At 44.3% G+C, this 143,168-nt stretch overlaps 1 protein-coding gene across 7 annotated transcripts; it reads right to left on the reverse strand.

Annotated features, from left to right (window-relative positions):
- Nucleotides 1-14,636: 14,636 nt before the first annotated feature.
- Nucleotides 14,637-86,432, reverse strand: LOC118701496 (E3 SUMO-protein ligase PIAS2-like). Of its 7 annotated transcripts, XR_004982529.2 has the most exons (15): nucleotides 86,062-86,431; nucleotides 58,525-58,996; nucleotides 55,137-55,221; nucleotides 54,455-54,505; nucleotides 54,244-54,334; nucleotides 32,579-32,713; nucleotides 30,683-30,788; nucleotides 29,469-29,542; nucleotides 28,480-28,640; nucleotides 27,745-27,878; nucleotides 26,010-26,178; nucleotides 23,908-24,047; nucleotides 20,201-20,259; nucleotides 18,889-18,926; nucleotides 17,046-17,085 (listed from the first exon to the last, which is right to left on the reverse strand). XR_004982529.2 is itself a non-coding variant. In XM_036406141.2 (14 exons), exons 1-14 carry the CDS (start codon nucleotides 86,083-86,085, stop codon nucleotides 16,871-16,873), a joined length of 1,863 nt encoding a protein of 620 aa, XP_036262034.1. In that variant the 5' UTR covers nucleotides 86,086-86,430; the 3' UTR covers nucleotides 14,637-16,870. The 7 variants fall into 7 exon arrangements, 4 of the variants coding, with proteins under 4 accessions (XP_036262034.1, XP_036262035.1, XP_036262036.1 ...); XM_036406141.2 differs by lacking the exon at nucleotides 20,201-20,259 and having other exon boundaries at nucleotides 14,637-17,053; nucleotides 86,062-86,430; XM_036406143.2 differs by lacking the exon at nucleotides 20,201-20,259 and having other exon boundaries at nucleotides 16,914-17,085; nucleotides 86,062-86,429.
- Nucleotides 86,433-143,168: the final 56,736 nt, after the last annotated feature.

Below are 143,168 nucleotides of genomic sequence, written 5' to 3' on the forward strand. Positions count from 1 at the left end.
CTGTACGCAGTATTGAGAGCTCTAGGAAGATTAAAAGGAAAGAAAGGGACAATTTTTACAGATTCAAAATATGCATTTGGGGTAGTTCACACTTTTGGAAAAATTTGGGAGGAAAGAGGGCTAATTAATACTCGAGGATGAGGGCTGGTACATGGGGAAATAATAAAACAGATATTAGAAGCTGTCAGGGAGCCAGAAGCAATTTCAGTCATACACGTGAAAGGACATCAAGCAGGTATACAGTTTGGAACTCGAGGAAATAATTTGGCAGATAAGGAAACTAAGAACACAGCTTTACTGAAAGTAAGTACCCTGGAAGTCGAGGAAAGTGAGGCCCAAGAATATCCCCCATATCCTTCCCAGAAAGAAATTGAAGGATATGAGAAAATAGGGGGAAAACTAGAAGAAGGTAAGTGGAGATTACCAGACGGGAGAGAACTGCTGTCTCTAAGGACTATACCAGGAAAATCTTGAGGAGGTTATACATCAACAGACACATTGGGGGGCCCAGGCCCTTGCAGAACAATTTCTGAGATTCTTCAAATGTAAAGGGATCTATGAATTGGCTAAACAGGAGGTGCAAGGATGCATGATCTGACAGAAGGTTAATCTGGCCAGGGCACAACAGCCAATATTGGGAAGTCGCCCAATAGCATACCGTCCCTTTGAAAGAATCCAGGTAGATTTTACTGAATTGCCCAAAGTTGGGAGGTATAAATTTCTACTGGTAATAGTCGATAAATTGACCCATTGGGTAGAGGCCTTTCCAAGCTCTAGGGCTACAGCTCAGACAGTGTCAAAAGTTCTACCAGAAGAAATTGTACCCTGATATGGAATAGCAAATTACATAGATTCAGATCAAGGGACATACTTCACCTCAAAGATCATTAAGCAACTAGCAGAGGCCTTAGGAATCCGGTGGGAATACCATACCTCGTGGCATCCCCAAAGCTCAGGACAGGTTGAAAGAATGAATCAGATGTTAAAGGTCCAATTATTAAAGCTAATGCTAGAAACTAAGATGTCCTGGCTAAAATGCCCCCCCTCCCCCCAGCTTTACTAACCATCAGGACCATGCCTCACTCTGAGACAGGGCTGTCACCTTTTGAGATGCTATATGGAATGCCTTACAAACATGGGGTGCCAGTAGGACACCCTAGGTTAAAGGATGGTCAAATACAACCCTACCTAATAGCAATAAATAAAAATCTACAAGAATTGCGAAAGCAGGGGATAGTGACACAGAGCACCCCTTTGGGGTTCGCTACACATAAAGTACAACTGGGAGATAGAGTACTTATAAAAGCTTGGAGGGAGGTCCCCCTCTCCCCTCACTGGGAAGGCCCTTTTCTTGTCCTTTTGACTACAGACACAGCTATTCAAACAGCAGAGAAAGGCTGGATGCACGCATCTCGAATAAAAAAAGTTGAACACCGGGAAGAGACACCTGAGTGGAAAGTTACCTCTCCCCCTGGAGACTTAAAGATAAAATTGCGCCGACCAAGTAAATGACCGAGAGGGATCAGATAAGTTGTACAATGACTGGTTGTGAATGTTATCCGTTTGTTCATTTTAAATGTGAATATTGTAATGAGGTTTGGGTCACGCATTGTAAGAGGGGATATAGACCTAAGGGTTTGTGCACAAGGTGTCTCGAGGACAAACAAAATCTGACTAGCCATATCTTAGGACTCGCTACTAATTTGGGTATAATAGAATTGGACTCCTCGGAGTGGTATCTCTTGTATAAAAACAGGGTAAGGGAAAAATTGGACTCAAAGACACAAATCATAGCAGTCGAGTGCCTAAGGTTGAATAAGGTACCTTGCAGAGCAGATGCGGTCAAGCTATCGAGGTGGGGCACCTTTAAGAAGCGGTATGTGGCTTGGTCTGGGTATGAAACCCCGGAAGAATACTCTTGCTGCCGAGAAGATGGTTTACCTCGCTGCTGGTGGCAACCCAGTGGGAGTAGGCAAGGGCAGAGGAGTACACCTATGGGGAATCCTGATGGGCCTGAGCCTAGTCGTGTGCAGGACAACTAGTCTGCACCCTGAAAATCTGCTTCGTATGGAAAGGCAGAGTCCTGTTAATGAGTGCGGGCGATGCTTGCAGGTTGACCTGGAGGGACAAGGAGAAACGGGAATTTCAGCATACCCAGACCCTGAAGACTGCCGCGGTGATGGGAAAAGCGGGTACTGTACCTTAAACGGCACTTGATATAGAATATGTGAATTGGATGGAAAAACAGTGTGTTTTAACCAAAAAGTGAGATCTAAGGACCGGCAGTCAGAAACACCCATACGTAGAATGTATAAGAGGGATGAGGGGTGAATACCTGTTCCTACGTGTTCCCAATGTAATCGCACGATGTGGATCGGGGGAAAAATGAAATCAGTCTTTGTAGCATATTTTCAAATGAACCAATTGTGTTATGACAACACTCAGTTGGAAATGTGTGCAACGGACAGAAAAACTTACTGGGTTGGAAGAAATTTGACATATGAAAATAGGCTCACCCTCAGTAATAAGCCCGTTATTCTTGATCTTCTTGAGGAAAACGATGACAGGGCCTGCTTACAATACAATAAAACTTTCTGTTTTTTGAGGAACAAAGAATGGGTATATCCAGAAAGTAAAATGAAATAGGTGGCCCAAGAATTAAAAAGGCAAGAGTCAGAAGTGAGGAAAAGGAGGATGGAATAAGAGAGATTAAAGACCCTGAGTGAGCAATATGATGAACTAGAAAAGCAGTATACCGATTGGGGATTGTCTGCTCCAAACAGAAACCTATTTATAGATTTAATTCAGGAGATTGCTACTGAACTAGGACTGACTAATTGTTGGATTTGCAGGGGGCTTAAATCAGCTGAGAAATGGCCTTGGAAAGGTGAGAGTTTAACTCCAGAGCAGCTTTTAAAATGGGATAATACTCAAGTTTCCAGAATGATACAGAGACCTGAGGGATGGGTGTTAGACCGAAGAGTAATTGGAACAATCTGTGTCAGTAGAGAAGGAAATGAATATACTGAGGTAGTGGGATATCCCTGTGTATATCCACTTTAGCAGTAAATTCAAGTAGCAGCAAAGGCAGGGTCTGGCAACCAGAACCTCCTGCTGGATATTGGAGTCATGAGAAGGGAACAAATTGTGAATGGAATGATAAAACTGGACTTTGTTGGAACAAAGGCGCTGGAGCTAACCCTTACCAATCCCTGAAAGAACTGAGGGGTTACTGGAATGAACCTGAAAATACAAAAATTAAATGGAAAGCCCCTAATGGGATTTATTGGATTTGTGGGGAAAAAGGCATATAGTGAATTACCCCAAAAATGGAAAGGATCCTGTACGTTAGGGATGATTCAACCTGTTTTCTTTGCACTACCCAGATCCAAAAGTAGCTTATTGGGTGCCCCTCTGTATGAAACTTTGAATAGGAAAAAGAGAGACATAAAGAAGAAATTCCCTATTGTAGGCGGCAGCAAGACATGGGGAGGAGTGGCCTGCTGAGAGGATAATAGAATAATATGGCCCTGCTACATGGGCCCAGGACAGGAGCTGGGGATATAGAACCCAAATTTATCTATTAAACAGGTTAATAAGGTTGCAAGTTGTAGTCAAAATAGTATCAAATCATACCTCAGAGGCCCTCAAACTGTTAAGCAGGCAACATTCTCAAATGTGGGCTTTTGTGTACCAAAATCGAATAGCGTTGGACTACTTGTTAGCCGAAAAAGGCGGAGTCTGCAGAAAATTTAGCGAATTGTAATGTTGTATAGAAATTGATGATTATGGGGAGACTATCAGGCATCTTGCGGCAGAAATTAAGAAGGTGGCAGATGTCCCAGTCCAGAAATGGAATTCTATCTTCCAGGCGTCTTGGTGGGTTCAATTATTTGAGGGAGCTTGGTGGAAGAAGATAGTGTTTGTCATATTGTGTTCAGTAGCCGGGGTTATATTTCTACCCTGCTTAATACCATATTTCATTAGACTGATACATTCAGTGGTACAGGGCATGCAGATAGCAGCTATGCCTATAGACCCTAAGCATGCTCCCGAGAAGCTAAATTATAAAGTGTCCCAAATAATGAAACTAGGAGAAGGAGAAGTAGAGAGTAAAGCAGCAGAAGCCTTGGCTAAATTTGAAGAACAAATAAAAGATGATGGAGTTGTTTATAGAATATATCAGGAAGTACCACAGAGAGAATGGGATAGAAATAAAGAATCCAAGGAAGACTAAGAGGGTCCCTTTCTCCTCCTAAGAAACACCAAACAAATAAGTTTTAGAAGTTAGGAGTAGTTAGACAGATTTAGCAAAAAACTTACAAATAGTAGAAAAGCATAAAAATTGTAGGAAGAAGCATGAATTAATGTGCTTATATAGAAGGGGAGGGATTGTAATATATGTTATGAAATAATTTCTGCTTATGTAAAATATACATGAAATAAGTTGTGCCTGTACCAGAAAATCTTTAAAGTTTAAAACCACGGACATTCAGGGAAAGGATTGCCACACAATATTGTGAAACCCCAGATGGCAGCAAGGGAAGACCTAATTAGCAAGTGAAAGGACGTAGCCCGTGCAGAGATGGGCCCTTTCCCCGAATTATCCATGAAACACCCAAAAGCATGAATACTCAATAAGTATCTACAATCAAGATAGCCAGAGTTGTCAGGAACATGCATCCAAATGCCAGGTTCCCATAATGCGACATCAGCATTCATCGCTTCCCAGAAACGGCATTGTCCAGCCCTTCACAGAGAAAGGAGACTGCATGAATATGCAAAGCAATGAAAAGAATAGAGGAACCTCTGCCTCAGGCGGAAAAACTGTATAAAGCCAACCCAACGGAGACTGAGATGGCATTTGTGAATGGTGGGGATCCAATGCAATAGAGGTTGGATCAGGGTTCACACAGCGCTGATCCCAGGCTCGACACTGTCCCTTTGATTATGGCTATCAGAGACCGTATTTCAGTCCCTAAAACAAAAATTTATCATTATTATTATTAATTTGGCTTTTTCATTTATTACCTATAGCAGGCAGAAATCAGAGGAAAAAGATAAAAGGAAGGAATTATTCAAAAAAGGTGGGATCCCTTGGACTATGTAACCCCACCAGCTCTCCCTCCTAACTATCAAGCTACCCCCTCCGCCTTAACTCCCAGCCTTCTGCTTCTCAAAACCTATCTTTATCCTCTCCAGTGATCCCTGCTTCTCCTCTATCTCCTCAGGGAATCTCCATGTAATTTTTACCTCCTCCAACAACCCCACTCCCCCATATATATCCACCCCCTTGATGCTTTTTCCCTCCTACCCCCACTAACTTGCAGCTTGCTTCATCTGTAAGTCAGAATACAACACCTTTCCCCGAGAAAAAAACCCTGGATATATCCTCCAACCTAACAGCTGAACCCACCCAAAGCAATAACAAAGAATTAGTGAGCCAGTCGAATAACCCTTCAGATGCTGGCCCTTACTGTAATACCCGATCAAATAGTGGTGTAAGGCCAGAAGTAAATCCGGACAGGCTGTTTCCTCCGAGGGAAGCTCCACTAGTTGGGGGGGGTGTAGGAGGAATAGGTTTTGTAAATGCACCCCTGACAGCTTCTGAAGTAAGAACATTTAAGAAAGAGCTGGGTAACCTGGTCAAAGACCCAATCGGCACCGCACAGCAAATAGATCAGTTCCTGGGTCCCAATATATATACCTGGGGGGAGCTGCATTCTGTTATGAACATCTATGGTAGAGGTGGCCTTTGAGTCATGGGGAAATATGTGCGTATTGTACTTGAAGTATTGTATGAAAAACCTGGTTCTGTAAGTAAAAGAAAAGGGGGAAATATAGTAGAGGCAATGTATTGTACTTGAATATCTGTATATAGGCTTTGCCCCGGGAGGTCCCGGTTGTCCTTGATGGGCTGCAGCTGCGATGTCCTTAATTGGGCTGCAGCTGTGACCAATGAAGATAACTGGGATAAAAGGGGGCCGGTTAGCCAGCCAGGGAGGGCCTTGAAGGAGCCCTGAACTGAGAGAGAATGACATGCAGAAGAAGGAGTCTGTGCTGTGAAGATCTGCAGCTGTGAGAACACACTGAGGAGGTATGGACTTTAGAAATCTGATAGCAACAGTATGGGACTCTAGAAATAGAAGAACAACAATATAACAGTATGGGGCTCTAGAAATAGAACAACAAACATCCTCTTCTCCCCAGAGGAGATATGCCTCATAAGGTCAGGAGGGATAAAGATCTGGGAGAAGGAAAATTGTATGGGACCCCTGGGTGAGCAAAAACTCCCTGTAGTGGATCCAAATTGGAATCCCAACCAGGAAGAGGGCTGGAGAAATATGCAAGACTATAGGACCCTAATTATAAGAGGCATAAAAGAATCTGTACCAAAAAGCAGCAATACCAAATTAGCATTTGATGGGTGTCAGGAAAAGGATGAGTCCCCGGGGGCATGGCTAAATCAATTAAAATGAAATTTTCAGCTCTATTCCAACATTGATCTTGATGGACCAGAGGGCCAAGTATTATTAAAAGTACAGTTTGTTACCAAAGCTTAGCCTGACATTAGATGGAAATTAGAAAAATTAGAAGACTGGAGGAAAGGGGAATTAATGAGTTGTTAAGGGAAGCTCTGAAAATTTATTTAAGGAGAGGTGAAGAGAAGAACAGAACAAAAGGAAAAATTATGGTGGCAGTAGCAAGAGAAAGTATAGGAATGGGAAGAGGGGAGCCAAAAGGGGATCAGAAAATAAAGGGGATTAAATGGAAAAAACCACCATCAGATGATGTATATTGCTATTACTGCGGTAAAAACAACATGTTAATCGGTTCTGTAAAAAATTACAAATGGATGAAGCAATTGAGAAAGAACAGGACACCCTGGAGGAGATTTTGAGAAGAAATGATGATTAGGAGTGTCAGGGGCTCTATGCTCTGGGGAATGAGATCAGACACCAGATAGAGCCCCTGGTAAACTTAGGAATTGGCCCCCAGAGCGAAGAATATGAGTTTTTAGTGGACACAGGTGCTGATTGATCCTGTGTGACTAAGCCCCAGAGGGGCTCAGCTAGGCAAAAAAATCTGCCAAGTGTGGGGAGCAAAAGGGGAACCTTTGGGAGCCCAAGTTATAGAGGGCATAATTATAAAAGGTAATTCAAAGGAATGCAGGGCTGACTTCCTTTATATCCTGAAACTAGGTTGTAATTTATTGGGGCGGGACCTGCAAGTAAAGATGGGAATTGGAGTAGTGCCAAAGGAGGGGAGGATGGTACCCCAAATGATGTTATTAACTGAACGGGATATGGGAGAAATTAACCCAATAGTCTGGGCAGAAGGGGGAGGGCGAGGGTTGTTAAATATTCCACCAATTAAGATAGAAATACAGTCAGAAATTCCCCTTATTCAGGTAAAACAACATCCCATTTCCCCTGAAGGCCGAAAAGGACTAACACCTGTGATACAGGGACTCGTGGAAGAAGGCATACTAGAACCATGCATGTCACCACGTATTACACCCATTCTAGCTGTTAAAAAGGCTGATGGAACCTATCGATTGGTGCAGGATTTGAGGGAAATTAACAAGCGAACTATTTCCAGATATCCAATAGTATTAAATCCATGGACTCTTCTCAGTCAAATTCCACGGGAACATGCATGGTTCTCAGTAATAGATTTGAAGGATGCTTTCTGGGCCTGTCCATTAGAGGTGGGGAGCAGGAATTGGTTTGCCTTTGAATGGGAAGACCCAGACTGCAAACGTAAACAACAACTTAGGTGGACAGGCCTCCCACAGGGATTCACAGAGTCCCTTAACCTATTTGGACGAGCCTTAGAGGACTTTTTAAAGTCCTTTGTACCCAGGGAAGAAATACAAATTCTACAATATGTGGATGACCTACTAATATCAGGTGAAGATCAAGAATAGGTCCAACAGGCCAGTATAAGTTTACTAAATTTCCTGGGAGAAAAAGGAGTGAAAGTATCAAAGAAAAAACTCCAATTTGTAGAAGAAGAAGTTAAGTACCTGGGGCATCTAATTGGAAAAGGGTACAAGAAGCTCAGTCCTGAAAGAGTTGTGGGGATCCTGTCAATTCCACCACCCAAGATTAAAAGAGATGTAAGAAAGCTATTAGATCTAATAGGCTATTGTAAATTATAGATTGATCATTATACTCAAACTGTAAAATTTTTGTATGAAAAATTAAGCACAGAACCTGTAGCTTGGACCCCAGAGGATACAGAACGGTTCCAAGACTTGAAGGCTTGGTTAACAAAAGCCCCAGTTTTGAGCCTGCCTAATTTAAGAAAACCATTTGGTCTGTTTGTTAATGTTAATGAAGGTATAGCATGTGGAGTAATAACACAAGACTGCGGAGGAAGCAGGAAGCCAGTGGCTTATCTGTCAAAATTACTGGATCCAGTTGCAAGAGGGTGGCCAGCCTGTATTCAAGCTGTGGCAGCCACAGCTACCTTATTAAAAGACACTCTAAATCTTACATTAAATGGGAGGATTCGAGTACACACACCCCATGATTTGAGGACAGTATTAAGCCAAAAAGCTCCCCAGTGGCTAACAGAGAGCCAAATCCTGAGGTATGAAATAACCCTGATGAATATCAAAAATCTAGAGATTGTCACCTCAAAATGTTTAAATCCTGCTCAATTCTTAACCAGGAAACCAATGGAAAATTTAGAGCATAATTGTATAGAGCTAATTGAGTTACAAACCAAAGTAAGAGAAAACCTAGAAGACCCTTTACCATATGGAAGGGTCCTGTATATAGATGGATCCTTTTGAATTGTAATGGGAAAAAAGGCATCAGGATATGCCATTATTGAAGCAGGTGAAATCAAAGAAAAAAGGAAATTACCCTCAAATTGGTCTGCACAAAGTTGAGAGATATATGCCCTAAAGAGAGGTTTAGATTTATTAGTAGACAATATAGGGACAATCTACACGGATTCTCGATACGCCTTTGGGATAGCTCATACCTTTGGAAAAATCTGGCAAGAGAGGGGATACCTTAACTCAAAGGGGAAAAATCTGGTACATGAAAGTCTGATCAGGGAAGTACTCGAATCCCTCAGACAAGCAAAAGAAATTGCCATAAGTCTATATTAAAGGCCACCAAAAAGGGGATACTCCTGAAATCCAAGGAAACAAATTAGCAGACCTGGCAGCCAAAGAAGCAGCCTTGGAAATGGGGGACCCAGTCATAGTAAAAGAAGACCAGGGAAAAATAAGGAAAGAGGGGGTACCAATTTTCAATGACAAGGAACTAAAAGAAATAGAGAAAATAGAAGGGATAAAAACAGAGTATGGAAAGTGGTGGACCCCAGACAGGCGACAAATATTCAACCAAAAAATAACCAGGAAAAGTGATGGAAGAGGTAAACCGATTAACTCACTGGGGAACTCAAGGAATATATGATCATTTTTTGAAATATTACATGGGGATGGGAATATATGAAATAGCCAGATCCATCACAGGACAATGTTTAACCTGTCAAAAAGTCGGCCAAAAGGTGATGTGAAAAACTATGGAATATTAATCCCAATATTTCTGGATGGGACGTACCTGGCCTTGTCTGACCCTTGCTGCTGGACCAATGGCGGCAGCTGTGGTGTTTCACCTCAGAGATACCTTTGGCCGGCTGGATGCTGCAGCTAGGCACTCGGAACAAATCCAGGCAAAGTAGGAACTCAGTTTACCTCTGGTGGAAAAGGTTCAGGTGACAGTGAAGAGAAAGGAGAGGATTCTATCGTGGAGTCTTAATCCAGAGTTTTATTGCAGGATGGTAGACCTCTGAAACAGCTCCCAATAGAATCCCGACCGCATGGTCTTGTCTCCTTTTAAGCCCCGGGGAATGGGGGAGGGGAAGGGACAGGTGAGGCACCAACCAGGTGTGAGGAGGGGAAGGCTCAAGGGATATAGGCGCTTGGACAGGCCAATGAGCCTGGATCTGAGGGGCATCTTTTGAACTTCTGCCAACCACATGATGCCCTTGCTTGAACGTTAAGATTGACGAACAGCTCTTAGCAGGAGGGCAAAAGGGGAAAGAAAAGGTTGGCACATCTGAGGGGTTGGGATAGGTGAAACAGGAAATGGCATCACACTGCAACAAAAAACCACTCTGGGAGGGAGGAAATTAGCCATAAGACCTTTCCAGAGTATTCAGGTTGATTTTACTGAATTAACCCCAGCCCAAGGGTCTAAACACCTATTGGTCATAGTTGACCATCTAACACACTGGGTTGAAGCGTTCTCCATGAGAAGGGAGACAGCCCAAACTGTGATGAAAGTTCTCTTGGAAGAAATTATTCCAAGATACAGGCTAATAAATATTATTGATTAGGATCGTGGCCCCTGCTTTGTATCCAGTGTTCTGTAACAAATCACCAGGGCTCTGGGAATAAAGTAGGAGTTACACACCCCTTGGCACCCTCAGAGTTCTGGGAGAGTCGAGAGGGTGAATCAAACCTTAAAGAATATCTTAACAAAATTGGTCTTAGAAACCAAATGGAATTGGGTCAAATGTTCACAACTAGCCCTATTACAAATAAGAAAGAGACCCAGAACAGATTTAGGGGTCTCTCCTTAGGAAATGTTGTTTGGGCTGCCATTCTTGCTTACCCTGTACAGTACTGGGGAAGATCTAGAGGGAGGGATGACAATGCAAAAATATATAGAAACAGTAACAACAACCCTAGAAGAACTAAGGAAAAAGGGCTACCATCCCCAAACTTCCCCACTGGACTGTAAAATACATGGTATTAACCTGGGAGACTGGGTATTGATTAAATAATGGAAAAACCTTCCACTAACTGCTTGCTTTGAAGGCCCCTTCCAAGTGCTGCTTACTACAAACACTGCAGTAAGAACAAAGGAGCGGGGGTAGACTCATGCAAGTCGAGTGAAGGTCCAATACAACCCCCAGCTGAGGCAAGTGAATGGACTATAGCCAGCAGAGACGATAAAGACTTGAAACTGGTCCTGAGAAAAGCACTGAAAGAAGCGCAACCCTGAACACAACCCCCCCTTGGGAAACATCTGCATTGTTATCTGTATATCCTTAAAGTTTGTTAATGTTTGTTGTGGGAACTCAGCACATCGTTCCCGATGTCCAGAGATGCCAGGAGAACCCTTGGGGGTCTCGGAAATCCTGGAATGTTGCCAAGAGTGTTTGGTGGCTTGATTTTGATCCATCCACAGAAGTGACAAGAGTTTGAGGACATGAGAATCACTTTAGAGTGAAGGGTGTAAAAGGGACACATTTAGAGGGTGAAATATAAACTTTAAGGTTTTTGGTACGGGGGGTTATGGAGACAAGATGGAGGAATCAGGGCGTGTCTCGTCCTTCTTTCTTCTTCTTGTCTTCCATCTCCTGTGGTGATGTTGGCACTTGGGGATTGGTTTATGGTGAAGATGCACTCGCCAACATGGGTGAAAAGTATTGGAAAATAAAGGTAAATATCATGTAGGTAGATTTTAGTATAAAAAGACAAGACCGCCTCGTGGGTGGTCAGAGTGCCTTTGGCTGCCTTGCAGATCAGACCTCTGTTGGGCAGACAGAAAATTTTGTAGATAAGAAACAATAAACAATCTGAAGACCGAGAAGCTGAAGAGTCCAGACTCGTCCTTTGAAACGCGTGCCACCCAAGAACCACCCTACCCGTGTCGGGGCAGAGACAGACAGCCGGACCCGACAGTTTGTTATAATTATAGTTAAAGTTCCAGTTTTGTTTAGCTAAGAATTGACAAACAAAATAACATCTCAGTTTCCAGTACTGTTCCATAGACCACTCTCCTTGCAACCTTAATTGGGACCAAATTGAGGAAAGGGAGTCGGTATGATAAGGGTCATGGCAGAATGTCTCCAGAAGAAGGGGAAACCAGAGGTGGGAGGCAAGACTGGATAGGGAACTACCTCAGGGAAATACTCTCCGGACACCGAGAAAACCCCTGTGGTTCGAGAGGTGAGGAGGCCAGCCTGCACCAGACTCCCACTGGTAGCAATGCTGCTACTCATCCACTTTGGAGGAAGTGGAGGAAACACTTGTGAGAAGTGTTACTATCCCTTGTATAGAGGAGATACAGTAAGTGTATTAATCAGAGTACACACAAACATAAATCCCAAATGTATCGATCACTCCCAGTTAACAACCTGTAAAGAGGATAATAAGATATATTGGTTGGCTAAAAATATTGCAAACCCAAGCCAGAGGGTGTCAGGAGAGTGCCCTATGAAAGAAAGATGGGTATGTTTTAAACAAGAAAGTGAAACCAACTTAGAGGATACATTCAAAGAGAAAGAAGTGCAATTGAAAAGACAAAGGGATAGAGAGGGACAAATATATGGTAAGAATCTTTTTATTGATATGGTGGAAAAGATTTCAAAAGAATTTAATCTGATTGTTGGGTGTGTGGTGGGACACACCTAAGTGAAATTTGGCCATGGGATGGTATCAGTTTAAGTCCCTTAGACATTTTTAAATGGATTACATCAAGAAAAAACATGGTAGTGCCCAAAAGAAGGGGAGTGGAAGCTTAAATCAACAATAATGGGGGAAGAGTGTTTATCAAGAAAAGGGAAAATGTATACTATGGAAGTAGGAGAAACTCCATGTAAAAGATACCTGGCAGCAAATGACACACATACCAGGTGGATTCCAGAAACTCCTCATTCATATTGGTCAATAGAAAAAACTGAAAGTAGATGTGTATACAGTGAAAAATAAAAAAGGTTTGAATGCTTAGAAGATTATACCAACCTGTTCTGGGCAATAGAAAACTTATCCAAATATTGGAAACATATAACAAATCAAGATTCTAATTTCTGGGATGCACCTAAAAATCTATTTTGGATCTGTTGTAACACGGCATATGTGAAGTTACCGGGAGGGTGGACCGGGAGTTGCACAATTGGAGCAATAAAACCATCCTTTTTCTTATTACCTAAGGATGCAAAATCAAACTTGGGAGTCCCAGTGTATGATGATCTGGCCAGAAAGAAAAGGAGTTTATTTGGTGGAACCCACAATTGGAACAATGAAATTTGGACCCCAGATAGGATTATAGATACTTATGGGCTGGCTACCTGGGCCCAAGATGGATCCTGGGGGTACAGAACCCCAGTATTTATGCTAAATCAAATCATTCGTTTACAAGCAGTACTTGAAATCATGTCCAATCAAACAACTCTGGCCATTTATCTATTAAACCAGCAGCAACAACAAATGCGATCAGTAATTTACCAGATCCGATTGGCAGTGGACTACCTCCTTGCAGAGGAAGGAGGGATCTGTGGGAAATTTAATACTTCAGAATGCTGCCTAGAGATCGATGACCATAGTCATGTAATTAAAAACATTACTCAAAATATTAGAAAACTAACTTATGTTGGTACACAAAAATGGACCCCCTTGTTTGAAAACTCCGATTGGTGGGACAACTTGTTCACCTGAAATGGTAAATGGTGGAAGAAATTGGTCTTCTTTGTAGTGTGTGCACTAGCAAGTGTAATATTTCTACCATGTGCAATTCCATGTCTAGTCCAGATAGTAACCAGCATTGTCCAAAGCAGCATCATGTTGCAAGGTAATGTAGAAGGGAAAAATGGCGAAAAAGTAATGTTAATAAAAGAACAGAATGATCAGAATGCCAGAGATATGCTTGAACAGTACAAGAAACTGAGAAAAGTAGAAGTTGAACTTTAAAAGGTTGATGCAGGCTGGAAGCATGATTAAATAGTTAGAGGGGGGAAATTGTTAAAAATAGGTTAGAAACTGTTATAAAATAGTTGATAGATCATTAAGCATGTACTGTTAGTTTGGTTATTATATTGTAAAAGGGGTTAAAAGGGTAGTTATAAGAAATACGGTACTCAACGTACCATAATACACCTAAGTAAAGTCCACCACCCCCCAAGTGAAACAAGCCAGCCTGGACAGAACTGTAATGGGCCAATCAAGCACCTTAAACCTTCATGCAAATGAAGGATCCAAAGAGAAAACAATCCAAAGGGACAAACAAACGGATAAAAAGGGGGCTTCCGACCACTGAAGTTGTGCCGCTCCATCTGGGACATCGGGGACATCACTACATCGCTGCTGAAAAGAAGACCTTGCGCCAGTGCGGCAGCACCCTCGATGGGAACACTCCTGCTTGCTTGTGGGCTCTCTTGCTTTAGGCCTTTCTTTTTCTTATAATAAAAGCTGAAATCACTTTAGTCTAGGAGCTTGCTCTCGTTTTGTTGCCATCAGACAGCCTGGGTTGTCTAGGACAGGTAGAAGGCGTGCACATGTGCCCCTTACATGAGGCAGTTTGGAATGGTAAAGATTGTTGCTAGGGGGGTGTGGCATGGCAACACCTGACCTTCCAATCAAGTTACAAGAAAGCAGTCTCCACCAATACATGGCAAAAAAGAGTTGACTGACAGACTTTGGGAGGGGCCAGGGTTGGCTGATGCAGCCCCCAAGAGTATAAAAGACTGAGCATCCATCTTGAAGAGGAACTGGCCCTGTGGTGGGCAGGCACGAGGGCAGTTCCCAGCACTGCAATTTTTCCTTTAGTCCTTTTGTTGAATTTTTGTTAAGGTTGTTAGGAAAATTAATCCACAAACACCAGAGGTTTATGTTCAAAAAGGAGACAGAGGAGTCCTTTTACTTTATTCGAATAAAGGGAGAGGCCATGGGGCATTCCCCTGGGATCTCTCAAATTTTTGGAGGACGCAGCCTCCCTTTTTATCCTAATTTCCCGGCCGCATTTCCCTTCTCTCTTTCCCCATTGGCTGAGGTACTTGAAAGGTACAGACTTCCCGATACGCCTGATACCAAAGATTTCCCTCTAATGTATAACCCTCCCTTTTAATTTTTAATTCTTATGGAATTTAGGGGTTTTTCTTCCCCATTGTTTCTTTCATCTTTCAATGTCTAATTTCATTTATCAGCAAACCTAAAGTTTATTTGTAAAAGCAAATATCTTTTTCCATTCATCAATCAGTGGAATCTTTTCCATTGTTTCTTTTATCTCCCAGTGCTAGTTTTATCTACCAGCAGACCCACAGCTCATTTGTAAAGATAAATCCGCTATTCCTCTCAAGGTTTAATGAACCTTTAAAAATTTTTAAAGTGAGCCGTTGTCTCTCACAAAAATACAACAGAAGACTGAATAAAGAAAATAATACTGCGCTGGGAGCAAAGGATTCTATCACCACGTGCTCATCCACAAAATGGATGTTCCGCTCTTTATACCTCTAGCCCCTCCCAAAGTCTTGTTAATTGACTCCTTCTTCGCTGTCCAGTGGTGATCACTTTCTTACATCTTGATTGGAGGTCAGGTGCTACCATAGTAACAAGCTGATCCTCCCAAATGCCCCGACTACCCAGGCCATCCCATGATAACAGTGCAAGGGGGAGGGGAAACATAACTATATAGCTACAAAACTTCTCTTAATATTTGCTCTTGAATTGTGAGAGTCAACCATTGCATTACTCATCTATAACACCAAGACAAATATTTTTTCATCTATGTACTTAATTCAAATACTGTAATAGTAATGGAAGGCAAAAAGCAACAGAGATCTGACTAAAGAAATAAGAACATGAAATTAGGAAAAAGTGAAAGCTGGTTATCAGGGAATAATTTTAAATACAGTTACTCAACAGAACCATAACACTTGGAAAAGCTGCTCTGTCAGCATCCATAGACAATGCCATTATTCCAGCTCTCTGAAAATGACTTTATTTTCCTGATCTGTAACCCCTTCTATATAGAGTACTGCTGAGGTTACCCCCAGAAACACTATGGAAATACTGTGCAGTTATTACAGCTTCTATCTTCCAAAAAGTCAAGCCTTCCCCACAGCAAGTCAGAGTGCAGTATTCCCACACAGAATACAGCAGTTACTGAAGTGACAGAAACCACAAGTGTGAAATCCTATTCAGTAATCCTGCACTGGAGAGAGCAATTCCTTTTTTTTTTCTTACAGCTGCCATAGAAAGCACAACCTTCACTTGATCATCTGGCAATTTCAAAGTGTACTTAATCTAAATTTGAGTTTAAAGGCCTTTTTTCTTATCACTTCTTAAATTTCTCCAACCGGAAATTCAACTACATTCAATTGTGCATAGTTTGGAGCTTTTGGTAGTGGGGATGTGTCCTAATTACGACATGATGGCACAGAGACTGTGTAATGCAGGTTTTGCATAGATAGATAGTCTGTCTCTGCCCCAGCCCAAAGAACATTAAGTCATAACAGCTTAGGATTTTGTTGCATTTGTGAAAAACATGAAATTAGGGTAAAAAACCCAAACCAAACAATCCCATTTACATTGGCTTCCCCTATGTCCCCAGTTAAGGGGAAGATGGGGAACAAGAGACATACAACACAAGTTATGGCTATTTCAAAGCTTCATGGTCTTAAATGAAGTTTATTACAGGCCCCAGTGAAAACATTAAAAATTCACCAATGCATACACTTCTGCACTTTTGTCCAGGTTGTTGTTATTCTAGAGTAGTTAAGCACCCTTTTTTATTAAAAGCTTTTTGTTTGTTTTTACAGTATTGCTGTGTTTTACAACAAAATTAAAAACCATTTGTGGTATCCACCCAGCAACAAAGTTTCCCCAGAACAAACCAAAAGCATAAATGCATGTTATGAAGGGGGCCTTTTCTATGCCAGCTGTTTAATGAGTAAGAAAAAAAAATCTATCACTTCTGTTTGGTGTTGATGAATTTACTCCATTTTCCAGAAGGCAAATCCTTTCAATAAATATCAGAATAACTTCCAAGATTATGAATTTCCAGAGATATAAGTAGCAGCTCTGTGCAATTTCTCTGGGAGTCCTGTGCTGCCCCTTGTTTCAGTCCAGTGAGATGATGTCAGGAGCACTGCCTTTGCTTCTGGTTATCACTTCTGTCTTCCTCCTGCTGGAGGAGCTAACATGTGTGCTGCTCTCGTGGTGGCTGGTTGATGTGATGATGCTGCCAGGCACACTGCTTGTTAAGGCTGAGGTGAGACTATCCAAAAACATAGGAGGACAGTACTGCTTGAAACAATGAAGAATGAAGAGATTACCTGCACAAGGGAAATGTATACTCTGAAGAGCGACAAGCACAAAACATTTTACTATCAGAACCTTGTTAACACATGCATAGCAAAAACCAGAGTTCTGCAAACCAGCAAGTAATGAAGCTAAGATGAGCCATGAGTCCTCTCCCTCATCCTCCCCTTTTTGTTTTTCTTATTAACTAGTTCGCTTGAACATTTATTAGTGGATGAAGAAACACTATCATGTCCACAAAAAAAACACACCCACAAAAACCTTTAACATTTGGAGAATGTTCACTGCCCATAGGTACCAGGCCCAATAGCCTATTTCAGGCTCCTTTCATCATGAAAGGCAGCAAAATACTTTCTGCTCCTTCAATGGAGGTTAGAATAATTTCATCCCCTCAAATAGCAGCAGCTGTACTAATCAACATTTTCATAGTATACACCTGTAACAATATATGCAGGTATTGAAACATTTTATTAGTGATAAATGAGCCCTGATCAAGTCTGATAAAGAAAAATTCTCAAGTTGATTTACATTTCCTGAAGTGAAAGACAAGCCATTTCAGAGCTGAACATTCTAAGCATTAAGAAACAGAACAAGGTTGCCAGATGCCAAAGAAGATAAGACACCCCATACACATGTTGTTTGACACACTTTATTTTCTCTTACCCTGTGGATTCAAATCTTGGGTATATGTTTGAAACTGAGCCTGAGCTGTTTGAACTGTCCAAAATGGACAGTTCATAGCAGCATACCTGCTTGCAGTCTTCCGCATGAACAAACTTCTGTTATTCCCACTTTTGGCAGTTCAGATCTCAAGGTCAGGCACAGAGTATTGCAAGATGCAGTAAGTGGAAAGAAAAGGAGGAAGTTCATCCTTCATTTTTAAGACACCAGAAAGTCAACTCTACTCTAAGAGACCTACTACTGTTTTATTCTAGTGACAGAGGTGAAAAAGAGAGTCTGCTTCATATCCTCTTGTCTTAGTTAGGGAGCTGATATTCCCCCACATTTCAAGGATGTAGTCTGTCTGCATAGGAATCTAGTTACAGTAAAAATTGTTCTCCCTAATGGTGTAAAGTTTAAATTTCCAGGGAAGGAAAAATACCACCTGGTTCCTTATGACCTACAAAATTTCCATATAATCCAAAGCAAATGGAGTTGAAGTGTTGCATGGAGAATTTATTATAAAAGTATTCAGTCATGTGCCCTTCAAATTAATGATGATATTTTCTTTAGAACCTAATCTTCTACTAATATGAAAAAGAACAGAAATAACAATCAGTGTTGTCTATTTACAAAGCTTAATCTGGCCTGCAGATAGACAGCATAAACTCAGAGCATGAAGTACATGATCATAGAATCTCACAATGGTTTCGGTTGGGAGGGACCTTCAAGACCACCTAGTTCCAAACCCGTGCCATGGGCAGGGACACTTTCCACTAGACCAAGTTGCTCAAAGCCCCATTCAACCTGGCCTTGAACACTTCCGGGGATGGGGCATCCACAGCTTCTTTAGGCAACCTATCCCAGTGCCTCACCACCCTGAGTGTATTTAAGTTAGTGCTGTGCAAGTATCTGTTTTGCCTAGAAAGGCAAACTACCAATAAAGACTGAGTTTCCACGCCTGGATTTATCATAGTAAGGCTAAACTCAATCCTCCCTTAATGCATTTTCATTACCACCTCTTGTTGGGAAAATGGATTTTCCAGGTCTGTGGGTAGGTCTAAGCAAGTGGACTGCATAAATGTGATAGTTATTTGAGCAGTATGTCACAAAAAAACAGACTTGAAAATTAACCGCACAGCAGTTCAGAAACATACCTGTGAATTAACTGGGATTAGTGAAAGAAAATTCAGTCCTAGAAAGAAGGATAATAAATTGATGAGTCCTTCTTTTATGCATACACAACAAATTTAAGGAACTTTTTTTGTGGTCATAGAACAGATTTTGCAATTGTTACACAGCTTCTAAATGGAATATACTACTGTGACACCACTCTCAATGACTACCTCAGACAGCAGCAAAATGTGTTATCTAGTACATGTGTCTCTTTTCAAGAATGAGGATGACACAATGATGTATTATTCACTGGATATTGCTGGGTGGTTCAATGAGGTTGCTTAGATGGAGGTTGCCATTTGGAGCTGTTGGTTCATAATGCAAGTTTCACAGCATATTGTACCTGACTTGGCCAAACTGGGACATGAAGAGTGTCATCACAATAAAGATGCTGGAATGAAGTAAAGTCACAACATGCACAAGTCCAAAACTAAGCAGCAGATCTCTTCCTCCACCCATGGGCAGTCAATAAGAAAACATTTTTAATATCATCCCCATTTTGTGTCTAGACAAATAAAAGGGACAAAGAAGAGGAAACTACAAGTAGTTCAAGGTATATCCTCTAAGATCAGTGACAACTAGCATCCATCTTTTATACCAGTAGCGTGTAAGCATTTAGGGCAAGATGTTTAAAAATATGAAACCAATGAGAAATTATGGCCTTTTTTTGTTTTGTTGTTAAATATTGGCCTTGTGTTTGCTATGTCAACAGAAAAAAATGGTAAACTTCTTCCCTCCCTCTCCTCTCACCTCCAAATCTGTTCTGGCCAGTGACATCTCCCCTTTTTCCATCAGAGAAAAAAATTAAAGGAGATTTAAGCTTAGCTGCTTTTACAGAATTGACAGCTTGTTTTGGTCTTGCACATTTTAGAACTTCAGTCAATAGAGATAGACAACAGTTCTAGATTTCTGCTCTCTGAGCTTTCTCTCCTATCCAGTTTGGGAAGACAACCAATGTCTTAACAAGGGAGAAGTAGAAGGAGGGAGCAGTAAGGGAAACAAAATGGACAGGGAAACAAAATGGACAGAGAAACAAGGGGAATTATATCCATTTCACTGCCAAACTGGTGCTGAAAGAAGAGGGAAAAAAATGGGCGATGTTTCGGGGCAGAAATGAATGCAGGCAATGAAAGGGGGAGAGGGGAAGTACAGGAGGGCAATGTGACACCTGTCAGCACAAGTCACCATTTCCTGGGCTCTGGGTTTGTTACAGCCAGAAAAGAGAACCCTCAGAGTCTCTATACACAGTGTTTTTTTCAAGGAGCCAGGATAGAAAACAATCAGTATCCCCACCTTTTGTCTGATATTTAGCAGCAGTGTTGAAGAATACATCATAGGCATTTAAGGTATGTCTAGGTAAAGAAAGTCAATAGATGTCAGCTTACAGATTGTAGCTCACCTTAACACCTTTTTCATACAGTCTAGACAGAGCACTACTACAATCAGTTAGCAGAATATCTACATCTAGGGTTTGGATGAGTCAGTGCCATCCTACATCTATTAATTTAAAGAAGTAGCTACTCTCCCTCGCATCTACAACACATAACTATCAGATGTTTACACAAAGTCTAACTGAACATAGCAAGAAGTGTTTCTGGTTGCCATTTCAAAGTGCCAATTTCTACCCCAGAAGCAATGTTTGTCACATCCCTGTTGCAAAATGCAATCTGAAACTGGAAAAAAGTCTGTACTGGTGTGGTGGTTTGACAGGAAATGTGTTTTTTGGGATGCTGTGTTTTTGGCCAATGGATATTCAGACTTTAATATTGGCATTGAACTTGGCTATTGGGACATGGACACGCTTCTGAGAACACGGGGTTAAAAGCAGAGCTCTCCCCTGGGAGGGCTCTCTTGGGTTTCCGGCGGGAAAGAGTTCGGGTCTCTCCCCCGGCCCAGCTGCTGGCTGGGCAGGGGGAGGGGAAAGCCATGTGGCCGGGAGAGGTAGGCCTGAGCCCGGGGGTGGAAGGGTGGAAGAGAGAGAGACACCGGGAGCCATCGGGCAGCCCCCCCTGAGAGACACAGAGAGAGAGAGAGAGAGAGCCGCTGCCTGGGACTGTAACCTTGAAGCTTGATAAACATGGGCCTGCGCCGGCAGCATGGCTGGGACGGAGAAGAGGGGGGGGTTCAGCCGGCCGCTTGTAGGAGCTTTTAACCCCTTTTTGGAGAATGAGAACTTTACAGAACATTGACTTTTCTTAGAAGATAGAGTGGAAGATGAGGAAGGAAATGGGCCAGTGTGAGAGAGGTCTGGGCGAGTGAGAGATAGTAGAAGAATAGAGAAGAATCTTAGTGGGAAGAGATGATGGAGTAGCTTTTGCTGGACTCTTTTTGTATAGCCATGGACAGAACCATGTTCCTTGTGATACAGAGACTGCATTCTAGGGGGAGGCAATGGCCTCAGAACTAAGAAGGTTCAGTGTTGATGCCCCTCGGCCCCAGGGGGTGAAAATATGGGGGGGACAGGTGTCCCAAAGGAGAGATTGTGGGGACAGGTGTCCCAAAGGAGAGATGGACAGACCCATGTTCCTTGTGATACAGAGACTGCTCAGTGTTGATGCCCCTCGGCCCCAGAGGGTGAAAAAATATGGGGGGGACAGGTGTCCCAAAGGAGAGATTGTGGGGACAGGTGTCCCAAAAGAGAGACTGTGCCTTTTTTGGATCGGGATAGAGCATCCTTAAAAGACAACCCTAGAAGCAGTTCTGGTCCGTGTTCAGTGGTGAGAGCACTGGACATGAAAAAGAAGAAGTCACGATAGCAGATGTTCTCCAGGCAGTGCCACGAGTGACACAGAAACACACGAAGCTTCAGCTATGTTTCCAGGGGAAGCCCATGGCACAAGAAGGACTCCTCTCCTCTTGATGAACTGAGGATTGATTGTCTAAAAAGTAGTGCTGGACCGAGAGTTGGTGATTTGAAGAACCAAATGTATTGTGTTAGAAATTTGGTGGGGGGAGGAGGAAATGCACTTGTGAAGTTTTCATTTTCCCTGTGTGTGTGTTCCTTTTTATCTGTAGTTGTAGAGTAGTTAATAAAGTTCTGGTTCTTTTTCCCTAAGTAAGAGCCTGCTTTACTTATTCCTAGTCACATCTCACAGCAGAAACCAGAAAGAAAGTATCTTCATGGGGGCACTGGCATTGTGCCAGTGTCAAACCATGACATTTTTTGGTTCCCTGACCGGGAATCGAATTTTGAGAGAATGATAAGATAAAGTTGTGAGTAAAGCTGTGAGACGAGACCAAAGAAGAATAAGAACAAAGCATGTATTGAGTTAAAGTAGATGCATAGTAAAATCTGGAGATGAAAGTTTTCTTGTTTTGTAGAAGTGTTGAAGTGTTTTGTAATTTTGTTAATAATTTTAGAAAGTGTGTTCTCAGAAGCGAAGAGTAAAATGTGGTGTTTTGACAGGAAATGTGTTTTTTGGGATGCTGTGTTTTTGGCCAATGGATATTCAGACTTCAATATAGGCATTTAACCTGGCCATTGGGACATGGACACGCCTCTGAGAACACGGGGTTAAAAGCAGAGCTCTCCCCTGGGAGGGCTCTCTTGGGTTTCCGGCGGGAAAGAGTTTGGGTCTCTCCCCCGGCCCAGCTGCTGGCTGGGCAGGGGGAGGGGAAAGCCATGTGGCCGGGAGAGGTAGGCCTGAGCCCGGGGGTGGAAGGGTGGAAGAGAGAGAGACACCGGGAGCCATCGGGCAGCCCCCCCTGAGAGACACAGAGAGAGAGAGAGAGAGAGCCGCTGCCTGGGACTGTAACCTTGAAGCTTGATAAACATGGGCCTGCGCCGGCAGCATGGCTGGGACGGAGAAGAGGGGGGGGTTCAGCCGGCCGCTTGTAGGAGCTTTTAACCCCTTTTTGGAGAATGAGAACTTTACAGAACATTGACTTTTCTTAGAAGATAGAGTGGAAGATGAGGAAGGAAATGGGCCAGTGTGAGAGAGGTCTGGGCGAGTGAGAGATAGTAGAAGAATAGAGAAGAATCTTAGTGGGAAGAGATGATGGAGTAGCTTTTGCTGGACTCTTTTTGTATAGCCATGGACAGAACCATGTTCCTTGTGATACAGAGACTGCATTCTAGGGGGAGGCAATGGCCTCAGAACTAAGAAGGTTCAGTGTTGATGCCCCTCGGCCCCAGGGGGTGAAAATATGGGGGGGACAGGTGTCCCAAAGGAGAGATTGTGGGGACAGGTGTCCCAAAGGAGAGATGGACAGACCCATGTTCCTTGTGATACAGAGACTGCTCAGTGTTGATGCCCCTCGGCCCCAGAGGGTGAAAAAATATGGGGGGGACAGGTGTCCCAAAGGAGAGATTGTGGGGACAGGTGTCCCAAAAGAGAGACTGTGCCTTTTTTGGATCGGGATAGAGCATCCTTAAAAGACAACCCTAGAAGCAGTTCTGGTCCGTGTTCAGTGGTGAGAGCACTGGACATGAAAAAGAAGAAGTCACGATAGCAGATGTTCTCCAGGCAGTGCCACGAGTGACACAGAAACACACGAAGCTTCAGCTGTGTTTCCAGGGGAAGCCCATGGCACAAGAAGGACTCCTCTCCTCTTGATGAACTGAGGATTGATTGTCTAAAAAGTAGTGCTGGACCGAGAGTTGGTGATTTGAAGAACCAAATGTATTGTGTTAGAAATTTGGTGGGGGGAGGAGGAAATGCACTTGTGAAGTTTTCATTTTCCCTGTGTGTGTGTTCCTTTTTATCTGTAGTTGTAGAGTAGTTAATAAAGTTCTGGTTCTTTTTCCCTAAGTAAGAGCCTGCTTTACTTATTCCTAGTCACATCTCACAGCAGAAACCAGAAAGAAAGTATCTTCATGGGGGCACTGGCATTGTGCCAGTGTCAAACCATGACAACTGGGCTTGTCTAGACATCACATCAGTGCAATACTGCATATAGTCTTGTTCCATTAAAAACAGTTGATCAATTCTCCAATTTTTTACCCACCCCACAAGTTAATAATGCTGTCAAAATACACGTGAAAAATAAGCACCACCTACCTGGCAAGTCTGATGAAATACTGGATATTGGTGGATGATGGAATGGTACTGGGTAGTCTGTTAATGAAGGTGGAATAGCAGCAGCATCAACCGTTGTCATGCTGGGCACTCTGACAGTAGGTGGCTGATACACAAGAACCCTGTTTCAAACAGCATGGGAAATTACAAACAACCTGGTTGTTAGTTACAGAAAAAAAATTATGCACCACTGTGCACTTTCATTCACAGGGTCACTATGTTATAATACAACTATAGCATGGCTACTCACTGTACAGTATTCCAACTCTAATTTCCTCTTTCATAACAGCCTTCATAATAACATGACCCTATCTTGGCTCTCAACAGCAGCTGTGACATAAGAGCAAGTTAGCATTAAAACAAAGTACAGTGCTGGAGTAATTTATAACAGTCTACCATTCAGAGAAAGTAATGTAGTAAGTAATCTATCTGTGGAGTACCCTGGAAGGGATGTGCAGGTAGCCAGAGCCAGAAGGAGAGTGCTTGTTTCAATTTCTCTATATAACTGTTCCTCAGTGACAACCTGTCATGCCAAGGGTGCAAGTGACCATTATTCAGCCTCTGAAGCACAGATTACACATGGGAGTTAAATATCAAAACCCATCTTTACTCACAGTCTGAGCCCAAGCTAAGTTCAGCTCTCCAAGAGCATGCAACTAGTTAAAACCCTTTTGCATCCTCACCTGCTGCCCAATTACTTCACAGCACTGTTAAAGATAACACCACAAGCATTCAGGCACCAGCCATATGCATAAAATATTTCATAAACTCCAAGTCCCCCCAGAATCCCATTCCCAGCTGCTCTGCATTACTCCCTCCAGCCCACCAGCCATGAGTGTTATACACTCATGTCTTCCTCCCCAGGCTGCTGCCTTCACATAGCCATCTCAAACAAGCACAGGAGCATGGAAGCAAGTCTCGGTGCCTTCTGAAACTTCATTAAGAGATGCATTTGCAGCTATTTTTTCTCATAAAAATTAAAAACCATGTCTCTTGCAGAGGGACTCCTCCACAATCCTCACAAAAAGCAACAGAATTTCAGTATTGCTGCTGAAAGTGGTTGAAGATGACCAACTATTTGCTCACCAAAAATCACACATTCCTGTGAACTAGAGACACAGTACATCTACTCATTACTTCAAGAGTTGGCAAAACAGAAGGGGTTTGTTTGTATTACTATTATTTTAGTACAAGACATTAGCCACTACAGTGAGAAACAGAAACACACCTCATGCAACACTAACAACTCATTACTAAAACCTGATGCTTGGAATCACCCTGTGGAGCAGTGAGCACTGGTGAGCCTAACCAGTGCCCCTCACTCCCTGCAGGTCTCCTGTGCCCTACGGGCCATGAGCAAGAATGTTATGGAAGCCACAAACAGTACCTGCAGCCAAGGTGGGCAGACTGGGACAGACAGGTGACATAACAGTAAAGAACTTGGTTAAGCCTGCCACTGAAGTCAGGCATGACAACAAAGACGGAGCAGTTGACAGAGTACTTGGGAAGTTATTGGTTGTGCTAACCAAATTGCAGGACTGACAGATAACCATAGCCAACAACAGTTTCCAAGACATTCCAGAGTGTAATAGAGGAGGAAAATCTTGTCTTGATTCAAAACAGCAAAGTGCCTCCCTTCCAAGACTGACAGGATGGATGAAAAACACAACATAGCCTCATTTCCTGGGCACCAGACCAGATTAGATAAAGGGTATAACAGTGAAAAAAAAAGCCTTAAGATGACACTAACTTAACAAGAATGCATAAAGCTACTCCACTTGGCATAATCTACTTTCTCAGGAGAATCTTGTCCATTATCTTAATCAACTTCCTTTTCTATGGAGAAATGGCCCTGCAAACACAGCAACAGTGAGCACAAGCTTTTTGTGATATGTAAAACTATTTAATAGTGTTTTGCCTGTACAAAGGTACTGTATCAATACAACCTTCTGCAAGGAGAGGCCTAGAAATTCTCCTCTGGAAGTGTGGAGCTGGATCCTGAAGAGAGATTAAAAATCCATTTCTCTACAGATCAGTTTATCTGAGACATTACAGAATTACAACTAACTTTAAAATTGACAAACCCTTTGGTTGGGCTTCCTTGTGTTTCAGACATAAATATGCACTTCCTTTTGGTAGGAGGATCTTCCTCTTCATCAGAAGAGCTTTCTACTGTCAAGTCAATTACATCAACTTTCTTGTTCACTTCATTGGTCACTGTCACAGAACAGGGTTTCCTAAAAACACTGGAACCTGAAGAAGATAATAGAACATTACTGTCTTCTAAATGCTGTTGACATCAGCAGTTTCTATCTGCAACAGCACCAGATTATCTTCCTGGCCACTACAGAGAATGCTATTGCCAGGAACTGTTTTATAAGTATTCTATGTGTCGAGGGTTGACACTGGTTGAGGCTGGAATTACAACTGCACCACAAACTTTGCTTTGATTTCTTCTTAAATATATTATCACAGAGGTGTTACCACCATTTCTAATTGGCCCAGCCTTGGCCAGCAGCATGTCCATCTTTGGAGTCATCAGGGATTGGCTCTGCTGGACATGGTGGAAGCTTCTAGCAGCTTCTCACAAAAGCCACCTCTGTGGCCCCCCACTACAAAAAAACAGCCCACGCAAAACAAATACATTCCACCCCTCATCTCTGTGAATCACATATTTAAGAATAAATCAAAACAAAGTTTGTGGTGCAGTTGTAATTGCAGTCAGAGAAGGGCAGGAGTGAAAACATGTGAGGGAAAACAACTGTGCAGACACCAAAGTCAGTGAAGATGAGGGGGAGGAGGTGCTCCAGGCACTGGAGCTGAAATTCCTCTGCAGGCTGTGGTGCTGACCATGGTGAAGCAGGCTGCTGCCCTTTAGCCCATGGAGGTTCACAGGGGATGCAGAGATCCACCTGCAGCCCATGGAGAAGCCCCATGACAGTGTGAGTGGATGCCTGGGAGGAGGCTGTGATGCTGTGTGAGACCTGTGGAGAGAGGGGCCCCACTCCCAGGCTGGAGCAGCCTGTCCTTGAAGGACTGCACCCCATGGAACAGTGACCCACGCCACAGCAGTTTGGGGAGGACTGTTGCCCATGGGATGGACTCATGTTGCAGCAGTTCGCAGAGAGCTGTCTCCCATGGGAGGGACCTCACAGTGGAGCAGGGGAACAAATCCTCTCCCTGAACAGCAGGAGAAGCCTTGGGTGATGAACTGACCATAACACCTATTCCCTGCCTCCTTGTGCTACTGAGGTAGGAGGTAGAGCTGAGGAGGGAGGGGTGGGGGAAGGTGTTTTTAAGGGCTTGTTTTACTTCTCATTATTCTGTTCTGATTTTGTTAGCAATAAATTCACCTTATATCTCTAAGTTTAGCCTGTTTTTTCCCCTGATGGTATTTACTGAGCTATCTCTCCTGGTCCTTATTTCAACTCATGAACCATTTGGTAAATTTTCTCTCCTCTGTCCAGCTGCAGCAGGGGAGTGAGTGAACGTCTTTCGTGGGTGCCTGGCATTCGGCCAATGTCAACCCATGACACTGTGTCATGTTGAGAATATTAAAATATAAGTTTTAGTCTTCACTTATCAATTTAAGGACCTAAAACAAGAACAACCTTTCACTTTCTTAACTGCTATTATAAAGAGCAAAGACAAAGCCCAAAACCGCATACTTTTAGAGACACAACCCTTGCTTTTTAGTTTATAAGACAAGGAGGTTAGAAGTATTAAGCCCTCCAGTAAACAAACACCAACATTCAAACATTATCCAAGTTGCATCTAAATATCCAAGTTGGTTTGCAATCAGTACCCATATGTACATACTTTCTATTTTGTTGCACTGTGGACTTGAGACTTTCACAGCTTCTTTCTTTGGCCTCATGGGGCACCAGGACCCATCTTCTTGGAATTTGATCTCATCCACATCTGAACATTCATTAAGGATTTCCATAAAGAGCCTGAAAAAGAGGGCTGAGTGGTTTCATTTTTGATTCCAAGTGAAATTTTTATTCTAACTGAAAAGGAGACAGTGGAAAAGCCAATTATGATCACCTTCCATTCATTGAATGTGCTCTCTCCCTAGTTCCTCTTACCAGAAAGCCTGTAATTATAGACTTTGCAGACATTGACAACTAAAAGAATATCCCAACCTACCCATATTCCACTCCAACATTACTGCAATACATAGATTTCAATACAGAAGCAGAAATAATCATACTTTGAACCAAGTTTGACACTTTGTTATGAGTTAAAAGTTGAATTTTAAAGTTAATAGCCTCAGAGATAAGGTCACATAAAAAGGAGATATCTTTAAATATCAGACTTGGATTTGTTCAGAGGAAATATACTGAGGCTCACGAGTTTGATGATGCAGTTGGGAGATAAACTTATGATGTTTGTTACATGGTAAGAGAAACTAACAGTCAGTTCCTCTCAGTCTAAAGTATTTTGACAAAGAAAATAATATGAAATGGCTAAACCTCAAGTCACAAAAGTTGCTATTGAGTACATCATGAAAAATATTAAGTGATTGTGTAATCTGCAAACCCAGTCTCTTACCCATCTAATATTAGGCTCTCATAAGTTGCCTTTTTGTCACAGACAGGGCAGATCCAGGTAGGCTTCTTTTCATTCATTTGAAGATAAAGAGCAGCATCAAAACATTGCAGGTGTGCACAAGTAACAGCCCGGCATGGGATTGTCAGTCTCATTTTTCCCAGCTGCAGAAGATACATTTAGAGAGAGCCAGAACAAAAGACAGTGAAGTAGGCCTGGATAGCTAACAACTGTCTCTTCTCACCACAGAGGGTGCCCAGGGCTAAGGGCGCTGCAAGCAAATCCACCCTATCAAAGCACTTATAGTACACTTAAAGGAACAATAAAGCCATCCTCAAAATCTCTACTGAGTTGTCAGAAATATTTCTAATGGACCTGCATCAACATTATTTCCAGGATTTTTTAATGAAATACCCACTTTTATAATTTTCTTTTAACCAAATATTTAAAGGGTTTTTCTGAGGTTCAGTTACATGTTAGACTCATTTTAATGTTTAACTGAACAGACCAGTCACAAACACAAGGCCAGCTTCTACCTGGGAAGAGAAACCCCAAGGCAGTGTTGCCTTGTTACACAATGATCAATTTTTTTTTAATAGTAGCTGACAGTATAAGTAATACCACCAAGATGAGCAGATCTGAAGTTTTATTTACCACTGTATCCTTTAATTATTCTGTCACCCTGCCCAATTAGTCTCAACACTTAAATATGAGATTACTCCTTTTAAAGACCTTACTATACACACACGAGTAGCAATTTGATTCTGACTGTGCTACATCTGAGGCATTCACAGTTCCAAACTGTAGTTCGGTGAATGCTGCTACAATCAGATGCTTGTAGATGCACCCTTCTCCCCACTATTTTATATTACTGAATCAGTATATAACAAAAGCTAGTGAAGTTTCTAAAGTGGGTCTTTTTAAAAGCAGCCCAACTCTGCACTAAAGATAAAAATAGAAATCTGTATCTGTTAATTTCCAGATGTACTTACAGGACACATCAGAGAAACCCGCAGACTGGTTGTGGCAATCTCACTATCAGGATCTGCAGTTAGTTTTTCTTTAACTATAAAAATAAGAAGTTATACACAGATGTCATTATTTAAAATGCTAATCTTGATTCACCGGTACATGTCCTTTATTTCCAGCTATCTAAGAAAATTATGCATCTAGGAAACTAGTTCATAGCAGTGTTATAGATGGATAATGAGATGATTGGTTCTCACAATTAAGGGATGACTATTGTGTGAATATTAAGAGAAGCTTTATTGATGTATAGTTATGTTATTGTAGTTTAGATGTCCTCTGTTCTCCCCATGGTCCCCTTTCCCCCCCCCCCCCCCCCCACCCATATTGTTGCCATCAGACAGCCTAGGTTGTCTAAGACAGGTAGAAAGAAGTCATGCACATGTGCCCCTTGCATGAGGCAGTTGGGAATGGAAAAGCTTGTTGCTGGGGGGGTGCAGCATGACAACACCTGACCCTCCAATCAAGTTACAAGAAAGCAGTCTCCACCAATAAGAAGAGATGACTGACAGACTTTGGGAGGGGCCAGGGTTGGCTGATGCAACCCCCCCCCCCCAAGAGTATAAAAGACTGAGCATCCATCTTGAAGATGAGTTGGCCATGTGGTAGGCAGCCACAAGGGTAGGTCTTGGTGCTGCTATTTTTCCTTATTTAGTTCTTTTGTTGTATTTTTGTAAAGGTTTAATAAACCTTTTAAAATTTTTTAAGTGAGTGGTTGTTTCTCACAGCAATACCAAGGAACAATAGCTTCATTATTTATAAGCAACTGACAAACACTGTGCATCACAAAGTTGTTTGATGTACAGCAGATGTGCTAACAGCCACAATGATTAGTAGAGAAAACTCAACATACTAAGAGAGAAAATAATTATCAGTGAGCAAGGTGCAATCAGCATCACATGCAAGTGGAGAGAATTTAGAACATCTACTTCCACCTCACAGCCCACCACAGTAAGTCATGTTCATGGTATTCGTTTCAGATGGTGTGCTCCTTACCAGCACAGGGACCCTCACTGAAAAAGTGTGTGATGCCTCAGCAACAGCAAAGGGAACCTTTGATACTCTGGGCATGGACTTTCTTCTCAAAATTATGCAAATTCTTGAAGTATTACAAATTCTAGGTTTAAAGAGCCACCAACCATCCTCAAAAAGTATAGACAAGCGAATTAATTAGACTTACTTAGTGCTCTGGAATGATCAGGGTTTCTGATACCTTTCATTTTTAACCTCTGTAAAAGCATAGCTGAAGTGAGCTGGCGAACGAGATACACAGACATGGAGTAATTCTACAAAAAGAGCGATTGAAGATTAAATGTTGATTTCATACAGTACTTCCACTATGACAACAGATTACTATTTACACTAGTTGTAGCATCCAGCAAAAAAACCACACGTGACTTTTGCTTAATAGTTATGAAAAGCAGACAGATGACTTCATTACTGTGAAAGACTCCAATACTCTGCCAGAATTCTCCTGCCAATCAAATCCAATTGTCCTACTCGAGTCATGACTTCACTAAGAATGTTGGAGGTCAGGTTTTTTTCTCTTTATTTTCTTTCTCTTAGGGAATTTTCTCCCATTTTGTTGCTAAGAAACAATAACGACTGATACTTAAGAGAGACAAAAGAAGTAACCATGGAGAAGGGGGAGGAGTGCAGCTGGCTTTATTATTTTAGCTGAAATTATGTAGCAATGAGATGAGAAAAAGAACATTAACAGCAACAATACTAATGTACTAAGGTACAAGAAAAGGAACAATTCACACAGAAACTCCCCGACAACAGACGATACCAGATGGCTTCCTCTCATCTCATTGCTGTTTTCAGTGAATTGTTCTTATCTGAACCCATGATCTTTACCTTTTGTGCCTCCAATTCTCCACTCCAGCCTGCAGCAGGGGAGGGGGAGAGGAAAGCAGGGGAGCGAGTGGTGGGTTTGGAGGGTCTCCAGGGGAGCACTAAATTGGGGAGTACCATTGCTAAACCAGGACATTTACACAAATAGTCACATAGGAATAAGTAGTTCTTGACTTAGCAGCAGCTTGAAGGGCTGTTGCAAACATTATTTAAACCTAAGATGAATTCACAAATTTCCAACTGTCCTTTTCTTTAAAAAAATCCATAGGTGGATTTCTAAACAACCACACAGCCATTTTAAAGGCCAATTTCTTTTCAGCTATGATTAGTGATGTGATAGATGAGTAATGCGATGATTGACTCTCACAATTAAAAGGCAAATATCATGTATATATGTTAAGAGTAGTTTTATAGACTTATGTTTTACCCCACCTTGCGTTGTTATCGGGGTGGCCTGGGTTTGGGACGTTTGGGAGGGTCGGCTTGTTACTATGGCAACATCTGACCTCCAATCAAGATTTAAGGACGTAAAGTCCACCACTGGGCAGTGAAGAAAGAGTCGATGGACAGAACTTTGGGAGGGGCTAAAGGATTAAAAGGCAAAACCTCCATTGTGCGGATGAGCACATGGTGGGAAAAAAATCCTTTGCTCCCAGCGCCATAATATTTTCTCTATTCAGTCTTCTGTTGTATTTTTGATAAGGTTTTAATAAACCTTTTAAAATTTTTGAAAGTGAATATAATTTCTCACAGTTATCAGTTTAAAAAGTTTTCTCCAATGGACAATTCCAACAGATACCAAGAAACATGCCTTAGAATATATGCCTACATAATTTCATTTTTCACACCATCAGGCTACAAAGAAGTGAGTAGGTCTTCCTTTTGTTATTTTGTCATGTCTGAACTGTTTTGTACTATTTACACCACAAAAGGAACTTGTTATTTTTGACACGCACTTCAGGCAACCCCTAACAGCAGGCTTTCTGATGCGAATTCTATAAGGAATTCTTTATTATCTGTATGTGAATCATATTTATGTTACTGAAAAGTACAATAGTTCTGGAGCAAATTTTGTTTCCTGGCACTGATAAGTTCAGCCACCTAATACTAAACACTTGCTGGTGTATGCATAGCCAGCAACATCAGGCAGTACGAAAGAAGAAATGCTAGATGAGGTTATTTAGACAACTTCCCACATCCTACACAACATGCAGATTACCTTTCCAATTTCAGAAGCCCAGGAAATGGAAATCTGGTTTGGCACTGCTGATGACAACCTAACTAGAGATGTTATATTTAAGGGGCGACCAGGTCGCTTCTGTTCAATTCCATTTTTTTGTGGTGGAGCATATCCCTATAGGAAGAAAGGACAATTAATGTGTTACCAAGTCTCCCTGCTGCACTCTGAAACCTTCTGACAGAGACTTGTAAGTTTTAAACAGATCTTAGGGAAGCAGGTAAACCTAGAGGATCTCTAGGCTGGAGACCAAATCCAACACAATCTGAAAAATAACAATCTTTGACAGTATAACACTATAAGTCAACCACAATTATAAGGCATTTTTTGTTTTAAGAGGTTTTATAGAAATGCTGAAAAGGTGAAAGAACACAGCTTGGGTCCAGTTAAGTTCACTGAAAAAATAAAAAGTAATATTGATGCTTTGTTTGTTCCCACATACACACACATTGAAAGAGAGTGGAACATCACAAGGATACAGCCTTAGTGACAAACACAGCAAGTCATGAAGAGTTAACTCAGTGTTTCACACCCAGAAAATACTTCAATGATTCTAAGTAAAAAACAAGTCTTGTTCCAAGAGCTCCACATCTCCTTGGTGCCTGCTTTGCCTTGCATCAACTACACCTGGCCCAGTTAGCTACGAGTTGTCATCTGTCCTCTGCCAAGGTCCCTAAAGAAGGGCTGTACATGGAATATCAGTTGTATTTAAGAGATCATAGAATCATAGAATGGTTTGTGTTGGAAGCAACCTTAAAGATCATCTAGTTTCAACCCCCTCACCATGGGCAGGGAATAATAGGCTTTGCTGTTGTCTGCAGAAACAAAATAAACTAGATATTGTTTGCTCAGTTTTGATGAAAAATTTCATAACCTGGACAACTTTTCTCTGTAGTTTTATTTCGTAAATGATGTTTACAAATTGAATCGGGAGTCTGCCAGTTCCCTTTTGCTTCTAGGCAAGCACATAATCTCCAGTGTATCATGAGCAGAAAAGTACTTGTGCTGTCTGAAGGAGCACACGGCCTAACTGCAGCTTATTCATCTCACCCTGCATCTGTCATGATGAAAGCAAGCCAGTCTGCAACAGGAACTGAGAATCTCTGTTCTGAGTTCATACAGACAGCCTGTAGTCCACTCATTTCAAAAACTCATCCTGCACTGGAAAAATGCCAATAAAAGATTACAGCTCTATGTCTTACACAGAACTGACCACCAGATTTTATTTAGTTAAAGACGGTATTGTTCTATACAAGAAACTCCCAGAAAGGATATGCTGTAAAAACATTCACATGTATATATGTTTTTACCCAGAGAAACACACACATTCACAGCCTATTGCTTGGGAAAAGAGTTACTGTGAAAGACCCTAAGTCTGAAAATAAAACCCAGAAATAAAGAGCCTCTTCCACTGTCCTAGGGTGACTTTATGATGCTTGTATCCCCAATCATCTGTTCTGTTTATACTGGATATTGAGTTCTGTGCTTTTAAGACTAGACCTGAGAGTGAAGGGAGGGGGAAGCAGTGGCACGCAGTTTGTCTGTAGAAGCTTCACTTTACTCCCCCGGAATTCCTTTTCTCACTGTGCTGCCGAACTTGGACAGCGAGAGTGATAAGACTCTCAGTGCTCTCTCAGAGTTCCTGGCTTTTGCAGAGAGAGAGGGAGAAACAGGGAGTTTTTCTTTGTTTTTTCACTGGTTTTCCTCATAAGCTACAGCAAGGAAATTTTTCCCAAGACTGTGTCTTTTTTCCTGGAACTGTTGATATGGGAAACACATATGCTTATGAAAAGACAGAACTTTAGAGGAATATAATATACTTAGGCAGGTGGTGGGGAAAAGAGAAAATGTTTAGCAAGCAGATACAGCTTGTGCCCAGGACACATAGGAATGTAACTTGCTAGATAGAGACAACTTGTAACAGAATACATAAGAATTTAGTTACCAGGTAAAGGCCATAAAGATTAAAAAAAACCCCAACACTCAGTAAAGCAAGACTCAGGTATTGTTGAAACCCATAAAGCAGAACCTTTTGTTTAAGGAGCCAGCAAGAACCAGGCTCCTGGTTTTGGCCAGGACAAACTGACCTGAGAGAAAGCCAAACCTCCACTGCACCTGCCCAGAAGAAAGGGTCAAGCCGCGAACATCAAAGAAGATGATGTTGCTTCATCAAAGACTCCCACCCACGACCACCAGGAGGCATGGCACCACCAAAGACTCTGGGCGGGAAATGGGCAGGCAGGGAGGCATGGGCTTGGGGGATCAATGTGTATTTAAACCTGAAATCTGTCTCAACAGGCAGGCATGTCTTTGGTGGAAATATCTCCCATGTGTCCCAGCTGGAATAAAACATACCTGCTTTACAATTTTAATTGTAAAGTCCTTATTTCGCATATCATTGTTTCAATCTGCTCTGGACTGAAAACCCAGAATAACACTGGGAGCTAACACCTGTGGCCCACCAGGGGCCCAGGATGCTGCATTCCAGCACCGGAGGACTCTCTCTGAACTACAGAATGATTTTCTGAATTTGCCATCTCTTCAGAACAGTGAGAGGTTTTACTGTTTAATATTATTCCTTTTTCATGCTTGTGAATACTTTGCTTGTTAATAAAACAGTTTTTCCACTTTTCTCCAAGGATATTATTCTCCTGAACCAGTTGTGGAAGGGGCCACTGAAATCTACTTTTTAGAGGAGACTCCTTAGGAGGTTTCCTCCCAAAATTTTCCCTAAACCAGGACATCCACTAACAAGACAAGTATACCATAGGATAATCACTGCCTTTTATTGTTCTTACCCCAGATGAGTGACCCAGTAGCTACTAGGGACCTAACCATGTGCACTTCATCATAGAACAAAGAGGCAGCAGATTTAAAGAAACTACTGATAATTTCACATTTAAAAGAATAAATGATTTGCCTTTTCTTTAATCAGAGGTAAGAACTGCTGCCATTTATAGGGTATATATCCCCATTGCTTTGGTGTAGTAGGCCTTTCTCTACTATGGTGACATTATCAGCTTATGTGGACAAACACATCATTCCTGCAATATTCAGGAGAGTATTTCCCCCCATACTGTACCAGCCACAGTAACACTGCTGGCCTCCAACCTAAGAATGAAATCACGTTTCCTTCAAGAGAGAAAGAATGCAAGTTCTCTTGTATTTCTCATATTTCTCAACTTTTTTCTTTTTTTTTTTTTTTTTTTTTTTTTTTTTTAGAGAGAGACCCTGCAGTGCACATGCTTCATTTCAGTCAAGCTTTTGATGTTTTCTTCCACAATGACCTTGAGAACAGATTCGATCTTGTACTCCTAGAACAAGTTAAAACCTTCCTTTCCTGGCCTTCCAGGAGTTAAGAACACTCTGCTTGCCTATCTCAACCAGTGTTGCAGTGTGATTTCCTTTTTCACCTATCCCAACCCCCCCAGGTGTGCCAACCTTCCCCCTCCCCCTTTTGCCCTCCTGCCTAAGAGCTGTCCATCAATCTTAACATTCCAGCAAGGGTGTCGTGTGGTTGGCAGAATTTCAAAAGATGCTCCTCAGGTCCGGGTTCATTGGCCTGTCCAAGCGTCTATATCCCTTGAGCCTTCCCCTCCTCACACCTGGTTGGCCCCTACCTATCCCTTCCCCTCCCCCTGTCCCCGGGGCTTAAAAGGAGACAAGACCATGCGGCCGAGAGTTCTATTGCGAGCTGTTACAACGTTCAGAGGTCTACCATGCTGAAATAAAACTCTGGATTAAGACTCTACGATAGAACCCGCTCCTTTTCTCTTCACCGTCGCCTGAACCTTTTCCACCAGAGGTAAACTGAGTTCCTACTTTACCTGGATTTGTTCCGAGTGCCTAGCTGCAGCATCCAGCCGGCCAAAGGTATCTCTGGGGTAAAACGCCACAGCCGTTGCCTTTGGTCCAGCAGCGGGGGCTAGACGAAGCCAGGCACCCCCCACCCGGAAACATCGGGATTAATATTCAATATATTGGTGCCCAGACGTGTGGCTGCACGAACCTGCAGCCCCAGAAGGAACTTCAGAACCTTGGAAAAGCGTTACAGCAGCTTTGCTTCCACTGGAAGAGCTGTGGTTGCACAGCTCTCCAGAGAGACTTTGGGACTGAACCCACAAGAAGCCTCGAGGAACGCATTGCGCCTCTGGAAAGTGCAGCTCCTTTCTGGTGAGCGAATTTTCCAGGGGAGAATATGGGAGCCCCTCCTGCCCAAGGGGTCCTATTCAGTGAAGAGACCAGCCTGCCTGACTGCCAGCAACAGCTATGATTTCGGTGAGTATTTCTGCTCCTTGGGGGGGTAGAAGCTCAAATTCCGTCTCTGCTGTGAGACTTGTTCTTTTTTGCTCTTGTATTTAGGCTGCGCAGCCCTGTGGAGCTAAGGCGGTTCCCTGTGTAAAGCTTTAACTCTGCGGCGTGTTTTCGCCGCTTTTAGAATTCGCGCCGTCGGCTCAGAGGAGCGGGACAGCTCTTCCTGCCCTTCCCCCCGGCTCGGCAGCGCAGCCTGCTCTCTCTTGGTGCGGGGGGGAGCTCTCTCAGCTCTCGGTGTGGAGGGGCTGCTCTCTCTCAGTGCGCGGGGGCGGGGGGTGCTCCCTACACGCAGTGCGGGGCGGCCCCAGTTTCGGCTCGCCACGTGGCGCGGCGGGGCTACATTCTCACGCGGGGGAGGCTTTGTCTGTCTCTCCACGCGGCCGGGGCGGGTCCCGTTTCCCTGCTGCTGCCGCGGCAGTTTTAAAAGCAGTATACACAACTGCATTGTAAAAGCTTTCGTCTGGTCGTTATCGCTTTTCAACCGTGGTCTTTTTAGAAATCGGTAGCTGAGTTTGGCTTTGTATTTGGTCGGCGGGACTTTGTTCTGTGCCATTTACATCTAAGATGGGCTCAAAGTAAAGCACAGCACAAAAAGGAGTGTATTATCGTATTGTTGGAATTTTAGTTAGTGCAAATGTAAAGTTCTCTAAAGGAAAATTGAAACAGTTTATAAGGTGGCTTTTTCTACACTTCCCACAAACTTCTCCTGAGGAAGTCCACAAAATTCAATTTTGGGATAAAGTAGGGCAAGAATTGATAACCTTAGGACAGTCTGGGAATACATCCTCAGCTAAATTTGTGTTCTGGAGCTTACATATTCGAACAGCATTGCTCAAACAAAGTGAATTGGAGAAAAAGTCAAATATCAAGCCACGTACCTCTGCTCTCCCTGTTCCTACCCCTTCCAGCCCTAAACCTCCTACCCCAAAACTTGGTATTTTAAAGAGAGCAAATCCTGCTCATGCGCTGGGAAGTCGACTCCCAGTGCAGGTTAAAATGCCTGAGTTCCCTTGTCCACAAGGACCTGGCCAGGTCGTGTGGAACCCATCCCAAAACCCTGCTTCCCCTGCTCTGAATCCCAGAGCACATGTTAGTTTTTCGGAGAGCAGTGATCCCCAAAATGGCTCCCAGTCCCCAGGGGCTACCCAAGATGGAGGATGCCACGTGGCACCTTCCCAAACCTGGTCATCTTCTTCCCAAATCCCCTTGACTATCCCAAAATTCCTTCCCCATCCCCCTCTCCTCCTGTTCCTCGTGACACCTTCCCTCCCCCTCCCTCACCTGCTGTACCCTCAGCTGCGCCCCTCTACTCCTCCCAGGGGGCGTCTGCCGATGGGCTGTCACCAGGTCTCCCCGCCCCCTGCCTTCTCCCTGTCTCCGCCCCCTGTTCCCATTGCATCCCCGCCCCCTCCCCGGGTTCCCACGGTGGGGCCACACCCACTGCAGGTCCCCAAACCTACTTCTGTTTTCCCAATAATTCCAATGCAAGGGATACAGGGCAGGAAGCTGCAGACCCAATACAGGGTCCCACTTTGTCATTCGCCCCTGTTTCGTATAAGCCTGCAGCACAAGGAGGAGCAGCCCCAACTGCTAATTGGAGCTCTTTCGGATGACAATTGATTAAAGAGGTCTGTAAATCTCACCGGGAGTATGGCCCACACAGTCCATATTTCCGTGGCCTTTTAAATTCTGAATTGAGTAGAACTGTGGTAATCCTGCATGATTTAAAACAGCTTTTCTCATGCCTCATGTCCTCTACAGAATTCAAATTATGGGAATTAGCATGGAAACAACTGTTAAAGGAGGCTCTCCCAGGCTTGCATGCTGATCCAAACACAGCGAAAGATAGCAATGGCATGCCAATTACCATTGAGCATCTCTCTGGTGAAGGGCAGTGGTCTGCACCCTCAATCCAAGCTACTGTAATTCCTGCAGTAGCACTCGAGAAAGTAAAAGAAGCAGCTGAAAAAGCATTATTTTCCCTCCAACCTGAGGGGCCTTTTGAGCCCTACAGTAAGATCAAGCAGCTACCATCCGAGCCTTTTCTGAAATTTGTAGAAAGGTTAACTGGAGCCATTGAAATCCAAGTTAAAAAAGAGAATGCAAGGGAAGAGGTTTTAGAGGAAATGGCATTTACAAATGCAAAGGAACAGTGTCGAGCGGCAATTTTGAGCCTTCCTCTCGAACCTCCCCCTACACTAAAAGATATGCTTCTAATCTGTAACAGGAAAGTGCCTCTGATGAGTGTTGCTGAAGACACCAGACCAAGGCTGCTGTCAAGACCACCACAGCGTGTCGCCGTTGCCAGCCCTGCGCCCATTCCCTCAGCACAGCAGTACCCTGGGCAGCAGCGACGACCACCAATGGTTGACCCCACAAAGCCATGCCTGCTTTGCAATAACCTTGGGCATTGGAGTAACCAGTGCCCCCTGAAAAAGCAATTTGATGAATTTAGAAATGGCACAGGAGGAAAATTACACACACTCTCAGGGGGTCAACAACAACAAAAAAACTAAAAGGGAAGCGCCGGCCTGCAAGGCGTGCAGACATAAAAAGAGCAGGCCAAGAGAATAAGGGAAGCAAAACCAAGCGCGCGGTAATATTGCTATTTCTGTAAGTGAAGCAGATACTTCAAAGACCACGGGTGCTGGTCCACTGTTAAAAGTGAAATAAAATAACCTTTGTTATGATTTAGGTGAACCTATGTTAACCACATCTTCTGTCAATGAGCCTTACAGGTTGCAGCTGACAGAACCACTCCACCTGAAAGACACGGACGGGAATTTTGTCTCTGTCAACCCAGAACAGAAGGGTACTTGGCACCGAATTAGCTGTAAGTACATCGTCATTGGGGACACCAAACACACACCACATGAGATTGAAATTGCTCCAGGAATGACAGCATCACATCCTGAGCAATTCGTTCCCGGGCTGCATTGTTTCCCCCCACCCCTGTTTCTTCCTAAAGGACAAATTGTTGCACAAGCTATCCCTGTGCCGTTTTTGCCTGAAGGCACCGAAAAACAAGGGCCTACAGTTGCCCGGGTCCAAGTTATTGGGAGAGACAAACCCAAATTATGGTGCAATGTCAGTGGGGGTGGGGAGTCAAAACGCATTGAGATGCTTGTAGACACGGGTGCAGACTGCACAGTGATCCCAGTACAAGACTGGCCAGCACATTGGCCTTTGCAAAACGTTGCTGGTCATGTTCAAGGTGTAGGAGGCCTGCAATTGGCGAGACAATCCAAAAGCATCATCCAAATCGAGGGACCAAACAGACAATTGGCAAATATCCGTCCATTTGTGTTAGATTATTTGGCACCTTTGTTAGGGAGAGATTTAATGGCCCAGTGGGGTGTCACAATTGATATTCCAGACTCTCCACAGGATTTTTGTACAGCGGTCATTGAACAACAGCGCCCCACCCAAAAATTGAAGTGGAAAACAGACAAACCAGTTGAGGTGAAACAGTGGCCGCTCATTAAACAAAAAATAAAGGCGCTTGAGGAGCTAGTGGAAGAGCAACTGAAAAAGGGTCACATTGTGGAGACCACGTCCCCGTGGAACTCTCCAGTGCTTGTCATTCAGAAAGCTGACAAAAAGAGATGGCGGCTCCTCCACGACCTCCGACAAATTAATAATGTCATTGAAGATATGGGCTCTCCCCAACCTGGTATGCCATCCCCAACAATGCTTCCCCAGGATTGGAAATTAGCTGTTATTGATATAAAAGATTGTTTTTTCAATATTCCCCTCCACCCTGATGATGCACCACGTTTCGCATTCTCGGTCCCCACCATCAACATGGAAGCCCCAATGAAAAGGTACCATTGGACAGCTCTCCCTCAGGGCCTTAAGGTCTCGCCAGCGATCTGGCAGTGGTATGTCTCTTCCCTGCTTTCCCCAGTGTGTGCAGCTGCAGAAAAGGCCATCATCTATCATTATATGGATGATAACCTTGTGTGTGCCCCCAATGATGATCTGCTCACACATGTGCTTGACCTAACGATCGATGCATTGATTGTTGCAGGGTTCGAGCTCCAGGAAAAGAAAATTCAAAAGATGCCACCTTGGAAATATTTGGGCCTAGAAATTGGAAATATGACCATTGTTCTTCAAAAACTAGAAATCAATCCAAGGATCAAGACCCTTGTGGATGTACACAAGTTGTGTGGGTCTTTAAATTGGGTAAGGCTGTGGCTCGGTCTGACTAACGAAGACCTTGCCACTCTTTTCAATTTATTGAAAGGGGGAGAGGACCCAGATGCTCCTAGGTCTATTACGCCAGAGGCACGGAAAGCTCTAGTAAAGGTTCAGATTGCAATGTCCACAAGACAGGCCCACCGATGCCGGCCTGACCTGCCATTCAAATTTATCATCTTAGGTAAGTTTCCACACCTCCATGGAATCATTTTCCAGTGGGAGGAAAAACAAACACCTAAGGTAAAGGGCATACCTAAAAAAGGCCAGGACCAGAGGGACCCTCTCTTGGTCATAGAATGGGTTTTCCTCAGTCACAAAAGGTCCAAGAGAATGACAAAGCCTCAGGAGCTGGTAGCAGAACTGATCCGGAAAGCAAGGACCCGGATCAGGGAGTTAGCAGGATGTGACTTTGAGTGCATTCACATTCCAATTGAGTTAAAATCAGGTCAAAATACTATGCAAATATTGGAACAATTGCTTCAAGAAAATGAAGTGTTGCAGTTTGCTCTGGATTCCTACTCAGGACAAATTTCTGTCCACCACCTGCCCACAAAATGTTCGAACAAGATGTTCAATTTACTCTGAAATTGAGAAGTGCTCTGAGTAGGAGACCTTTAAAAAACGCTCTGACTGTCTTTACAGATGCGTCTGGGAGGTCCCACAAGTCTGTTATGACTTGGAAGGATCCTCAAACCTAGCAGTGGGAGACGGACATTGCTGAGGTGGAGGGTTCACCTCAGGTTGCTGAATTGGCTGCTGTTGTTAGTGCTTTTGAAAGGTTCTCAGAACCATTCAATCTGATTACGGATTCTGCATATGTGGCAGGAGTAGTATCCAGGGCAGATCAAGCAATACTGCAAGAAGTGTCTAACATCGCACTTTTCGAATTGCTCTCAAAACTTGTAAAGTTAGTCACCCACCGAGAGCAACCATTTTATGTGGTGCACGTCAGGTCACACACCGACTTGCCAGGGTTTATCGCTGAAGGCAACAGAAGGGCAGATGCTCTTGCTGCACCTGCAGTGATGGCCACTCTTCCAAAAGTTTTTGAACAGGCAAAAATCAGCCACCAGCTTTTCCACCAAAATGCACCTGGCCTAGTTCGTCAGTTTCACATCACTCGAGAACAGGCCAAGGCGATTGTGGACACATGCCCAAATTGCCAACAACATGCACTCCCTACAGTGAGTACGGGAGCAAACTCAAGGGGGCTGAACAGTTGTGAACTGTGGCAAACAGATGTTACACACATACAGTCATTTGGACGGCAGAAATACGTTCATGTTAGTGTAGATACCTGTGACTGTGGTCACAAGGGTTTTCAGGATGAAGAAGAGACGAGAATGTTGACTCCATGATCAGAAGGCTTGATTTATTATTTTATGATATATGTTACATTAAGACTATACTAAAAAGCAATAGAAAGGAAAAGTTTCTTCAGCAGCTAGCTAAGCTAAGAATAGAAAAGAATGAATAACAAAGATCTGTGTCTCAGACAGAGCAAGAGCCAGCTCTGCCATGAGTGGTCAAGAAATCCAAACACCCACAGGAGACCAATCACCTTTTGCATTCCACAGCAGCAGATAACCATTGTTTACTTTGGTTGCTGAACTGCAGCTTGTCACAAGGAAAAATCCTAAGAAAGGATTTTTCATGAAAGATGTCTGCGACATGTCACCTTTTTTTATTTAGTTAAATTAAAAGGAAAAAGTGTTTGTAATTTTCTCTGCTGTACTCATGCCGAAGAAAAAGACAAACACTTGACAGGTTATCTGTTGCCAATCAAACTCCACTCAAGTGCTCCTGTGGAATGCACTGGGAATTTCTTCACCTGTAGAACATAAAATTCTATCATATTACTAAAACAATTCTATAATATAAGAAAATGCAAAAACAATGCAAAGAAAATTCAAGTCCAAGCAGCTGAGTTTCAGGAAAAGTCCATGGCTTGAAGATGTTCCTCTTTGCCATATCTGAAAGTTTCTTTTGGTCCTGAAACAGGCTTGCTACAGAAAGGTCCATCAATATTTATCAAAAGTCCATTGACAGTCTTCAAACAATTTTGAGAAAATTAGAAAATTTCTGAAATGTCTTGCCACAGCCCTTCACTGAACAACTTGGGCTGAAGCCAATCCCTGGCTTCTCAATGCCTCTGAGCTGCTGCCAGCTCTTTCACCCTTTTTTATTCAATTTAAATTTTTTTTTTTTTTTTTTTTTTTTTTTTTTTTTTTTTTTTTTTTTTTTTTGTGTTGTCGGAAAGAGCAGCAGCAGCAGCAGAGGAGCCAGAGAGAGGCCCTTGGGGGCCCTGGCCCATGTGGAAGGATCAGGAACCCCAGACCTGGCCCACAGAAAGGTGGCCCAGGACCAGAAGGGGGAAGCAAAGCCCCCAAACTCAACAGGAGGCCGGGAGGTGGCCCTGGCCCAAGCAACCAAGCCAGACAGCCCAGGCCCAGCCCCCGAGGCAGGCTCTGCATTGGCACAGACCCGCACCCTTTTGCCAGTACAATGGCAGAAGGGGTGACCAAACGCTTCCTTTCCCCAAAATCACCGAGGCATGCCGGCAATGGGAAGACAGAAGCTGTCCCGAGAAACTTCGTCTCGGGTCTGGGGATGTCCTTTCCCCACAGCAGACAAGCGATGCTCGCTTCCTGCTGTGCCCTCTGCCTCTGCAATGCAAATGCACCAGGTGTTCCTCCCATCTGCCTCACGGCACCACCGCCACCCGCTCTGGGCTGGGGACCAGGGGCAGAACTTTCGGGACCCACCTTCCCCTCGCCGCTGGGGCGCACGAGGGGCGGCAGAGAGATTCGCATCCCCCAGGGGGAAAACCCGGACCAAACACCCCCCAACCCGCCAAGTATGCTGATCTTGAAAACAGGCAGCCGGGCTGCGCCCACAGCCAGCTGTCGGGCCATGCCTCCTCCACGGAAGGACAGGCTGACGCCCTCTTCCCCTGTCCCAGCTCCCCCCGTAGGGGCAGCCCCGGGACAACCCGAAAAACTCGGGGAGGAAGTCACGCTGGATGCAGGAGGCGCCTCTGCTGCTGCCGCCGGCTCCAAGGCAGCCTCTGACGCGGACATGGAGAACGGAGTCCCCGCAGGGGCGGGCAGCGGGGCCGCCTGGGGAGGCGGCGGGGGCGGCGGGGGCGGCACGGGGTCGGCAGCTTCTTCTGCGCTGGGCTCTGACATCGGTCGCGGAACCGCAGTCGCAGAAGGCGGCGGGACGGCCGGGGGGAGCGGTGGATCGCTGTTGCCCAGCAACATCGGCGCAGCCGCGGGAAGCGGTGTCTCTGAGATAGATGCAGGCAGGGAAGCCGGTGGAACCGCGGCTGGAGCGCCCACATGCTCCCCCGGAGGGGCGGCCGCGGGACGGGCCGCGGGGGGAACCGCCCGCACCCGCGGGGCGGGTTGGGGCGGCGCCCGCGGCGCTGGCCGGGGCGGTGCCCGTGGCGCTGGCCGGGGCGGTGCTCGCGGCGCTGGCCGGGGCGGCGCCGCCCACTCCCATCCCCCCTGAGAGCAACGGGAGGGGGGAACAAACGGCTCCGTCTGAGCATGCTCCGAAGACGCAGTAAAAAAAACTTTGGCTGCGGGCGAAACTTCGCCCCCCCACTGTGGTTCAGGGGGGCTGGAAAGCAGCAGAGCGTCCCCCTCCAAAGGGTCTTCCCCCGGAATTGGGGGGAACGGGGCTTTGCCCTTGCAGTTAGCAATCCAGGGAAAAACAGCTGCTCTCCGTTTCAAGACTAGAAAGAGCTTCAAAAAGGTTGGATAAATCGAGGGGCATCCGAACCCCCGGTATAAAAAGAATTGGAAAATGGAGCCCATACACTCCCAGACAAACATATCGAGGGCATATAGCACATTCGTAAAAAAACCAAAGAGCTTTGCCCATCCAAAAAACTCATAGAGATCTGCCTCCAACAGGAGAATTCTGTCCTCTTCACCCCATTTTTGCCAGAGGGCAATAAGTTTCTCCTCTGAAGGGGAGAATGGAACCTCATCCTCTAGGGGAGGAGTCCTCCAGATGAGCAGCCACAAACTGCGACTGACCTCATCTTCAGGAGGGGAAAAACCAACAGTACCTTGTGACAGTGTCCAGGACTCTCTGGCTATCTGCACGGTGCTGCTGAGCTTTCCGAACATCTTCCTGGAGGCTTTTCAGAAGGTTCCCTTTGTGGTCAGCCTTGCTGTGAACTCTGTCCAAATTCGGATCTTCAGTTCTTCAGCTCCTGGCTAGAATCCACTTCTGTGGTCACTTGTGAAGCAACCATCAATGCCACACATTCAGGGTTTACCCAGTGCATCAATGCTCCTCTGGTGGTCTCACCAAGTGATGATTGTCCTCCTCAGTCGGGGGTCACCAATTGTGACTGTGGTCACAAGGGTTTTCAGGATGAAGAAGAGACGAGAATGTTGACTCCATGATCAGAAGGCTTGATTTATTATTTTATGATATATGTTACATTAAGACTATACTAAAAAGCAATAGAAAGGAAAAGTTTCTTCAGCAGCTAGCTAAGCTAAGAATAGAAAAGAATGAATAACAAAGATCTGTGTCTCAGACAGAGCAAGAGCCAGCTCTGCCATGAGTGGTCAAGAAATCCAAACACCCACAGGAGACCAATCACCTGTTACATTCCACAGCAGCAGATAACCATTGTTTACTTTGGTTGCTGAACTGCAGCTTGTCACAAGGAAAAATCCTAAGAAAGGATTTTTCATGAAAGATGTCTGCGACAGATACCTTTTCTGGAGCGGTCTATGCTTCTGCCCACACAGGAGAGTCATCTAATGATGCCATTAAGCACCTCTTACAGGCTTTTTCTTTCATGGGCATCCCCAAGGAGTTGAAAACTGATAATGGGCCTGCCTATAAATCCAAGGAGTTCGGGAGCTTCCTGCAGCAATGGGGAGTAGAGCATAAAACTGGCATCCCCTACTCCCCTACAGGTCAAGCCATTGTAGAAAGGACTCACTGCAATATTAAAAGAGTTCTGGACCAGCAGCAACAGGTTCTGAAGGTGGAACCCCCCACATCCGGTTGTCCAGGGCGCTGTTCATAATTAATTTTCTGAATTGTTCCTTGACAGCCTGAAGCCGCCCATCCTGCACCACTTTGGGGGGAGCAGTCATATGTTGATGAAAGAAAAGCCTCCAGTTTTAGTAAAGGACCCTGAGACTTGGAAGACGGTGGGACCTTACAAGTTGGTTACTTGGGGACATGGATACGCCTGTGTGTCCACCCCCTCTGGGTTAAAGTGGGTTCCTTCCAAATGGGTAAGGCCCTATGTTCCCAAGGTCTCAGAGAAATTGACAGAAGCGCCCCAGGTTGCCAATGCTGCCTGGAGAAGGAAACGCCGCACGCGTTCTCTGGAGGAAATTCCATTTAAGCCTCCTATCTGGAATAGTTTGTAATATGTTTAAGTTCCTTGTACCAGTTTAGATCCTACGGTTCGTGTGTAGTCTGAAGACACCACGAGACCAAGCCTGCTCCTCGTCCTACTTGTGATCTTCCCACCAGCGATCTCCTGCATAGTCCCTCAACCCAAAGCACGTATGGAGCACCTTGGCAAAAGACCTCAGACATCAAGAGAGAAACTGATGACTGGCTGAGTGGACTGTTCAAAGACTGGGGACTCTCGGGCTGGTTGGGATCTATTCTGAAAACTGTAATTTTAGTATTGTTTATATTAGTTATTGTTGTTGTAGTTGTTAGCATTGTTTTTGGACTAGTCAAACGCATGGTTCTCAAGTTGATTTCAAGCTCATCTCCCCCTCTTGAAGTTTACCATTTAGAAGCCCTTAGTGCTCCAATGGATGACATGGAAACTTCAGTGGAAAGCACTGAACCTCCTGTAGAGGAGGAACCAATTTACGAACCATGGTTTGGCAAGCATTCTGCACCACAAACCCAGTCCTCTTCTTTTTAAACAAAACTAGGGGGAGATGTTGCAGTGTGATTTCCTATTTCACCTATCCCAACCCCCCCAGGTGTGCCAACCTTCCCCCTCCCCCTTTTGCCCTCCTGCCTAAGAGCTGTCCATCAATCTTAACATTCCAGCAAGGGCGTCGTGTGGTTGGCAGAATTTCAAAAGATGCTCCTCAGGTCCAGGTTCATTGGCCTGTCCAAGCGTCTATATCCCTTGAGCCTTCCCCTCCTCACACCTGGTTGGCCCCTACCTGTCCCTTCCCCTCCCCCTGTCCCCGGGGCTTAAAAGGAGACAAGACCATGCGGCCGAGAGTTCTATTGGGAGCTGTTTCAGAGGTCTACCATCCTGCAATAAAACTCTGGATTAAGACTCTACGATAGAATCCTCTCCTTTCTCTTCACTGTCACCTGAACCTTTTCCACCAGAGGTAAACTGAGTTCCTACTTTGCCTGGATTTGTTCTGTGTGCCTAGCTGTAGCATCCAGCCGGCCAAAGGTATCTCTGGGGTAAAATGCCACAGCCGTTGCCTTTGGTCCAGCAGTGGGGGCTAGACGAAGCCAGGCACCCCCCACCCGGAAACATCGGGCTTAATATTCTATAAACCAGCATGGTCTAGCACTGTTTAGTTAGGCTGCCAAATCTAGTGGCTAGCAAGTCCCAACATTATTTGTTTCTTTAAGTCTTCCACACTTGTTTCAAGAACCTTATTAGTCAAAGCAGGTATTACCTGCAATAGCCAGAAAAATCTATCAACAGAAAACATGATTGCTCTTTATATCTGGCTATTTCCAGCCTTCCCTGACTGTCACAGACACCTTTTCACTAAAAATCCTTTCTTTAGGATTTTTCCTTCTGAGAAGCTAAGAGGCCTCAGAGACAGAATGTAAACAATGGTTATCTGCTGCTGTGGAATGCAACAGGTCCACCTGTGATTGGCCCATCTTGGATGTTTATAATTAATGGCCAATCAAGGACCGAGCTATCTCGGACAGAGTCCAAGAGAGCTGCCTTTGTTATCATTCTTTTCTATTCTATTCTTAGCTAGCCTGCTGAGGAAACCTTTTCCTTTCCTATTTCTTTTTAGTATAGTTATAATGTAACATATATATACACCATAAAATAATAAATCAAGCCTTCTGAACATGGAGTCAACATTCTCATCTCTTCCCTCATCCAAGAACCCCTGTGAACACGGTCACAGTTGGTGACCCCGAGTGACTGAAGAGGAAAATCATCACTTGGTGAGACACCAGAGGAGCATTGCTACACTTGGGTAAACCCCGAGTGTGTGCCATTGATGGTCACCTCATAAGTGACCACAGAAGTGGATTCTAGCCAGGAGCTGAAGAACTGAAGATCCTGATTTGGACAGAGTTCACAGCAAGGCTGACCACAGAGAGAACATTTTGAAAAGCCAGGAAGATGTCCGGAAAGCTCAGCAGCACCATGCAGCTGGCCAAAGAGTCCTGGACACTGTCACAAGGTACTGTTAGCTTTTCCCCTCCTGAAAATGCTGCCCTTCGCAGTTTGTGGCTGCAAATGTGGAGGACCCCTCCCACAGAGGCAGAGGTCCCTTTCTCCCCTTCAGAGGAGAGACTTATTGCCCTCTGGCAAAAATGGGGTGAAGAGGACGGAATTCTCCTGTTAGAGAGACATTTCTATGAGTTTTTTCGATGGGCAAAGCTCTTTGGGTTTTTTATGGATGTGCTGTATGCCCTTGATATGTTCGTGTGGGAGTGCATGGAATCCATTTTCCAAGTCGTTTGGAACAGTGGGTTCGGGTACCCCCGGATTTATCCAGTTTTCAGCGGACTTTTTCCGGTTTTGCAATGGAGAGCAGCTATTTTTCCCTGGATTGCTAACTGCACAAGGCAAGCCCCGTTCCCCCCAATTCTCGCGGGAGAAGATCCTTTGTAGGGGGACAATCTGCTGCTTCCCAGCCCCCCTGAATCGCAGTGGGGGGGCGAAGTTTCGCCCACAGCAGAAGAAGTTTTTTTCCTGCGTTTTCAGAGCATGCTCAGACGGAGCTGTCTTTTCCCTCCCCTCGTCTCCGGGGGATGATGAGTGGGCGGCGCCGCCGCTGGCAGCCCTGCAGGCCCCGCCCTGGCCAGGCCCCTGGACCCTGCCCCGCTCAGAGCTGGGGGTGGCATCAGTGCCCGAGGTCCCGCCTCCGGGGCCCGCGGGGCCGCCTCCCCTGCCTGGGGGGCTGCTCCAGCTCTCCCCGTGGCTGCCTCTCCGGGCAGCCCCGCCCATGGCTTCACCAGCTTCTGCACCTGCGCGGCTGACCTCCGAAACACCGCTTCCCCTGGCTGTGCCAGTGTTGCTAGGCAACAGAGATCCGGCATCGCTTCTGCCGCTTCCCGCGGCTGCGCCGGTGTTGCTAGGAGACGACGACGCAGCTGCTGCTTCCGGCCCGGCGGGGGGTGCATTCTCTTTGGCCTCGCCGCCCCCACTAGCCCCCCTGGCGGCTTTGCCGCTTTCTGCCAAACCAGTCCCAGTTCAGGATGCTGCTGAGAACGACGCCGAGCCCGCAGGACCCTCGGAGCTGCCCGCGGTCCTGCCGCCGCCGGCAGCAGCTGCAGCGGCGGCTCCGGCACCCAGCGTGACTTCCCCTCCGAGTATTCCAGGCTGTCCCGGGGCTGCCCCTGCGGGGGGAGCTGGGACAGGGGAAGAGGGCATCAGCCTCTCCTTCCGTGGAGGAGGCATGGCCCGACAGCTGAGTGCAAGTGCAGCCCGGCTGCCTGCTTTCAAACTCAGCGTTCTTGGCAGGTTGGGGGGTGTTTGGTCGGTTGTTCCTCCCTGGGGGTTCCAGAAATCCCTGCCGCCCCTCGCGCGCCCCAGCAGCGAGGGGGTGGTGGGTGCCAAAAGTTCTGCCTTTGGTCCCCAGCCCGGTGGGGGTGATACCGGGAGGCCCATGGGAGGAACACCTTTTGCATTTGCATTGCAGAGGCAGAGGGAACAGCGGAAAACCATCATGGCTTGTTTGCTATGGGGAACAAACATTCCCAGACCCGAGATGAAGATCCTCGGGGCAGCTTCTGTCCCCCCATTGCCGGCATGCCTCGGTGATTTTGGGGGGAGGAAGCGTTTGGTCACCTGTTCTGTCACTGTACTGGCATCAGGGTGCAGGTCTGTGACAATGCAGAGCCTGCCTCATGGGCTGGGCCTGGGCTGTTGGGCTTGGGTCCCTGGACCAGGGCCACCTCCTGGCCTCCTGCTGGGTTTGGGGGCTTCGCTTCCCCCTTCAGGTCCTGGGCCACCGTTTTGTGGGCCAGGTCTGGGGTTCCTGATCCTTCCACATGGGCCAGGGTCCCCCAGGGCCTCTCTCAGGCCCCTCTGCTGCTGCTGCTCTTTCCAAAAAAAAAAAAAAAAAAAAAATTAAATAAAAAGAGTTGAAAGAGCTGGCACCATCTCAGAAGCATCGAAGGGCCAAAAATTAGCTTCAGCCCAAGTTGTTCAATAAAGGGCTGTGGCCAAGACATTCCAGAAATCTTCTCAAAATTGTTTGAAATTGTTTGATGACTGTCAATGGACTTTTGATAACTATTGATGGATTTTTCTGTAGCAAGCCTGTTTCAGGACCAAAAGAAACTTTCAGATATGGCAAAGAGGAACATCTTCAGACCATGGACTTTTCCTGAAGCTCAGCTGCTTGGACTTGAATTTTCTTTGCATTGTTTTTGCATTTTCTTATATTGTAAAATTGTTTTAGTGATATGATAGAATTTTATGTTCTACAGGTGAAGAAATTCCCTGTTCATTCCACAGGAGCACTTGAGTGAAATTTGATTGGCAACAGATAACCTGTCAGGTGTTTGTCCTTTCCTCTGCATGTGCCCAGCAGAGAAAATTAGAAACACTTTTCTTTTTAATTTAACTAAATAAAAAAAGGTGACATGTCACAGACACCTTTTCACTAAAAATCCTTTCTTTAGGATTTTTCCTTCTGAGAAGCTAAGAGGCCTCAGAGACAGAATGTAAACAATGGTTATCTGCTGCTGTGGAATGCAACAGGTCCACCTGTGATTGGCCCATCTTGGATGTTTATAATTAATGGCCAATCAAGGACCGAGCTATCTCGGACAGAGTCCAAGAGAGCTGCCTTTGTTATCATTCTTTTCTATTCTATTCTTAGCTAGCCTGCTGAGGAAACCTTTTCCTTTCCTATTTCTTTTTAGTATAGTTATAATGTAACATATATATACCATAAAATAATAAATCAAGCCTTCTGAACATGGAGTCAACATTCTCATCTCTTCCCTCATCCAAGAACCCCTGTGAACACGGTCACACCTGACATATTTGATTTTGTCCTTTGAAAGAGACCTGCAGTGGTTTATGGATGTTCCCTAAGAAAAGCAAATTACCTTTTGAACTTTTACATTCTGTCTTGCCTACAAAATCATCAACAGGAGAACCACCTGCTGTAGTTCATTGTAGCATCCCATGAACTCTCCTCAGCCAATTCCCAAGTACATTGCCCTGGAAAGACCATAGAATTCATTCCTCCTGTGGGAAAAGACAAGACTCTCCCAAGGACCTCTCTCTCACTGATCTCTATATTTCACAACCTACCCTGGTCTCTCCTTTCTCTGTTTCTGCATTGGTTGGGTACCCCTGGTGGCTGCCCCCTCTCCCCTGGAGACCAATCCCCTTTGCCCTGCCCTTAGCTCCACCCTCTCATCCTTTCCCATTCTTAAACTGTTCAGAGCACATGCTCTTTCTCTTTTGCCTGGGTTTCCTTCAGCCTCCATGTAATAAACCTCTGCTGGAACATACCCTCAAAAGAGCCTTCTGCCTCTCTCGCTGAGCCAGCTGTGGTGAGTGTTGTGTGTGGATCTGACTGTGTTGCTTGAATGTTAACCCAACCTGCTTTTCTACAGGAGAGGTTTGTTGGGAACAGATAATAGGCAGCAGCACCCACCATCCAACTCTTGCATTTTTAGTTCATCATATATAAAAACCTTGTTACTTACCAAGATAGCAGCATGCAAGACTCTACTCCTTTTAAGTCAGAACCAACACTATAAAAGGAGGACACAGATAGTTGTATGAATACAAGGAAATACCATGTTAACATGAGCTGGCACAACCTGAATCAGTACTGGTACACTGGCAGCATTTTTCTGAAGTTTCTGGTGAGGACTGCAGACAAGGAAACAACCAAGTATAATTTACAGACATCTGCAGAGGCGTGAACTTCTATACTAGGGAAAGGCAGAACAGTACTCACTTAAGAACTGTGCAAGTTGGCAATAGAGGCTGGCATCACTGATTAATTAACACCAACACTACTGAGTTGGACAATAGTGGTCTTTGAGACAAAGAAGTTATCTTGCATTTCCTGCAACAGAAAGGAACCACCAGAGGGATGCAGACAGTGACAAAAATCAACAGAAAATGTTGGCAGAAGTACTTGGACTGAGATTGCATTTGTCATTCAGCTCATACTGAAGGAGAGGAAAGGAAGTTGCCAAGGCAATAATTTATTCACTTTCTCACCTAAAGTTCAGATGAACAAATTAAAGAATCCTGATGTGCAGGAAGAACCTACAGGATTTAGATCTAAAGCAAAGCAATAATCCAAGATTATAAACAATTTTTGCTAACACTGTGACATATGTACAAAATGAAGAGCATAAGACAGCATAGCAGGACATAAACTATATTAACAAGGCATCAGCAGACATTGATGTCCATAAGATAATATCAGACCAATTTTTTTTTGTTCCTTGCTTAAAGAAAAGAAGACAATCTGCATAAGAAAGGAGAAAATTGTGGTAGGTAAGGGACAGGCGTTCGGAAGATTTCGGGCTGTGACGGAAAATTACAGGACTCTTTCTGCCCCTCTCCCCATAGATAAAGATCACCCTTGGAATGTAGCCAAACATGTAGTCCCCCTAACCTATACATGCCAGTAACTTTCCACTCCATACTAACCCTAGAAAGTATAGCCAAACCCCTTTCTGACGTAGAGAAACCCCTTAGTCCATAAATACCCTTGAGACCCCTCAATAAACGCCTTTAACCGTCCACCACATTGGTGTCAGCGTCCGTTACTGGCCCCGAGGGATCCCAAGGAGGGGATCGCCGTGCTGGACTCCAATACCAGGTCACCGCGGCCTTCCCAAGAAGGCAACAGAAAATCCTCAAGCTTATCAGAGAACATAACTGGCATTTGCAAAAAATACTGACTAGAAAACATATGAAAGAAACCTTCTTACACACTGAAGACAGACAGAAGAACAGTGATGCAATGGCTAAAGAAGTAGGAGGAAGAGAAGCTAAAGAGTCTCATTTAAGATGAGTAAAGGCAAAAAAACCAGTCATGGGTTGCAAATGCAGGAGGGAGCATACAGGACAATACATCTGACACACCAAGGTGGTGACAGACATTATAAAAAAGAGGGTTCATACCTTCTCTCTCCACACAGCATTTTTCCAAACCCACTGCTGAAGAAAAAACCTCAGTACTACTACTTTTTCCATCTTCAGTAGCTTCCAGAACCATTTCAGAACAGGTTACATAAGAGTTTCTCTATTCTATTGTACAGAGATACCCATTCCAGAGATTTTTATAAGAAAAATGAGGTGCTTTTACCTTATTGTATATATGTATATATATTATGCCTTGAGATGACCATGCCAATGTACTAGTTTTTAAACATCAGATACCAGTGAAGTGTATGACTTCCAACACTGTTCTGTTTTAGTATCAGGAAATGCTAAGAACCCTAAGACGTGTCTGTTCTTCATTCACACAATGAATTCTGCACTAACCAGACAGATGCAGAGCAGCATACAAATTTGTACACAAGAAGGTGATACCATTCTCTTGCAACAAGAAGGAACTCAAGCCAATCACAAATATAAACAGCCCAAACAGTGAGGGCTACTACCAAGCAAGTCAAACTAAATTTGAATACCTAGAAGGAGGATTCTTCATGCAGACACTGGTTTGGTTTTGATATATTTTGTTAACTGCAATAGATTAGGTTTGTTATAGGTGGCTAAAACACAATTACTCCATGCAGTGTCTGTAACATGATTAACAGTAGTAATGGCTATCTCACACAGCCAACATACAAACTATATACCTAACAGTAGCCAGAGAAATTTAAGTGATAATAAACAGCTTGACTGTTTTAGCAAGCTAATGTTACAGATAACACACACACACCACAAGTCATACAAACAAGCTTACCGGCAATGGAAACAGCTTCCCATTTACTTTAATACACAAACTAGTAGGGTAATTATCTTCTTGAGGGCAGCTTGTCTCTGCTAGGCATAACCTATATCCCCAAAAAGAAAAAGCATAATTTTTAAGTGTCACCACATTTATATGTCCCCACAAACATCTTATGTTACATTAGCCAATAAAAAGTTGTAAGAGAACACTATGAAAAAGGTACCTTAGCTGAACTTGGACTATGTAATCTCTTCTGCCCCCAGGCAAGAAGTCCCTGTGACAAAGAGAAATAAAAAGATAAGTATCCATTTAGACAGCAGGTCTCATATTCCAGTCATACGGAGAAAGAACTGGCACACCTGCCCCAACATCACTAAACTTTGCTCTTATTTTTCTTTTATTGAGCTATGAACAAGTCTTATAGGCAACACCTTTGTTTACCTACTGCAAGTTACACAGGACTTTAAGATCAGCATCCTCTGTCAAGAGTTTATAGTAACAATTAAATATGATTTTGCCAGAGAAGAAAAAACCCTCTTGGCTTACACCATAGGTCTTGCAACAACATAACAATATGAATCCTGTGACAAAAAAGCATCCTTCTATTCCTGCAGTCAGGAAACATGCAGGGAAGAAAAGCTCACCACTTCTCTAAATAGTGACAATTATTTGGAACAGAGTAATCGTTAACTCTTTAATGGGGTAGGTTTTACCCTAAATACACATAAATTCTGTGCATAGTAGTCCCTGAAGAAAACAGAACAGTTAAACTCAGAGTAACTTCAGTGAGGATTATCATTCAGCATCTGCAAGCTTTATGTGCTGCATAAAAATGAACCAAAAACCCCACACTTTCTCCTGAAATTTTGCAAAATTTTACCTAGACTATGCCACACTCTTCTTACCTGGAAATACAGATTTCTCTGACCTGCTGAGGTGTTAAAGCAAAGATAAAAAACTTCTCTTGGAACCTCTGAATACTGCTCTGTACTACAAAGAGAGAGACACAAAAGAGTTTTAACCATGGTAATTAAAGAAATTGATTAAAAAAGGATCTGCAGTTGAGGGATTTGTTTTGTTTTTGGTTTTTTTTTTTTGGAATGATGCTTAAGTCACTTATATTCAAACTGTGGTTGAACTGCATGCAACAAAAAACATCAAGAAGTAAGAATGGAACAAATAATTAATTCAACTATATTCAGATGGCTTAATATCACATTACACTTCACTACTAAAGAAGCTTGTCAAACAGCATTATAATCCTTTCTCCTAAAAGAGAAAGGTGCAAACAAACACACACCAAATCATAACACAACTATTTTAATGTACTACAAGAAGAGAATGTACACCAGAAGTTATTAATGGACAGATGGAAAACTACTCAATTCAGAAACAACTAATTGTAACTAAACCTTTGAGAAGAAGGGGAGAGGAGAAGGGGGAGAGGGAACACAACCCCTACGGCCACAGAAGCCAGCTAGACTTGATGTCTGGGAATTACATCAGTAGCATTTAACAATAAATAAATAAATAAATAAATAAATAAATAAAACTTTCATATCAGAAACTGGCTTGTCTGTCAGTGATGGGAAGCTGTAATATTTTAGTATTAAAGGTTCATAGTATGTACATGTTACTTTTTTACTTTCTTTCAACTTGAGAAGTTAGAAATCTTGACCGGAAATTAAAGTACATTGGACTTGTTCAACAATTTAAAGTAAGCAGAAAGAATGAAAACCACAAAAATAGCACAACTAAACCAGGCAAATTTGGAAGAGCTACTAGACTGTCTTGTACACTGTGACATTGAGAGAGTAGTATCTCTATGCCCAGAAAAACACACAAAAAGGACACAAACATGAAATAGTACCCAGGTAGAGGAACCACACACCAAGTTCCTCAAAACAATTCAAACCAGCTACATTGTACACATATGCATGCGTGCACACACACATACCACAGACAACATTTTATATTTTAAAATAATACTTGAGCACATGTAAAAAAGATCATGGAAATGTTTTGTTATTGAATTGAGTGTTGGTTAAAATGAAACTCCAGACCTACACCTGCTCTTGTGTTCTCAGTGCAAAAGAATAACTATACTCATCTCTTTTAAAGAGTTGCACTGAAGTGGACCATACTCCTAGCTCTCTGACCTACCTGTTATTTGAATCCTTAATTCTCAAATACAAAAAACTTGTTTGTTCCATATCTCAATCACCCAGATCTACTAACTGGGACTCTAAGCTATCCATATCAATTAAAAAAAATAAAGGAAGCCTCATGTCCAAATTTGCACATGAATCCATGGTAAGAGTAACTTTCAGCCAATGCTCCTGTCCATCGAAAATCAGTCATAGAATCATCAAGGTTGGAAGAGACTTTTAAGATCATCAAGTCCAACTGTCAACCCAGCACTACCACTGTAACCGCTAAACCCCACAACCACATCACCCAGCACCAGATCCATATATCTCTTGAACACCTCCAGGGATGGTGACTCCACCACCTCCCTGGGCAACCTATTCCAATGCTTGACCACTCAAACAGTGAAAAATAATATCTAATATCTAATCTGAATCTCCCCTGGCTCAGTAAGAGAGAAAGAAAAGCCCATTATTTGCATATCATCCATTCCTCATATCTCATTTCCCCACTCCTCCTCACAAATATCTGAGTTGCGGTGCAGTCTGAAAGACTCCATGATCAGTTAAGAAACTAAAATGTATAAGAGGATACAAACAGCTTGAAAAATGCTGAACTGTTTCTAAACAATACTACTAAATAGTTAGGGAACATTTTTTCTATGTAAGGTAAGCCAGGTTGAATTTCAAGACAGAAAACATATTTCCAAATAATTAAATACATTGAAGAGTAAGGCATTTGAGGAAGTGAAACTGAGATTTCAAGTTATTTGGAAGACAAAGGTCCATCCAACATTTTAACATACAGTATGGCAACAACTCATAGGCTGAGAAACCTTCACTAATCTGAGTACAACACTGAACAGTGCAGCACAAAGTATCTATTTCAGTGCTGGATATCAGAACCTGCAGAATTGTTGCAGCAAGATAAGGGCAAACTAACAAACCAGCACATTTGTTCTCTTTATGTTGTTGCAACTTATTAATAATTACTGACCCTGAAATCCTTTTCCTGTTCACCCTCTGTATTGGGTCTGGCTAAGCTGGAGTTCATTTCCCCATAGCAGCCTTCACAGTACTGTCCTTTGCATTGGTAGCAGGAAAGGTGTTGAAAACACACCAGTGTTTTGGCTACTGCTGAGCAGCGCTGGCACAGCATCAGTGCTGTATCTCAACATTTTCCCCCCATCAAGGGGCTGGGAGTGGGCAAGATCCTGGGAGGGGACACAACCAGGCCAGCTGACCCAAATTGACCAAAGGGATATTCCATACCATACAACATCAACTCAGATATAAAAGCTAAGGGAGGGAGAAGGAATGGTGGGGGGGGGGGGGCATTTGTTATTCTACAATGTTTGCCTTCCAAAGCAACCACTATGCATGCTGAAGCTCTGCTTCCTGGGAAGTGTCTGAACATCGCTTGCTGATGGGAAGTAGAGAATAAACTTTTTTTCTTTTTGCTTGTGCTCACACAAACTTTCGCTTTTGCTTTAGTAAACTGCTTTATCTCAACCTACAAGTCTACAAGTTGTTTTCCATCTTATTTTCTCTCCCCTGTCCCACTGGGGAGGGATAGAGCAGCCTGGTGGACACCTGGCATCCAGCCAAGGTCAACCCACCACACCCTGACAGACGTGTTCCTCACTTGCACCAGGCAGAGACTTCAGGTCCAAATCTTTCAGCCAAAAGCAGAGGTTCAGACTAAATATTAGGAAGCATTTATTTACCAAAGAGGGTGGTCAAGCACTGGAACAGGCTGCTTAGATACGTGGTCAATGCCCCAAGCATGTCAGTGTTTAAGAGACATTTGAACAATGCCCTTGACTAACTTCTGGCCAGCTCTGAAGTGGTCAGGCAGTTGAAGGATCATTGTAGTTACCTTCCAACTGAAGTATTCTACTCTATTATTTAATATTCAAAAGACAAAGATCTTTAATCATAATATTTACAAAAGAGAACACTGTTTTCTGAGGTGTGGCTTGGCACTGGGTAACAAGTGGTGAAGAGAGGACAAGGGTAGAGATGAGAAGGGAAAGGAGTTTCCACTTTTTCGCAGCTGCAAAAAGCCATTTAAGTCAACTTTGTACTGTCATTAGCAACACTTATTTCATTAATTAAGCAACCTACAGAGCTATTGAACACTTACCTAGACTTGTAGGTTTTATGAGCACATCAAGCACATCATAAAATGGTAAGCTTTTCAGTTGAACATCAGGATGAACAGGTGGAATTGGAGGGGATGGCTGCTGCATCTCAAAGTGGGGCTTAGTGTCTTGGAGGAACACAGAACTGACAGGTGTGGAAGGAGACTGAGGTGTGACTGAAGAAGAGAGTGGGTGAATGCCAGCAACAGTGAGGTCAGGCTCAGCAGGAGAGGAACTACTGTCCAAATTGAAAACTGCAGGTTTTATGGCTGATAAATCTGAAAGTCCTTCAATCATCCTTGGGTAACGACACCTATAGAGTTCTTGGATTTTTATCTGAACTGCTGGGCTGCAGCCACTCTTCAGTAAGTGCAGTGCCCTCATCAGGAGGTCATGTTTCCGCCCGCTTTTATTATGTCCAGCAAACCCCAACAACACTTGCAGTTCAGAAACACGAAAACTTGATACCATATTCTAGAAAGAAAAGAGAGGTAAGCACAGGTAAACCAACAGTACCCCAAGTAAGCACTTTTGAGGAGCACAGTAAAACATGTTAACTTAAATCATGCTAGTTTCACACTTATCTTAGGTACTACCTGACACAAAAGTATAGTTAAAAACAAAGTGTCCAGGATGAATTGTAGTAAACCCCATAAGTTTGGGAAAAGCACCATGGAGAATATGAACAATAGGAATGCTGAAACAGCAAAAGAAAATTCCTGTTTCCCTGTCCTCCGCCCTTAACCTATCTCTGTAACCCTATAAGGCAATGTCATGTTAACCCCTTACCATTGGTCAAGCTTGGATCCTTTCCAACCCTATAAAAGAAGCATACTGTACCCCATTAGTTGAGAAAGAAGAAGAGCAGAGACCCTTCACGGACCTCCCCAAATAAAGCCATCTCCATGGAACAGCCTGCGCCTTCTCCTTCTCCTCTCTCTCTGTCTGCTGCAGCCTCAAGCCCGGGGCACCACTACCTAGCAAGCAAAGCTGAAATCCTGAGAGCTTGCTAATCACTATAGAGCTGATAATCACCATGCTTGCTAGATGGTAGCCCCGCGGTGTTGGCATGAGCAAGCTAGCTTTGGGCACCTGGTCCCTACTCAGGGACTGAGCTCCTGAGCCCTATTGCTCTGCTTTATGATAAGGCCGATCAGAGGCTTTATTAATGAAGACTGAGTTTGGTTGTATTATAATTTCAAAGACTTGTTTCCCCACTCAAACAATAGCAACAACATAAACTTTCATGCAACCCATGCATTAAATAGGTTAAATGGGTCTCAAATTCACAGGCAGAAACACAAGTTCTAACACAAAGTATCTGTCTCACTTCATGAAATAAGCAAAAAACCAAACAAAAGTCCTGATGAATATTATCACTTGTCTTCCAACACATTTTAAGCACTCCCTTATTTTATTTCCTAAGTTCTGCACAGTGTATTTTGAAAATTCTTTTATTTTGTGCAGCATGTTAAAGGCATGCATGAACAGAGAAAGGCACATCAGCTTTCACTCCTAAAAGGATGGTACAGCAAGGTGGACAGTTTTTAAAAGGTTACATTATATTATATTATATTATATTATATTATATTATATTATATTATATTATATTATATTAACCAAGTGCTTAACCAACATAACTGATTCTTCAAACTTTGCAGAAAACTTCTTGTCCTTTTCATATAACAGTCTGGTATGGTGGGTCACAAAGATCTCTTCAAAGGAAATAATACTATTCAGTTGGTTATCACAGTTAGTTGTGGGAGACTTTGAGGATTGAACTGTGAAGTTCATAAACAGAAAGACACTTATTTAAAAAAAGTCCACTATGCAAAAGGAAACAATCTTCTCTCCCCATTACTAAAAAAGAGTAACTTAGCATGGGCACATCATTTCACATTTCTGTGAGCAAGCTCTTACAACCATATAGTCAGCCAACAAAAAATGTCTAAACTTCTCCTGGCTGCTTGGTCCCTATTCTCACCTTGAGAAATTTGTTGTGACAGTAAGAGAGACCAGGGAATTGAATCAGAGTAAAACTGAACTTAGAATCATGGAATCATTCAGGTTAGAAAATACCTCTAAGATCATTGAGTCCAACCATTCACCCAGCACTGCCAAGCCCACCTTTAAACTGTGTCCCCAAGTGCCACATCTACATGTCTTTTAAATCCCTCCAGGGATGGTGTCCTGGGTAACCCAAAATGTTATTGTATTCCATATCTGTGCCCAAAATTGTTACTGTCTTTTTAAGACTCAGAAGCTGGAAATAGAACCACAGGGCTGGGGAGTACTGGTCCCTTTTTAAGGTTGGGGTCACTCATCCTGGTTTAGGGAAAATTTGGGAGGAAACTTCCAAAGGGGCGCCTCTAGAAAGCAGATTCAAGTGGCCCCTCCCCCAATTGGTTCAGGAAAAATTTCCTTGGAGAAAAGTGGAAAAAACTGTTTATTTAACAAGCAAAGCATTCACAAGCATAAAAAATTAATAATATTAAACAATAAAACCTCTCACTGTTCTGAAGAGATGGCAAATTCAGAAAGTCCTTGTCGTGGATTGTAGCTCAGCTCACTCAGTCTCTTATCAGTCCCTCTGGAGCTGGAATGCAGGGTCCCAGGCCCTGGTGGGGCACAGGTATGAGCTCCCAGTGTTTTTCTGGGTTTTCAGTCCAGAGCAGGTTTGAACAGTTCCAAGAAAAAGAAAAGCCACAGTCCAGGGAACTTCTCTGCCTCTGCTAGCTAAGAAAAACTAACTAAAAAGCAAAGGAGAGCTCTCTCCTGCTCCTTATCCATGCTGCAGACAACACAGTCTGCAAGAAGGAAAAAAAATGCAGGGGAGCAAGTGCAGTTTCTAAAAACGAACTGCACACTTCTCTCTCCCTTCACTCTCAGAACCAGTCTTAAAGGTGCAGAACTTAATATGCAGCATCATAAAGTCACCCTAGGACACTGGGGCAGAAGGGCTCTTTCTCTTTCCCTTGAGGCAGTGAAAGGCAGAAGCTCCCCTTTGTTTTCTTTTGTTTTTCCCTGAGGGGTTTGCTTCAGGCAGGTCTCAAAGAAGCTGTATTTCACAGTCCTAAAGTGCTTCAAGGCAAATTCCACAAATATCTGTCTACAGCCAAACCATACTGAGAAAAACAGAACAGTCCTGCTCCATAAGGTCATCTCAGCCAGCTGCCTGCTGCTTCTGTCAAGGAGAAGGTGAAATCCCTCTACAAGTTCCAGCCGCTGACTGAGCTCAAGCTGCCTTTGTCAACAGAACTGCCATCACCAGAAAGATAAGAAGGGCATTTGGCTCATTTTGGACTCCAGGTTTCCTTTTTGTTTTGTCCTTGTTCCCTGTTGGTTGTTATTTGGGGGGAGGGTTTGTCCACCATGTTCCATTTGACTCCCAGACCACACTGTTATCTGTGGAGGGTGCCATCTTGAGGGAGAGGTTTCTCCACCCTTTTAGTTTCACTTTGTTGCTAGGGAGTCCCCAAGGTTTAGCAACACTGTATCTAGTCATTACTTACTGTTATTTTTTGCCTGTTGCTGTTTAATTTTTTAGTAAACTGTTATTTTCCCACTTATATCTACTCGCATTCATCTCTCCTTATTGGTGGAAAGGGAGGGGTTAAAATTAAAAGGGGAGGTAACTAATTTTGTAGTGTCCATCTCTTAAATTGTCTTAAGCCAAGACAAATGGTGACTCCACCAATGCCCTGAGGAGTCTGTTCCAGTCCTTGACAACCCTTTCAGTGAAGAAATTTTTCCTAGTATCCAATGTAAACCTCCCCTGGTGCAACTTTGAGGCCATTTCCTCTCATCCCCTTACCCAGGAAACCGATCCCACCTCACTGCAACCTCCTTTCAAATAGATTTAGAAAGCAATAAGGTCTCCCCAGAGCCTCCTTTTCTCTAAATGAAACAACCCCAACTCCCTCAGCGGCTCCTCATCAGACTTGTGCTTGTCGTGGTTTGACACTGGCCAAATGCCAGGCACACACAAAAGCTGCTCATTCACCCTCCCCTGCCACAGCTGGGCAGAGGAGAGAAAATTTAACGAAGGGTCCATGAGTTGAGAAAAGGACCAGGAGAAAACACTCCAAGGGCAAAACAGGCTCAACTTAGAGGTACAAAGTGAATTTATTACAAACAAAATGAGAGGAGGATAATGAGAAGTAAAACAAGCCCTTAAAAACACCTTTTTTCCTCCCAACTCCTCCCTCATTCCCATCGACAGTGCAGGGAGACAGGGTGTGGGGGTTTTGGTCAGTTCGTCACCCGAGGTTTTTTTCTGCTGCTCAGGGAGAGAAGTTGTTCCCTTGTGAGACCATGGCGTCTCTCCCATGGGAGACAGTTCTCTGCGAACTTCTTCAGCATGGCTCCAATCTCATGAGCAGCAGTCTTGCCAAAACTGCTGCAATACGAGTCCCTCCCACAGGCAAATAGTCCTTCCAAAACTGCTGTAGAGTGGGTCACTCTTCCATGGGATACAGTCCTCCAAGGACAGGCTGCTCCAGCCTGGAAGCAGGGATGCCACAGGATCACAGCCTCCTCCCAGGCATCCACTCACTCCAGCATGAGCACCTCCCCCACGGGCTGTGGGTAGATTTCTGCATCCCCCATGGACCCCCATGGGCTGCAGGGGGACAGCCTGTTTCACCATGGTCATCACCATGGCCTGCAGAGGAATCTCAGCTCTGGCACCTGGAGCACCTCCTCCCCCTCCTTCTTCACTGCCCTTGGTGTCTCCATAGTTTTCCCTCACATGTTCTCACCTCCTCCTCTTCTCTAGCTGGAATTAAAACCGTTTGTTTTGTTTTTCTTCCTAAATATGTTATCACAGAGGCATTACTACCATCTCTAATTGGCCCAGTCTTGGCCAGCAGCATGTCCATCTTCATGGCCATCAGGGATTGGCTCTGCCAGATATGGTGGAAGTTTCTAACAGCTTCTCACAGAAACCACCTCTGTGGCCTCCCGCTACCAAAAATCAGGCCATGCAAAAACAACACAGTGCTCCAGACCCTTCACCAGTTCTGTTGCCCTTCTCTGGATAGACTCATGCTCCTTAATGTTTTTCTTGGCGTGAGGAGCCCAAAACACAGAATTTGAGGTGTGGCCTCACCAGTGCCCAGTACAGGGGAATGATCACTGTCTGAAGTACTAAGGCCTGAACAATAGGCCCTGACTGAGGTCTGAACAACTGGCCCTAAGCCATTGTTGAGCTACAGATAAACTTTTCGACCAAATGTTATATATATATATATATATATATATATATATATATATATATATATTCACTCATTAATCAAGTATTGTTATATGTGTTCACTTTTTGGCAAAACATGTATTTACCTTTCTGTATCTGGAAACCAGATGAGGCCACATCTGGCCCAATTAGGGGGGTATAGGATCAAAGACAACTCTGTTGGTTCCTCCTTGAGCCCTGGCCAGGCTTTGGGAGAAAGCCAACAGGAGAATGAAATTAGAAATTACGTCAGCTTGTTTGTTTAACAGTATAAAAGTTGGGCTACTGACACAACAAAGTGGGGGAGCCTCGTGGCCTGCAAGGTGCATGCACCACAGGATTTCCCAGTTACTGGGTTTGGTTCTCCAGTCCTTTGCTGTAACAGCTTCCCGCCCCCCAGCTGATCTTTCTTGGACTTGGATGATGGTAAAGTATTATGGTAACTGGTGATGTATCCTTCTTAATCACTATAGGCATTCTTTTGTAGTAATTATTAGGTGCATTGCTTAGCTTATCCTTTTGTGATTCTTTGCATTTTGTATTATAGTAAATTACACTATTCCTTAAGTTGGTGTCTGTGTCTCTGACCCTACTCACTGGCAAAACACTGCCCTACTCCTGATGGCCACGCTATTGCTGATACAAGCCAAGATGCCATTGGCCTTTGTAGCCACCTGGGCACACTGCTGGCTCCTGTTTGGCTGGCTGTCAACCAGCATCCCCAGGTCCTTTACCACAGGGCCACTTTCTGGCCACTCTTCCTCAAGTATATGGCACTGCATGGGGTTGTTGCGACCCAAGTACATGACCCAGCACTTGACCTTGTTGAACCTCATACAGTTGGTCTCAGCCCATTGATTCAGCTCATCCAGATCTCTCTTGTACCATTACAAGACAGCAGGAGCAAGCAACCAGGAACTGCCTTTTCAAGGGCCACATTATTCATACACATCAAAACAACCATCTAAAATACTATGGTAGCACTCTCATCAGGCACACACTTTCCTCACCATTGAGGGGATGAGGTTATCCTTTTTCAGATACTGAATATCAACATTTCAAGACAGCCAGTTTGGATACAGTGATGCTTCAAGTAGCTATCAGGGAGCTAGCCCAGCAATCTTCAAACTGGTATTCCCCCAACACCCCACCTATAAATGCACCATGGATGCAGTTGCCAGTGAAAGCAGTGTCACAATAAGTGTTGAGTGGCTCACCCTAACTTTTGAAGAAGAGGCCAACTGAAGATTTCACCTTAATTTCATCACAGCAACTTCTCAACAGCAAAACAATAGAAGTAAAGAAAGATGGAGACAGAACTTCTTGGAGTTTGCAAAATGCTAGAGAAAGTCATTGTCCATCTGGCATTTCTGTTCTACCTTTTCTCACTCTCACAGTTAAGATGAAGAAAATAGTATTTCAAGTATTCATAATAAATAGCTTGAAGTACTATAAAAGCTTTATAGTCACGTCACATAAAAGAAATTGTGTTAAAAGATAATACCAATATTCAAGAATTTACAGAGAACTTTGTGTTGCATGCTTTCATAGATAGTTGTATAAACTTGATAGCAACATCAGCTCCTTTGTTTCAGACGCTGAGTAAGCATAGTTCTGGATTCCATATCCAGAATACAAACAAATAAAATAATCCTTGACAATGAGATTAGGGAAACAGCATGTATTGCAAAATATTGTCTATTACCCTGCTCGCTGCCTTCTGTGCATTCCTGCAAGTTAATCAAGGCAAAACATGCAGTCAATTGCCTCAAAACAGCTAACATTTTATACAGAAATTCCACAAATTAACATTTAGCTACATTTCCTTTTATTAGAAGACACAGGCTGGCTTCAATACCATAATCAGTGAGATTTTAAATTAACACACCCTTTAAAAAAATGCTTGAGAGTATAAAAAAGATACATAGTTTTGTCCATCAATGCAAAAATCTTACATAGATTTCTGAAAGAAGTCATGCAACAGTGAGTTTTACTGAAATTAAACAATTGGTTTTTGCAACATTTTCTCCCTAAAGCTGATTCTACGTGCCTTTTAAAGCAGCAACCACCACATGTATGAAAATGCAGCTAGTCTGATCTACAAATTGTGCCTGAAAAATCTGGTGGCCTTCTACAACAGGATTATAGTGTTGATGAATAAGGAAAGAGCAAATGACATCTACCTGGACTTGTGCAAAGCATTTGACACTGTTCCACACAACATCCTTGTCTATAAACTAGAGAGACATGGATTTGATAGATGGACCCCTCAATGGAGAAGGAATTGGCTGGATGGTCACACTCAAAGAGTTGTGGTCAATGGCTCAATGTCTAGGTGGAGACTGGTGACAAGTGATTTTCCTCAGGGGTCAGTATTGGCACTGATTCTGTTTAACATCTTTGTTGACAACATGGACAGTGGGATTGAGGGTACCCTCAGCAAGTTTGCTGACAACATCAAGCTGTGAGGTGCAGCTGACATGCTGGAGGGAAGGGACACAATCCAGAGGGACCTTAACAGGGTGGACCTGTGCAAATCACATGAAGTTCAACAAAGCCAAGTGCAATGTCCTGTACCTGGGTCAGGGCAATCCCAAGCACAAATACAAGCTGGGTGGAAAATGGACTGAGAGCAGCCCTGAGGAAGAAGACATGGGGGTGTTGGAGGAGGAGAAGCAGCTCAACATTACTCAGCAATGTGTGCTTGCAGGCCAGAAAGCCAACCGCGTTCATTTTTTGACCCTTGCAGACCTTTTGCAGACCCATTTTGACCCTTGCAGTTTCATTTTTTAAGTTTCAAAAACTACATTCTCTTCTTCATCTACACCCTTGCTGTCTCTCGCCACAATCATTAATTCTTAATTATTCTAGATACAACAGACTTTTAAGGTACCACAATATGCTTCATTGGTCTGAAAAAGTGACTACACACCTAGGAAGAATATAAGAATTACATGGGACTTACTTCCAGCATTTATAAATCCAATTCTCCAGTAAATTTTGTGTAATCTCTCCTTCCACAGAAGATGTATGAGCACACTTCCATCTCTTCTCACTAAAATGAGTTCTTTTACACAATGGCCATGAAACTGATCACTAGTGTCACACAAATTAGTTTTGGCACAGGCATATCCATTTGCCTATAAAGCGCTTCTTTTTTCCTCCCATAAAGATGAAACTAACACATTACGTCAAAACCTGATTATATACAGACTATGAGACTGAAGCTATTATCTTCTAAACTATGGATCTACATTGTTTCAAAGACCACATGCATTCTGTGTGCATCAAGTCCTTCTCTGCAGGGCTGCTCTCAGTTCATCTCCCAGTCTGCACTCATGTCTGGGGTTGCCCCAACCCAGGTGCAGCACCTTGTACTTGAACTTGTTGAACTTCATGATGTTCTCATGAGTGCATTTACCAAGTTTGTCCAGGTTCCTCTGAATGGCATCCCATCCTTCTGTTGTGTCAACTGCACCATTCAACTTGGTGTCATCTGAAAACTTGCTGAGGGTGCACATAATCTCACTATTGATGTCAGTGATAAAGATATTTAAGAACACCAGTCCCAAGACAGAGCCCTGAGGGACACCACTCATCACCAGCCTCCACCTGGACACAGAGACATTGACTACAGCTCTCTGGCTGTATCCATGTCCTGGTTGCAGAGAGGGGGCAGAGCTTAGTGCTGTGTGGGTGTATTGGGTTTGCATGGCCTGGTTTTGGTAGTGGGGGGGGGAGCTGAAGGGGTGGCTTCTGTGAGAAGCTGCTAGAAGTGTCCTCCATATCTAGCAAAGCCAATACCTGGCAGCTCCAAAAATGGATATGCCGCTGGTGAAGGCTGGGCCAATTAGAAAGAGTGGTAACACCTCTGTGATAACATTTTTAAGAACATAGAAAAAAAAAGTTATTGCACAGCTGTAATTGTGGCCTGAGAAGAGCAGGGTGAGAATATGTGAGAGGAACAACTATGCAGACACCAAGGTCAGTGCAGAAGGAGGGGGAGGAGGTCGTCCAGGTGCTGGAGCTGAGATTCCCCTACAGGCTGTGGTGCTGACCATGGTGAAACAGGCTGTCCTCCTGCAGCCCATGGAGATCCATGGGGATGCAGAGATCAACCTGCAGCCCATGGAGGAAACCCACACTGGAGCAGGTGAATGACTGGGAGGGGGCTGTGACCCTGTGAGAGACTCGTGGAGAGAGAAGCACCTGCTGGAGCAGCCTGTACTTGACGGACTTCATCCTGTGGAAGACTGACCCACTCTACAGCAGCGGCGGCACAGGCGCACACGGTGATTTACTGAAGTTCAGTGGCGCGGCTGTGGCATGGCAGGAGTGCGGGCAGTGGCAGAGATGCCGTGGCTCGTATTTTTGCCGTGAGCAGATGTGTGCAGGCGGCGGTGGACCCCGGCAAGAAGCGGGGTACCAGCGTGCACAGCACCGACTCCGGTGCAGCGGCCACGTGGCTCGGATTGGCGCAGCAGCTGGCGGAGGCATTTTAAAAGCCGCGCAGTTTGCCACACACACGGTTTCGCCTCTTGCCTCAGATTGGGGGGGAGGGGAAACTACAGAAGCTTTCCTAGATTGGCTGTGGACACAGTGCTTTCAGTTTTCAGTTTGTACTTGTTGTAAGGAAGGTAGATACAGTTTTGCAGAAAGCAAATAACATCCGAATGGGTGCAAAGCTTTCTGCAACACAGGCATTTATATCCTAGTTAGAGATTCCCTAAATAGTGGAAACGCTAAGGTTTCCAAAGGAGTTTTGAAACGGTTTGTTTGCTGGACATCTTTTCATTTCCCTCAGTTTACCCAGCAGAATGTTAATTCTGTCTCTGCCTGGGACAAAATTGGAGCATTGCTAACAGCACAGGCGGAACAGGGAGACAGAACAGTGTCTCAATTTCTCCCTGTGTTCCTTGTGATCCAGAAAGAAGTGCTTAAGAGGGATTTGAAGGGACAGCCACAGCAAACCTCCCCTCCTGCGGCTCTCTCTACACCTCCTCCCAAACCCTCTGCCCCTGATCTGAGAGGGACGTGCAAGGCACCCCGAGAATCGCAGGGTACCTGGCACAGCCACTGTTTCCCTGGCCTCCCAGCTCCCGCTCAGTACCCTGGCTCTGGCAGTTGTGCGCAGGCTGACAGAGTACCTTCCCTGCACCCCTTTAACCCAGTTGCTGTTTCCCCGATTTCGCGTGCTGACCCCCCCTATCCCCAAAATGGCAGCAACAGCATGGTTGGCCTCCAAGATGGCGCCGACCATGTGCTCGGGGGCCAAGATGGCAGCGGCCATGTGGCGAGACCTCCTGAATACCCTTCTTCCCACAATCCCTTTCGTTCACCTGTCCCCTCCCCCAAACCCTTCCAGTCCCACAACCCCTTCCTTCTCTTGGACATTCCTCCTCCTCTCTCCATGTTCCCGCCCTCCATGATGTCATCCCCCAACCCCGCCCCTGGTTCCGACAGCTGCTCCACCTCCCCACAAAGCCCCTCCCCCCCTGCCTGTCCCTGTTTCCCATGCCCCCCTACCCGGGTCCCAAGAGGGTGGGGCTGGGGGTGGGGGTGTCCCCCCTCCCAGTTACCAAGGGGGTGGGGTGGAGGGGGCCGGGGGAGAGGGTGTCCCCCTGCCCAGTGCCCGCGGGAGTAGGGTGGGGGTGGATCCCTGCCTGCTCCCCAAAGGGGTGGGGCTGTGGTGGGGGGTACTCCCTTGTTCAGTCCCCAAGGGGGTGGGGCCGGGGTGGAGGGTGGTCCCATGCCCGGTTCCCATGAGGGTGGGACTGGGAGAGGGTGTGGACCCCTTCCCGGCTTCCACAGGGGTGGGGCTGAAGAAGGAGGTGGTGCCCCTGCCAGTTCCCAAGTGGGGAGTGGTCCCCCTGCTGGATTCCACGGGGGTGGGGCCAAAAGGGAAAACCCTGGGGATAAAAGCCAGAGGGAGGAAGCAATTCCCTCAGTAGCCCCTGTCCTATATACTGGTGGTAGAAGTGGCCCTAGAAACTACCAGCCCTTCTCCTACCAAACAAAGAGAGTGTTGTGTAAAAGTCAGAATTCGGTAGAAAAAGTGAAATTTTTAGCAGCATGATAAGAGCCACATTAACATCCCTTGAATTTGTTCTTACTGACCTCCTAGATCTTTTCCGGTGCCTGCTTACACAGAGTTTGATCTATGGGAAAGCTCCTGGAAGAGATCCCTGAGGGGACTCCTGGAGGAACTTAAGCAAAGCACACAGGGTGCCAAAGATATAGACGATAACGACATCACTTATGAACATCTATGCGGAGAGGGGGAGTGGGCTAAGCCCGAAGACCAACCTCGGGTGTTAACAAAATTTATTCTAGATAAGATCACAAAAGCTGCGGACAAGGCTTTTAACCAGTTGCCGACTGTTAAAGCTAGGGGTACTTACCTTAACATTAAACAGTCTCCTTCTGAGAGTTTCTTGCAGTTTGTCGACCAGCTCCATGCACAAGTTGAGAGACAAGTATGAGACTCCAGGACACAGGTGGAGATAGTTAAAGAGATGGCACAGAGAAATGCCAATGAGGTCTGCAGCAAGGTGCTCCTGGGTCTGCCTCTCGACCCTCCACCTACACTGGCAGAGATGATCGAAGCGTGTGCTTGGAAGGCGGAACTGTTTGCTGCACAGGAGGCATGGGCAAGGCCGACAAACTCAGGTACTGTGGCAGCTGTATCTTCAGGAGTGAGGAGGCAACAGATGTCACCAGAGCAGCTTCAACATATCATCTGCTTCCAATGCAATAAGCCAGGACACTTTGCCCAAGACTGCCCCCAAAGCCAGCAACAGAGGAAGAAAACCATCAAACCAAAAAACTAGGACACGAGCGCAAGCCCGCACTGCACCATGACATAAATGCAGCGGGCTTCCCTAAAAGAAAAACCGCCCTCAAAACAGAAAAGGGAGAGGAAGGGAGGCAGGGTGCGGGGACAGCAAAAGAAATGTTTACAGGACAAAATCTGGCAGCCTCACAAGCGTTTCAAGCTTGTGATCACCAAAGCTTTTGTTTTCAGGTCTACCCAGTGGACAGTCATTGCAGTGAACCTGCTGGAGGACTCACGGGACTTGACGGTAGAATCGCACAGGATTGGACAGTGAGTACTTTGTTATTGGGGACACCGCACACACACCCATGGAGATTGAGGTGGCTCCCATGATCATCAAGGGGGACATATATAACCTCATTCTCCAGGTGCGCTGTCCACAGGCACCCTTCTATTTGGCCAAGGGGCAAATCATCGCCCAGGCCATTCCTATTCCAGCAGAAATCTCAGTAGATGACAAAACACCAGGTGTCTACTGGGCAGAAGTGGTTGGCAAGGACAAAGCCATTATGGGATGCAACCTAATGCGTGGAGCAGACCATCTCCACATGGAAAGGTTGCTTGACATGGGGGCAGATGTGACAATCATACCTGAAAGTTGTGGCTGTCACATTAAGATTTGCAACCCATGGCTGACAAAATCCAAGGTGTAGTAGGTATCACATTGGCAAAGATATCAAAAAACCTTGTGCAAATTGAAGGGCCGGACGGAAAATTGGCCAGTGTCCGTCCGTTTGTCACCGATTACATAGCTCTCTTGTGTGGGAGAGACACCATGTCCCAGTGGGGCATCAAATTGGTCATCCCTAACACACCCCAGTGTTGCAGCTTGAATTGCTGCTAGCAAAGTCCAGGGTAAAGAAGCAAAAAAGGCTTTTGCATAATATCCATAGATGTTTAATTCAGCCACGCGGTGAGATGTTCTCCTCTCAGATACCCACTCCCCCCTCAAGGTCCTGCTCTCTCCTCCATGGGCCTCCCAGCTGACCTTGGTCTCCGGGCAGTATCAAGGTGAGGCCCAATCAGGGAAAAGGGAGGGAGAGCCTCAGGAACACCTATGTTCAGGCACAGGAACCGGGGAAGGAGCCAATGGGGTGTAACTTAGGAGAAGCCCCCCCAGGGCCTCCATAACTCCCTGTTTTTTACATTATTAAGAAAGCTTTTCTGAAGGATCAACTGAATTAACACAAAATGACAAAAACAATCAAAAGCGTCTATAAGACAATTTTCAAAATGCAAACAATTCTGAGTCTCCAATGTCCAAAAATATTTTCTGGAGTGTCTTAGAGCTGGCAGGAGGGATGCGGGGTTTTCTTAGCACGGTTTATCAGGAAACTGAGTCAGGAGAAAGTTTCTTTAGCAGGGGCTGTTTCTCTGTCTCTTGTGGTAAAGTGCTTGGCTGTGATAGACTCTGCACAAGGTAGCGTAGGTGGTGGTGTGCCTGTTGGAAACTCCAAATAGAAATCATTACTTTAAGAAAAAGATGGTTACTTTAGGGAAACTTTCCTTTCTTTCCCTCCTAATCGTGCTCCCTCTGGTCTTATGAAGGAACTGTGGGGAAAGGGATTAGTGGAGGGAGACCATGGGAGAGGGGAAAGGGTGGTAGGAATTTGTGGGAACATAAAAAAGGGGTAATAGGACAATGGAAAGGAAAAGGGGAAAGTGGGAGGCGGGCAGGAAGGCCACAGGAATTGGGGAAGGGTATTAGAAGAAGTGGGACTTATTGGACTGGAAGGTTCTTTCATTATCGACATGGGCCTTTGGATGCAGGACAGCTTGCCAGCATTCTGTGCTCTTCTTGCTTTTAGGCTGTTGCTGGTGCTTGATGGTTGTTGGTTTTGGGTTCTATTTCCTTGGTAGGTGTGTGGAGGACTTCTATGATGTGGATAATATTTTGCAGGTTTGTAGTCTGGTGCATGTTTACTGCCTTGCACTGGAACTCCACCAGGTCCTGTCACATTGGCTGCTTGGGGGCCTTTTCTTCCTTGTATTATATTAAATTCCACAATTTCTCCATCTCCTAGACTGTGGAGGTATTTCTTGGGATTATTCTCTTTTATAGCAGTCTGATGAACGAACACATCTTCTTTGTTATCATTCTGGGTTATGAAACCATATTTGTTTTATACATTGAACCATTTTACTGTCCCCAAAACGTTCATAGCAAGGATATTTTTACCTTTGCCAGTGGGTTTGTGTTGGTGTTTCTGGACGCGTTGCTGGTGCTGCTGCTTAGGCGCTGCTGTGCGAAGTTCGTTTCACTCCTGGCGCTGGCAGCCGCGCTCAGGCTCGGCCCGCTCCCAGGGGTCTGTCTCAGCTGGTGCTTGTGGGCACTGCCAGTGTGGGGCTCTCAGAGCAGCGACAGTGGGCAGGGGGCGGCGGTTTTGCTGCCAGGACTGCGGTTCTGAGCCATCTCCTGGCAGGGCTGTCTGCCCACCCCGCGACAGCGGTGCCCCAGGTCCGCCAGTCTCGCCCGCCCGCCCTCGGCCCTCATGCAGCAGGTTGCCGTGGGGCGGGCTGGACAGTGAGTATCGGCCGGCTCACCCTGGCCTTGCTGAGCACCAGTGGGGCAGCTGTGGGTTTTCCGCGGAGGGGAGAGCTGCAGCGGGTCACGGAGCGGGGGCAGCCCTGTGCGAGGGGATACGGCTCTTGCCACCCCACCACGTCTCGTGGTGCTATAACAACCAAGGTAAACAAGACCGTGAGAGGAGGCATGAGGACCTGAGGGTGGAAGGGGAGACCCTGCGGCCCCTGCAATGCATTCTCCACCATCTTGGGCAGCAGGAGTACAGACAGGAGAACTTGGAGGAGTCTTTCCTTGCAACAGGGGAGGGGGTGCAGGGGCACGAAGAGGGGAACACGGAGGAGGGGTTTTCAGCTGGTGTTCATCAACAAGATTCAGAACGCATTTCATCATCATACTAAATAAAGGATGGAATTCTGTGTTAGTTTTTAACCTTTCCCAAAGTACTTCCAAGAATTCATCGGTTAGGACTAAGTTCTGCGAAATATAAGGAAAATGCTTAAATAACCACTGTACAAAATACTTCAACTCCTCCTCTGAAAAGCAAAAATTTTCTTGACAAAAACACTTTTTGAGGTAGAGGTAAACTTTTTGTTGTGCGTGGGTGAGTGTTGTCTCCATCTTAGTCCAGTCTCTTCCCAACACCCAAGAGTACAAGGAGGAAGGAAATAAAATTTCAAACTCACCACACTGGGGTAAGAAAATTCTCGGGGTGGTCTAGTGCAGATGTTTTCCAGAAGAGGTCTCAAACTAATCCGGAGGTGCCACAGTCAGGGCGCCATTTGTTGCAGCTTGAATTGCTGCTAGCAAAGTCCAGGGTAAAGAAGCAAAAAAGGCTTTTGCATAATATCCATAGATGTTTAATTCAGCCACGCGGTGAGATGTTCTCCTCTCAGATACCCACTCCCCCCTCAAGGTCCCACTCCCCCAGGGGCCTCTCGGCTGACCTTGGTCTCCAGGCAGTATCAAGGTGAGGCCCAATCAGGGAAAAGGGAGGGAGAGCCTCAGGAACACCTATGTTCAGGCATAGGAACCGGGGAAGGAGCCAATGGGGTGTAACTTAGGAGAAGCCCCCCCAGGGCCTCCACACCCCAGGATTTTTAGAAGTGGCCACTGTGGAGCACCTTGCCCACAACGTAACATGACTGGATGATAATCCAGTCTGGGTAAATCAGTGGCCACTCAGCAAGGAAAAGCTGAAGGTGCTCGAGGAACTCGTAGAGGAGCAATTGGCTAAAGGATACATTGAAGAGACAACTAACCCTTGGAATTCCCTGGTCTTTGTAATAAAAAGGCCAGGAAAGGATGAGTGGCAGCTCCTCCATGATTTACGGGAAATAAACAAGGTAATTGAGGACATGGGGTCACTCCAACCAGGGATGCCCTCCCAAATGATGCTTCCCCAAAATTGGCAATTGGCTGTCCTGGACATCAAGAACTGTTTTTTCCATATTCCCCTGCACCCAGAAGACGCACCATAGTTTGCCTTCTCAGTTCCAACCATCAATCGAGAAGCCCCAGTGAAGTGCTACCACTGGAGAGTATTGCCTCAAGGAATGAAATGCTCTCCGTCCATCTGCCACTGGTACGTGCCTTCATTGCTGTCCCCAGCGCGCGCCCAGAAAAAGGAGGTAATCATCCTACACTACATGGATGATGTGCTTGTGTGTGCCCCCAATGACATAATACTCCAAGACACACTTGACCTAATGGTTAAAGTTTTAACCTCTGCTGGATTCCAACTGCAGGAAGACATGGTTCAGAGGATGCCATCTTGGAAGTACCTGGACTTGGAGATCACTGTATGGACCATTGTTCCGCAGAAATTGGAAATCAAGAGTGATCCCAAAACCCTAGCAGATCTCCATTCCCTGTGTGGGTCTTTAAATTGGGTCAGGCCTTGGCTAGGCCTCACTAACAAGGACCTAGCTCCCCTCCTCAATTTATTGAAAGGGGAGAGACAGCTAGTTTCTCCCAGGGAACTGACCCCAGAGGCAAAAACTGCCATCCAAAAAGTGCAGAAGGCTTTGGCTGAGAGGCAGGCTCATCGTTATCAGACCAAGCTGCCTTTCAAATTCATTGTTTTGGGAAAATTACTACACTTACATGGTCTGATATTCCAATGGATCGAAGGGCAGAATGATTCACTCTTAATTATAGAGTGGATTTTCCTCTCCCACCATCGATCCAAAACCATCACACAGCCACAAGAGCTGAGAGCTCAGCTGATCCAGAAGGCCAGGGTGAGGTCGCATGAACTGGCCAGTTGTGACTTTTATTAGTGTATTCACCTCCTGGTCAAAGTTTCTAAGGAGGGAAGGAACTCTCCTGAGAGGTTGACCAAAGAGATGTTTGAGCACCTGCTCCAGAGCAATGCCAGTCTCCAGCTATCTCTGGACAGCTACAGTGGGCAGGTATCAGTCCACGCCCTATCACACAAGCTGTTTAATGAGGAATTCCACCTCACTGCTCCTGAGAAAATGAGTTGAAGGCCACTCAAGGCGCTTACAGTGTTCACTGACATGTCCAGGGCATCCCACAAGTTGGTGATGACTTGGAGAAATCCCCAGACTCAGCATTGGGAAGCTGATGTTGAGTTTGTGGAGGGGTCGCCCCAGGTCGCCGAACTGGCTGCAGTTGTGAAAGCCTTTGAGAAGTTCTCAGAGCCAATTAATTTGGTCACCAATTCAGCCTACGTGGCAGGAGTAGTGTCCAGGGTGGAGCAGGCAGTTCTCAAAGACATCGAGAACGAGCATCTCTTCAGGTTGCTCTCAAAACTAATTTATTTAGTTTCGCAGTGGGAGCATCCATTCTATGTGATGCATGTGAGATCACATACCGATTTGCCAGGCAAGATTGCAAAAGGTCATAGTAACGCAGATTCCCTTGCCACCCCAGCAGAAATGGCACACCTTCCAGACGTCTTCCAACAGGCAAAGCTAAGTCATCAGCAATACCATCAAAATGTGCCAGGTCTGATCCGTCAGTTCCAACTAACCTGGAGTCAGGCTTGAGCCATTGTGGCCACCTGTCCCAATTGCCAGCTCCAGGCTGTGCCATCACTGGGTGTTGCGGTTAACCCCTGAGGCCTTGAAAGATGCGAAGTATGGCAGACAGACATCACACACATTCCCAGTTTTGGTAGCCTGAAATATGTGCATGTCAGCATAGACATATTCAGGTGCCGTTTATGCATCTGCCCACGCAGGGGAAAGGGCTGCACATGCCAAACAACACCTGGTGCAAGCTTTTTCAGTGTTGGGGATCCCTAGGGAAATCAAGACCGACAATGTACGCCTCCAAGGAGTTCCTGAGGTTTGTCCAGCAGTGGGGGGTGGAGCATAAGACAGACATTCCCCACTCCCCCACAGGTCAAGCTGTGATTGAGCGTGCCCACCATATACTCAAGCAAGTCCTGGCTAGGCAAGGCAGTTCAGCAGCGTGGATGACACCACAACAAAAGCTCCACAAAGCCCTGTTTACGATTAACTTTTTGAATTGTTCTTTTGAAAATATGAGTCCTCTGGTGGTATGGCATTTCCACAGTAATAATCGGTTTAAGTTGTCACAGCATCCACCAGTTCTCATTAAGGACCCAGAAACTTGAGAAACCAAGGGTCCTTATGAGCTCGTCACCTGGGGGCGTGGCTACGCGTGTGTATCTACTCCCTCAGGCCCTTGATGGATACCCCAAAAGTGGGTAAAACCTTTTGTCCCCAAAAATCCAGCTCCAGCAGACAGGGATAAGAAGCAAGCAGCCGTCGCCTCAAAGAGAAGACTCTGCCAGAAAGAGGAGGAAGAATCTTCCTAAAAGAATTAGCTACATTCTGGCAGGACCCTGAATTTTAATGTGTTTTTAAAATGTTTGTTTTCCTTTGTACCTCCCACCTAACCTCACGATGAGTCCTGTCTGAGTTGTCATCCTGTTAGCACTGAGCAGTCTGACAGCTGCATGGATTGCCCCACAGCCACGCCAAAACATCTGGGTGACCCTGGCATGGACGCTCCAACAAGAAAATATATGCCTGTCCACTGCAGCAGTGAGAGATCCTATGTCTACCTGCCTGGTAGGGATTCCATTGCAAGCTGGAGAGTTTACAGCCAAGTTTGACACACCTATGCCTGACCCAAGTCCCAAATCACATCACACACAACCACACAATACCTGTCAGCGGCGGGCTGTAACGATTAGGAACCCCATAGAGGAGTGGCTGCCAAAGTTACCCAGAGCTGCTCAGGAACCCCAAGAGTTAGAGCTGTTGGGTTCCTCTCCTGCACCATACTGCGTACACTTTGTCTTTACCCCACTTTCCAACACCAAACCTTTTAACAACATACTACAGTATTGAGAAGAGTTCACTGCCAGAAGGTGGTGTAAGGTTTTAAGCCGTGTCACAGCAGATAAGCCATACCATTCACATCCCAAAAGCCTCCCTGAAGGTTTGTTTTTAATTTGTGGGGATCGGGCATGGGCAGGAATCCCTTCTTGGCTTTTAGGAGGGCCATGTACCATCAGGCGGTTGTCCCTGTTGACACCCAATCAAACTATGATTGGCAAATGGACTCAAAAAAAGAATTAGGTCAGTAAAATTCAAAAGAGAAGCATTGACAATTTGGACCCAAATTGTGATTCAGAAATTTTTCATTGGGCAAAGCCAAAGCAAATCGCTGTATCCCTGTTCCTTCCATGGGTTGCAGCAGCCAAAGCTCTAGGTAAATTGGGCCACCTAGAGTGCTGGATAGTCAAACAGGCAAACTTGACATCCACAGCCATCGGCTCCCTCCTAGAGGACGAGGAAATTACCAGGCAGGCCACACTCCAAAATTGTGTGGCCATAGATTTCCTCCTGCTGCTGCATGGACACGAGTGCAGGAATTTGAAGGACTTTGCTGCTTGAACTTAACATCAAAAGCACCCAACGTCCACGTAGCCCTCTGAGAAATGAAAAGCCTGATCGGACAAGTCAAGCAGGAATCCGAGGACTGGTCAGTGGACTGTTCAAAGACTGGGGACTCTTGGTATGGTGGGCTTCCATAATTAAGACAATTCTGTTGTTTTTTGTTGTTCTTTTCCTAATCATGTTAGCATTCAGAATTCTACATTGCATGCTTTTAAAAGTGATCAACAGTTTAATCTCCACTACCTCAGAAGTCAACTGCACAGAGTTTGTGGACCTAAAGCAAACTGACAGGCCCGCAAATCATGAGTGGTGGATGAATTCATAATCTGTATCAGAATAGGCCCGATGCTTTCTTTTAGCTTTGTTTTTAACAGAAAAGGGGGAGGTGTTGTATTGCACTAAATAGTTTATTTAGTTGTTTTGCACTGGGTTCTGTATTATTGCACAGAATAGTATGTTTATATCCTCATGGGATTCCCCTCTTATATCACATGGTCTTTCCCTCCCCCAAAAGCCCCAGTGGTGATGGTTTATCCCAGGTTTACTCCTCCCTTCGCCCCCTCACTTGTATCCCATTGGCTGTGGTCCTCTTCCTCTGCCCCCCATTCCCCCGGGTTTAAAAGTCTCCCGCCATGAGGCATCTCTCTCTTTTTCACCTGGGAAGTCACCTGGATCACCTCATGACTCCTATCTAGGAAATAAAATAGGACTTTGTTCCCGAGAGGCCAAGAGCGCCTCCATCTTTTGCTTCTGTCCTATGTAAGATCGTAAGGACTAAGGTCCATAGCTAGCCGGATTGGACCCAAACAGCTGGCCAGATTCAATCTTACACTCCCTGAGCAATGAGAGGAACAACAGATGATGAACTGACCATAACCCCCATTCCCTCCCTCTTTGCACCGCTGGAGGGAGGAGGTAGAGATGGTAAGAAAGTAGGAGCAGGGGGAAGGTGATTTTAAGAGTTTATTTTACTTCTCATTATCCTGCTCTGATTTTGTTAGCAATTAATTCATATCTCTAATGAGAGCCTGTTTTGCCCATGATAGTATTTGATGAGTGATCTCTCCCAGTCCTTATCTCAACCCATGAACTCTTATATTTTCTCTCCCCTATTCAGCTGCAGAGGGGAGTGAGAAAGTGGCTTTGGTGGGTGCCTGGTATCTGGCCAGCCAGTGTCAACCCACTACAGTGGGCATGGCCAGGTTGTTATTCTATATCACTCGCATCATCACTGGGGGGTGTGATTTCAGGAGGAAAAGCTGGACACCCCATTGGAAGTGCTCAATTTTGCCTCCCTCTCTCTCCTACGGGAAGTTGTCAGCATCAGCCCCTGCAGACCTGGCCCCCTGCCGTCACTGCTGGTTCCCCTCCCGTTTTCTCCAGAATGTGGCTACAGGACATGGTACTGAAAGAAAAGCAGTGAAAATGTGAACTGACAGCAGTGCTCAACCAACAGCACCAATGCAGAGGCTGCTGCAGGGAAAGGACCAGCAGGGGTGACCACAGCCCAGCCAAGTCCATCAAGCCGAACAGAAGGGAGCCCAGCTGAGCCAAAAGGAGCACAGAGGAGCAGTTAAAAAAGGTCACAGCAACCTGTGGGACCGACCTCCAGCATGGCAGTAGAAATGGCAGCATAGATACCTGCACGGAACTGAGCCCAGCAGAGTGGCAGCGCAACCCAACTCAAATGACCTAGTTTTCAGGGGCTTTGTTTGTCATTGGTTTTTTCATTGTTTTGGGTTGGGGGGTGCAGGAAATGCTAGTTGTGAGACCCCCTTGCCAGCTTGCCTTTATTTTCAATGGCCACATGAGCAGCATGCAAGAATTGTCACCACCTTGCCTTTGTCTGGGGAAGCCACATGTATGCAACCTACAGAACGCACTTGCCATCTTGTTTTTTCCTGGTGATGAACATCTATTTGTGGGTAAAACATCTCTTTTTTGCATGCTTTTGCTATCAATACTGCCATTGTTACTGTGCATGGCTTATTCCATTGCTTTGTGCTTTCAATAAATTGTTATCTCAACCCATAGTCTCTGCTTTTGTCCCTCCCTTATTGGAAGGGGTGTGGCTTATTTGGAGTTTAATTTCCAGCTGGTGTTAAAACCAGCACAGTCCATCCAGCCAAATACTTATCCACCAAATAGTCTATCCATCAAATCCATGTCTCTCCAATTTGGAGATAAGGATGTCATGTGGGACCATATCAAAGGCCTTACAGAAATCTAGATAATTGACATATTTCAGTCTTCCCTTGTCAACCACTGCCATAGAAGGCCACCAGATTGGTCAGGCATGATTTGCCCTTAGTAAAGCTGTACTGGCTGCCTTGGATCACATCATCTTTTATATGACTTAGCATATCTTCTAGGAGGATCTGCTCCATAACCTTCTCAGGCACAGAGGTGAGGTTCACCAGTCTGTAGTTCCCCAAGTCTTCCTTTCTCACCTTCTCAAAAATGAGAGTGATGTTTCCCTTTCTCCAGTCACCAGGGACTTCACCTGACTGCCACGATTTTTCAAATATGATGGAGAGTGGCTTGGCAACAACATCAGCTAGTTTCCTCAGGACCCTGGGATGCATCTCATCAGGCCCTATAGATTTGTGTCTATTCAGCATCATCAAGTGGTTCCAAACTTGCATTTCACTTACATGCACAGGAGGGACTTCATTCCCCCCACATCCACCCAGACGATCAGGGACTTGAGAGAAGTGGAAAGCCTAACTGCCAGTGAAGACCAAGACAAAGAACTCATTGAGTACCTCAACCTTCTCCATATCAGTTGCCACCAGTTCACCCTTCTCACTTATCAGCACTTATCAGGGCAGGTGCACTCTCCTTGGCCTTTTTTTTCTGACCTGTTAACCTGGGTTGACAGGACAACATTCTACTTATAGAATTATTCTACTTATAGAATCCCTTCTTGTTATTCTTCACATCCCTTGCCAAGTCTTGTTCCAGATTTGCCTTGGCTTTCCTGACCCCATCCCTACCTCTCCAAACCATATCCCCGTACTCTCCCCAGGTCACCTGTCCCTGCTTCCACTGGCTGTGCATTTCTTTCTTACTCCTCAGTTTGAGGAGCATTTTGCTGGGATGCAAGTAATAGCTGCAAGTCAAATCTCTATGAGCTCAGAATTTGTTGGGAACTGGAATAATTTCACAGACGGCTCTCAGAAGGAGCCGTAGTTCCCCACTCCTGGGCCAATTCTCTTTAAAAATGTGTTCACATGCCATTTCAGGCTTCCACACCAGATTGCTGACTTCTGTTTCACATCCACCTCTGCCTGTGTAATCCCTTTGACATTCATCAGGCTGCTCTTGAGTGAGGATTATGGATAAAGGTATGAGCCATGTTTAAAAACACTTCTGTGAACAGCAGGTCTGGAAATTATATCTCAAAAATGCGAGATAGATACTGATGCCATGATTATTTTTTGCCTTTTCTTTTATATACCTTTTATGTATCCTCAGTATTCTTAGCATGCATACTTGTAATTCCTTAAGTCTGATAATTTAGCATAGTCCTGGTATTCTGTTAGGCCAGAAGACCAAACATCCTAGAGGCCTTGCAGCTGGAGACCAAGGTCCTCTCTAGAATACATCCTGTAAACTAAGATTTGGCCCATCCAGGGGGAATTCTTTGGGATGGGGAGATATCACACTATTCATTTAAGCCTCTCATTGGGGCATCTCTGTTAGATATGCTAATTTGCAAGGTCTATAAAATTGTATACACAATCTATCGGGGGTGTGCATTTTGGTGTGCACCATCTTGGCCAAGTGCTGCACTATAAGGATCCTTATTGAATACTGAGGTAAAAACCCCTTTATCCCTTAATCATGTCTGGCTCTCAATTTTAGGACCAAGGCATCAATACAGTTGTGCTCACTACATCATCTCAGCAATTCCCTAATATTCCAGAAACTGGTAAGCTACAGAATTCAATAAACACTGCTAATTAATTAAGGGTTAATCTGACAATTTAGAAGGGTCAGCCTTATACTGGACATTTTCACCAATATCTTAAAAAGTAGTGACTGTGGTTACAGATACCTCCAAATCCTTTAACAAAACTGAACATTTCCAAAAGGCATGATGTAACAGCAAGTTCCTTTGAGTCTCTTTTTTTTCACAGAAATCACAGAATGGGTCAGGTTGGAAGGGACCACAGTAGGTCATCTGGTGCAACTTCTCTGCTCTAACAGAATCATCCTAAAACACATTGCACAGGATCGTGTCCAGACAGTTCTTGAATATCTCCAGTGAGGGAAACTCCACACCCTCTCTGGGCAACCTGTTCCAGTGTACAGTCACTGCACAGGAAAGAAGTTCTTCCTCATATGCAGGTGGAACTTCCTGTGCATCAGGTTCTGCCTGTTGCCTTGTGTCCTATTGCTTGCCACTACTGAGAAGAGCCTGGTCCATCCTCTTGGCATCCCCCCTTTAGATATTTATACACATTAATGAGGTTCTGTAAAGGACTTAAAGATCAGTTGCCTGTCTCAAACACTGTTACCACAGAAGGACTCCCATTGTGGAAAACCGTGTAAAGAAGCAACTGCTCATCTGCAACCACCAAAAGAAGCAACTGCTCAACTGCAACCACTGAAGCCCCCTCCATCCCCCCGCCAATATGCCTCTAAGGATACCTGGAACTTGGACTGCAAGTCAAACCATCTTGATAAGATAAAGGTGGTACTATTATCCAAGTGTTGTCTCAGGCACAGGGGGAAGTAAACAAAGCGAGGGGAGATAATTATCACTGATAATAGACACACAGAATCCACAAGGAAAGCCAACTCAGCAACTGTGCTGAAATCAGCTCTGATTGGGTAAAAAGTAATTCCAGCAAGGGTAGACCACAACCCTCAGACTTGAAAGGACTAATTACAGAATCACAGAATTAACTAGGTTGGAAAAGACCTTTGAGATCATTGAGTCCAACCTATGACCTAACACTACCTTGTCAACTAGACCATGGAACTAAGTGCCCCATCCAGTCTTTTCTTAAACACCTCCAGGAAAGGTGACTCCACCACCTCTCTGGGCAGTACATTTCAATGCCCAATCACTCTTTCCATGAAGAACTTCTCCTAATGTCCAGCCTAAACCTCCCCTGGTGCAGCTTAAGACTGTGTCTTCTTGTTCTGTTGCTGGTTGCCTGGGAGAAAAGATCAACCCCCACCTGGCTACAACCTCCTTTCAGGTAGTTATAGAGAGTGATAAGGTCTCCCCTGAGCCTCCTTTTCTCCAGGCTAAACAACCCCATCTCCCTCAGCCACTCCTCATAGGACTTATGTTCTAGACCCTTCACCAGCCTTGTTGCCTTTAGCATTACAAGGGAGGGGAATCATTTAACCAATAGAATAAGAGAACTGTGTAGTCAATTAGCCAATGAGCATGAATCCCTTTGTTTGCAAAAATGTATAAATAATTAAAAGTTTTTAACAATCTCAAGACCCTTACCACTGAGAAGCCCAGGGTGAAGAAGGACCAAAGGACACTGCTAAATACATGGGTGGTGACTATCTTCTTGAATCTGTTTGTTTCTCCCTTTTCTATTCCTTTCTCTCTACCTCACATTTTACTGTTAAATAAAATCCATGCTATTGACTTCAGCATATAGTCTGGTTTGCACCTTAATTTAGGTAGAGGCATCTCTCAATCAGATCTTCACAGTTTCCCTCTCAGGTATCTCTTCTCAAGGCTGAACAGGCCCAGTTCCCTCAGCCTTTCTAGTTTTCTTTCACTACAGCCTCTCAGTTATAACCCTTTGGTCATAGCTCCCCAGAGCTTTTACTCTGAAGATCCAGAGGATGGCAGGGATGGTACTAACAAATATTAAAACGATCCTTTGCCCCAAGAATAGAAAAATGTTATCCCTATATGTTTCTCTCAAAAACAGGAATTAAGAGAGAATTCTGACCTCCTGCCTTTAGTCAGTCCTTAATGATTTACTAAAATAAATTAAACTCTCCAAATTGCCCTAGTGGCCTTTCATAAGGCAGGTAGAGATGACACACTATAGAAAACTGCAATCAACAAGAGAGCAGCAAAGAATATTGCCATAAAAACATTCTGCACGCTAATCTATAAACTAGCATTTTAAGAACACCTAAAGGCCAAGTCGCAAAATCTATTGGGGAAGGGGAGTGTTCTTTGGACAAAAGCAGGAAGATTTTTGTCTGAAAAAAACTTAAACCTACAAACCAAGTGCCTGATATTCAAACAGACACATTCAAACATATCCTCTTAAAAAAACCCACCACAGTAAAGGCCTTGAGGATGAGGCAGTCTGCAGTCTACTATTGTCTCTTCTCTTCTAAAAATATCTAGAGCTCTCCCAAAATGGGCCATGAACTATTATTAGATGTATGTTGAACATTTGTAGAAGCTCCAAGCTAACAAATTCATTTCACAAGCACTCCAGTTAACAAATAAGATGGGCACATCAAAAGACATTGCTTCAGTCTTTTTTAAAACTACTGATAGCTATTCTTTTAAGTGATAAAAGTTCAGTCCTATAGTTGGCGTGAAACCAAATTCCTTTTCCCTCCATCATTCCTGTATTACTTCTGGCAAACAACTCAGGGGCATATATAATTCCAAAGATATTTAGGTACCCAATCCCAAATGGAGTCTATCAATACTTATGCATATCCAGATAAGCGATTATAGTGCCTTGGAAAATGCAGATCACAGCTCAAGCCTGGAGGAGATAAATGAAGAACCACCTCTGCTGTTTACACTGGGGATTTAGCCACCTCTGAAGCTACGCCCTTTGAGAGACCTTGGAATGAGGGCTGAAAACAAGTGAGGATGCTAAACAAGAAAACATGTAAATGTACATAAAAAGTTTTGTAAAAAATATAAATGTTCAATTTAGGATTAAGAAGGATCATCTTTTTTTTTTTTTTTTCCTAAGATTAAGAAAACAAGTTTGTTGTCCTCAAACAAAGAAACTCAATTCTTTCCATGAGATTTTTTAACTGAGCTCCTCAGCTACACTACAGCCCCTTCAATCCAAGTAGTGTCAGTGCTGGAAGAAGCCTTAGCATAGGAAATTCTTTGGCAATCACAGTAGTTCAAGCATCAGACCATTCTCAACACTAAAGCCTAACTCAGAGTGGTTCCTATTTAACTGACTTTTATTCCATTTGTAGGATGGTCTAGGTCAGGGAGGATTCAGTGTGTATGTAATATTCCCTCAGCAGCACTTCTGCAGGTGTGGATGCTGTAAGAAGGACAATGTTCTCCTTACAAAGATACTCACAGATAGTGAATGTGTTAGGGGATAAGTGCAATATAAAAGATATTAAACTGAAGATAAAATAGGTCTGAAAATAAATACTGGGTTATGGCTTCACAGGCACAGTTTTCCCAGTCAGAAAGTGGTTAATGATTTTTCAACGGTTCAGTAATAATTAGTATTTATAAAAACCCAGTAGTTATTCGTCATTCTCCCTTCAGCTTGCAGTAAGGGTACCATAGCTCTAGGCTCTCCTGAGGGCGCCGAGCCTTGCCAGGCGCCATGCGAGCGCCGGGCCCAGCTTCCCGCACACAAGGGCCGAAATTGAAGGGGGAGGGGGGCAGGGGAGGAGAGTGGGTATATATCCCACCAACAGCACAACCCACATGGCAGAGATGGAAAGCAGGCTAGCTGAGCCGCGCCACACCGCCCCGCTCCCCCGCCCCAGCCACACACACACAATCCGCAAAGTGACAGGGAGAGATAGCGCCACAGGGCATGCCACCGACTCCCGCTGCCCTCCGACCGCATTTCAGGGCGGCCCTGATTCCTCTCTAGGGAAGGAACAGGAAGCCGCGGGGCCCGGCGGGCAGCTTGCCGCCTCAGCGCGAGGCGCTGACGTCTTACACACCCCCCCCCCCCCACCCAACAAGCACCAAAGGTGCGGCGGGGACTACCCGAGAGGAAAGGCCGTAGGAGAGGGGTGGGCGAGGGGTCCCCGGCCGCGAAAGCGGTCAGTCGCAATCTTGGCCCGCGTCTTTCCCGCAGCCGCTTCTCTCTCTCTCCTCACCCGCAGCTCCTCGAAATCCGCCATTTTCTACCCGCTGGTGGTGGTGCTGCTGCGGCCGCCGGCCCCTACTGCCACCATAGTGCACCCTGTGCGCGCCCCCGGCACGTGACGAAGGAGGGCAGCTCCGGCGACGAGGGGAAGGGCGCTCCACTCCTCTATGGTGGGCCGCCTCTCCTGCCCTGAGGGAAATCGTGAGAAGAAACCCGTCGTATTTAGTACGGACGCACCCGCCGGTACTGGGCCAGGCCTCTCCACGCCCATAGCGGTTCCAAGCTGGCCCCAACCAGCGAGGTGGTAGGGAAGAGGCAGCTCCTCGGGCCCTGCTGAGCTCCAGTAGCAGCTCCAAGCCTGTCAGGAAAGCTAAGCACTCCGGGGACGTAATCCCGGTGGGATCACACCACTTGGGGCTGCAGCGCTCCCTCTCTCCAGGATCAACACCGCAGAGAACATACTCGGCTGTTAGGAAAAAAAAAAAAAAAAAGAAAAAACAAATAATCCAGGCTTGTGCTTTAAGTGGATTAAATGGAAAGGTTGTGCTTGCACCATTTTACAGCTTTCTTAGTTTTATCCATCTAATCGAGAGCATTTGTGTTATAATGATGATGTAGTACTTTTTATTAATAAAAACTAAAGCAAAAATGTCACCAAATTGTCAGGAAAATTAATCCACAAGCACCAGAAATTTATGTCCAAAAAGGAGACACAGGAGTCTTGTAACTTTATTTGAATAAAGGGAGAGGCCATGGGGCATTTCCCATGGGGTCTCTCAAATTGTTAGAGGATGCAGCCTCCTTTTTATCCTAATTTCCTGGCCGCATTTCCCTCTCTCTTTCTGCATTGGCTGAGGTACTTTAGAGGTACAGACTTCCTGAAACACCTAATACCCAAGACCTCCTTCTAATGTATACCCCCCCCCCCCCCCCGGCCCATTTTTCTTTTTCCTTGTGTCTCTGTTCTTTTTCTCTAAATCCAGAGATTTAGCACAGTCTTGAGTGAGTAACAGTCTGTGTCAGTTAGTGGAATTTCTATGGAATTTATGGTTCCCCCATTGCTTCTTTTACCTCTCCATATCTGGCCTTATCTACCATCAGGCACACAGTTTGTTTGTAAAGACACCTCCTTCTCATTCCTTTGAACAGTAAGCTTCAAAACTGAATAATGAGCTTCTGACTGCAAGCGAAATGTTGGGACATTCACAGAAAAATAAACAACAAGGTGCTGCAAAGAATATTATTTTCAAAAGCAGCCAGAGACCATTATTTGGTAGCAATAATTACCTACCCACAATATTCAGTTTCATTGGCAACTGGACCCTTAAGCCAAACAATTTATAGCAAGAAAAAAACAAAGCAAAGGCTGCGCTAACAAACAGGCAAGCACCCAAGCCAACCCAAAGAAGATGCTGAAGAGAGACACTAAAAAAGAAAAAATTCTTAAATGCAAAAGATAATTGCCCATATTTACCAAAATTTGTGCATGATCAATGGATTCAGAGCAGTAACTACAACTATAAGGTATCTCAGAACAAATATGAGTACACTAAACCCAGAGTTTTCTAATGGGCCAATAGATATGCCACATCAACAGCAAATTCATCTAGGAAGGAGAGAACAAATAGCTGAGCTTTTCTATAGGGTATTGATGTCTGCCATATACACTAGCTATGGTCACTTAAAACTACTATAAGGTCTGGACATGAAGGAACTCAGTAATTAACATTATTACCACTAATTTTGCAATAGCTTTTTCAGGCAGGTTTTCCTTTTTCTTTACTATCAGCTAGTCCAAGATAAACTTTAGTTCTACTAAAGTTTTTAGCCATAACCACAGATAGCTAGTCCTTCTCTGCATAAACTGGTTCTATGTTTCATCTCAGAACAGTAATTTCTTGACAATTAAAAAAGGACTTCAGTAATTTCAAACCCATTCTGTTAGTCAAAACAGGAATATTAAAATTGTTGAAAAATGTGAAATATGTAAAACTTTCTTAAGAAAATATGTTTTTAATGTTTGATCTTCCAAGCCTAATCAACAAGGAAGTAAATTTAATCCACGAAATCGAGAGTAGCTTCCAAGCCCTAAGTGATGTCCAGGTGTTAGAAAGACAAACTATTTCTTGGTAGAATTGTCTTATTATGGTTTAGGGCTTGACATGTTTCAATGATCTCAGACCTAGGGGAGGTTAATAAAGTTTTGGAAGAAGGATGTACCACTGATAGTGGACACAAAGAATGCAGAATTTACAGGCCACAAGGACATTTGGTAGACCTCCCAAGATAAGGGCGAAGCCAATAAAAACAACTCAGCAACTGTGCTGAATCAGCTCCAACGGGGTAAAAGGTAAATCCAGCAGGGGGAGATCACAACCACCAACTCATGAACCACTGACCCCAGAAACCCATTGACTCCAAAGAAGAGAAAGACTAAGCGTGCAGAATAATTTGCATAAGTAAGGTAAACATTAACCAAGACAACTATGTAGCTTGTAGCCAATGAACACGAATTCTTTTGTTTGCTAAAATGTATAAATAGTAAAAGGTTTTGGTAGTTGATTTGTGGAATACCACTGAGCATCCAGGCTTGTGCAACTATGAAATAAACAATCACTCTCTCGAGTGTGTAATTATTGTCTTCTTGCACACCAGGTAACAAACTGATTTTTGTGGACAACAAAAGTAGGAGGCTAATTGAACATGCTTTCTGCCACACCATGGCATGAATTCAACTCCTACTGTCACCAAAACTAGGAAGAAAAGAAGCTCTCCAATGCCATCTTTTAAGTGTTGAGCGAGTCAGGCATTACTTTATTCTGTCCAGGAAATTCAGTTGTGTATTGGTTTTGAATGGCCTGGTTTTTTTGTAGCAGGGGGGCTACAGAGATGGCTCCTGTGAGAAGCTGCTGGAGACTTCCCACCATGTCCAGCAGAGCCAATTCCTGATGGCCCTGAAGATGGACATGCTGCTGGCCAAAGCTGGGCCAATTAGAGAGGTTGGTAACGCCTCTGTGATAACATATTTGAGAAGAAAATCAAAACAAAGTCACAGGGTTTTGCTTCTAGTCAGAGAAGAGGAGGAGGTGAGAACATGTGAAGGAAAACAATGTGGCAATACCAAGGTTAGTGGAGAAGGAGGGGGAGGAGATGCTCCAGACACCAGAGGCAAGATGCCTCTGCAGGCCGTGGTGCTGACCATGGTGAAGCCGGTTGTCCCCCTGCAGCCCGTGGGTCCACAGGAGATGCAGAGATCCACCCGCAGCCTGTGGGGGAGGTGCTCACACTGGAGCGAGGGGATGCCTTGAGGAAGCTGTGATCCGGTGGAAGACCCAGTGGAGAGAGAGGGCCCCTGCTTCCAGGCTGGAGCAGCCTGTCCATGGAGGACTGCACCCTGTGGACAAAGAGACCCATGTCGCAGGAATTTTGGGAGGACTGTTTGCCCATGGGGAGAATTCATCATGTTGCAGCAGGTGTGGTATGGCCGCTGCTCATGAGAGTGGACCCATGCCGGAGAAGTTCACAGAGAACCATCTCCCATGGGAGGGACGCCATGGTCTCACAAGGGAAGGACTCCTCTCTCAGAGCAGCAGAAGAAAATCTTGGTGATGAACTGTCCAAAACCCCCATGCCCTGTCTCTCTGAGCTGTCAGTGGGAAGGATGGAGGGACTGGGGGGAAAAGGTGTTTTAAGGGCTTATTTTACTTCTCATTATCCTCCCCTGATTCCATTAGTAATAAATTCACTTTGCTACCTTAAGTTGAGCCTGTTTTGCCCTTGAAGTGTTTTTCTCCCGATCCTTAACTCATTAACTCTTTGGTAATATTTTTTTCCCTCTCCTTTGCCCAGCTGTGGCAGGGGAGGGTGAGCAAGTGACTCTCGTGGGTGCCTGGCATAGGGCCAGTGTCAAACCATAAGTGGAAATCATTTCAACCACACATGCTTCTTTTCCAGACTTTTCACATATTTATACATTAAAAAACTCAAAGAAATTCTTGTTCATTGGTTCTACATTACACAATTCTTAGTATTCAATCTTCTATTGATTATTGACCCCTTCACCTTCTATGCTATTTAGTCCTCATTCTTCAGTTCTCTTATCAGTCTTTTCCCAGAGTGAGTGTCTCTGATCTGGTGGGGGGGGGGGGGGAGGTAATGTCTGTTAATGTCCGTTTATCTCCTCTGTATCTTCTGGCTACTCCCAACATGTAGATGTTAAACTTTTAGAGTCTAGGAATCTTCTTTTTGTTTCTTGAAGCCCATCAGGCCTCACCCAGGAAAACACAAACCTCCAATGAACAGGGTCTTTTGAAGAGAAACCTCACTTCTTCCCCCCCTTGGCAAAGGCGAACAAACCCATGGCAAAAATTACTTAAAACTGAAAAAAAAAATTAAAATTTATATAATTTCCAACAATTCCCCCTTTGGAGGTGATCCTAATTTCCTTTAAGATCACTTCCACTTAACTCATTGACTTAAACAATACTAATTAAGATTTTGAAGAAAAAGAAGAAAAAAGACAAAAAAAAAATATAGGACACATATAGAAACTCCAAAATGAAGGTAAATACCCCTTGGCCTTCCTGGCCCCTTCCCCCAGGTGGGACTTCTGGTCATTTGGTCACTCAGGAGCTGGGTTACGGGAGAATGGGGCACTGCCTCTACTGTGCCCTTGATTTGAACCACTGCTGGGCTGGGATACTGGCTCTAGTGGGGGTAGGGTGCGCGGAGCAGGGCACTACCTCACCAGGGCATGGCCTGACCTGCCCCCTTCCCCACACACATGCGTCCCAAAATGTCTTGAGACATCAATCTTTCCAGTCTCTGACAACCATCCTGTGGCTCGAGATATTGATTGGAACCACAGTTGTGGTACCTTTCCTCTTGTGGTCTAATCTAGCAGACATAGCAGAAAGGAAAGTATAGTGGAACGCATTTAATGGGCAATTGCTATCTCAATAATCAAAGCCTAAGTCCAGATAATATCCTTCTATGCAGTTCATCACCCCCCAGCCCTTGAGTCTCTAAAATTGCAGGCAAGGTGCAATGCAAATCTGGATCCAGGGGAGAGTTCATTAACAAGTCCTTCAGCTGCAGTGTCCAAAGACTCCAGCAGTTTGGTCCATGATCTTCTTTGTGTTCCTTGAGATAGCACTCTTCTTTGGTGAGGTTCAGCATTCTCAAATATTTAAACAATTTCATAAAACTATTTTTGATACTTGTTGAACTTGTAAGCTGAGCTCCAGAATAGCTTGGCAAGTTCAGTTTAGGTCACCTTGTTTTTGAAGTCCATAATCTTACAGATCCAGGCATCACCACAACCTAAACAAATATACATGTCCCAGATTACCACCCTTATCCCTCCCACCAACCAGGTTTCAGGGGGATCCCCTGTTTTGCCAATTGACGGGGGGTAATAGAATGGACACAGACACCAATAGGAAGAATGATCTTATTTTACTATTAATATTGAGGCAAAACATTGGTAAAAGGACACATTTGGTAAAACAATAAGCTTATTGCTTTCTTGGCTTTAGCAACAAGTAAAAATAAGCAAGGCAATGCATCTAATCATTACTATATGAGAGAGAGAGAGAATAGTGATTGAGAAAGATATATCACCAATTGCCTAAATACCATCATTCAGAGTCTGCAATCGCTAGGGAGCCCCGTTTCACAGTGAGGACTTGGAGAACCCTTCCTGACAACTGGGGAAATCCTAAGTGTTGCATCCACCTGTAAGTGAGGTCTCCAGTTCGCCCAAAAAATGGGTTCAGCTTTTATAGGCCCAAATTGAAAAGTCCAAATGACTTGTTTACATTCTTGTGCAGAAAACATCTGGTTCTGATGGCCCACTTCCTGACCAGCTGGGGCCAGGACTTGGCCAAAGCCCAGGCCATGGCTGGGGGCGTGCCTTGGTTATACACTGGCCAAACATCAGGCACCCACAACAGCTGTTCGCTTACCCTTTCTTGCTCTCAGCTGGGCAGAGTAGAGGGGAAAAAAATTAATGAAGGGCTCATGGGTTCAGATGAGGACTGGGAGAAAAAACTCTAAGGGCAAAACTGGTTCAAATTTAAAGGTTTAAAGTAAATTTATTATTAGCAGAGTCAGAGGAGGGTAATATGCCTTTAAAACACCTTTTTTCCCCCCCAGCCCCTCCCTCCTTACCATCGACAGCTCAGGGACACAGGGTGTGGGGGTTTTGGTTAGTTTGTCACTCGAGATCTTTTCCTCTTCATTCAGGGGGAGGAGTCTTTGCTATGCCGTGGGGTCCCACCCACGGGAGACAGTTCTCTGTGAACTTCTCCAGTGTGGCTCTAATTTCACAAGCAGCAGTCTTGCCAAAACTACTGCAACGTGAGTCCCTCCGCAGGCAAACAGTCCTCCCAAAATTGATGCAGCATAGGTCACTCGTCCATGGAATGCAGTCCTCTAAAAATAAGCTGGTCTAGTTTGGAATCAAGGACCCTTTTCCTCTATCTCTGGAAGCAGGGGCCTACTCTCTCCATTCAGGTCTCCCACTGGATTACGGCTTTCTTTGGCATCCACCTGCTCTGGCATGAGCACTTCTCCCATGGGCTGCGTCCCCTGTGAACTTCATGGGCTGCAGGGGGACAGTCCGCTTCACCATGGTCCTCATCACAGCCTGCAGAGGAATCTTGGCTCTGGTGCTTGGAGCACCTCCTCCCCTTCTTTTTCCACTGATTCTGGTGCCACCATGTTGTTCTTTCTCACATGTTCTCACCTCCTCTTCTCTGGCTAGAAGAAAAACTGCTGCTCATAGGTACCATTGTCAACAAATTCCACCAATTCAAAGATTCTTGCAGGATCCTGCAGTGCTGAAAGGTTGATCTCATCTAGGTTCCACGTTGGGGAGTTGCTCGCCATGTTTCTGCCACCAGCCAGGTGGTTCCCAGCACCATCGTGTATTGGAATATTACCAATATAGCCGGACAGGACATGCCCTAGCTTGTCTGGCCCTTGCTGCCGAACCAAATAGTGGCAACTGTGGTGTTTCACACCAGAGACACTTTTGGCTAGCTGGGTGTTGCAGCTGGGCACTTGGAGACAAGTCCAGGCATGCAGGAGCTCTGGTGGCTGTGGGATGGAGCTTCCCACCATAACAGGGTCTGCTCCTCAGGTTTACCTCTGGCGGAGAAGCTTTAAGACGATGGTGAAAGAAAGGAGTCAGTTCTGATGGAGGGTTTGGATCCAGAGCTTTATTCTGGCCCACAGGGCTCTGAATTCAGCCACAGCTCCAACAGAACTCTCCCAACCACCTGGTTGCTAGCCCTTTTAACCTGGGGGAAGAGGGGCAGGGAAAGGATAGGAAGCCACCAACCAGGTGTGGGAACTCAGCACATTCCTCCGGATGTCCAGAGTTGCTGAGAACCCCATTGGGGGGCTCAGAGACCCTGGCATGCTGCTCGGAACACCTGGTGGCTTGATTTTGATCCTTCCAGCGAATTGCCAGCTTGGCATGGGGATGTGAAAGCCACACAGGTTTGAATGGTGTAATAACAAGGTGTTCACAGGGTGAAAATGTAGATTTTAGGATTTTTGGTATGGGGGTTATGGGGACAAGATGGAGGAATCAGGGCGTGTCTAGTCCTTCTTCTTTCTTCTTCTTGTCCTCCATTTTCTGCTGTGATGTTGGCACTTGGGGATTGGTTTAGAGTAGAAGTGCACTGTCTAACATAGGTGATAGGTATTGGGAATTAAAAGTAAATATGATATACGTAGTTTGTAGTATAAAAAGATGACACCGCCTCGGGGGCGGTGGAGAGTGCTTGTGGCTGCCGTGCTGAGCGGACCTCAGCTGGGTAGAAAGAAAATTTTGTAGATAAGAAATAATAAACAACCTGAAGACCGAAAAAGTGAAGAGTCCAGACTCATTCTTCAAAGCGCGGGCTGCCGCAGAACCATCCCACGCATCTCGGGGCAGAGAACAGACAGCCGACCCGAGAACCAGGTACATGGGAGGAGGTCTTAAGGGACAAAGGACACCTGGATGGCCCAGTACCCCCCCCAGGGGTAGAGGGCATCCTTTAAATCTGCCAATCACTCGATGCCCTTCTGGAATTCCAGGACTGACAGACAGTGCTCGGCAGGGGTCAGGGAGGGGAAAGGAGAGGTGATTGACGCACCTAGGAGGGAATCTTCATGGGAGGGACCGAGTTTCTGAGGTAAACCCTGAAATCACACCGCAACAATCGTGCAGGCAGTGGCAGCCATTGCAGTGCTGGTACCATTTAATGCCTCTCTTCATGCAGGGTGCCAGGAAGGAGATTTCAGGCAATTTCAGCCATGAACACAGAAAACAAAGAAATAATTGATAGCACATGTGAGAAACAATGTCTCACTTTAAAATTTTAAAGTTTATTAAACCTTAAAAAATACAGCAAATGACTGAATAAGGAGAAAGAGCAGCACTGGGAGCGTGGAACTAAACCGCCACGTGCTTACCCACAAAATGGCTGCTCCGCCTTTTATACTCCTGGTGTTGCATCAGGTAACCTGTCACATTGCAGCTGATCTGAAGGTGCCCCCTAAACTCAATCAGCCTAGAAGAAAACAAGTTCCCGGATAAGGCGGGGATAGGTTGGATTCAAACCCAAGCAAAGATCTCACACAACCCTGTTCAAGCTTAGATGCAGGCACACCACTGGCCAGAGATCTGGGCAGAGAAATAACCCATCCAATTAGCTGTGTAAGCCTGGGAAATCCAAACCCCCTATAAAAGAAAGGTCTGAACAATAAAACAGGCTGTTTTGTTTTGCGATCTTCAGTGGGTTATGTTGTGTGTCTGTCTCCAACCCACAACCCCACAGAACAGTAACCCTAGTCCCTGACAAAATCTGCCAGTCTGTTGGAATGCACGAAATAGAAGCCTCTCTGAATCCCTCAGAGAGAGAAAGGAATGCAGGGATTGAATTGGAACCCTTAGAGAAACTGAAATATATTAAGCCACTCAGACATGAAGTAGGAGTGTAAGACTTAGTTTTAAGTAAGTAGAAATATATCTTAAGTGCCTTAAAAGACTGTGTTAGCTAGTAAAAAGCACCAAAGCCTAGTTTAAAGTTCAGTAGTGTTACCTTTCACAAAATTAACTTAGCTCCAGACATAATGAAAACATAGCAGAACATTGCTTACATTTCTAGATAGAACAGATAGAACTATTTGCATGAACAGATAAAACTATATGCATAGATTTTGTGTAAGAGCTGACACTACTTTTGCACATTCGAATCAAGCTTAGATAGGTTTAGGAAGAATGTCTTAGAATAGTGCTTTTAGCTGATTGGATGATTTATGAATAAAAAGCCCCTGTATTGGGGTGCAAAAAAAGAAAAATGAAGAAGAAAAAGAGAAAGAAGAAAAAAGGTGGTAGTAGCTTCTGCTAGTGCTTCTGCTATCGGTGCTATGATGCCCGACGGGTGGGAAGAATGATGCGCAGAACTCCATGATATCAGAACACTAATTAATTATTATATTATATTCTACTATAACTATATCACACTATATTACACTAACAAGAACTATAACTAACTCACTAGAAAACCCGTGACCCTCTGCCTGAGAGTCCCCACACACACACGTGGATCCAATTGGTCAATGAATCCAAACAACCATCACCAGAATCCAATCAAGCAATCACCTTGGGTAAACAATCTCCAGAACACATTCCACATGGGCACAAACACAGGAGCCACAAATGAGATAAGAATTGTTTCGATCATTCTTTTCTCTCTGCTTCTCTCACAGCTTCTCTCTGTTCAGAGGGCATGTGAATACCACACTTTGCTGCTTCTGCTTCTGCTTGGAACATTGGGACTCTATGCCAGAAAGCTTTTAGCATGGACTTTAATACTCTGAACTCTTCGCCTTTGAGACTGATGTATTCATGCAATAAACAACTTTACAAAAACCAACAACTGCTCCTGTCTCTTTGAAGACCTAAGACCCATGAACAACTCAACACCAGTCAACACTTCATCATCCATTGGTGGAGACTACTTTCTTGTGACTTGATTGGAGGTCAGGTGTTGCCATGTCACGCCTCCTAGGAACAAGCCTGCCGTCTACCCCCAAATGCCCCGACTACCAAGGCTGTCCAGTGACATCAATATGTTATGTCACATGTGGGGGTGAGGGGAAAGGAGACAGAAAACAACTCACCCCCGATGTTTGTGTGGCACAGAGGAAGTTTATTTTCCAGGCTGCCCTTTATATAGAACATTTGAAAGACCCAGTCTGGATATTCTCATTGGTCTGAACTCCACACCCCCTCTGGATCTGGCCAGTGAAATGCTTGCAGCTTCATAAGAGACCTGACTGGGAGAAGCCCCTGTCAGCTAATCCCGGGGCTTGGTAGCAAGCTCATATATGCTATTCGGTAACACAATACAAGAGGGGAGGGGAAAGAGGACTATGGAGACAACATATCGCAATAACATAACTATACATCAGTAAAACTTCTCTTAACATACACATAATATTCATCCCTTAATTGCAAGAGCCAACCATTGCATTACCCATCTATAACAAACCCCCCTTTTCCTTTTCTATAAGTGATTTACCTCAAGCAATTTATTTTCATTTTCGATTTCAATGATCTACTCCTACTTCTCTGGAGACAAATTTAATTTTGGATGAGTCATAATAGCATCTGTTGATGTGGGTGAGGACAGTGGGAACAGGAAAAAAACTTCAGGTTTTTCCTTAAGCACAATGATTGATGGAGTTTGGTGACATGAAATGGTTGGAGCAGGTAAAAGGGAATCACAGAGGTCTGGTATGGCTTTTAACCCCCATCTATCATGCCCATGGGGTTGCTACCCATAGCAGGTGTATCTCGGTGGGGAGTACAGAGGCCAACTTGGTCTTGCCCTCTAGTCCCTGTTGTATTCCACTTGTCAATTGTACCCGTATTGGATTCTGGAGGAAAAAGACAATTGAGGAATGATAGAGGTCCAGTATAGCTTCTGCCCCCACCTTACCATGCCTATGGGACTGCTGCCCACAGCAGGGCTATATAATCTCGGTGACAAACACAGGGGCCAACTCAGTCTTGCTCTCTAGTTCTTGTCTTACTCCACTTGTCAATTCCCAAGCGAACCACCCCAGCACCTCTCACTGTTCCCCATGTACTTCCCCCCAACAGACACTTGCAATCCCAATCCATTAAAAACGAGTCAATTACATCAATATCCGATACAATTCAAATTCCTCGCCCAAAGTGTTACTTAAAACAGTCCTCGAGCTGGCTGGTGGAAGCTTGACTCTACTTCTCGGACGTCCTGGTGTTTCTCTGGTTGTCTCTCGGTGTCTGCTTAAGACTCAATTTCATCTCACCTAGTCTGGATGTTATAGTCTATTCTTTGGGTTCTTCCACCGAGCCTTTAATTTTGTTGACATGAGTCCATCCCCACTCTGCAGTTTGCACAGCCAATTCAGTGGTGAGCAATACCTGAAAGGGACCTTCCCACTGAGGGGTTAGAGGCTGATCTTTCCATGACTTGATCATTACCCAATCTCCAGGATTAACATTATGAATTCTAAAATCCAGGGTAGTAGTTTGAGGGATCACCCCTTTATGTCTTAGCCCTTCAAATATCTGTGCTACAGACATATTTTCTGGCATTTGTTGTATTGCACTGAGTAGTTTCTTTAGTTATTATTTTGCACTGGGGGATTAGAATTTTGCACTGAGTAGTTACTATTTTGCATGGAAGTGGTTTGTTTGTATCACATGGTTTATTCCGTTCCCCCCTCTCCTTCGAGCCCTGTGGTGGTGGTCTTAGCCTGGGTTACTTCCTCCCCTTGCCCCTCCCATCAGTTGTATCCCATTGGCTGTGGCCCCTCTCCTCTGCCCCCCTTCCCCCAGGTTTAAAATCTCCCGCCATGAGCCATTCTCTCTCTTTCTTTTCCTGGATGCCGCTACCCCCCTCCCAGACTCTCTCTTTCCCCTGGAGGTGTTTCACAATAAAGCTGTGGGACATTCGTCCTGAGAAGAAGAGCACTTCTTGTCTTTTGCTTTTGTCCTTGTCAGTGAAGCCAGGATCCAGAGCTAGCCAACCAGACCCCCATGAGGCTTTCAATCTGACAGGCATTGGCTTCCCCTTCCTCATAGGTGGCAACTCTCTGAGCCGAGGTCAAAAAGTGTGGTATTCACATGCCCTCTGAGCAGAGAGAAGCTGTGAGACAAGCAGAGAAGAAGGAAAACACAATTCTTATCTCGCTTGCTGTGCCTGTGTTGTGCTAAATTAGAATGCAATATGGAGATTGTTTACCCAAAGTGAGGATGTTTTGTTCCCTTGGCCTATCAGGGCCAAGAAGTGTGTGTGTGTTGGACTGTCACGAGAGAATGAGAGATGAGTGCAATTCTGAGCAGTTGTGAGCAAGAGTGAGTGCATGGCAGATTCAGTTTAGATACAATGTACAAAGTATAGTATAATAAAGTAATTCTTTAGCCTTCTGATGATGGAGTCAGATGCATCATTCTCTCTCCCCTTTTTCAGAGTCGCCTTTGATTTACAATAAAAAAGGATAGTCCGAAGATCATTTCATAGGATAAGACCCCTAGATCTGGCCAGGGTTGGGTTCTAATTCTAAACAGAGCTAAAGGGAGGCATTTTATCCATGACATTTGGGTTTCAATCATCAGCTTAATCAGAGTTCTTTTAAGAGTTTGATTCATCCTTTCAACACAACCAGAACTCTGCAGATGCCATGGAGCATGTAACTCCCATTTTACCCCCAGGGCTTGAACAACTTATCTGATATCTTTGATGTGAAATGAGTTCCTTGGTCCGAATCAATCCTATTCACCATCCCATATCAGGGAATGATTGATTCCAGAAGAGTTTGACTTACAGTACTGGCATTGGCTTTAACAGTGGGCACCGCCTCTACCCAATGGGTTAGGTGATCTGCTATCACTAGCAAAAATTTCCACCGCTGTACCTGGGGAAGGTCAGTAAAGTCTACCTGGATGTCCTGAAAGGGTCATAAGGCTTATTCTCATCCTCCTTTGGGTGTTTTATTCATGACTTTCCTATTCACTTGTTGACATATTGCACAGCGTTCAGTTACTTGCTTAGCTATTAAAAAAATTCCTATGCAGTCCCAATCCCTTAGGAACTGATTGCTCAGTGCTTGGGAACCCCAATGTGTTGTACATGCATGCCTTCTAGCATTTTCCTGGCAAGTGGTTTATTTAACAACTGTCTCCCATCCAGTAACTTCCACTTTCCCTCATTATCTTTCTTTGCTCCTATTCTAAGGAGTTCTCTCTCTTCTATCTCCCTAAATATGGGGACTTCCTGCATTTCTTCCATGGGGTTTAACACCATCATTAATTTTTCTGTCCCCGACTTGGCTGCATCCTTAGCTTCCAAATCCACTAAATTGTTTCCCCATGCCTCCAGTTACCCCTTTTTGATGTCCTTTAACATATACCACTGCCAATTATTCATGTAATTGTAAGGTTTCTAATACCTCCAAAATAAGCTTTTCATGAACCAGTCCCTTGGCCTTTGAATTTAATAGCCCTCTCTCTTCCCGAATCTTCCCAAAAGTATGCACCACCTGAAACAGAGTGGAAATTTACCAGGTTGGAAATCCATTTTGGATTTAGGTGAAATGTGCTGTTTAAAAAACTGCCTCAGCTGAAGGAAAAATGCGAGAGAGATAAGCGGGACCCCTTGAACTTTGAAACAGACAAAAACCAAAGCTGAGGCTGCGGGAGACAGGGCAAGATGATCCAGGAGTTCTTTCTGTACTTTCTGATAAAAAAACTAGCTGCAAGTGTTATGGGAAACCAGTAAAATGAATATGTATGAACCTATTGTGAAATTCTATGCATATCTACCAGTAAGGGGGATAAAAAAGGATTGAGAGTTCTCAGGGGTGTGCATGTCCTTTACAGGGAACGATCCCCATGTGCGTCCAGCACTGTAATAAACACACCAGCTTTACAACTTTTACAAAGTTGTAGAGTTTTTTTCTATCCACAAATTACACCCCAAAAGCATATTTTGAATGTGTATACACTGTTCCCCTTTCTCGTGTTAATATTTCTAGAGTTCATTTTAGGGCATATAACTCACACAGCCTGACCAGTTGGAAGGTAACGTTCCCTTTTCTATGGCTACCAAATCTTCATCAATTATAGCGTACCCTGACATCCAGTGCCCCTGGATTACCCTCGAAGATCCATTGATGTACAGTCGCTTTCCTCCTTGGAGTGGTGGATCCGTTAAGTCCTCCCTTACCTTAGTTTGATAGTTAATAACTTCTAGGCAATCATGCACTAGTCCTTCCACTGATTCTCCATACAAAAACTGGACAGGATTGAGACGGTTATCCACAATTAGCTTTAAATCATTATCTATTAAAATGGCTTCATACCTTAACACTCGGAAATTGGTAAGCCATTTCTCAGCCTTTTGACTAGGATGCTCCTAACTGAGCGTGGGATGTATACTTTCAATTTTTCCCCAAAGGTTAATTTCCTGCTTTCCTCTACTAGTAGGGCAGTCACTGCCACTGCCTGAATACAAGTTGGCCACCCTTGTCTGACAGGGCCTAGAAGTTTTAATAAATAGACCACTGGTTTCTTGGATCCTCCCCAGTCCTGGGCCAGCACTCCATGTACTACCCCTTTTTCTACATTCACAAATAGATAGAAAGGTTTGCCTAAGGCAGGAAGAATCAATGCTGGTACATTGACTAATTTCTGCTTTAAATCTTTAAACTTTTGCTCATTCTCCTTTTCCCACCTAATCTCATCTTCTACTAACTTTTCATACATGAACTTGACAGGCTGAGTGTACCCTTCAATCCATAGCCTACAATATCCCAATAAGCCTAAAAACCTTCAAACCTCCCTCTTAGTTTTCTACCCTGGAAGTGAAACTATCCCCATGTCCTAGGGTGACATTATCATGCTTGTATCCCCATTCGTGTGTTCTGTTTATGCTGGATATTATGTTCTGTGCCTTCAAGACTGGCTCTGAAGAGCGAATATTTTGTTTTGATTTTGTTATCACAGCTGGTGGGACACAGAGACGGGGGCAGTACATAGTGCGGCTTTTGCTTTTTGCTTGGCTTTTTTGCTCTTGCTTCTGCTTTGCTCCTGCTTTGCTCTTGCTTTTTGCTTCTGCTCATTAGTTAGTTTAGCTAAGCAGTGCGAATTTTTCCCTGGACTGTTTTCCCTTTCCTTTTTTTGGAACTACTAGAACCTGCTCCGGACTGGGACCTGGGAAACACCAAGAGTTTGCACCTTGTGGCCTGCAGCAGCTATCCCCAGTGCCAGAGGGACTGATAACAGAGTGACCACCCCCAAGAGAGACTTTCTGAATTTGTCATGTTTTTTCAGAGTGGTGAAAGAGTGGTGTCATCCAGTATTGTTCATTTTGTGTGCTGGGAGTGTTTTGCCTGTTAAATAAACAGGTTCTTTCCACTTCTCTCCGAGGAATCCTTCCCGAAACGGTTGGGAGGAGGGGCTGTGTGGGTTTGCTTTCTGGACGGGCCCTCTTTTGGAGGTTTTCTCCCAAATTTGCCCTAAATCAGGACAAAATTTAGCACCCAACGTGGGGCTCGAGAGAGAGTGGAAAAAACCCTTTTCTGGCTGCCTTTTGGTTGCCATTACTCTGTGTTGGTATAAAGCAGTTAATAGCCATGTTTTCTGAATTCGTAATGTCTCTTGGGGTGAAGGCTTGTATGCATTTCTGGTCCCTAGGTTTTTTTGAGATCTTAATACCTCTATGGTCCCTAGGTTTATTTTCTTATCCAGAAATAGCTCTAGTATTGTCCCTAATACGTAGTTTTTACAGCAGAGGGGCAGTGACCAGAAGAGCTATCCTGCTGGGCTTGGTGGTAGTGATTTGTAAAAAGTGTATAAACATGCTGGGGGCTGTTCCAGGTATGAATGTTTCGTGGCTATGGTTATGCACTCATTTTGTTAGAGGAGGAGCAGGGGATGAGGCTTTTCAGCCTTTGCTTTCCTTCTTCTCCTCTGAATCTGTTACATCGCTATTGGAGAATGTTCAGTTTCCCCTGAATGTTAAAGAAACCATCTTTCTGGTATTCAATCTGGTAACCTTCCTCTATACAGTCTGCTGCTTCTCTAGAATGAGGGCTGAGATTTCTAGATGGGCTGATGAGACCCCTGACCCAGGAGTAGACCCGGGTGTGGAAAATCCTGAGTGGTGTGGGAAATGGGAGGATATGGGCCAAATCCTTAAGGAATTCTCTGACCCTATAGTCTGGGACTTTCCCCATGAACAAATTCAGAACCCAGCTGAGGTGGAGAAATGCCTGAAAGAGAAGTACCATGATGACCCTAAGGAGAAAAAGATCATTGCAATAAGCTGGGCCTTGGCATATGCTTATCACACACTGCTAGATACTCTAGGGCAGCAGACAGAGGAAGGGGGGCAGGGAGATAAATCAACAACTATCCCAGTCACTCAGGCTACAGCCAACACCCCAGGCTCAAAGCCAGCAGCCAAACCAGATAGTGAGCCTAAGCCAGCAGCTAAACCAGACAATAAGCCTCAACCAATGGCTGTTGCTACTAGCACTAGAAGTGGAAAGTGCACAGAAAAGACCAATCAACCAATGGATAATGATGATGATGATGCAGGAAAAGGACCCTCAATGCTTCCTGACATAAAATCTGGAGTCAAAGCAGCAGGTGCAAGATCAGAAGCCAATACTGAGTCCTTTTCCCTGAAGGACCTTCATGGCCTAAGGAAGCTGACAAGCTGACACTTGACGAGCTGATGAATCCATAATTAGTTGGTTAGTCCATCTTTGGGATGCTGCAGGTGAGGCTACAATTCTGGACTGCACTGAAGCCAGGCATTTGGGATCCCTGCCACATGATCCTGTCATTGACCAAGGAATGATGAGGGGGGCTAACCCTCAGAGCCTCTGGGCACGGGTCTTGGAAAGTGTTGCACAAAGATACCTGTGTGCAGATGATCTTTATATGCAACAAACACAGTGGAAGACCATAGAACAAGGGATCCAACGCCTGAGAGAAATGGCAGTGGCAGGGATTGTCTTCTCAGATGACATAACAACTAGGAATCCAGACTTGGTACCATGCATGTCTGTGATGTGGCAAAAACTTGTGCGACTTGGGCCACACGAATATGCTTCTGCTTTAGACATAATGAAGCGGGATGAGAGGGATGAGACCATGCTTGATAAAGCAAAGAAGCTCTGAGCATATGCAGATGCTGTACGTGACCCAACACATGCCAGAATCGCAGCGGTGGAAACACGTCTGCAGAACTTAGAGGATAAGATAGAGGAGAATCATAAGAACTTCAGAGAGGAGATTAAAGAAGACCTTCTCCAAATCTCGACAGTATAGATCAGAGGTTCTGGTACCCAACGCAGACGTTCCCCAGATGGGGAGAGAAGGTACACCCCATGAGCTGAGCTGTGGTTCTTCCTGCGCGATTGCGGAGAAAACATGAAGAGATGGGATGGAAAATCGACTTCTGCTCTGGCCCAACGGGTGCGTGAATTGAAGGAAGGCAAGGCTCAGAGAGGAAGTTCCACCAAAAGGAAAGCAGCTCCAGTTGCCCGTAGCCGAACTGCCAGGTATGATGATGATAATGACATGTCCGATCCCCTTGAAGGAATCTCCAAGACATATGTCCAAGGAAAGAAGGATAACCAGGCTTAGAGGGGCCCTGCCTCTAGCCAGGTAGAGGCTAGGGAAAACCATGTTTTCTGGCCTGTGTGGATTCGTTGGCCTGGCACATCTGAACCACAAGAGTATAAAGCTTTAGGCGATACTGGTGCGCAGTGCACATTAATCCCATCAAGACATGGGGACAGAATCTGTTTCTATTGCTGGTGTGACAGGGGGATCCCAGGATTTCACTTTGGTGGAAGCTGATGTGAGCCTGACTGGAAATGAGTGGAAGAAACATCCTATTGTGACTGGCCCAGAGGCCCCATGTATTTTGGGCATAGATTACCTCTGAAGTGGGTATTTCAAAGACCCAAAAGGACTCAGGTGGGCCTTTGGAATAGTGGCTGTAGCGACAGAGGACATCCAGCAATTGAACACCTTGCCTGGGCTGTCCGAGAATCCATCTACAGTAGGACTTCTGAAGGGACAAGACCAACAGGTACCAATTGCCACTTCCACAGTGCATCGTCGACAGTACAGAACAACTCGAGATGCTGTGATTTCCATCCATAAGATGATCCGAGAGCTGGAGAGCCAAGGGCTGGTCAGCAAGACCCACTCACCCTTCAACAGCCCCATTTGGCCTGTGTGTAAATCTGAAGGAGAATGGAGATTGACTGTGGACTACCGTGCATTAACTGAAGTCACTCCACCACTGAGCACTGCCGTGCCAGACATGTTAGAGCTCCAGTATGAGCTGGAGTCGAAGGCAGCAAAGTGGTATGCCACTATCAATATTGCCAATGCATTTTTTCTCCATTCCTCTGGCAGCAGAATGCAGGCCTCAATTTGCTTTCACCTGGAGGGGAGTGCAGTACACCTGGAACTGACTGCCCCAGGCATGGAAGCACAGTCCTACCATCTGCCATGGACTGATCCAGACTGCACTGGAAAAGGGTGAGGCTCCAGAACACCTACAGTATATTGATGACATCATTGTGTGGGGGAACACAGCTGCGGAAGTGTTTGAGAAAGGAGAGAAAATTATCCAAATCCTCCTGGGAGCTGGTTTTGCCATTAAAAAGAGCAAAGTAAAGGGACCAGCTCGTGAGATATAGTTCCTAGGAGTAAAGTGGCAAGATGGACGGCATCAGATTCCTACAGATGTCAGCAAGATCACAGCTATGTCTCCACCAACCAATAAGAAGGAGACACAAGCTTTCCTAGGTGCCATAGGCTTTTGGAGAATGCGCTTTCCCGAGTACAGTCAGATTGTGAGCCCTTTTTACCTGGTCACCTGCAAGAAGAACAATTTCCACTGGGGCCCTGAGCAGCAACAAGCCTTTGTCCTGATTAAGCAGGAGATAGCTCATGAGGTAGCCCTTGGCCCAGTCAGGACAGGACCAGAGGTGAAGAACATGCTCTACTCTGCAACCAGGAACCATGGTTTGTCCTGGAGCCTTTGGCAGAAGGTGCCTGGGGAGACTCAGGGTCAAACTTTAGGATTTTGGAGTCAAAGCTACAGAGGCTCTGAAGCCAGCTACACTCCCACAGAGAAGGAAATCTTGGCTGCCTAGGAAGGAGTCCAAGCTGCCTCAGAGGTGATTGGTACAGAAGCTCAACTGCTCCTGGCACCCCGACTACTGGTGGTGGAGTGGATGCTCAAAGGCAAGGTTCCTTCCACTCACCATGCCACCAGTGCTACATGGAGCAAGTGGATTGCTCTTATCACACAGCACGCCTGTATAGGTAAACTGAATCACCCTGGGATTTTGGAGGTAATTACAAATTGGTGCGACAGTGAAAATTTTGGTGTCACAGATGAAGAACAAGAACCAGTGACATGGGCTGAAGAAGCTCCTCCATATAACCAACTGTCCCCAGAGGAAATGTGCTACACTCTTTTCACTGACAGTTCCTGTTGCATCGTTGGAATGAACCGAAAGTGGAAAGCAGCCGTATGGAGCCCCACACGACAGGTCGCAGAGGCCACTGAAGGAAAAGGTGCATCAAGTCAACTTGCTGAACTCAAGGTCGTTTAACTGGCCCTGGACATTGCAGAAAGAGAGAAGTGGCCAAAGCTCTAACTCTACACTGATTCATGGATGGTAGCCAACGCTCTGTGGGGATGGCTGGAGAGGTGGAAAGAGGCTAACTGGCAGCGTAGAGGAAAACCAATTTGGGCTGCTGAAGAGTGGAAAGACATCGCTACCAGGGTAGGGAGGCTACCTGTGAAAGTCCGCCATGTAGATGCCCATGTCCCCAAGAGTAGAACTAATGAGGAACACCAAAACAATGAGCAGGTAGACCAGGCTGCAAAGATAGGAGTGTCCAAGATAGACCTAAGTTGGGAACACAAGGTAGAGATATCCCTAGCTCGATGGGCCCATGATGCCTCAGGCCATCAGGGTAGAGATGCCACCTATCAGTGGGCAAGAGACCGAGGGGTGGATCTAACCATGGACAGTATTTCACAGGTTATCCATGACTGTGAGATGTGTGCTGCCATCAGAGAGACCAAGCGAGTGAAGCCCCTATGGTATGGTGAGCAGTGGTCCAAGTACAAGTATGGGGAGGCCTGGCAGATGGACTACATCACACTGCCCCAGACACACCAAGGCAAGCTACATGCTCACAATGGTAGAAGCCACCACGGGATGGTTGGAAACCTACCCTGTGTCTCATGCTACTGCCAGGAACATCATCCTGGGACTTGAAAACCAGGTCCTGTGGAGACATGGTACCCCTGTGAGGATTGAGTCAGACAACGGGACCCATTTCAAGAACAGCCTTATCAACACCTGGGCTAGGGAACATGGCATTGAGTGGGTGTACCATATCCCCTACCATGCACCAGCTGCAGGAAAAGTAGAGAGGTACAATGGACTACTAAAAACCCAGTTGAAAGCCTTGTGTGGAGGATCTTTGAAAAATTGGGAGCAGCATTTAGCAAAGGTCACCTGGTTACTTATCACTCAAGGTTCCACCAACCAAGCAGGTCCTGCCCAGTCTGAGTCCCTGAATATAACAGATGGAGATAAAGTCCCAGTGGTACATGTCAGAGGTTTGTTAGGGAAGACTGTGTGGATCAATTCTGCCTGGAGTACGGACAAACCCATTTGTGGAGTTGTCGTTGCTCAGGGACCAGGCTGCACATGGTGGATAATGCAAAGAGATGGAACAACACGATGTGTACCTCAGGGAGATCTGATTGTGGGGTGAGACTGATATGTAAATATCACTGTTCGTTGGATGTTACTGCCATTGTCTTTATATTAAACCATACTATTGGAATTATTACCAGTATAGCTGGATGGGATGTGCCTAGGCTTGTCTGGCCCTTGCTGCTTGACCAAAGGTGGCAACTGTGGTGGTTTCACCTCAGAGACAACTTTGGCTCACTGGACGTTGCAGCTGGGCACTTGGGACAAGTCCAGGCATGCAGGAGCTCAGGTTTACCTCTGGTGGAGAAACTTTAAGGGGAGGTGAAGGAAAAGGAGTCAGGTTCTGCTAGAGGGTTTCAATTCAGAGCTTCATTCTGGCCCAAAGGCCTCTGAATCCCATAACAGCTCTATCAGAACCTCTCAAACTGCATGGTTGTTGTTCCTTTTAACCCCGGGGAGAGGGGGAGGGAAGGGGTAGGGATCCCACCAACCAGGTAAGGGGGGGGAAGTCTCAGGGGACAAATGACACCTGGATGGCCCAATGTCCCCCAGGGCTGAAAGGCATCTTTTGAACTCTGCCAATCACTCAACGCCCTTCTGGAATGCCAGGATTGACAGACAGCACTCAGCAGGGGGCAAGGGAAGGGGAGGGAGAGGTGGCTGGCAGACCTGGGGAAGGACTGGGATAAACTGAGGCAAGCTATGGCATCACACTACAACATCTCCCCCTAGTTTTGTTTAAAATGACGAGGATTGGGTTTGGGGCGCAGAATGCTTGCCAAACCATGGTTGGTAAATTGGTTCCTCCTCTTCAGGAGGGTCAGTGTTTTCCACTGAGGCTTCCATGTCATCCACTGGAGCACTAAGGGCTTCCAAATGGTAAACTTCAGGAGGGGAAGATGAGCCTGAAATTAGCTTGTGAACCATGTGCATGATTAGTCCAAAAACAATGCTAACAACTACAATAACAATAACTAAATGAAACAATACTAAAATTACAGTTTTCAGAATAGATCCCAACCAGCCCTAGAGTCCCCAGCCTTTGAACAGTCCTCTCAGCCAGTCGTTTGATTCTCTCTTGATTTCGTTCACCATGGTTTTCATCTTGTCTCTGGAGAGACAGATGTGATCTTGTCCAAGGGCTTTTGCCAAGGTCGTTCATACATTTGCTTTTGGCTGAGGGACTGTCTAGGAGATCGCTGGTGGAATGATCGTGAGTAGGACGAGGAGCAGACTCGGTCTCATGGTGTCTTGAGACTGCACACGAACAGCAGGATCTAAAATGGTACAAGGAACTTAAGACAAACATATATTACAAACTATTCCAGATAGGAGGATTAAATGGAATTTCTTCCAGGGAAGGCACGCGCGGCGTTTCCTTCTCCAGGCAGCGTTAGCAACCTGGGGCGTGTCTGTAGACTTCCCTGAGACTTTGGGGACATAGGGCCTTACCCATTTGGATGGAACCCACTTTAGACCAGAGGGGCTGGACACACAGGTGTATCCACATCCCCATGTAACTAATTTGTAAGGTCCCACTGTCTTCCAAGTCTCAGGGTCCTTTACTAAAACCGGAGGCTTTTCTTTCACTAACATCTGACTGCTCACCCCAAAGTGGCATATGATGGGCGGATTCAGGCTGTCAAAAGAACAGTTCAGAAAATTGATTGTGAGCAGTGCCCTGGAGGTTCTACTTTCAGGACCTGATTTTGCTGGTCCAGGACTCTTTTGATATCACGGTGAGTCCTTTCTACTACGTCTTGACCTATAGGGGAGTAGGGGATGCCTGTTTTGTGCTCTACTCCCCATTGCTGCAGGAAGCTCCTGAATTCCTTGGATTTGTAAGCGGGCCCGTTATCCGTTTTCAACTCCTTGGGGATGCCCATGAAAGAAAAAGCCTGTAAGAGGTGCTTTATGGCATCAGAAGATGATTCTCCTGTGTGGGCAGAAGCATAGACCACTCCAGAAAAGGTATCTACACTAACGTGAACGTATTTCTGCCATCTGAATGACTGTATGTGTGTAACATCTGTTTGCCACAGTTCACAACTGTTCAGCCCCCTTGGGTTTGCTCCTTCACTCATCGTAGGGAGTGCATGTCGTTAGCAATTTGGGCATGTGGCCACAATCGCTTTGGCCTGTTCTCGAGTGATGTGAAACTGATGAATCAGGCCAGGTGCATTTTGGTGGAAAAGCTGGTGGCTGATTTTTGCCTGTTCAAAAACATTTGGGAGACAGGCCATCTCTGAGGTGCAGCAAGAGCATCTGCCCTTCTGTTGCCTTCAGCGATAAACCCTGGCAAGTCAGTGTGTGACCTGACGTGCACCACATAAAATGGTTGCTCTCAGTGGGAGACCAACTTTACATGTTTTGAGGGCAATTCGAAAAGTGCGATGTTAGACACTTCTTGCAGTATTGCTTGATCTGCCCTGGATACTACTCCTGCCACATATGCAGAGTCTGTAATCAGATTGAATGGTTCTGAGAACTTTTCAAAGGCTCTAACAACTGCAGCCAACTCAGCAACCTGACGTGAACCTTCCACCTCAGCAATGTCCGTCTTCCACTGCTGGGTTTTGTTTTGCGGAGATAACCAAAAACTCTACAGCTTTGTGAAAGTTGTAAAGCTGGTATGTTTATTACAGTGCTGGATGCATGTGGAGGTTACTCTCCTTAAAAGACATGTGTACTTCTGGGAACTTCGGGTCTCTTTTTATCCCCCTCTCATATACATATGCTTACAATTTCATAATAGGTTCATACATATTCATTTTTAGGAATTTCGCGTGACATTTGCCGCTAGTTCTTCTTTATCAGAAAGAATTCTTGGGTCAGGTTGACCTGCTCTCACAGCAGTCTCTCTGTCTCTCTTTATCACCCTCTGTCTCCCCCCCTCTTATCTCTGTCCTTCACTGAAGCAGTTTCTCTGAGTTTAGGCTTTGCAGTCAGGCTACATAGCTATGTTTTCTAACTACAGACTCAAAGATGTACATTTCACCTAAATCAAAATGGATTTCTACTCTGGAGAATTTCTACTCTGTCTCATTTCCCCCCTTTTCTAGAAAATAAGTAAATTCTTTTACTTAATGCAAACCTCTACGACAATAAGTGTCTCTTAATGCTTTACCATGTACATTTGATAAGGAGGTTAACACAGCTACTCGCTGTAGCATTCTCTAATTTTAAATTAGCAATATTATGGATAATCTTAAACTTATTCTAACTAATATTAACAAAACTACAATGGCATGACACAACTTATTAAAGATTCTATTTGTAATTGGTGACTACCCAAAGATCACATCTCACCAGTGATGATCTGCATTTTGTTTTATTCTTTGTAGAATTCTGGTTATTTCTTTTGTATCATGTTGGACAGTAATTAAGGGTTCTTTTCTGCTTTCTTGGATTTCCTTCAAGATCTCTAGTAGGTTTTGGTGCTTAATTAATTGTTTTACCAATGTAAGGTCTATCCCAATGATAGTGGAGCCCTGGAAAATGTTAAAGATAGACTTTGAAAATGTTAGGCTTTGTGTTTTCTCAGATCACTGCACCTGCGTAAGCAGTATGATAAATGATATAATTGTTAGATGTGATGATTGTTTAGTAACTAAATATAATTATTGTATAATAATAATAATCATGAGAAACTATGTTAGAAATTTAAGGGGGAACCATGAGAAGCCATGCTTTACTGAAATCTGTGTATACAATAGAACAATATAAGTTTAATAATTAACATGAAAGTTATATAACGATAGAATATAAAAACACGATCATCTCGAATGTATGGTCGGAGTCAGATTTGAGTTGAATACTCCTGACACCCAGAGCTCTTAATAAAAGCACCTGTATATAATCACTTATGTGATTATGTGTTTCTGAACGCTAACACCAATAGGGGTAGGTGATAGTCTGTGATACATTGTATAATTGGTTTTAATCAACTGGTGGGATGTCACTGGGGCCAAGTACGAAAAATCACACCTGATAATCTTAACAAAATTACAAATACAAAAATTAGAATGATTTCTACTAGACAAAATAACACTGTTGCTATCAATTTTTACAGCAGCACAAGCAGTTCTCAGGCACACACACCCTTTTCTAGTATATACGAGCACAGTTTTCTGGTCAGTGACTGGATGAACTTCGAAGTGGCAAATACTCTGTTCAGTGTCTAGACACACATCTTGGGCATTAATAGTATTGCTTTTACAAATGAATCTCATCTGTTCTCTTGTAATGCATGATTCTAAGTTTACTGTTTCCTACTTTTCATTCACCTTTAGTGCTCACACTCTATGTTCTGAAGGGTAGAGTACTGTTTTTTCATTATTTAATCTTAGTACAAAGATGGGGTGGATAACGTAAACAGTGGCACTATGTATGGTAAGCACAAAGGCAGTGGCCACATTAGAAGCAGGATCATAGGTGAAATTTACCATAGTCCACCAGGACTGAAAGTTCTTTTCAAAATTAATCACATTATCTTAGACAATTTTCCGAATTTCAGCTGGAAAATTACCTTCACCCCTTTCCCATATGATCAGAGCTGCTGTTGCTTGCATCTATAACTGTGCTTGTATACAACTGAAAGCTAAAGACACATTATCTTGAACTGTACTAAGTGCTTCTACTATTAACCTGTGGTCTTGGTCCCTGGCCTTTTCCCACTTTGGCAGTACTTTTGAAATCTGCCACTGGCTAGTTCCTAATGCCAATAGAGATGACTTTAAAGGCTGCTTCAATTTTGTTAGGCCACTTGCTGCAGTGGCTAGTTTATTCATCAGTATTTCTGAATCAATTACATTTAAAACTCCTAATCCTGTCTTTAATATCTCAGTTAGATCCTTTCTTATTCTGCGTCTGAGGTATACTTGTCTTTGTAACCACGTTGTCCAGCTTTCAAAGGATGTTCTTAGGAAAGAGGAGCAGGCTGGTTGGATTTTTGAGATGTTAATTTGCATTAGCAACTCAACACGTTTGAGAGACCATTCTGGATTGAACAATAGTTGTTGTTCACCCACATTCTTCACTACGTAGGGGCTTATTTCATACACTTCAGGTTTAAGTTTGGGTTGAGTCTGAACTATTTGAGTCTTCGTGTGGGTTGTATAAGGTCCTGCTGTTGTAAAAAGTGCAGTGTCTATTTTAAATTTAAATGAGAGCCTGATAGCATCTCGAGCCCAAAGGCAAGTCACTTCTACAGGTTGTATCAAGGTGAAATTACACCAACAGTCTTGATAGTGGAGCCCTGGAAAATGTTAAAAATAGTCTTTGAAAATATTAGGCTTTGTGTTTTCTCAGATCACTGCACCTGCGTAAGCAGTATGATAAAAGATATAATTGTTAGATGTGATGATTGTTTAGTAATTAAATATAATTATTATATAACCATAAGAAGAATCGTGAGAAACTATGTTGGAAATTTAAAGGGGGCTATGTTTAGCTGAAATCTGTGTATACAATAGAACAATATAAGTTTAATAATTAACATGAAAGTCATATAACGATAGAGTATAAAACACGTTCACCTCGAATGTATGGTCGGAATCAGATTTGGGTGGAAACTACCCCGATTCCCAGAGCTCTTAAATAAAAAGCACCGCATATAATCGCTTATGTGATTATGTGTTTTTGAACGCTAACAGTCTGATTCACTTAGGCTATTACAAACTTCTTGCTGTTTGTATACAGGAGAGGTTGAGACACTAATTGCATCTGGTCTCTCATTAGCCATCCCATTGACTACCCGGCACTCTACTTTGATTTTTTCTCTTCTGATCTCTTGAAGTGTCCACAGTTCTCGTTCCTGCTATTCTTGCTCTTTATATACTTGATTCCCGTGGATTACTACAGTGGATAGGTTTAAATCTTTTATCGTAGTGGGCTGATTGGCATAACGTGCCATTTAATTTGGACTGCTCGTTTTAATACACTGTACTGATCCAGGTGCACTTGATTGGTCATTTAGTTAATACATTTCACCTGACTGGCTAATTAACAAGATGCTCTTCTTCTAAACAATTTTTGAGGAGAACAAGAAAACAGAGAATAGGAAAACAACACCTGCAGGTTGTTTATAATATTAAGCTATCATTGTTTATCTTCAACTCCCTAAAGTCTCTCAGGCCGATTCTGGGAAAGCTTATCTAGTTTTCTTGCTCTCTGACCAGGCTGTCACATCCACAGTCAGGTCATATTCTGACTCTGTCAGTGTTGTTTTGTAGTACTGAATATTTTTGAGGGATTTTTAAAATTTCCTTCCCTAATAAAGAATTGTTATTCCTGCTCCCATATCTTTGCCTGAGAACCCCTTAATTTCAAAATTAGAAAAATTTGGAGGGAGGGGGTTTACATTTTCCATTTCAGGGGAGGCTCCTGCCTTCCTTAGCAGACACCTGTCTTTTCAAACCAAGACAAATGCCTATGGGTAAGAATTAAAGGGAAGGCCAACAAGGCTGACATCTTACTGGGGGTCTGTTATTGTCCACCTAACCAAGAAGAAGAGGTGGACAACTTATTCTATAAGCAGCTGGAGAATGTTTCAGGATCACCAGCCCTTGTTCTTGTAGGTGACTTTAACCTACCAGATATCTGCTGGGAACCTAATACAACAGATAAGCAGCAGTCCAGGAGGTTCTTAGAGTGTGTGGAGGACAACTTTTTGTCACAGCTGGTGAGTGAGCCCACCAGGGGAGGGACTATGTTAGACCTGTTTGCAAATAGAGATGGGCTGGTAGGAGATGTGGTGGTTGGAGGCTGCTTGGGGCATAGTGATCATGAAATTATAGAGTTCTTGATATTTGGTGAAATCAGGAGGAACATCAATAAGACTTTTACATTAGACTTCTGGAGGGCAGATTTTGGCCTGTTAAGGAGACTTATTCAGAGAGTTCCTTGGGAAGCAGCCCTTAAAAGCAAAGGATTCCAGGAAAGGTGGGCGTGCTTCCAAACAGAGATCTTGAGGGCACAGGAACAGACTCTCCCTGTGTGCTGAAAGATGAGTTGATGAGGCAAACGTCCAGCCTGAATGGGCAAGGAGGTTTTGAAGGAACTTAGGAATAAAAAGAGGATGTATCATCTTTGGAAGGAGGGTCAGGTCTCTCAGGAAGTATTTAAGAGGGTTGCTAGGGCATGTAGGAAAAAAATTAGGGATGCCAAAGCTCAGTTCCAACTTAATTTGGCAAATTTTGTAAAGGATAATAAAAAATGTTTTAACATACATATTAACAGCAAAAGGAAGGGTAAGGCCAACCTTTGTTCTCTACGGGATTCTGGAGGGAACTTAGTAACTACAGATGGGGAGAAGGCAAAAGTGCTTAATTGCCTTCTTTGCCTTGGTCTTTAGTGGGAAGATGGCTTGTCCTCAGGACAACTGTCCTCCTGGCCTGGTAGATGGTGTCAGGAAGCAGAATGGTCCCCCTGTTATCCAGGCAGTCAGAGAACTGCTGAGACACTTGGATGTTCATAAATCTATGGGACCAGATGGGATCCGTCCCAGGGTGATGAGGGAGCTGGCAGATGAGCTTGTGAAGCCGCTCTCCATCATTTACCAGCAGTCCTGGCTCACTGGTGAAGTTCCAGATGACTGGAAGCTGGCCAATGTGACACCCATTCACAAAAAGGGTAGGAAGGAGGATCCTGGTAACTATAGGCCAATTAATCTGGCCTCACTACCCGGTAAGGTTATGGAACAGTTTATATTGAGTGTCATCACACAGCACCTACAGGATGGCCAGGGTATCAGACCCAGCCAGCATGGGTTTAGGAGGGGTAGGTCGTGTTTGACCAACATGGTCTCCTTTTATGACCAGGTGACCCACCTGGTAGATGTGGGAAAGGCTGTGGATGTTGTCTTTTTGGACTTCAGCAAGGCCTTTGACACTGTCTCCCACAGCATACTCCTGGAAAAGCTGGCAGGCAATGACTTGGACAGGAGCATTCTTTGCTGGGTTAATAACTGGCTGGATGGCCGGGCCTAGAGAGTGATGGTGAACAGTGCTGCACCCAGCTGATGGCCAGTCACTAGTGGTGTTCCTCAGGGGTCTGTGCTGAGGCCAGTTCTATCCAATCTTTTTATTGATGACATGGATGAGAGTACTGAGTCTTTCATTAGTAAATTTGCAGATGACACTAAGCTGGGAGCATGTGTCAATCTGTTGGAAGAAGGGCTCTGCAGAGAGACCAGGAACAGTTGGATGGATGTGCAGAGTCCAATAAGAGGAAGTTTAATAAGTCCAAATGCAGAGTCCTGCATTTTGGCCACAATAACCACCTGCAACATTATAGGCTGAGGACGGTGTGGCTGGACAGGGCCCAGGCAGAAAGGGACCTGGGGGTACTGGTCAACAGCCAACTGAACATGATCCAGCAGTGTGCCCTGGTGGCCAAGAAGGCCAACGGCGTCCTGCCCTTTATCAGGAATAGTGTGGCCAGCAGGACCAGGGAGGTCATTCTTCCCTTGTACTTGACATTGGTGTGGCCACACCTTGAATACTGTGTCCACTTCTGGGCCCCTCAGTTTAGGAAGGACCTTAATGCTTGAAGAGGGCAACAAGGCTGGTGAGAAGCTTGGAACACAACATGCTTCTGGAGTCTTTGACACCTTCTAACACAGCTTCTAATACTGTCAGGCATTTGAGTCAATTATGACCCATTATGGCCCATTAGCAGAGATGAATACCTTCAAGTTATATGTGAATGTCTCTAATATTTCCCCAACAGGCAAGTTATTACATCTGAGTTCACTTGAGTAAGGACAAAGAGATAGTAGTCCACCTCACAGGGTTTGTCTCTTTCCTTATCCCGCTCAACAACCAGTTTGTAGCCTGAGGTGGCAGCTGTGCTCACCCTCTGCACTGGGGTGGTTACTTTGCGTGTCTGCAGCTTGCCCCCTGAATGTTTGATCCATCAGCATTCCTATCTCTTTTCCAGTATGACTTGTGGATACATTCGTCTCAGATTTGGGATGATTGGACAAGAGTACCCCCTTTATCTTACCTCACGTTCCAGTCACAGTCCATATTCCAGTTAGTAGGCATATTTGGGGAGGGGTGGGCTTTGGTGGCTGCAGATGAACAGCTGCTTTGCAGTTTGCTCCAGTGGGCAAAAGTCCTTTGATGATTTTAGCATTAACCATTTTAGTCTCTCACACTATGTCTAAAGGAAAGAACTTTTCCATTGTCTCTCCTATCCCATAGCCATTTACTTTTTAATTTAACACTAAAAGTGGATGGCAAAAATGTACTGGGGTGGTGCCCAGTGCCCACATCTCTCATGTGAGGTCTAGAGCTGTCAAAGAACAGAGGCTCACAGATCCCTTTAATTGTTCTGCTGAAGATGAAAATATGGGCTCTGATTACAAAACAAGATACTCCTAGTTGGATACTTGGAAAGAAAAATTTCATGTGGGTGCTTTGTATCTGTACTTTCTGTGCAACTGGCAAAACAGAGCTTGGATAGGATATAATCTGTTATGTCAAGACACAGTGTCCTGGTTCAGGGCAAATTTTGGAGAGAACCCCCAAAGGGGCTCCTGTAGGAAAGCAGATTCAATTGGCCCCTCCCCCCAACCGGTCCGAAAAAAAAATACCTCCTTGGAGAAAAGTGGAAAAAACCTGTTTATTAAACAATAAAACCTAAAAAATATTACACAATAAAACCCCTTGCTGCTCCAAAAGAGATGACAAACTCAGAAAGTCCCCTCCCTGGGTTGCAGCTCAGCTCATTCAGTCTCTTATCAGTCCCTCTGGTGCTGGAAATGCTGCGGCCCAGGCCCGGCCCGGTGGGCCACAGGTGCGAGCTGCCGGTGCTCTTCTGGGTGTTCAGTGCAGAGCATGTTTAAACAGGTCCAAAGAAAAGGAAAAAAACCCCTCAGTCTAGGGAACTTCTTTGCCTCAGCTAGCTAAAACTAACTAAAACAAAGGAGAGCTCTGTCCCGCTGTCTGTTCATCCGCAGACAACACAGTCCAGGAGAAGGAATGTGGAGGAGTGAGTGCAGTGTCTGAAAACAAACTGCATGCTTCTTCTCTCCCCCTTTCACTCTCTGGAACAAGTCTTAAAGGTGCAAAACTTATTATTCAGCATAAACAGAACAAGACGACTGGGGATAAAAGCATCATATAGTCAACCCAGGTATAACACAGCAATGTCAGATTCAGTAGATATAATAAGGTTTAGCAAAAAAAAAAAAAAGCAAATTAGAAACCTCATTTATTCTTCTTTATTGTTTTTTATATTCTAATCAGTTTTGATGATGAAATACATGTTAATTAGTTTTACTTGCCTATCCTAACATACCAGGGTGATACACCATCTTGTTCTAAGACAATTTTAAGAGGTGCGCACTATAAAATGAGTTACTTCCACTTAGTTTCACACAATCCCTTTCTACCGATAAAGAGAAATGAAATATGACTAGATATGAGTAAAGCCATGCAGTCATGTGTGGAGAGTGCTGTTATAAATGATCAAATCGTGAGCCAAACTTATAAGAAAATTTAGCAAAGATTTCTTAATTTCTCTGCGAGACTGAAGTTCGGTCGTCGAAACCACCTCAGCCAAAGAGTCAGCGTTGAGCCCGGGATCGGCGCTGGGTGAACACGGATCTGACCTCCCGAGTGTCAGAGTCTCTCCCAGTTCACGAATGCTGCCTCGCACAGTGAGTTTTTATACAGTTTATTCTGCCCGAGGCAGAGATGACTAAATGTTCTTTGTGTCTCTTCACATGCATCGCTGTGGCTTTACATGTGCAGAGGTGGACAAAGGTTCAGTCCAGGTGTCTCGATGTTGTCAGTCGACTCTGGAGAAGCCATGTATTCACATGTATCAGGGTGGCGCCCTCGGTTATCTTGGCAGATGTAATCGGCAAGGCGATATTCACTCTTAGGTGGGCCCAGTGACCCGGGGAAGCCAGTGATTATCGGCCTGGAAACTTCTATTCTGACGTTAAAACCCTGATGTTTATCTTAACGTGCGTCCGGGAACTAGATGTATATGAATAAGACACTGCTCCTGGCCAGGATGGTCAAAAGACATAGTTTGGATTTTACAATATTTTATACATTAATAGCATGAATGATCTCTACCATATACTACAGGTGCCATCTTGGGGGAGGAGTTTCTAACCATTTTTAGTTTCTCTTTGTTCATAGGGAGTCCACAAGATTTCAGCAACTTTGTAACTAGTGATTATTACTGTTATTTTTCCTGCCTGCTGCTATTTTGCTTTTTTTAGTAAACTGTTATTTTTCACTTATATTTACTGGGATTGGTTAAAACTAAAGAGGCAGTTACTCATTTTGGAGTGTCCACCCCTTAAATTGTCTTAAATCAAGACACTTATGCAGTTGTTCTTATGGCTTTCATTGGAACCAGTTATGAAGAGCTTGAAGGATACAAATTTAGATTGGACATTAGGGAACCTAAATGATTCTGTGATTATCTGCATGAAAAAGAGGTTAGTTTTAAATTTTTATTATTATCCATCTTTCTACAGCTTTAAAAGTTGATATCACTGTTATAAATGACAATATAATATTGGCTTTTGCATTCACATACTAGCTTTTGCATGATGTTATTAATCACAAGTATTTTTGATATGGTACAATTTACACTTACTTTTTAACCGCTTTTGGGCATAGTATAATCTGTTAGTTTATGTATGCACCATATAGTTTATATAAATAGTAGTGTGATAAAGATATTATATTATAGATTTTAGCAAAATGTTAAAATAGAGACTATGTAGTGTAACTCAGAGAATGGTGTAAAACAATTATGCTGTTTGTCACATCTGCAGACTGGTCTCTCCAAGTGATAAGAGTGACAGAAACCAGAACACCAGAGAGGATTTATTAACTACTTGTTGTCAGGGAGTGTGAAACAACAGGATAGAACCTCAGAAGGAAATAAAATATATAAACCTAATCTACAGAATGTTATGCAGACAAGTCAGAGGTTGAAAACAAAAGGGTTCCTGGAACATCAAAAACTCAAAAGAATGTTTGAATAATGTATAAACTAATGAATATGCATGCAACCCCAGCAATGTAACCATATTTAGAGAACATGGTTTTAAGCAATCTGTGTGCTCTTTGGCTGTTCACCACAAGCACCCCAGTGCTGGATATTTGTCCTTCTTTTATCCTTTATTAAACTTTAAAAAATTCTAAAGAGTGAACTTTGTTTTTCACATCACTCTGAAGTATCAGCTTTTTTAAACTATTTAATAGTTTGTTTATCTAAAAATAATTGAATTCTGGCAAGAACTTATATTTTTCTTTTTTAGGAATGATTATTGAAACCCCTTAATGCTTTTATTGGCATGAATGGTGAGATGAGAGAACTTGCAATGGTTGTAATCAGAGATCTTGGATATCTTTGTCATCTGAGAATGCCATTTGTTTCTTTTTGATAGTGCTTATTCTTGAATGCGCAAGCTATTTTTCTTTCCATGTGACTCCCAACAAGTAATTTCTTTACATGTAACGATGTTTCTTTCTGATATACAATGGGAAGAAGTAATAAAGACTATTCCTTTCTAATGGGGAACGTGTAATCAATAATGCTGTGCCCATGAGATTGTAGTCTCTTTCCCCTTTGTTCTTATTGCTACAGAAAACGTACAATACTTCATTGAAAAGAGAAATTTAAATACATTAGCTAATACCAACTATTATCTAATGTATTATCTAACTCGGATCAAATAGTGGGGAAAACCTTGATTCAACTGTTATAGATACATATTATAATATTGGCTTTTTGCAAATATTAAAATGGATTTTATACGTGTGGTGTTAAAGTAACTTTGTTATAAAGATATAGTTTGTATTTCTGCTGTTACTTAAGCTTAGACATGGTAGTGAAATAGCTATGCTTGTGTTAAAATGCCTGCTTGGATGGGATAACATCCAATGAACACAGGATGAGGACATCTGCTACAGATATGCCAATTATCAGCACTTACAGTCTGAAGACAGTGTGGACCAAGGCCCAAACTGGAAGCGATAAGGAGAAGGAGCCAAAATCACAGCCAAGAAACACATATGCTCTAAAAAGGTGGACCCCAGCAGGGGCCATGTAAAATAGTTCCTGGAAAATGTAAACTTGTTTATGCAAATGCATAAGGGTTTATGAATATGCAACGGGCTGATGTAATGGGAAAGGTATTTAAGGGGTATCCCCAAAGGTGACGGGTGTGGTCTTGGCTCAGTGCCAAGATGCACCCGGCCATAATAACCTTTGCTCTATGGTCCTTGTCTCCTATTGTCCTTTATTAAACTTTTTAAATTTTCACAGGAGAGTGAACGTGTTTTTCACACAACCCTGTGTGTGCAGTTTCCATTCAAGGCATTGGGCTGTGACAATGGCTCAGTTTCTCTGAATGACACCATAAAAATAAAGATGATTAATGCACTGAGCAAATAATATTTCTCTGAATCTTGGTAGTGGTGAAAGTGAAGGATGTCAGCAGATGAAAACAGAATTACTGGTGCAGATGGATGGCTTGTCCTGATCTTGTGTTTGTTTCAGCAGCTTCCAATCTACTATGGTAAAAGATGACAAGAGTACATTTTGAATACATTTGCATGAAATTCTAAGCACAAATAAAGATTTTATTTAGACTTTTTCAGAAAAAGCCTGGATATTTGGTTAAAGCATTTAAAAAATAATTTGGAGCTTTTACTTTTGTCCTAGGGTGACGTTATGATGCTTGTATCCCTAGTCGTCTGTTCTGTTTATGCTGGACATTATGTTCTGTGTCCTCAAGACTGGGTCTGAAGAACAAAGTTTTGTTTTGTTATCAGCCTGCTCACTGCCCCAATGGTCGGTGGGACACAGCCGGCGCAGTACACAGCGCTGCTTTTGCTTTTTGCTTTTGCTCTTGCTCCTGCTTTTGCTTGTTAGTTAGTTTAGTTAGGCAGTCCAAATTTTCCCTGGACTATCTTTCTTCCCCTTTTCTTGGAACCATTCGAACCTGTTCCGGACTGGGACCTGGGAAACATGGAGAGTTTGCACTTTGTGGCCTGCAGCAGACATTCCCAACACCGGAGGGACTAATAATGGAGAGACCACCCACCAGAGAGACCCTCTGAATTTGTCATCTCTTTAGAACAGTGAATGAGTTTTGTCATCTGGAATTGTGAAAAATGCATATTTTATGATTGGCTTTTTGCAAATATTAAAATGAATATTATATGCGTTATGTTAGAAAGTTATGCTGTATTAATTTTCTTAAGTAGTGTGTTAAATATAGTTTTAGGTTATAACATAATGTTAAAATAGAAACTATACTATGTAAGATACTTTCTTTAAAGAGAAGACTCTCACCAAGATAGCAGCCACAGGACACCTAAATCTTTCAGAGAAAAAGAATTTATGGCTCTCTTATCAGAAGAAACAAACTTCTTCCCGCCTTGCTCAGCCATGAAGATGCCGTTAGGATTAAGAGGAAGAAGTTGACACTGACCAGACAGACTCCTGTGTTTGAATGGAATTGATGCATCATGTATGAGGTGTATGAATATGCAACAGGCTATTGCTTTTAATGGTTAATCCTCTGTTAACGGGTGTCCTTTTTCGGGCTTATTTTTCCCAGAAAGAGGTACCCAGACCATCCGTAACTCTTTGTTTTTATTGTCTTGTATTGTCCTAAATCCTAATTGTCCAAATTTTAATTACTCTAATTATATTTCTATTTTTATAACCATTTTATTACTATTAAACTTTTAAAATTTTAAAAACAAGTGATTGGTGTTCTTCACAATTATGGTAGCAGAGGATGGTTACTAACACCTTGCTGCCAGTGCTTTAGGAGTCAGGGTGAGGAAGGCGCACCCTGCCCAATTTGGCAGCCTTGCTCTGTTTCCCCTGATGTGACTGACAGACGCAGGTTATGATCAGTGGACAAAAGGAGGCAATAAAACAAAGAAAAGGGAAAAAGGCTCCCTAAAACCACGGTAATTGGCCCCCTAAGACTGGTAGTGCACACAAAGAACCTGGAAAGGAAAAAGGATTGGTAAGTACTTTTCGGGGGGGCAGGTATGGGGGGATGAATGTGTGTGTGAATGAGAGGTGAGCTGGTTATCCCAGACCTGCTACCTGAGTGCAGGGTCTCCCATGCTGCGTTTCTGTCTTTTCGTGAGAAAAGCGGGCAGTAAAGAGATGAAGTGAGAGGTAAAAGGAGAGAATTCCCTGGGACTGGGTCTCAGGGAGGGGTTGGACCCCTCGGAGGAAGGGAGCAGAGGAGTTTCCTAGCCCAATCCACTAGGAAACAGGACAAAAGGGGCCCCTAGAAATTCTGCTGGATTGAGGGATAAGAGTGCCCAAGAACATCCAGAATTAAAACCTGCTGGGTTGAGGGATTAACATTCCAAGAGCATCCAGGGTTGAGCAAAATTCTGCCGGATTGAGGATATGCCCAAGAGCATCCGGGGTTGGACATCACAGCTGGGTTGAGGGATATTCAAGAGCACCGGGACTGGCCGGTAACACCTAAAATTGTAATAGGTGATTTGAAAGTAAAAGGTACCTTATTGTCTTGTGTGTGTGAGAGTGAGTCAAACACAAAATCAGCCTCAACTTCCCGGGCGGGTGGGAAGGCGGGGGGGCTGTGGAAATGTCAGAACCCAGGAAATTCCTCTGGCTGCCCTGGAGGACTTGAGACCCTACCCAGGGACCTCAGAGACCTTGGCACAGAGCCCAAGACCCCTGTGCCTTTGATTTAGCCCTTGGAAAAAACAATTACCAAGCTTATATGAAGAATTACAAGCCACAACAGTTTAAGTAGAATGATAGTGAATTTATCACAGGGTGAAAAATAATTTTTGGGGGTTTTTAGAATGGGGGTTCAGGAGGCAAGATGGAGGTGTCTGGGCATGTCCAGCCTTTCTCCTTCTTCTTTTTGGCCTCTATCTTCTGGGTGATGTTGGCACTTTTAGATTGGTTTAGAGTAGAAGCTCACTGTCTAACATAGGTGATAGGTATTGGAAAGTAATTGTAAATATTGTACACGTAGTTTTTAGTATAAAAAGATAACACCACCCTGGGGGCAGGCAGAGCAGGCAGAGTGCCTCTGACTGTCTTGCTGAATGGACCTCGGAGGACAGGAGAAAAATTTTTATAGATAAAATACAACAAACAACCTTGAGACTGAGAAATTAAGAGCTCTGACTCCTTCTTTGAGCACCGGGCTGGGAAAAGAGACTAACATATCTCAGGGTCACTCTGACCAGCTAGAGACCCTGAGATGGAAAGAGGTGTATGTGACCCACAAACAAGCCATTGTTCCCCCGGAGCAGGTGGGGGCTGTGCCATAAGGTATAGGTGACCTGCAATCAGGCCATTGTTCTCCCGGGTGTGTGGAGGGGGCTGTGGCTAAAGAGTGTGAGTGACATTCAGACAGCCTCACAGGTGAACTGGCACCAGAGGTGACCAGAGTCAGGGCCCTTCCAGGAGGCCCGGTGATACTGAAACCCTGAAGCCAACCCCAAGGCGAGGGAGTGTGTGATCATTTTTTTAAGGAACTATGGGTGCATTGGGATTTTTGGAGTAGCAAAGCAAGTGACTGAAAGATGTATAACTTGCCAAAGGATAAATAAAAAGGTGATGAGAAAAACAACATGAGGTCATGAGTTAGCTCGTCGACCATTTCAAAGTATCCAAGCAGAAGTTTGGATTTGTTAGGCTCTGGATTTATTTGTTAAAAACCGTTTAATCCAGAAGAAAAATAATATACCGCATGCTGGGGGGAGATCGTAAGAAAATAACATCTTTAAAATATAAAAAAACCCTGAGACAAAGCAAAAAGGGGAAAAGAAAGGGAGAGGAACAAGGGAAAAAAAAAAAAAAAAACCAACAGAAAAAGAGTGCGATCCTTTGCAGGTCTTGCCCCCTCCGTTCGCAGCCGAGGCGCCTGTCCCCGGTCTCGGCTCGCTGCACGCCTCAGCTCCACCTGCCCCATTTCCCGTCCCAAATGAAGGCTCGCTGCCTGCAGCAGCTTCGCCTGCCCCTACCCACACCCCAGCCCTGGCCCCGCCGGTGAATTTTTTTGCCCCGGTCCTGGCCGCCTGGCCCGTGACCGTTCTGCCGGCCATGCCGGGGGGGGGGGGGGGGGGGGGGGGGGGGGGGGGGAAGGGGGTTGTCTGTCCTGCCGCGTGGTCCGTGGTCACCGCACCGACCGCACTGAGGGGCAGGTCTTGGCCGTCCCATCCCCGGCTGTCCTGCCCGTGCTGGCTGCGCTGGGCACCGCCGCTGCTGCCGGGGTCTCCCGCCTGCTTTGTCTCTGCCGGGAGCTGCGGGATCAGCCGCCATTAGCCATATAGGGCCTAGCCACGCTCTGGCTCGGTCTCCACCGGAAGATCCCTCTCTGGCCATTTCGGCAGCTGACCCCACCCATGCTCCAACCGAGCCTCGGTGGGATATCCTCCCCTCACCCCCCGTCATGCCCTGAGCTACATCCCCTTGGTAACCACAGCGCAGGCTGTTCAGGGAAACTCTCTCGAGGAAACATCTTATTGAAACACTAGGAGCTCAGTTAAAAGGCAACCCTCTCCAAATTCTTTCTCAAAACACGGGAGAAAGGCTGTAGAAGATAAAAAAGAAAAAGAGTTAGATGAAGGGATTGGTCTATTTCCGCTAAGAGAGGTCCCAATGGGAGGGGGTGGAACGGGGTTTGTAAATGCCCCTTTGACTTCTTCTGAGGTCAGAAATTAAAAAAAAAAAAAAAAAAGAAATCAAAGGGTTTATGGAGGATCCCATAGGCACAGCTGAACAATTAGACCAATTTTTAGGTCCAAACATTTATACTTAGGAAGAGATGCAGTCTATAATGAAAATGATATTTTCTCAGGAAGAAAAGCAATTAATCAGAGCAGCTACAATAAAAGCTTGGGAAAAAGATAATCTGCAGGGCCCCCCTAGAAAAGACAAAATGCCAACTGCACCTCCTGAGTGGTGTCAAAATAATGAGGAGGGGAGGAAACAAATGAATGACTATCGTAATGTAATAATCAAGGGAATAAATGAAGCAGCATATCGAAGGCGAAATTCCAAAAAAGTTTTTTAAGGGACAGCTTTTAAGAGAGAAAGAAGAAGCTCCAACTGAATAGTTTGACAGATTTAAGAGAAATATGAAAATTGTCCTGATCAGATAAAAGATTTAAAAATCTTCCAAGAGATGGGCACAGACGGGAAATAGAGAAGTTATAAGCTCTATTTTTTTTTTTTAGGGACAAACACTATTTGGAGCCTGTGATAACTTTAGAGTCTCCAAGAAGAAAAATTAGAATTTGTAGTAGACAAGGACAGAAAGAACATGCCTGTTAAATATTCCAAAAAGTTATCATGTAAGCAAAGGCACTGTAAAAGTAACAGGAACAAAAGGAAAGAGTTTCACAGTTCCTGTCATTAAAAGATGTGGTAATTGAAGGAGAAACTAAAATTTAAATGGAGGATGTCTTATTAGTGCCTGGGGCAGAAAACAACTTATTAAGAAAAGACTTACAGAAAAAGAATAGAGGTTATACCACAAGAAGGAAAAATGACAAGTAGAGTTTTAAAACTTAGCCAAGAAAATAAAGAGTAATTATAAAGAAAGTTTGGACTGGGAAGGAAATAGGGGAGGATTAAATATTGACCCCATAAGTGTCACAACTGAAAAAAGATTGCCCCATACATGTGTCTCTGTCTCTCTGCGAGCCTCTCAGGAACCCTGGTCCAGTCCCGAGTCGGCAGACACCGGGGGGCAGCCCTGACACGGCCGACAGCGGGGAGACACTCTGTGCCCCGAGGGTACTGAGGGCACCTGGGCTGGTCGCCTGTGCAGCACAAGAGACACCAGAGACATCGGTAGAAGATAAAGGGCCGACTCTTAGCAGGGGTTAATCCAAGGTTTTATTAAGAGTCCCAAAGGAGCTCCTGCACCTCAGGGGGCCTCCTGCCAAGAGCCCCGGGAGATGTGCCAAGGTTACATTTAAAGGGAGGTGGAAACCAAAAGTAGATAACATTTTACCAACCAATAAGTAACTCTAAGGGATGGGTACTGGGGGATAGACATATAGGACAGCGTATGGGGCAAGGCTTGGGGGGCTGACTCCTAGCCTCTGGCTAATCACTCGACAACTTGGACCGAAACTTCTGGATGGAGGGATGGGATGCTGAGTGATTGACAGAGAGCCAGGGTTGGGGTTTGGGGATGATCTCATCCCGGGAGAGGGATAACACAGGTAAAGGGAGGGGAGTACAGTCTGGGATAAACCATTTGGGAAAAATATGGGAATACAAAACAAAACTACTTCAAAGTATTACAAAGTATAAAAATGCACTACAACATACATGTATGTCAGTACACCATATTTTTAAAAGGACAGGAAGGTTTAAAGACAGTAATAGAAGAACTTTAAAAGGATGGGACATTAGAACCTTGTATGTCTCCTCATAATACCCCTATTCTCCCAGTAAAGAAGCCCAATAGAAACCATTTGTTTTTGGAGAAACTGAAGTTAAAGTTAGAAAAGCTACTATATAATTTTGAATTTTCTGTGCGAAAAAGGATTAAGGGTATCAAAAGGGAAACTGCAATTTGTAGAACCAGAGGTAAAATATTTTAGACATTTAATAAATAAGAGTAGCTGGAAACTCAACCACGAGAGAATTGCAGGAATTTTATCTCTTCGCCCTCCCTCTTCAAAGAGGGATATCAGAAAACTACTCAGATTATTGGAATATTGCAGATTATGGATTGATGGGTATACACAAGCAAAAAAATTTTTATATAGAAAATTAACAAAGGAAAATTATGTTAAATTAGAAGAGTTGAAGTTTAAACTAGCCCAAGTACCAGCTTTAAGCTTATCCTTGTTAGAAAAACCCTTTTCATTTGTACATAAATGTAGAAGCTCATAAAATTTTAATTCAGGAGTGGGGAGGAGTAAAGAAACTAGTAGTTTATTTATCAAAGATGTTAGACCCAATAAGCCACAGCTGGCCAGTATGTATTTAAGCTATAACAGCTACTGCAATCCTAGTAGAAGAAAGTTGTAAGCTTACTTTTGAAAGCAAACTAGTTGTGTGTACACCTCGTACAGTCCGAGGTGTGTCGAATCAAAGAAAAGAGAAAAAGATAAGAAAAAGAAAAATAAAGTAAGAAGAGAAGAAAGAGAGAAGTCGAAGAAGGGGGAGGGGGGGTTAGCAGACTCTGAGATGTTGGAATGTGGAGTGATGATGTCTTGGTGCCAGAGGAGAACAGAAGTGTGAATGCAGTTTCTGCACAAAGGGCAGGGAAGTGTCTTAACACATGGTTGTTAAGAGGTTATTCAATGCCGAACTGGGATCTGGAAAAGGTTTAACTGAACGGGCCCTCCTTGAAGGGAAAAGAGGCTATGTTGACTAAGGGAAAAAAAAAAAAAAAAAAAAAGAATGTCAGGAGCACCTGGGTACGCCAAGTTTGGGGTTGTCAAGGTTTGGAGGTGTGTGACTGCTCCCATACGAGTGGTGGGGTCCCAAATCCAGGATGGCAGCATCGGCCCCAGCAAGTGGGTCGAGGGAGAGAGAGAGGGAGAGAGAGAGAAAAAGAGAGAGAAAAAGAGAGAGAAAAAGAGAGAGAGAGGGAGGGTGCGAAAGGGACCCAAGGCCTGCTCCCAGGGTCCCCATGCCTGTGGCTGTCTGTAAGTTCTCCCCTGCTCCCGCTAGGGCAGGATCTGCCCTGGCCAGGGCCTGCAGTAAAGTGGCAGCAGTGGAGGAAGGGTGAGGAACAGCATTGAAAGAAATGCAGTGGAAAAAAAAAAAAAAAAAGAGGAGGCTTTTGTTCTGAGGAATGGGTCTGTGATGATAAAACAGTTAAATGTTGCCCAAAAAGTAAAAAGCAATAGATGTGATTCATCTTGTGTTAAAATCGGCCTGGCCTTTCTTGTTTAACTAACTGTAGCTCACAGAAAGAAGAATTTACCTGTGCAGCTATTAGCACAGCTGGATACAAGAAGAAGAGGCAGCTGTGGAGAAAGCTTTTAGCTAAACCCAGAAATTTTTGAAGAAAGCTAATGGTAAAAGTTACTGCAGTATTGTCTTTCTTTTATCACTATGCTATTAAGAAGTCCTTTCCAGGTACTACTGAAACAGCAATCTGAACCATGGAAAGAGGGTGAATTCATGCCAGCAAAATCAAAGGACTTGTGAAGGAATCTCAGGAATGGACTATCACATCTAAACCGGGTGATACCAAATTGACTTTCAAACGGGGACTGGGTGGTAATGGTTTGGGAAAACCCAAATGATCCAAGAAATGTACAAAGAATAACACCTAATTAAGAAATAAGGCCAAGCTTACATCACTGGTTTCAAGCACTGTCTGAATAAAACATCTCCTTGGTGAGGAATACTTCAGACAGAAGGATCAGGACTGTTTTGGTCAAAGAGTTCTTATATTCTGACCTTAGCCTGTGAATTGTACAGGGGAGAGGGGGAATTACCATTTCCATCAGTACCATACTGTAAACTTTATTTGATTCATCCTGATACTGGACATGCTAGCTGGGTTATAAGTAAATGCTTGAATTGTGGGAATAATTAGTATTGTAGTTCACAAAATTTATGCTCTTGTTGCAAGAAGTGTTAAAGTAATAACTTTGTTTTGTGGATGGGAATTATTAGTGCCTGTTGAATAGGAGATACCTGAGGAACGTTGGGAAACCACAGTTAAGGGGTGTCAAAAATGATTTGCCTGGAAATTAGCTAAGAGAAAGTGACAAGGAAATAGAGGGCAAGACCAGATTGGCCTGTGTATTCGCCACCAAGAAGATCAAATACACCTGCTGTGGGTTGCAACCTCACAGGCATGGGAGGTGGGAGTATAAGCCATACTGGACCTCTGTTATTCCTGTTTCTGGCACTCATTTGTTGTGTTTCTCCTTTCAGGATACCAGCAAAATTGTGTCACAAATGCTACAGAAAGCATCACATGGAAAGAAACCAAAGTTCCTCTTTTATTACACACACCTATGTCAACAGCCACTGTATAACCCATCCAAATTAAAAACCTGTAGGCAAAACAGAGAAAATTGCTGGATTGCAAGAAACTTAGGAAAAAGTGGTAATAGATTTGAAATTGAATGTCCAAAAGGAGAGAGATGGATTTGTTTTACATTTAATCTTAAAGGTACAGTTCAGGATTTGGTAAAAAAACAAATCGTAAACAAAAAGGTAAAACTAACACAGCAATCTATTTCTGTATTGACCCCAAATTATATGTTGAATTGTATTACAAGACTCCAAGCAGTTATAGAAATGATAACAAATAAAGCTGCTCAGGCATTGGAATTAATATTGAGTCAGCAGAGCCAAACAAAAACTGTAGTGTATCAGAATAGGTTGGCTTTGGACTATTTATTGGCTAAAGAAGAGGGTGTTTGTGGAAAGTTTAATATATCAGATTGTTGGAAATAGATGACCACAGAAAAGTCATTCTAGAAAAAGCAAAAGATACCAGAGGAAAAAAAAATAACCCAGGTACCAGTCCAAAAATTAGAAGACAGTGTTAAAATCTCGCTGGTGGGGTAATGTATTAGAGATAAGATGATAGAAGAAATTGAGATTTTTCATTTTATGTGTTACAACTGTTTTGATATTTCTTCCTTGTGTAATCCCCCGTTTTATTTTGCCAGCATAGTCCAGAAGATGCAAGTAGACAAGAAATAATGCTAAAGTCAAATGATTTACAAAGAATAAGAGGGGGGATTGTGAAAAATGCTTATTTTATGATTGGCTTTTTGCAAATATTAAAATTAATATTATATGTGTTGTGTTAGAAAGTTATGCTGTATTAATTTTCTTAAGTAGTGTGTTAAATATAGTTTTAGGTTATAACATAATGTTAAAATAGAAACTATACTATGTAAGATACTTTCTTTAAAGAGAAGACTCTCACCAAGATAGCAGCCACAGGACACCTAAATCTTTCAGAGAAAAAGAATTTATGGCTCTCTTATCAGAAGAAACAAACTTCTTCCCGCCTTGCTCAGCCATGAAGATGCGGTTAGGAGGATGCCGTTAGGATTAAGAGGAAGAAGTTGACACTGACCAGACAGACTCCTGTGTTTGAATGGAATTGATGCATCATGTATGAGGTGTATGAATATGCAACAGGCTATTGCTTTTAATGGTTAATCCTCTGTTAACGGGTGTCCTTTTTCGGGCTTATTTTTCCCAGAAAGAGGTACCCAGACCATCCGTAACTCTTTGTTTTTATTGTCTTGTATTGTCCTAAATCCTAATTGTCCAAATTTTAATTACTCTAATTATATTTCTATTTTTATAACCATTTTATTACTATTAAACTTTTAAAATAATAAAAACAAGTGATTGGCGTTTTTCACAGGTATTGTTCATTTTATGTGCTGGGGAGTGCTTTGCCTGTTAAATGAACAGGTTCTTTCCACTTCTCTCTAAGGAATCCTTCCTGAACTGGTTGGAGAGGGGGCCGTGTGGGTTTGCTTTCTGGAGGGGCCCCCTTTGGAGGTTTTCTCCCAAATTTGCCCTAAACCAGGACAACTTTAAACTACAATTTTTGCTATTCGCGCCTGTCTTGGTTTTGGAGATAAATTTTAGGAGGAAACACCTGAGAATGAGCATTTCCTCTAAGGACAAAGGGCTTCAATAACTACCTTTTCTTCTGCCAATGAGAGAAATGGAAATCAGGAGATGGATGTGAAAAAAAGTAAAACTGTTTATTAACAAAGCAAGATACACTCAAAGCACAGGAAAAAAATTTGAACCTTACACCCTACCCCCATCTTGCCGCGTGGCTGAGAGCAAAGATGGCAGCTGCCCTTTTTTTGTCTCTGGGAAATGGGGAGAAAAGAGTTCAAGAAGCAGCTGGTGTTATGAGTAGAAAAGTTGCCCATTTTTTTAAAAGGTTGCAGAGTTAACAGGTTGGGCCAGTTGCTGCCAGGGTGGAGTTCTAACTGTTTGTTGTTGTAATCACCTGTTGTTTATAGTTTTTCGTTAACTACCTGTTGTTGATGGTTGGGAATTCCCCTTTTTGTCGAGTGGCAGCCTACCGCTTCCTGGAGGATGGCACCCAGGACAGTGAAGAGGAGGGGACATCGGGGTTAGCATGCAAATGAAGAAGTCCCTCACCAAACATTGCAAAAACCCCTAAAAACAACGAGCCAACACGGAATTGAGGGATCAAAGTGATGTCTAGACGTGAGGAACAGAATCCAGTATCCACTGAGACCCTTTTTACCCCTCACCCTAACCTAAAAGACGTCGGCTAGAAAGAGGACCTCGAATGTCAAACCAAAAAACCAGGAATCTCCTGGTGCTCTCGTGAGGATAGAAGCCCCAGCTCTGCTTGCAGACCAGTGGATACAGCTGCACTCTTCCTCCTCCTCTGAGTCACTCCTGGGAGCAGCGGCGGCATGGGCGCGACCCGTCAGTTCTCCCCACCCGAGCTGATTTTTAATAAAGGTATTAAAATGGAGCAAGATCTCTTGCCCTATGTATTTCATCTGGGAACCTGATGGATTTCTGGCGTGGGTCTTCTTGCAGCAGCCGCAGTTGGTGGATTTTAATGTCCTTCCTCGTGTTCATTCAGCACCTCTGAGGTCTTGGGTTCAGGGCAGTCCCCCGCTGCCTCCCTGGAAGGGCCGAAAAGAAAAACAAGCCAAGCTGAAAACAGTTCAAGGAGAAAAAAAAACCCAAAAGCTGCCGAGAGGATTCCCGGTACAGCCTCCAAGCTAGGGGAAGGGATGGGGAAAAAATTCTGGCTTCAAGCTAGTAAAAAACCAATCCGACAAAAGGAACAATGCAGCATCCCCCATCCACCCTGTCTGGAGCATACCGGAGAGAGAGACTGAAAGGACCCCGCACCCAGCGGCATTACCAGGCTCCTGTCCCGCCTCCTGGTTCATCTTAAAGATATCGCAGACACTTCTGGGCATAAAGCATATGATTAGGGAATAAAGTACCATCATAAAATCACCCCAAGACAGTGTCACATAAGAATAATCCATAATAAAGTCAACATATGCTGGTCCTACCACCTAGTAATTGTTGCAGCCGGAATTGCTGCAAGTAAAATCCAGGGTAAGGAAGCAAAAAGGGCCTTTGCATAATATCCACAGATGTTTAATTCAGCCGCGCGGTGAGATGTTCAGGGTCCAAGGGCTCACTCACAGGGAGAGTCTAGGTTTCTGTGTCTCAAGAGGTCTGGGCTGAACAGTGGCATCCGGGCAGTACAAAGATGAGGGCCAATGGGAATAGGGAGGGAGTGGCTGAGCGACATAGGAACAAGGGAAGGAGCCAATGGGGTCTTAACAGCTTTTGAGGGAAGCTTCTTGTGTCTCTCTAACCCAAGGAATGCCTCTCAGGGTCTCCACAAGTAATATTTAAAATGGAGTATTTTACTTTGTAGGCAAGTTATTGACTATATTTAAGCTAAGAAGGGTTTTGGCCTGGAACTATAAGGTGCTGAAAACATCTAGTGCTTAGGAAAATACCCCATACATAGGAATGTTGGATTTTACTGGTATCAAATGTGACATTGAAAAGTTGAGGGACACAATTCTTCAGTTTCTTCAACATAATTTAGAGTAGAAGAATAAATTATTTAGGATTGGAACTGGGGCATTTCATCACGTTGCTTTTCAAACTGGGTTGGACGTGTATTGAAAACAAGACAGGAAAGAATGAAGTAAGAAGGTAACATTTGTAAGAACTGGAGGCTTGGGAGAGTCCAATATGGCTAGTGGTTTTGCAGTCTGCTGATCATCATACCAGTGAGGTCTTTCTTGATATCCATAGCCCTGGCATGCAGACCTAAGTGGGCCTATTCACCTCTCACATGTAGAGGAGTTCAAGCTAAGAGTCTGAAAAGGAAAAGACAGCAGTCTGCTTTCCAGGGAACTTCAAACTATGGTCTGGGAAACATTTGGTGGCGCCCAATGAGGGGGTGTTCCCTGGAATTGTTACCAAAAATCGGTAAAAATAAAAAAAAAAACCTTGACACCCATGTAGTATTAAAAAGCAGACAATCTTTATTCAGCCAGATGCATGAGGAGATATCTCCTCCAAAATATTGGGCATGCTGAATACAGAAAGGCACCTGTCTATATACAGTATTTTGCATACATAGCATTGATTTTCCCAGAATTAACATACATATGATAATCATTTCCCCAAAATCATTAACATATGTTCCCTCCACTTAATGCATGCATTCTTCTGTCTTGGGGGTCTCTTTGGTGGTCTCTGGTAGTCAGCGACCCCAAAGTCATACCTGACCACTCGGTGAACTGGTAAAAGTTGGCACAACAGGGCTGGTTGCTTTCCAGTTGTCCTTCTTACGGAATGGGCATTGTGCAGTTCCATAGGCCAATGGTTTTTGAAGAATAATCATTGTGTTAGCTCACCAGGTGCAAATGATTTTTCATCTGGCAACTTTACCCCCCTTTGAGGCTTGTGAAGCTTGTCTTCCCCTCAAGCTTTCATATGCCTCACTTTGCTTTTTTTACTAATGTACTTGTTTGAAAGGAAGGACTAGGTAGGGAAAATAATTTCTACAAACACATCCCAGTCTTAGAGCCTGGAACAGTCATGAGCTGCTGTACCTCAGGATTCCTACTAATACAAGTGTATATTTGAATGCAATTCCATTTTTCCTTTGTTCTTGGATCCTTTCGCGTTGACCTTATTAAATCAGGATATTTTATATCGACCTGTAAGGGGTCCTCTGGGAGGCCTGGACTCCCCAATCTAGACACCACTGAACTGGCTGGATATATTCCCATTGTACTGTTTGAGGGCTATTCCATATTTCTGGTATTTGACCTCCCCAAGGGGTATTAGTGCAATCTGTTGGATGATAAATATTTCCTGAGATTATTTCCAGATCTGGTTTTGAGATATTACAATCCTCAACAGTATTGTTCTTACATGTCCATTGTAAGGAATATTCTCCTTTCATCCCTGTCCAGTTGGCATAGGTAGTATTTCCTTCCCACATGTGATCCCAAACTTTTGTCAAATTGCTGACTAAAGCTCCCCACAGAACTGGATTTTCTGCAGAGGTTGGTGTTGGCAAACAAGCTGTTATAGGGCTTACATTCTGTAATCTACCAAAGTCTTGTGCTAACTTTAAGGCCTTATTCCCCTTCCAAGAGGTTGACAACATAAATTCTATTATTATTATAAATATACAATTATTCAACATCTTCATCTAGATCCATTAAATATTATCCCCCTATGTTGCAGTGTGATGCCCTCAGGTGTACCAACCTTTCCCCTCCCCCTTTTGCCCTCCTGCCTAAGAGCTGTCCATCAATCTTAACATTCCAGCAAGGGCATCGTGTGGTTGGCAGAAGTTCAAAAGATGCCCCTCAGATCCGGGCTCATTGGCCTGTCCAAGCGTCTATACCCCTTGAGCCTTCCCCTCCTCCCACCTGGTTGGCTCACCTGTCCCTTCCCCTCCCCCTGTTCCCGGGGCTTAAAAGGACATGAGACCATGTGGTTGGGGTTCTATTGGGAGCTGTTTCAGAGGTCTACCATGCTGAAATAAAACTCTGGATTAAGACTCTACAATAGAATCCTCTCCTGTTTCTCTTCACCGTCGCCTGAACCTTTTCCACCAGAGGTAAATTGAGTTCCTACTTTGCCTGGATTTGTTCTGAGTGCCTAGCTGCAGCATCCAGCCGGCCAAAGGTATCTCTGGGGTAAAACGCCACAGCTGCCGCCTTTGGTTCAGCATCAAGGGTCAGACGCGGCCAGGCACCCCACACCCAGAAACATCGGGACCAATATTGTATATATTGGCGCCCAAACGTGCGGCTGCACGAACCTGCAGCCCCAGAAGGAATCTCAGAACCTTGGAAAAGCGTTAAGGCAGCTTAGCGTCCACTGTAGAGCTGTGGTTGCATAGCTCTCCAGAGAGACTTTAGGACTGAACCCACAAGAAGCCTCGGGGAACGCTCTGCGCCTCTGGAAAGTGCAGCTCCTTTCTGGTGAGCGAATTTTCCAGGGGAGAATATGGGAGCCCCTCCTGCCCAAGGGGTCCTATTCAAGTGAAGAGACCAGCCTGACTGACCTGGCCAGCAACAGCTTCGATTTCGGTGAGTATTTCTGCTCCTTGGGGGGGTAGAAGCTCAAATTCCATCTCTGCTGTTAGACTTGTTTTTGCTCTTGCATTTAGGCTGCGCAGCCCTGCGGAGCGAAGGCGGTTCCCTGTGTAAAGCTTTAACTCTGTGGTGTGTTTTCGCCGTTTTTAGAATTCGTGCCGTCGGTCGGAGGAGCGGGACAGCTCTGCCTGCCCCTCCCCCTGCCTCGACAGTGCAGCGTGCTCGGCTCTCGGTGCGGGGGGGAGCTCTCACGGTGCGGGGGGGCTGCTCTCTCTCAGTGCGCGGGGGCAGGGGGGCCCTCTAACGCGGCGCGGGGCGGCCCTGGTTTCGGCTTGCCGCGTGGTGCGGGGGGGCTGCATTCTCGGGCAGGGGAGGCTTTGTCTGTCTCTCCACGCGGCAGGGCGTGTCCCCATTCCCTGCTGCTGCTGCCACAGCAATTTTAAAAGCAGTATATACAGCTACATTGTGAAAGCTTTCATCTGATCGTTATCACTTTTTAACCGTGGTCTTTTTAGAAATCGGTAGCTGATTTTGGCTTTGTATTTGGTCGGCGGGACTTTGTTCTGTGCCATTTACATCTAAGATGGGCTCGAAGTTAAGCACAGCACAAAAAGGAGTGTATTATCATATTGTTGGAATTTTAGTGCAAATGTAAAGTTCTCTGAAGGAAAATTGAAACAGTTTATAAGGTGGTTTTTCTACACTTCCCACAAACTTCTCCTGAGGAAGTCCACAATATTCAATTTTGGGATAAAGTAGGGCAAGAATTGATCACCTTAGGACAGTCTGGGAATACATCCTCAGCTAAATTTGTGTTCTGGAGCTTACAAATTCGAACAGCCTTACTCAAACAAAGGGAATTGGAGAAAAAGCCAAATATCAAGCCATGTACCTCTGCTCTCCCTGTGTCCCCCCCTTCCAGCCCTAAAACTCTTACCCCAAAACTTGGTATTTTAAAGAGAGCAAATCCTGCTCATGTGCTGGGAAGTCGACTCCCTGAGAACGTTAAAATGCCTGAGTTCCCTTGTCCACAAGGACCTGGCCAGGCCTCATGGAAAACTCCCCAAAACCCTCTTTCCCCTGCTCTGAAACCCAGAGCACATGTTAGTTTTTTGGAGAGCAGTGATCCCCAAAATGGCCCCCAGTCCCTAGGGGCTACCCAAAATGGAGGATGCCATGTGGCACCTTCCCAAACCTGGTCATCTTCTTCCCAAGATCCCCTTGAGCATCCCAAATTCCTTCCCCATCCCCCTCTCCTCCTGTTCCTCGTGACACCTTCCCTCCCCCTAACTCACCTGCTGTACCCTCAGCTCCACCCCTCTACTCCTCCCAGGGGGCGTCTGCCGATGTGATGTCACCAGGTGTCCCCACCCCCTTTTCGACGATATCCCCTCCCCTTTCCAGCCCCCTGTCCCCGCCCCCTGTTCCCATGGCATCCCCGCCCCCTCCCCAGGTTCCCATGGTGGGGTCACTCCCACTGCATGTCCCCAAACCTGTATTTGTTATCTCAATAATTCCAATTCAAATGATACAAGGCAGGAAGCTGCAGACCCAATACAGGGTCCCACTCTGTCATTCGCTCCTGTTTCATATCAGCCTGCAGCACAAGGACGAGCAGCTCCAACTGCTAATTGGAGCTCCTTTGGATGACAATTGATTAAAGAGGTCTGTAAATCTCACCGGGAGTATGGCCCACACAGTCCATATTTCCGTGGCCTTTAAAATTCTGAATTGAGCAGGACTGTAGCAGTCCCACATGATTTAAAACAGCTTTGCTCATGCCTCATGACCTCTACAGAATTCAAATTATGGGAATTAGCATGGAAACAACTGTTAATGGAGGCTCTCCCAGGCTTGCAGTCTGATCCAAACACAGCAAAAGATGCTAATGGCATGCCAGTTACCATTGAGCATCTCTCCAGTGAAGGCCATTGGTCTTCACCCTCAATCCAAGCTACCGTACTTCCTGTAAAAACACTCGAGAAAGTAAAGGAAGCAGCTGAAAAAGCATTCTTTTCGCTCCAACCTGAGGGGCCTTTTGAGCCCTACAGTATGATTAAGCACCTACCATCAGAGCCTTTTCTGAAATTTGTAGAAAGGTTAACTAGAGCCATTGAAATCCAAGTTAAAAAAGAGAATGCAAGGGAAGAAGTTTTAGAGGAAATGGCATTTACAAATGCAAATGAACAGTGTCGAGCAGCAATTTTGAGTCTCCCTCTAGAACCTCCCCCTACACTAAAAGATATGCTTCTAATCTGTAACAGGAAAGTGCCTCTGATGAGTGTTGCTGAAGACACCAGACCAAGGCTGCTGTCAAGACCACCTCAGTGTGTCGCCGTTGCCAGCCCTGCGCCCATTCCCTCAGCACAGCAGTACCCTGGGCAGCAGCGACGACCACCAATGGTTGACCCCACAAAGCCATGCCTGCTTTGCAATAACCTTGGGCATTGGAGTAACCAGTGCCCCCTGAAAAAGCAATTTGATGAATTTAGAAATGGCACGGGAGGAAAATTACAAGCACTCCCAGGGGGTCAACAACAACAAAAAAACTGAAAGGGGAGCGCCGGCCTGCCAGGCGTGCAGACATAAAAAGAGCAGGCCAAGGGAATAAGGGAAGCAAAACAAATCAAGCGTGCGGTAATATTACTATTTCTGTAAGTGAAGCAGATGCTTCAAAGACCACGTCTGCTGGTCCACTGTTGAAAGTGCAACAAAATAACCTTTGTTATGATTTAGGTGAACCTATGTTAACCACGTCTTCTGTCAATGAGCCTTACAGGTTGCAGCTGACTCAATCACTCCACCTGAAAGACACGGACTGGCATTTTGTCTCTGTCAACCCAGAACAGAAGGGCACTTGGCACCGAATTCGCTGTAAGTACATTGTCATTGGGGATACCAAACACACACCACATGAGATTGAAATTGCTTCAGGAATGACAACATCAGATCCTGAGCAATTCGTTCTCGGGCTGCACTGTTTCCACCCACCCCTGTTTCTTCCCAAAGGACAAATTGTTGCACAAGCTATCCCTGTGCCGTTTTTGCCTGAAGGCACCGAAAAACAAGGGCCCACAGTTGCCTGGGTCCAAGTTTTTAGGAGAGATAAACCCAAATTATGGTGCAATGTCAGTGGGGGTGGAGAGTCAAAACGCATTGAGATGCTTGTAGACACAGGTGCAGACTGCACCGTGATCCCAGTACAAGACTGGCCAGCACATTGGCCTTTGCAAAACGTTGCCGGTCACGTTCAAGGTGTAGGAGGCCTGTAATTGGCAAGACAATCCAAAAGCATCATCCAAATCGAGGGACCAAACGGACAACTGGCAAATATCCGTCCATTTGTGTTAGATTATTCGGAACCTTTGTTAGGGAGAGATTTAATGGCCCAGTGGGGTGTCACAATTGATATTCCAGACTCTCCACAGGATTTTTGTACAACGGTCATTGAACAACAGCGCCCCACCCAAAAATTGAAGTGGAAAACAGACAAACCAGTTGAGGTGAAACAGTGGCCACTCAGTAAACAAAAAATAAAGGCGCTTGAGGAGCTAGTGGAAGAGCAGTTGAAAAAGGGTCACATTGTGGAGACCACGTCCCCGTGGAACTCTCCAGTGTTTGTCATTCAGAAAGCTGACAAAAAGAGATGGCGGCTCCTCCATGACCTCCGACAAATTAATAATGTCATTGAAGATATGGGCTCTCCCCAACCTGGTATGCCATCCCCAACAATGCTTCCCCAGGATTGGAAATTAGCTGTTATTGATATAAAAGATTGTTTTTTCCATATTCCCCTACACCCTGACGATGCACCACGTTTTGCATTCTCGTTCCCCACCATCAACATGGAAGCCCCAATGAAAAGGTACCATTGGACAGTTCTCCCTCAGGGCCTGAAGGTTTCCCCAGCTATCTGCCAGTGGTATGTCTCTTCCCTGCTTTCCCCAGTGTGTGCAGCTGCAGAAAAGGCCATCATCTATCATTATATGGATGATATCCTTGTGTGTGCCCCCAATGATGTTTTACTCACACATGTGCTTGACCTAACGATTAGTAGCCACCTGAGCATAGATTAGGAACTTCACACTCCATAGCACCCCCAATCGAGCAGCCAGGTGGTGAAAATGAATCATTTGATTAAGCAGTAGATTGTAAGACTGGGACAAGAAGTTAATCTAGCCTGGCCCCAAGCTCTTCCACTGGCACTGTTGCGAATTCAAACTAAACCTAGAGCTAAAGAAAAGCTGAGTCCCTTTGAAATGCTTTATAGAAGACCATATAGAATACAAAAGAGAACGTCCACCCACATTGGGGAGGTAACATTGGCCACCTACATGGTGGCTTTAAGCAAACAGCTCAAAGAAATTGTGAAACACGTGGCTGAAACTCAGAACAAGGAGCTAGATAGACCAGTACATAACATACAGCCTGGGGATTATGTATATGTTAAGTCTCTTACAGAAAAGACTTTGGAACCACAGTAGGAAAGACCATTCCAGGTGCTTCTCACCACCTTCGCCACAATCAAAATCAAGAAGCAAAATGCCTAGATCCACCACTCTTGAGTAAAGAAGGCCCCAGAAGCCCCTTGGAGAGTGACACCAAGAGACAATAAACTGAGACTAAAACTTACTCAAGCAAAATGAATTTATTGCGGCTGGGGCTAGTTTGTAATTTTATTTATAAAATTGTTTTGTGTATAATTATAATTGAAGTCCTGGAGTACCTCTATCCAAAACAATGCTGAATGGCCTTAGTCCCAAGTTTTAATCAGTATACTAGATCTATGAGAAAGCTGGCCACTGCAGCAGGTGGCCTAGCAAAATTGAAATAGCCTTTACAGTCATCTCTATTGGCATTAAGAACCAGCCAATGGCAGATTTCAAAAGTACTGCCAAAGTAAAAAATACCAGAGACCAAGACCACAAGCTAAAAGTAGAAGCCCTTAGTACAGTTCAAAATAATGAACAGTTATGGATGCAGGCAACAGCAGCTTCAATCATACAGGAAGGGGGTGAAGGTAATTTTCCAGCTGAAATTCAGAAGGTTATCTAGGATAATGCAACTAATTTTAAAAGAAAGTTAACTGTAAAAGAAAGTTTCAATCCAAGTAGACTATAGTAAATTTAACCTATGATCCTGCTTCTAATGTGGCCACTGCCTTTGTACTTACTATATGTAATGCCACTGTTTACGTTATCCACCCCGTCATTGCACTAAGATTAAATAATGAAAAAACGGTGCTCTACCCTTCAGAACATAAGGTGTAGGCACGAAATGTGAATGAAAAGTAGCAAACAGTAAACTTAAAATCTTGTGTTACTAAGAAACAACTAAGAAGCAATACTATTAATGCTCAAAATGTGTGTCTTAACACTAAACAAAGTATTTGCCACTTCAAAATTCATCCAGGCACTAATCAAAAAACTATGCTTGTATATACTAGTAAAAGTTGTGTATGCTTAAGAAACGTCCTTATCAAATGTACAGGGTAAAGCATTAAGGCACACTTATTGTCATAGGAATTTGCATTAAGTAAAAAAATTTACTTATTCCTTTTAGGAAATGAGGGAATGAGACAGAGTGGAAATTTTCCAGAGCGGAAATCCATTTTGATTTAGGTGAAATGTACATCTTTGAATTAAGTCTGTAGCTTGCAAACATAGTTGCTTAGTCTGACTGCCTGTTCTCGCAAAAAGCCTATGCTTGAAGAAACTGCTTCAGCCGAAGGACAGAGATTGGGGGGGGGGGGGGCTTGAACTCTGAAACAGACAGAGACACCCAGGAATTCTTTCTGATAAAGAAAAATTAGTGACAAGTGTCACGCGAAATCAGTAGAATAATATGTATGAACCTATTGTGAAATTGCATGCATATGTATTTGAGAAAGAGATAAAAAAGGATCTGGAGATCCTAGAGGTACGCATGTCATTTAAGAACAATTCCCACATGCGTCCAGGGCTGTAATAAACATACCAGCTTTACAACTTTCACAAAAGTTGTGGAGTTTGTTTGCTTTGGCAAATCAAAAGGCATAAGGTAAAACAAAACAAATAATCAAATTTAAATTATAACATACATTAAATTTCTTATTAAAAAGGAATAATCAATTTCAATTAAAAAATGCAACACAATCAAAATCTAATCACAAGGGCCAATTTCTTATTTTAATGCTCATGTAGTTTGCCTTGTGTCAATAACCTTGGGGGTGTCTACAGCAAATGGGATATTGACTAAATTGTGTGCATTCATTATAGATGTCAATTGTGTTAACCACTTACTTCATTATTTTCCAGTTCACGATGTATAGGATTGCCAATAAAACAAAACCAATCAAAACCAAAATCAAGAGAACAGTAATGGGATGACACAGTTTGTTCAGAACACCTGTAGCAGTAGGTGACCACCCAAAATGAGTATCCCACCACCTGTGTACGGCATCTTCCTTTACTCTTTCTAGAACACTATGTATTTCTTTCACATTGTGATGGACAGTTACTAAGGTTTTCTGTCCGTTTTTCTTGACCTTTTCCAAAATTTCAATTAGATCTTGATGAAGCAACAATTGCTTTACCAGAGTGAAGTTCATCCCAATGGGGGTAGGCAATAGATGGTGGATCAGTGTGTAATTGGACTGTAAAAGGTGATAAGAAGTAACTGGGGCTTCATAAGAAAAATCACATCCTGTGATTTTAGTTAAGTTACAAACACAAAAATGTGAATGATTTTTAGTATTCACTACTAAATTTTCTATAAGTACACTATCACAAGCAGTTCTTAAGCATGCACATCCATTGCCTATATACACCAGTACTGTTTCAGGAATTTTGTTTGGATGTATTTCAAAGTTACAGACATTTTGTTCTGTGTCCAAACAAATATCTTGAGCTCTAATCATATTACTTTCACAGATAAACCTTTGTTGTTCCCGGACAATGCAAGTTTCTAAATTAACAGTTTGCCACTTCTCATCAATTTGATGGGCCCATTCCCTATGCTCGAAAGGATAGAGAATAGCTCCATCATGATTCAGCCCGAATGCAATAATAGGGAAAATTGAATGCACTGAAGCATTACGTATAGTTAGTACAAAGGCTGTGGCTCTGTTTGTGCTGGGATCATAGGTAAAATTCACTAAGTTCCACCAGGATTGAAAATCCTTTTCAAAATTAGTGGCACTGTCCCACATTATTTTCCGAATTTCAGTAGGAAAAGTGCCTTCTTCACCTTCTCTTATAATTGAGGCAGCAACTGACTGCATCCACAATTGAGCTTGGATGCAACTAAGAGCCAAAGAGATATTATTTTGTGAAGCACCGAGTGCTTCAATTATCAATTTGTGGTCATTTGCATTTACCTTTTCCGAATTTGGTAATATGTTTGACAACAACCACTGTTGGGTTCCCAAGGCTGATAAGGATGACTGCAGTGGTTGTTGTAATTTGGTTAAATCCCCAGTTGTGATAGCCAATTTATTCATTAGTACTTCTGAATTAATACTATTCAAAATTCCTAATCCTGTTCCCACGACACTGGTTATGTCTTTTGTCGTTCATTTCTTAGAAGGATTCCACTTTCGCAACCAGGTTGTCTGCCCTTCAAAAGAAATTTGCAGAAAAGATGAACAAGCTGGCTGAACTTCTGAGACATTGTTTTGCATTAACAATTTGACTTGTTTAAGAGACCATGCCGGATTAAACAATATTTGTTGTTGGCCAGTTTTTCTGATTATATATGGTCCAATTTCAAAAATTCTGGGGCTTAGCATAACCGCTGGTTAGGTGGTAGGTGTTACAATATTAACATCAAGTTCTCCCCAGTATTTAATATTGTTTTTAACACACATGATTTTATGGAAAAGCTGTACATCCGTCAGGTTTAACCAATAATTCTGATTGTGGATTTCACAAAATAAAACACAACCATGAGCTTCAGTGCTGTAACTGTGTATAGGTTTGATGAGGGATTCAGCAATTAATTTACATGTTATTGTAACATTATCACCTTGTGTTACCATAAAGGGAGGAAAAACATTATTTTTGTCATCCAACACTAGGAGGTGCTTACACCAAGGTATGTAATTACTGCAGTTAGTATGGGTTTTGCCACAGCATTTATTTTGAATCTATAAGTTAAACCTTTCAGACCTGACTGATCTGCCGGGCCATTTTGCTAG

Source organism: Molothrus ater, chromosome W, assembly GCF_012460135.2.
Source record: "Molothrus ater isolate BHLD 08-10-18 breed brown headed cowbird chromosome W, BPBGC_Mater_1.1, whole genome shotgun sequence".
Taxonomy (NCBI): domain Eukaryota; kingdom Metazoa; phylum Chordata; class Aves; order Passeriformes; family Icteridae; genus Molothrus; species Molothrus ater.

What these genes read in the sequence shown, in the direction of transcription:
- LOC118701496 (XM_036406141.2), bottom strand. Translation starts at nt 86,085, where the DNA reads ATGGCGGATTTCGAGGAGCTGCGG. An exon ending in CGGATTTCGAGGAGCTGCGG is followed by an intron (nt 58,997 to 86,061) that starts GTGAGGAGAGAG and finishes TTTTCTTTCTAG; the next exon opens with AATATGGTATCAAGTTTTCG. An exon ending in GAGAGCCTAATATTAGATGG is followed by an intron (nt 27,879 to 28,479) that starts GTAAGAGACTGG and finishes CCTCTTTTTCAG; the next exon opens with GCTCTTTATGGAAATCCTTA.